The sequence below is a fragment of the Pseudoliparis swirei genome, chromosome 3 (genome assembly GCF_029220125.1).
Source record: "Pseudoliparis swirei isolate HS2019 ecotype Mariana Trench chromosome 3, NWPU_hadal_v1, whole genome shotgun sequence".
In the NCBI taxonomy this organism is placed as follows: domain Eukaryota; kingdom Metazoa; phylum Chordata; class Actinopteri; order Perciformes; family Liparidae; genus Pseudoliparis; species Pseudoliparis swirei.
In genome coordinates, this window is record NC_079390.1 from 10,786,120 (window position 1) to 10,908,015 (window position 121,896).

At 40.7% G+C, this 121,896-nt stretch overlaps 1 protein-coding gene and 1 long non-coding RNA gene across 2 annotated transcripts; one reads left to right on the plus strand and one right to left on the minus strand.

Annotated features, from left to right (window-relative positions):
* Positions 1-9,490: 9,490 nt before the first annotated feature.
* On the minus strand, positions 9,491-14,908 carry LOC130190061 (uncharacterized). Its single transcript, XR_008830900.1, has 2 exons — positions 14,528-14,908; positions 9,491-9,889 (listed from the first exon to the last, which is right to left on the minus strand). It is a non-coding gene; the product is annotated as an uncharacterized LOC130190061 (long non-coding RNA).
* Positions 14,909-43,503: 28,595 nt separating this feature from the next.
* On the plus strand, positions 43,504-115,038 carry LOC130191700 (roundabout homolog 2-like). The gene is made up of 21 exons (XM_056411363.1): positions 43,504-43,558; positions 47,122-47,448; positions 86,291-86,448; positions 86,602-86,722; positions 87,286-87,424; positions 89,882-90,018; positions 91,820-91,831; positions 92,335-92,459; positions 94,138-94,309; positions 102,189-102,313; positions 102,410-102,581; positions 103,642-103,818; positions 105,006-105,032; positions 105,168-105,207; positions 106,690-106,817; positions 107,448-107,720; positions 108,497-108,659; positions 109,617-109,874; positions 110,683-110,891; positions 112,610-112,771; positions 112,905-115,038. The coding sequence occupies exons 1-21, from the start codon at positions 43,504-43,506 to the stop codon at positions 113,171-113,173; spliced, it is 3,249 nt and encodes a 1,082-aa protein (XP_056267338.1). The 3' UTR covers positions 113,174-115,038.
* The last annotated feature ends 6,858 nt before the right edge of the window (positions 115,039-121,896 follow it).

Genomic DNA, 121,896 nt, shown 5'->3' on the forward strand with positions numbered 1-121,896 from the left:
GCTTGGCAGAGAGGGGTCCTAGTCCTTTATGCAAGCCACTCTGGGAGGAATCCTTTAATTGCCATTAAATAGGGCACATAGAGAAGACGTACCCTTGCCAGCACATGTGTCTTTGGGCCAGTGAGGCCTCAGCTACCCTTCCTCCTTCAAAATAACATTCCCATACCACTAAACTGCATTCTCAATTACAAATTAGGGAAATGCATTTTCTCCTAGATCAAGGTTGCATGGTTTTAACATTGTAATTAGAAACAACATTAACCAAAAAACTACTTTTTACGATTTTGCTTAAAATAAGTATCTTTAAAAAAAGTCAACGTAGACTTTTGGTTTCACACAGGCCACTAATGGCCGTCTCCTGGATGAAAGTCATGTGTTGTTTTGACCCTCCCAACCACCTTGACCACCCCGACCATTCTTCCGCAGACGAGAAACCTATTTGTGATATGTCTAAAACAAACGAAATCTGTCCGAAATAATGTTTCCCCCCAAAATGTATATGACAATGCAGTTTAGTTGTATGGGAACGTCATATTTGGTGGTCATGTTTTGTATTAATTGTCTGCATCCGATGTTCAAAATAATGAAAGATCCTTGTATGCCTTATCTCCGGCCTTAAAGCATTGATTTATGAAACATTGACGCAGTTCTGTAAAGTTCACAGATGTTTCCTCAAATGCTTCAGATTTTAGGTGGCAAATGACTTAAGGCTCAGGACACACGTAACTGTACTGGCATTTTAACAAGGGTTCTGAAGCTGAATAAGAAAACACTGTGTTGTTGCAGTATCTGCTTGGTAATTTATCAAGTGTTATCTGCTCTGTTGAAGAAAAGAGACGAGATTTACACGCACCTATCGGGGTTTTGTGAAATCTCTGTATCTGTCATGTTGCTTGTTAAATCAAAACAAAAACAAAAAATAATTACCGCGAAACAAACGGACATTTTGTTGTTTTGTGATGACAGTGTGGGAGGCCGTGAAGAAAGAATGAATAATTATTTAGAGATTATCATTACTGAAATCTGTCCTTATGAATGTTTTGTTGTTGTTGGTTGCTTGATTGTATATCTCATTAAGCACACTGCAGTAACTTTGAACAGAAACGAAAATCTGCAACATGATGAGCTTTTGAGTGTTGCCAAATGTTTAAGCGTGGGTTGCTACTGTTGCCTTCTTTTTCATCTTCTGCATGTTTTTAAAAGCAAATTACACAGAGTACACACAGTTTAATATCTGCTTTTATCAGGGTGTGATGTCAACCCCATTATGCTTTGAAAACAACGTCAAAGCAAATGACAATGTGCATTTAAATCATTGCAGAAGGATTAATATGATATTTTTGTCACACAACTCTTTGTCATCATGCATATTTGGCTTTGAGAACACAGAGTACAAGCATAAATAATATTTCCCAGTCGTTCCCTTCTTCAGCACAAATGAGATTGCTGTGTTTTTAGCTGCGTGTTTGCCCTTTCGATGAGAGAATTCCACTGCACAGTATGTTCTAACCCTCGGTTCATATTGCCGGTACTGAACATCACCATGGGCTTTTTCTCTACTCTAATTGCATAAGTTGCTAATTGGACTGTGGAAATAGCCTCCCGAGTTTTTCATTGGGGATTTCCACGATGTGGAAAGAAAAAGGTTTTTCAATTGCCACAAGACATCTGGGTGGCCTTGCCCTGAAAGCATATATTCATAATTAAAACACAAAGTGTGGTGGAAGTGGCTTTTTGGACCATAAGGTCTTTTGGCATTACCCCAGCTAAATATGAAAAGGAGATTTAAACTTGGCATGCGAGAAAATGACATTTGAATCAGAACATGCAGCATTCATTAAATTTAAAGTATAGAGGCCAGATGTAATTTCTCTTTGCACAGCCTTGTCATTAAATACAATGGACTGACACTAAATGCTTTCCTTCGCGGTTGAAGTCAATGTCTTTTGAATTTCTAAAGAATCCTTAAAAAACTAAAGAATTGATAAGTCATGTCGCATTCCGTATGCGGCCAGGGATGAAGCGTCAGTCGTAAAAGTCACGCGGTTTTGTGTCGCCATCATTTCTGTAGGTTTTAAAAGTGTGGCGATGTGAAAATGATGGCTGCCTTGAATGACTGTGTTACGGAAATGCTGGGGCAACTAATGGAGACAAGCTCCTTCCATTACAACACCATCTGTTGCACTGAGCAGTACTGCTGGCAGCTGCTCACATGTTGGAGCGAGACCTAGAAACCAGACAGAAAAGATCCGAGTCCCTTGTGCTCTGAGAAGACCCCATGGAGCCGGTTATTTTATGACCACGATCTAATTAACTAAACAGATCACTGGAAGTCTTCTGAATCTTCTGACGTGTTCTCGCATGCAGTGTGCTGATGATAGCATTGAATGTAAAGTGAGGCAACAAACACAAAGCAAAGCATGAGTCATAATGGAGCATAACCTGTTTTTTCTATGACAGGGATGTGATGAAAAAAAAACTAGATGGATGATTCGTATTTGTGTATATATAACATGTGTGCAAGTATATTCCATACGGTGCATAGTTTGTCCCTGCTAAAATACATGAACGCAATGAAATGCGGCTGTTGATTTGGTCCGAGGGATTTGAAGCCATCCTTCTACATGAAACATTTATTTCTTTTAATTCTCCTTGCAGAACCTTTGAGTGGTAATAACATGTTTCTTTCCGCTTGGCCGTGCCAAGCGAGCGACAGGGAGACTGTAGGCCATAATTATCCTGTTTGTTCAGAGGCTCGATGCTTTTTATTATTTAAATCTCCTAGGGCTGTGAAAGTGCTGAGAGGCAATTCTTTCTCCCATTTTTCGCCATGCTGTGTTAGTCGGTGTTAATACCAGGCGATAATTTTGTGATGTTCTGTTGCTCCGTGTTCATCAAGAAAGTGAAAGAACCAAGGAGAAGAAGAGGCATGACAGTGTAAACAAATAACGTGAACAAAATGCTTTATACAGACATAAGTGCTGATCATAAGACATCAAATAACCGTATTATTATGAGGCGTCAACGTTTGCTCTGGATGCACAATGGAATGATTCCCTTCAACAGTGCAAACACTGGGGGCTTACAGTGGAGGCTGCTAACCTCCAGACAGTCACCCATCTATGTGCTTTTCTCAAAACATGACTGCTGCAAATAGTGCAAAAAGCTGGGAATGTGATAATAAAAACATTTCACATAATGTCATAACAATAAGAGCCAAACTTCGCAGCATGATGATGATTGAAGCATGCTGAAAATGTTCACACAACAATTTATTTTGTGGAGCCTGCCAACATGTTGCACACCTTTTAGTTTTCTGTGTGTATAAGCAGCGTAACATATACTTATAATCATCTTGTCTCACACTGGAGAGCAAAATGGCTTCGCTTAGCTGCCATCAAGACTTTTGTTTTCTTCAGATTGCCATGATAGCAGTTTTTTTTTCTGGGACCAAATTAAAGGCACAACTGGCACATTGAAATCTTTTCTGATCCGACTCCATCGGCATGACAACAGGAGGGATTCTGCTCTTCTGAGGACAAACGTCTCAAGGCCATATGATAGCAACCAAGCGGAATATGATTAGTTGTCTTGAGTATTGTTCATTTTTTCCTGCACTTTAGTGCATATTTTAGATTTCTGAAGGGTACTGTAATGCTACTTTATAGAATCTACTTTTACTCATCCCACATTTGGGAAATATACCGGTGAAATTAACACATTTACTCCGGTTACTGAAATTATAATGAAGTATTTTTTTGTAAACCTTTTTTATTTTTCTGAAGTCTAATTTAACTTTTTACTTTAGCATTGCTATTTATCAAAACTATTGTACTTTCCAAAAGTCAAATGAAAATTCCTGAGAAACTGTGAAAATGAAACGGATGAGAGGAGATACATCAGTGTCTCTGAGGCTCCAGAGAGGAGACGCTGCAATCCGGTTGTTAAATTAAGGGTCACATATTGGGTTTAGTAATAATTTGCATTATTGTACGAATAAGAAACTCTCTGCACAGTTGAAAAAAAACGGTACTACACAAGTAGTGGTGAATAAAATGTATTTTAAGGAACAGTACTTTTAGGTGGGTACACAATTCTAGTATTCTTCCCACCTATGTTTCTACTCTGCTATATTCATTTGACAGCTGTAATTCCTAGTCAGATAGAAAGACATATGAGCATGTCAAATACGACACCCTGTTCACGATTAAACCAGTGGTTTCTAATCTTTTTGAATTGTGACCGTCACCCCATACAAGAAAGCTGTGTCAAACTGGGTTCTCAAGTCACAGGTTGAAGATGTGGTGTTAGCAGTTCCACCGACCAGGTCCCCGACGCGTTGAGATGGATTGATTTAAACAGCCGCAATGTCCGAGACCCAAAGAGGTACACATCATCCAATACATTACAAAAAAGCAAATATTGTGTCCAGCAGCACTTTGAATTTGGTCCTGTTTGCCTCTCCCTGTAAACATCTCACAACCCTTCACAATGTATCTTGTGACCTGTTGAAGGGGTCCAACACGTAGGTTGGAAAACACTTGAATAAACTATAAACCTGGATGGACAGTTGTTTAGAACCAGCTCCCCCTGTACCACCGACACCAGCAAAATGTTACTCACGCATTGTTGCATTAATATTGACAATCTGTCCGTGTGCATGAACACACAGTATACTGACACAATTAACAGTACGGTGAGTCACTCTTGCTTATTTATATCTCCAATCTCATGATGAAAAATGTTTACTATAGGTGTAACGCCCCCCACACACACACACCCCGATGAAAATGAATTCCAAGCTGATAGTGGGAGTTGCTCTGTCAGCACATACAGGACAATTGTAGGCAAGACAATTGGAAGAGAAAGACGCCCGAGTCTGGGAGAGCAGACATATTTGAGCGAGCCTGAAGAACCCTTTTGCTTAACGCTGCTTGGAATGAGACCCCAGCAGGGCAGTACTGTATCCTCTGTTAACTCAAGTGTGTATCAGACAGTAAAGCAGTTGGCCATAAAATGTGGTGCTTTGGTTAATCTCTCTATGTCATTTGAAGTCATGTGCGAATTCCCATCATTCGGAGTGCAGTTTTAGTCGCCTCCAGATGACGTTTTTCAACACATTGATTTTTCAGCACTTGTCGTGAAAGGAATTCATGCTTTGTTGCTCCTCATTAAGGACTAGTTTACTTTCTCCAGCTATGTTTGTATCAGGGTCTGACCAGTAATGGGCTTTTATTACACATCAGTTATCTAATGTTACAGAGGTGCAACAAATAATACAAAATCTAACTATAACGTAAGTCTGTCTGTCGGTTTGTCCACTGTCTGTGTGTGTGTGTGTATGCGTGTGGGTTTTTCCTTTGCATATCTCAAGAACAGTTCATCCGACCTACTACGATTCAATTTAATTCAGTTTAATTTAATTTAATTATTTAGTATAGCCCAAAATCTCAAATCACAAATTTACCTGAGTCGTTTTTTATAATACGTAAATATTCTCTGTCCTGGGACCCTAAAATCAGAACAGGAAAAACACGAAACCTTAGAAAGAGCAAGAGAGGAGGGATCTTGTCTCACATGGTGGACAGAAGTGCATTAGAGTGACTCTGATGGCGCGAAAAAAAGGTCGCCGTGTGGTGTGGCGTTTTATTTTTTTTTTTTGTTTCGTTTTAAATACTGTTTTTTTCTGGGAGCTCTTTTCTCTGAGAAGAGAGAGAATATCTGGGGGGCGGAACAACTCAACTCCAACGTTTACACTTTTTTTCTTAACTTCTGTTTGTATTTTTGTTGTGGTGTGCTCACCCTCACGCCGCCGTGGTGCTTGGCGGAGAGAGAGCCGAGCTCGGCAACGGGCGGCGACGGAAGGGGAGCGTCCGGGCATATTTCTCCATATTCCACCAACGTCTCTCCTGGTGCTGGCAACTGGCAACAAACTGGGAGAGACTCCAGCTGCTGACAGACCTCCCTTCTCCTCCGTCCTGTTTGGTGGCTTCTGTGGCTTAGATATCAGCTGGCGCCCAGACTGCTCCAGCTCGCTGGCTCTCGCTGGTTCGGCGGACCGTCTCGGAGCTCCTCAAAAAAATGGTGGGAATCAAACAGGTGGAGGACGCTACGTAACAACGGTGACCTGGCGACGGACCTGCCACAGGTACCGCTACCTGCAATCGCCTTTATCACCCACTGCAAACCCTTCCCCCACCCTACCCCCATACACCATCCCATGCACATCATACATGTCAAACGGGAACGTGCAACAGAGGCACAACAGACACTCGCAGGCTGAACAGCGCGTGGTGACTGGACCTTCGATTATTTTTACTCCCTTTTGATGTGGAAGTAAACAAAAAAACAGCTCTCCTAACTCCCTATATAGATAGAAAATTAAATGCCCTACCAGAGAGAAGAGCACTGAGCAGACTGCTACACAACAATCAGCAGGGCTGCACTGGGAAACTCACGCTGCACTGGGAAACTGACCGATCTGGTTCATCTCTGATTCCTCATGGGGGAGAGACTGTCTCTGCAAACCTGAGCTGGAAGTTCAACTGGAGTGGACCAGTGAGGCTGATCTGGACCACGGCTGTGGATGTCTTGACTGGTGACTGAGACTCAGGACTGCTACTAACGAGGGCAGATGAGTGCCACTAGGCTGCTCTTCTGAACAAGCAGCTGTGAGGACAGCTGTGTTCATGAGCTCAGGGTTATGAACAACGGACCACATACCCAGCAGCAAGAGAAGAGGAAGCTAAGAAGGACAGGCAAGGAGAGGAGGAAGACAGGACGAGGACCAGGACCTGGGGAGAAAGGAGGTGTACACCATCAAGAGAAAGAAAACTTGCACTGCTGTACTCTGAGAGCAGCTCAGCAAAGCTCTCGACTTGCTTCTGTCAGACTCAGCAAGATCACCAACTACAAGCCCAAATCACCCCACTCCATGAACAATGCTCTACTGGTAATGTGCTAGCCCAATGAAGCAGACCACTACATCCCCTGAGACCCTCCCCATAGTGACCAGACAGCCACAGACCCCCCCCACCTCCACACACCATCACCCCACCCTCCACAGCCCCATCAGGGCCTGGGCACCCACACCTCTCGTCATCCTCCCCACGCCCTCAGATCCTGAGAGAGCAGTCAACAGGTTGTTTAAAGCAGAACGGACTCGTCTCCCGTGGCTGACTGCCACCTCCCACCCCCACCACTGTGCGCCCCAGCTGTCTCCTCGTCCACCTCCACACCTTCAACTTCTCCCCTCCCCAAGATACGCCCATCTCCCCCCTGCTCCACTGAGATCTGATCCCCAAACCTCCTCAAAAGATCTGACTACTGTGGGTCCCCACAGACCTGTCCCCCATGAAGTCCCCTCACGCTACAGGCTTTGAACGCTGACCCCCACACCTCAACCCCACTGACCACCCCACTGGTCCCCTGGCCTCAAAGCCATCCAGGCCCACACCTGGCCCCCCTGCAGTGGTCCTGACTTCACCATGGCCCTTCACTACCCATCTCCCCTGTTTTCACTCCATCCTCCCACCCCAGATCCTGTTTGTGGTCTCAGCCAGCAATTCCCAGCTCCCTGACCCACTCCCTTCAATTCCCTCATCCACGCATCCTTGGCGGACCCAGCTGTGGACTGAGTTAGAGAAACTCCCGACCCACAGGCCAGCAGCACGGGGAGGCCGGGGAAGGAAGCTCTCTCCCCTGACCAGTTCCACGGTCCCCTGCTGCTGCACCTCCAGTCCTCTCCCCCAGACCTCCCCTCACCAGTCACCACCTCTCACTGAAGTCCTCCAGCACTCTCAGTCTCCAGTCCCCACACCTCCTAAAGGACCTGAGACCGCCTGGTGGTGGGAGACTGAGAGACCACTGGGTGACTGGGTGCAGAGACAGGGTGGAGACCTGAGCCTCAGGAGGCAGTGTGCCCTCCATCATCAGATGGAGGTGACCCCGACCCCTGGTTGTCCTACCCTCCTGGCTCTCCCTGGACCTCAGTGGGGAGTGGCGCGGCGGGCTCCCACATCTCCACTCCCCAGAAGGCCGTGTTTCCTGGGATCATGCTGGGGAAATTCAAGGATGTTGAAGATGAGCTGAGTCCTCTCAAGAGCAGCCAAAGAGATGATGGTGCGATCCGCACCTGCCATCCTCTGCAGCCACAGCTGCAGACACAGCGCATCATGCCATCACCGCCAGGCACCCCGCAGCCTAGGCTCTCAGATCAAATTCTGCTCTCCTCAGGTCACTCTGCCCGCCAGGTGGGGGCACAGGCTGGCCAGCTTCCTCCAGGACTCCCTCCTCCACCTCCCCTCCACCCCTTCCTCCCCCTCATGTTCCCCACCCTGACACCTCCTCCCCCTCCTCCCTCACCGTCCTCCTGCACACACCATCCTGGACTGACTGGGCTCGAGCTCCCACCTCCGCCTCCACCCTCTCCTTTCCCACCTCCTCTCTCTTCCCCTTTCCACTCCCTCCTCTTTCTCCTCTCCTCCCTCTTCCTCCTCCTCCTCCTTCTCCCTCCTCCCTCCTCCTCCTTCCTCTTCCTCCACATCTTCCTCCTCCTCCCCTCCTCCACATTCATAAAAATTCAATTGTTGTGAAATTCATTTTTCTTCTTCTGATACAGTCTGCAGGATGAACAACATAACAGAATTACAACACATGCAATGCATATGAAATGATTCATGTGATGAGAGTAGTATGCAGAACAATGATTGAAAAAGAATTAATAACAGAATTATTACAATAATAAAAGCAGTTATTAATAGTAACAGTGATGTGACACACGTGGATGGGGCTATCGAGCATGCAGTCTGCAGCGTGCCTTTTGCAGACTGCGGTTCATTTTCTATCTGCCGGATGTTGGATGTACTGACATTACAAGTACAACAAAACTCTTCTTCACTCCCCTGGAGTCAACGAGCGATGAGCTACAAGCAGCGCTGCCGGGGGCCAAGCGGCATCCGGCCTGATCCAAATGGGCACGCGTTCCTCGCAGCAAGAAAGCAGTAGATTAGTTTCCCTCTAGCTGCATGAGGGGGAGAAAAAAGAATCCTCCTCACACTCACAATAACAGCATCACAGTACAGTAGACATGGCCACAATCGTGGTGTTGTTGGGTGTGGGATCCCGCTTTTCTCTGATTAGATATTAATAGAATTTGAGCTCATTACTAGAGCAGACTCCAGCAAGAGTCTGAACTTAATGACTGGACGAACTTGGAAGTCCTCATCTATACACAGGCTGCATTCCTGTCTTCTTGACCTTTTTCTTCACCTGCTCTATGAAGCTGTCTCCAAAATGATGCCAGCCGCGTATTTACAACCCTTAAAAGCCATTTGACAGCCCCACCATAAATTAATGACCTGTTTATCAGTGCCAGGCCACACTCGTAATTTTAAAGAAACAATCCTCAAGAGATACAATAATCTAGCAGAGACTGTGCTTTGTTCATTATCATTTCATGGTACAGGGTTAAATATACATTTTAAAAAGGCAATGACAAAAGAATTTAATAATATATTCTTCCGTATAGACACTGCAAACATCCATGCAAAAATGATGAATTAAGCAAATTGAGGCATTGAACATTTCAAATAATGAAAGCATCGTGATACAAAAGATAAAAGGTTGATATTGTTTTGTTATCAGTATGACAGCAGGAGCATTTTTCTATACACCCAAGACCCTAACTTACAGTATGACATTAAAGTATAAGACCTAAGGGGAGCACTGTCCTTTGGTAAATGCTGAGGCGGCACAATAGCATCTCTTCCCCCTCTAATTCCGCCTGTTTACAGGAGGCTGGGTAGCAGAGTTTGGGATTTATAGGCAGTTGTGATATGAACGAGCGCAAAGACATGAAAATGTCCCAGTTTGTCAAATGGCTCGTGACCTGGAAAAAAAGAAAAAAGAAGAGCAGTCTTTGCAAAGCAGTGTGAGGCTGCACAGTGTACTGTATTCCATAACATGTCTCACCACGACTTATTATGACTACCACGCCACATGAGCGTGCTCAAATATATCTTGAACATCCCTCGACTAGAATATACTAAAACATATCTTAAACGCACATGAGAAAAAATATCCTAATCTTTGAAGTTGGTATCATTAACAATTAGGGAAAAATTGCTTGGCAGTTAAAGATAAAATAATCACCAAGCAACTGCACAGTGGGCGAGTCTTTCCAGTTTCTGTGAGCTAATGGGGGATAGACGCTTGGCAGAATTCTGCATGCAAACAGCAACACCATTGAATCAACTGCAGTGGCCATGTGAGCAGCCTCTCACATGTAACACACGCCCACGTGCAAAGTACTTTGATTGCATGTGTGTCCAGTCATACATGCATCGACACACAACACTGAACACAATAAGATTAAAGTTGAGCTGAGCAAGCCAACTAACTGCCTGTGAGATACATAACGATATATTATGGATATTGTATATGTATATTCTCTGTTGCCAAAGGCGTATGATGAGTGTAGCCTCTCAAAACTGAATAAGAAGGCTGCTATTAGGTTTTGAAGAGTATTATTTTTTTATTTATAAATGGAAGGACATTGTTCATATAGTGAAGGTCTGTCCAATCTTCAATAGTTCTGATTGTGAACACTTGTTCCCTAACCTATATGTATGTATATATATATATATATTTGAATGTTTTTTTTCTCACTTTTCTTCTTCCAGATTGGGTGGAATTAGTTTTTGGAACAAAATGTTAATGAGTTTCAGCTCAGTGTCAGCAACATCTCACATAGCCAGACACTAGCCGATATAACATAATAGCACATCAACATGATTCACAGAAGCTTCAAACTGCCTACTCAATAAATCATTGCATACAGGTGCGGGGGAATTACTTATTGTAAGAGGCAGCGTTCAGAGTCCTGACTGCAGATGGAAGGAAAGTGTTTTTGAAGCAGGATGTTTTCGTGCACAGAGACATTGATTACATTGGATCCTAGATTACACCCAAGAGTTTACGAGCCATCTTTTTCATAACTCTGCTCACAACGGGAACAAAATGTACGCAGATAAATGCATGAAAACGAGAAGAAGATAATAATACTAATGTGTCATGATTACTATCATAATTTCGACCAAGTGCTGTAAAAACCCGTCATCAAGGAAACTTTCATTTAAATGATAACTTCCCGTTGGAGTCATCAATGTTTCTGCACATTTCTTAATTTGCTTGTTGTGATCCAATATGGTAAATGAATCTCGCTGAGTGGGACTTAATGGGAGCCAGCTGTGCATATCTTCAGTTTTATAGCTGATTGTTAAGTTGATTGTTTGCTTACTTTGAAGTATGTTGTTATTATCATTATTATTATCATTATTATTATTATTATTATTGTAAGAACGAAAGTACATTATTATTATTATCATTATTGTTGTGTATTGTGAATATCTAGTTTAACAATGTCTGTAATAGTTTCAAAGTAATTGAGGATAATTAATTATTTCACATCCGATCATGAATGATTACCACTTTGAAACACTTCAGGACAAAGACGTCAATTGTAAAGTACAATCATTAGAGCTAAACATGCAGCCAAGGTGGCTCTTATTACATTAAATGCAAACTGGCAACATTACTCAGCTGGAGAAGAGAACAACCAAACATCCTTTTGATTTGCATGTTACAATAAAAAAGATCTCCAAAAAAGGGCAACATCCTCTTTGGCCAACTGCATGAATATTGGTCCTGTTGTGCTTTTCTGAATTATTCACATTATTTTTTTTAGCTCTATATTTTATTGGTCTCACATTTTTAATAGGGCAGAATTTTTAGTTGTCAGTTCCAATTGCTTCCTCCCCCGATCCCTCCCGTCCTTACATCCAATTACCTTCTGTGTCCCACACGGGTTTTAAGGCAATTAAACATCAGCAAATGTACACAAAAAAAACAATCAAGCTCCTCGTTATGAATGCTGCCCCGATGTGAACTCACCCAGCGTGTACTTTCCCTCTGGAATCGCTCCCGCTTGTCAACAGCCTTTACCAAACTTGTCTCAGCAAACTTGACACAGCATTAAACAATATGAAAATATCTGAGGCAAAAGGTCAAGACTGTATGACTCAGTCTAATAAGAATACAAAGTCCCAATTGCTCTCTGAAGATGCTGCAATATTCATAACACCCCAACAACACCAAAGATTTAGATGGAATTTGTTGATGATTTTGTTTCCCTTCCTAAATTGTCTACCAATGATAAAAGGGACGTGCTGGCAGATGGTTTGGGTAGCGTCGGTATCAACACTCATATTAAACAGTAATGTATCTGCAATGTATTGTTTATGCAGTATGCTCAATGCACACAATATGCACCAATTTAGGAGTTATACATCTCTAGAAACTCACACATTCAGTTCATGTGTAAGCCTCTTGGTCAGCTTCAATCTCACTGGACAGGCTTTGCAAGGTCATTGCACAGCTAGAAGGATCAAAGTTCAAATCATTTGAATTCTGTGGGCAGCAGAAGTGTAAAATCGTGGATGTGTGAACAGCTCAAAGGAGCAATGCTGCAAGGTTTGGCCTCATCGCGCTCTTCAGAGTTAAACAAAGGCTCAAACTTCTGCACATCGATTCTGCTCCTGACGTCGACTGCGTAATTGAGTTATTGTTGAAAATATTAGGTCTGAAGAGGAGCTGTGGTTGGTAGTGGGGAGGAGATAGGGGGCAATCTTGTTCTGGATTTGGATATTGGATATTCAAGTGCTGGTAATGAACAGGTGACGGAGTGTAGATGTTCAGAAAAGGTAATTTAATGTAACCTTTACCTTAGCGTAACACTACATATGAGGCTAGACCATCTGGTGTTTCTATAGTAACTCATCACAGCTGCTTGAGCATTGCTGATGAGATCATTTTTTAAAATGATTTTCAAAAAGAAAATTATTAGTAGAGATTAGGAGTGTGACATGTTATCGTTTTTCGTACCATTTAACAACTTGTATTTTAAAGGAAAGTGAATTGTATTGAATGTGGGAATTAAGTTGCTTGTACTGTATTGTGACCTTGTTACCAGAAGATGGCAGCAGAACTTAGTTTCAGTTAATCGTTTCCCCCGTTTGTGTGACGGCAGCCTCCCCATTGTTTATCTATTCAGACTTAAAGGCAATACACACACACACACACACACACACACACACACACACATACTGGGTTTAGGGCACAGTTATATTATGTAAATACAAATCCATTATATTGATTTTTAAATATCTTCAGATATTCAAAATACCCAAACTGTCATTCCTTAAAATATATCCAGGTACTCTTCATCTTTATGTCACTATATGCTCGTATTCAGGCACGTGCACAGATAGAGCCCTAGTGGTGCTCAAGCAGCAGCCCCTTTGCCCTGGATGAGAAAAGGGCACTTTTTGCTGGAGACACTTTTATTTTCATTCATCCGTATTTAAGAATAAAAGTTACTCTTTCTGTCATCAAGTCCCCCCAAATGTGTTTTAATATCCGACGGGGCATTTATTTGAGTTATTGTGAGAATTTCGCCCCGACGTGCTCCACGGCGCTCACGAGCCTCGTCCAGCTTTTTACTGACGTTAGTTATGTTGAGAGAATAGAGAGAGGGAGAGAGAGAAGAGAGAGAAGAGAGTGAAGAGAGAGAGAGAAAAGAGAGTTCTTATTCCGTTCTATTTAACGGGCTAGTCTAGGATTTGCGTGGCCAGACTGAAAAAAAATATCATATTGCCTCTCTCGTATTGTTCAGAGGGCCGGACTAAATGTGGAGGCGGGCCGTATCCGGCCCGCGGGCCCTAGTTTGAGGACCACTGCTCTTGGCTGTTGATGTCTATCAATATCGCTCATTTTGAAAATGACGTAAGAGGGCAAAACGGATCCGTATTAGACAAGGAGGGCAATACGTGGCTGGCATGACGACCCATTTGCCAATCAGAACGCTTGTACTGTTGTTGCTATATAATAATTCATCTTTATTCATAAAGAAAATGTAAGCTAGCGGTCTGATGCTGCCAGAGGAAACGCAGGTCGAGGACAGCTTCATCAGTGTATTGCTGCTTGTGCTTCAACTCTGTCAGAATTTTTTTTGGCATTGGGTGCCCTTTTTTTGGTTTGAGCACCTGCCTCCCAAAATGTCTGTGCACGTGCCTGCTCGTATTCATGTGTTCATGAATACAAGATACAAAGGAAGTCTAAAAATCATATAAATATATTGTTCTCCTCTGCAGCTGGATTATTTCTGCAGTTTTCCCAAACCTCGATGCAGGTTCAATTTAAAGAAGTCATTTACCAGCTTTGTCTACTGATAGAATAATGTGCTGGGAAAATCCAGACAGGTGAGTTGAGTGATTCTCATCCTCAACACCAGATTACTGCTTTTCCACCACTTGATGGCAGTGTAACTGTGGAGATTTGCATTTGCCTGTCTGGTAAAAGGTAGCATGTGTTGCTGTGGAAAATGGTCCCTGATGGCAACCAGTTATTTATTTGGCAAAATGTGTACGCATGGACACATAAACACTACGGGTTAGCTCACGCCACAAACCTTATGAGAACGGTAGGACCAACATAGCAACCCAACGAGAGGGGGTCCAAGAGCACTCCATGAGGCCTGCATCTGCTGCTCATAGGATCAACAAAAGAATATCAAAGAGGAGAAGACACCATTCCATCTGTATGTTTGCCACTGAATGTGCACGGGTGCCGAGTATTCATGGCTTAATAAAAAGGAGAAGCTTAATCATGGATATTCCTCGCCTTTCGCTCAGGGCACTGTAGCATATTCAGTTGGAGTGTCTCCCTTATTCAGTCGAGCAAGAGAAGTCCAGCAGACAGCCCTGTTTGAAACGGTACACAGCAGTTTATGAGACAGTCAGCATCAGTGTCATGAAGACTAGAGGCAGACTTCTGGCTGATTTTCGATGTTAAACAGAGCACTGTGGACTGTGCTAAGATGAATATTTCATTATGAATGTCATCAGCATGCAGTGAGATGACCCGGGCACTGTATAAACGGACCAGCTTCCTGCTACTATCTGTGCAGTGCTTCGGCAGGGATAATTGGATGAATCTCTGCCCTGAAGATGTCAGGCTGTTCTGGGGTCAGTGGGGTGTCCAGTCTGGTGCAAGATGAGTGTAATATAATGTAATTATGTACCTAGTATTCTTGCAAGGGAATGCTTTTAGCTGTTGATATCTCTAAGTGGGCAACCTGTGGGCATTTTAAGGCCACCAACTTGTCTCCTTGCGGCTAAATTTAGCGTATCTTCGCTGTGGGCCCCACACTGTGCCAGAGTACATGCAAATCCAGCCGGAGTAATACAACCAACAATAAGAAGATCCTCCCCGGAAGGTTATTTTATACTTTTGTGAATCAAAATATTCCATCACATTATATAGTGATTCCTTGAGATCCCCGATTGTTTTTTTTGTCAAAGTTATCTGCAAATTAACTTTTGTTGAGCCTCGCGTGTCAGCCCGAGTTAGGCCCTGTGGCCGTCATTCAGCGGGGAACGTGGAGAAGTTGTACAAGGTATGTCGGCGAGATACAGCCGAGTCAAGAGCCCACGGCACAGTGTGTATTAAGGTTAATTTGAAGTGATTAGATAAAGCAGTGGGGCTGTTGCTGTGGGGAGCAGGGCGCATTGTGCCGTGTCCTGCCATGGAGGGTGTGTCACGGCGCTATTAGAGTGGACCCAAAAGCACGACTCAGACAGGAGTAACAAAGAATACTGTCTTTGGTTGGAAACAGGCTGGGTCAAAACCGGGAGATCAGTCGAAGAAGCAAACAAGTCCAAAAAGGGGCAGGGCAGAGAATCAGAGGTCAGAACAGGCAGGTCAGGAATATACTCTAATAACGCTGGAGAACTTGGCACAAAAACACAAGACAATCTGGCAGAGGACAAGTGGAAGTGAGGGAGCTAAATAGTGAGGGACTAATGAGGGGATGGGCTGCAGGTGAGAAGGGCGTGAGGACCAGGTGAAGGGAATGAGGGACTAACGAGGGAGTGATCAGAGGCAGGTGAGGGGAGTTGGATTGACGAGATGGTGACAGGATGAAATCAACTATTCCAAAAAGGAAGGCGTGGAGCTAAACTGTTACAGGATGCGTGTTTGTGCTCCATCGCCCACTTCTTAGTGCACTTGTAAGGGTGCTACTTCATCCTTAGGGGGAGCAGGTCACATGGGTTCAATTCTTTGATAGCATATATATCCAGCAGCTCGTCACGCTTGATGGGAGAGTCAAATTGGCAGGCTCTGGAACAAGGGACCTACTCTGAAGGAGGTTGATGAATGCTGGTTTATATTAAAGCCATATTCCTCCTAACCATTTTCCTATTACTTAATGTTGATCATATTGAGTTTTCTCTCTGTAGTCTCTTGATATTATGTGGTCTGTCCCCAGAGAGCTGAAGTCATTTCCCCTGTTATCCTTCCTTTTCTTATTTCTATGTCCCTGTAATGCTGCCTGAGACGGAACGCTATACGCTTTGCCTATCTGCAAGCACATTATATTACAGCCGCCCGGGTTTGTCTTTTCCTTTGTGTGATTGCTGCTCATGCAAAGTAAGGTCCTTTCAACGTTCTTTGTTGTTCCTCCCGAGGCGTTTCGGAAGTCACTTTTACCTTCAGCATTTGCACTTTTAAGAACCCTGTATGCTCAAACCTCAACTGAGCTGTAACAATTTAAAAGAGTATTTATTATTATTAATATTATTATCATTATTTTTATACCAGACATCTATTGAGAAGCAGTTCTCATTTTCAATTATGACCTGGTGCAAAAGGCAGCAACAGGAGGCGAGTCGATGCAAGACCAAATAAAACAGAGATACATCTCAAACAATCTCGTACAAAAATGACATCATCACAATATGTGCAGTTCAGAAGTCAGCAGGTGAGGTTGACGGAATGGGGGTGTGGGGTTTTAGCCTCTTTTGCAACTCCTTCCAGTCGCTTTGTGCAGCAAACTGGAGCGAGAAACGGAGCAGACTTTTATAATAACAATGTGATGGAGGTATCCAACGTTAAATGTGTCTCCTTTTACTCTCTCTACACTGCGAGACTCCTCAACTCCACTAAATCATATATGTCTATACAGCTCCTGTGTGCGTGCAGCGTGGGTGGGGCTGCAACTGCATTTCATTGTGTAATCCTGTTTTGTACGATATAATGACGTAATATATCCTTGAATCCATCACAATCGAGGTTTAGCGCGTTAGCACGCTGACATTTTCACAATCTCAATGTGAATACAGTGAAATAACTTCAATTTACCCAGATTGCTTCAAAACGGAAAATACATTTCTCATATTCCAGCCATGTGTCAGTGAACTAGTAAGTACGTCTTTCATTCAGAGTATTAACCCATAGTTGTCTGTTTGCAAGACAGAGGTAAGAAGGAGTGAAACAATGATAACTAGAATGGGCACTCGGTAGAGCGCATACCTTCGCATATCACAAGATTGGGCATTGAATTATGAACATTTTGGCATTAGTTGCATGCCAATTGGATACAAATTGACCGTGCTATGGTAAAATAAAGATTTTTATCTTTTCATGACCTTGACCTTTGACCCAATTGATCCCAAAATCTAATCAAATGGTCCCCGGATAATAACCAATCATCCCACCAAATTTCATGCGATTCAAGAAGATTTTGACCTTTTCATGACCTTAACCTTTGACCCGATCGATCCCAAAATCTAATCAAATGGTCCCCGGATAATAACCAATCATTCCACCAAATTTCATGCGATTCGGTTTAATACTTTTTGTGTTATGCGAGTAACACGCATACCAATAAAGAAATACACGGCGATCAAAACATTACCTTCCGCATTTTCAATGCGAAGGTAATAACACCTCTGATGAACCTTACTGATTGATTTTCATTAAATATGCTGGGACTTAACTCATTAAGAGAAAAAAGATTGAAGTACATATTTATATTTATACAGTATATACACACATATATATATATATATAGGAAACAGATAATACAAATATATAACTAAAATCTGCAGTGAATAAAAGAAAAGAGAAGAGGATTGAAGAGAGACACCTGGTTTACTCAGAAAAAACTAAGAGAAAGATGAGCAGCTTGGTTAAGCTGACAGGTCTTAAATCGGTCTGTGCTGTTGTTTAGATATGCAGATTCAGGCTGTGAAGCTGTGACGAACTGCTCCAACCCAAGCTGATAAGAAAGATGTAAACAGCTGGTATTAGATAAAGAAGTGCCAATTAAGACACAGCCAGATGTAATGAAATATAAGAAACATCAGACATGAACTACATGCAATTATCAAATTTGAGCCCACTATTCATTTTGACAACATACCTAAAAATACTACTTTTTTGTTTTTTGCTTTAGATTTGAATGAGAAGATTAAAAGTGTGCTCATTTGCCTTTTGCATTGCACAGTTTGTTTATATGGCATCATTCCATGACAAGATTAAGTTGAATATGCATGCCCCACTTTTAAAAAATGTGGGTAAGAATGTCATTAAATGTATGCAAACGATGGCGAGCAGCAGTGTGACTACCGAACGATCCAGTGACTGCAAGGTGAGCGGATGAAAGCAACCTCACCAAGATGCCCTGCACTGGACATAATATGCCACTGATAAAGAACACAATGTAAGAAAATATGGAGGACTCAAAATGACTTAAATATAAATAAATAAATAAATGAATGCATGAATAAATACAAGAATAAATAAATAAATGCTTAAATAAATGTATAAATAAATAAATAAATGCTTAAATAAATGTATAAATAAATACAAAAATACATGTATAAATACATGTATTTATACATGTATACGGAGACTGAAAACACACCTTTTCCGACTATATCTGGATTAAAACACAGATTAGCACTTCAGTGGCACTTAGATAGCACTTACTTATGGTACTTTTGTAGTTCGACTATGTTGAGGAAATGTTACTTCCTGTATTCTTGTTGTTCTTAGTTTGTACTCTAGGTTGAAATGCACTTATTGTAAGTCGCTTTGGATAAAAGCGTCTGCTAAATGACATGTAATGTAATGTAATGTAACATGTATAAATACAGAAATTAATAAATATAAGTTATAACTCAACAGGACATCATTAAATAAATGTATTTCTACATTTCTGTATTTCTTCATTTATTTATATCTCTATTTCTGTGTTCACACGTATTTCTTCATTTATTTATGTATGACATTTACGTGTCCGTATATTCAAATGAGCTGGGGGGTCCGAACCTCATTGTTGAACAGGATTGGTCAAGTCAGGGACCAAGACAGAAGCAATCGATCCCTAGCACTTGGATCTGTAGACGAACAGCGTTTATTATGCATTCTTGTCTGTACATTCTAAATACTACTGTTGTTGAGTCACGGAATGTAATTTAAGGATGTTTTCAGCCGTGAAGTTAGTAGTTTAAGCATCAAATCTGTGGTCGATTTATCGAGATTCAGCCTAATAAGGATATGCGACGGAGATTTGAGGTCCTGCTCGCGGGACCAGTGAGCTCCGGGCGCTCAGCGCGCTGTGTGGCCGCCGAGAGAAGCCTGATCTCGGCAGGACTTTTTGAAATGCTCCGCTGGCTCTGACGTCTCCGTAGCGGCTAAACATGAGATATAATTAGGTTTTGGAGGATCTAAAGAGCACAACGAGTTTATTATTTCCTAAAAGATAACGTTACGTCAATTTGACTGAGGGTTAAGATTCATAACTTCATATTGTAGCGACCCTGGGTCAGGAAAGCTACGAGACGTTGTATATTTATTATCGTTTATTCGTAGCCTACGCCAAACAACAGTGAACACCGCAACACATTCTACTCCACTGTAAAGTATTTTACAGTGAATAATTGGAGTAAATTCATGCGCAAGAACAGTTGATGTGGTGACGTCACAAGACCAGAAAGACCGTCCTGCGTCCTCGAGAGTCTGGACTCCCAAAACCAGACTCCAAAAGAACACGAGTCTGTACTCAGTGTTCTTGGAATTGATAAACGGCTGAAGTCAAAAAGCTGTCTAGGCTAACTTCTGCTAACGGTGAGCTGAGCGAGTCAACTTCAGCTTCATGTGCCAGGCAGAAGTAGTAGAGCACAACACACCAGGTGCATCACACTCCTGTGACCAATCATGCTTCAGACAGAGGTTCGGACCGCCCCAGCTCATTTGAATATACGGACACGTAAATGTCACACATAAATAAATGAAGAAATACGTGTGGACACATAAATAGAGAAATACATATATGAAGAAATACAGAAATGCAGAAATATATTTATTTAAAGATGTCTTGTTGATTTATAACATATTCATTCATTCCTGTATTTATTTATACATTTATTTAAGCATTTATTTATTCATTTATACATTTATTTAAGCATTTATTTATTTATTCTTGTATTTATTCATGCATTCATTTATTTATTTATTTATACTTAAGTCATTTTAAGTCCTCCATAAAGAAAAGCCTAAATTCACACATTTAAATGGATTCCTGTCACTTCGATGGGATTTCTCTTACTGAAGTGGGTGTTATTAATAGCCAGAACCCACCTGAATTCAAATATATAGCACCTCGAGAAGGTTACATCTCACAAAGACATTTCTGGATATGGATGGTACACTTGCATTAATGTTAACATTGTTTAAACACACACCAGCATCTCCTTTCCAATTAAGCTCCCTTTACTACATATTAAGTGCTGTTAGGTTGTAATAGTTTATTTTGATAACATCTGCAGAGGTCTTATGTTTTAAATTAATACATATAGAAAGATATTATAATAGAAAATATTAGGGAGAATATTGATATTGTTATTAATGTATTATGAAGCATAGGGGTAATGTTTACTCAATGCCAATGTAAATGGCAAGAATTAATGTATATTGCATGAGAGTGACTGTATGTTAGTATTATAGATTGACGAGGCCGGTTGAATTCCGTCAAGTGACTTACAATAACAAGGGACTTTTATTGTGAAAGTGACTTTAATGCGGACAATAATAAGACGGGACTCTTATTGTGAAAATACTTGTTTAGCGACTTGACCGGAAGTGATGTTTTGACCGGGGCCAGAGACATTGAGTATAAAACTCTGTGAATTAGAGAAATCGGGTCTCTTCCACAGGTATTCTCGACGCCGGAAGGAGGGCGGAGGAGCCGAAGAAGAGCACGATCGTGAGCCTTGAATGTTTGTTCTACACTTCCTGCCATTAAATGTTGATAACTTAATTCACGCGCGTCCAGAAGCCTGTTTTCCATCATTTGCGAAGTGCCCAGTTTCAGAACTACTTCACAGTGCCCAACTTAAGCTCTGGGCAGCAGAGGATGGATTTCAGCAGAGCTGGATTTCCTTTCATTATGTCTGACATACAGTGTACGTGAGGAAAATACCAAGCCACAAGAATTTTTTTTTTAAACAAAAAAATTACTGCAGCCAAATAGAGACTCTTCGTAAGCTGCTTTAAGCCTCACTAACGGCTTAGCTTCTCCTTATTAGTATTGGCTGCTGTGTACATTCAGCATACTACCCCCCGTTCTCTCTATTTGCCACCCATCTATTTACCTTTGATGCTACCTCGTGCATTGATCATTTCAAGCAAACCCCCAATCTTTGAGTTGCATGTTACCATCATTGTGTGGTGTTTTTAATACAAGTAGATCGTATAGATTTTCCCACATGTATTCTCTTCAAACACAATGTTTCCCTCCAAAAGTCCACCTGGTACATTGCAACGGAATGTGTTTTATTCAAACGAAAAACTATTCGAGCTGCTTCCTCATTGAAGAATATTTTCATTTTCTTTCCCATAGAATATTTCACCATTAAAGGTGGGAAGCACAAGGTGAGAGTACCGCTTGGTCCTGTCGCAACATTTGATGTGTGTGAAAGGCACATCATCTTTTCTGAATAATCTAGGCTGATTTTCCAGCTAGATGTGCAGTGAGTAGAGCATCTCCTGGGAATTAATGCAAAGGATACATTCCTTTGTACCTTTGCAGTCTTGAGAGTGTTATATATTGTATATTATGTATCAGCTTTTCTCCTGTCTGTTTGACACCCAAAACAACAGCACAGAATGAAAATGCGGTGCGGTGAGTAGAATAGATATTTTTTTTATGGGAATGGCAGAAGCTATTTCTGAAATCTTGCATATATTTAAAAACTGAAAACAAAGTCTACAAACTGTTTTGTAGAACTTGGTAAATATGGAGGTTGTAGGGGCAGCAAATCTGTTGCTTTTAAGAAAATGATGCTTTTTCTCTCTGTGTTTAAAAGAAGACTGTACAGTTTCCCCAATATTGTTTGTTTACCACAGTCCATAAGTAGGGGGCAGTAGTGCAGTACAGACAGTTAGCTGCTGTTGTTAATTGCTGCATTGGAAATGTGATAATACAAACAGCAGTGGCAGACGGGGCAGATGCTTGTGGCAGAGGTTGTATAAACAGTATGTGCTATTCTGTGCATCAGAAATGTGCAGCTACTGTACACTGACTTACCGTCTTATCCAAAACTGGCCTACTGAGGAAAATGATTGAGTTTGATTAGAAATACATGCCAATTTCTGAAATCTAGACTTAGACTGGGATGAAATATGATTTTCTAGAAAGCCGAACACAAATATTTAAAATCAGTACTTCAACAGCTGCTCAGCACTCACAGCTGTGGCGCATTCTCTTTGATTACCTCCTAAAATCCTCTGTGCTCTACACAAACATGCTTCCGGTGCTATAAACATACAGTAGAGCTTGGTTATGTCTTCACATATACTCCGTCAGACAGACGCAGAGGAAATTCAGCTGTGTTAAAATACATCTTCTGCTGCTTTAGTTTAGCACTTAATATGTAGTAAAATGAGCTTAATTGGAAAGAACATGTGGACACTTTGCATATCTACTGCACCCGGGGAGATGCGATTGTAAGTACGAACCAACACATCCTCATGCATAAGCGATAGAGTAGATCATTTGCTAGTCACTCAAAAAAACACGTATAGACTGGTCTTTACCTTGGGGATGTTGACAAGGTATACACACAGAAATCTGTTCAAAACACATCCTAACTTTCACCAACTGCATTGGAAATTCAGCTACTTTACATCAATGGTGTAGAACGCAGGCCACGTGCTGACCGTTGATGGACCATGACGTGACCCATCGGTAGAGCGAAGTACAACCGAACGCTGAGAAAGACATTTTTAGGTTGACCAAAATGTTACAATCAACCTTCATGGACTAAAACGACAGTGATGAAAGACAAGCACAGTCAACTGGATAACGCTGTGCCATCTGTCAATCGCCAGGTAACCACGCACTATAGCGTACCCTGCTGTATTGTCTATTTTATTCTAAATGGGACCGTCATTTACAAAATACATGCTGTATTGAAGAAGACTTAAAGCTAGCGATAGAGAGCATAACGTCATGCTTACTATCTTTATTGAGGTAATAAATCAAGTGAGAAGTTGTGTCATTTTCTCATATATTTCTATACAATAGGATTATTCTTGCAACCACAGCTATTTGTAAAAACGTTAATTTAAGGCACAGTTTTCAGACCTGAAATTTACCACCTGGTGCTGACTAGAAATTATTGTGAAGTAAATTAAAATGCATGCTACATATGCCCAGCTAAATACGAAAATGATCCGATGTGAAAAAGCAGCTTTCTATGAACATGCCTCCTACTATATCCACTTCAATCACTAAATGAAACAAAGGAACGATCTTCTGGAAAAATCAAGACAAAAAATGTTGGTCTATCAATCATACATTTTTAGCTTTCCCTTGTTCAATCTGCGCAAGACAGAGTTAGAATCTAACAAAACTTGTTAAAAGGCTCAAGTCAAACCACATGAAACATACAGCAAAACAAAACAATGCAATAACACTGCAGTTCTTCCGATAGTGCAAGACTAAGAACAAGAATATGCATGCTGGTTACCTTCGCATTGAAAATGCGGAAGGTTATGTTTTGATCACCGTGTATTTATTTATTTATTTGTATGCGTGTTACTCGCATAACACAAAAAGTATTAAACCGAATCGCATGAAATTTGGTGGGATGATTGGTTATTATCCGGGGACCATTTTTTTTGATGTTGGGATCAATCTGGTCAAAGGTCAAGGTCAAAATCTTCTTTTTACCATAGCACGGTAAATTTGTATCCAATTGGCATGCAACTAATGCCAACATGTTCATAATTCAATGCCCAATCTTGTGATATGCGAAGGTATGCACTCTACCGAGTGCCCATTCTAGTTGTATAATGTAAATAATGAGCTCAACTGTTGAGGTAACTAATTGACTACATTTAAACTACAAAACTACAAGAAACTTTAAACCAAGAGATTATAATCAAAATTAATATTTATAGATCGGTATCTGTACAATTTTCTGATCAATTCATTTTTTTAGGGTCAGATTTGCCACTGCCAAAGAGTGTAATTCACTGGGGGAAATAATCCTGCCTAAAGGGGAAACATATATCGTTTTCCAATCTTTCATGCGGCAACCTCCAGAACTCATCTGGCCTCTTCAACATTCCCATGCCTAACCGGGGTTTAGGTACAGCAGCATGGTTGCTTGCGCAAACTCGCTCGAGGCGTAACATTTCACGCCATCTTTGCGACCAATAAAATAAGATCCCTCTGCTGCAAGGGTGGAGAATAAATTGTAGGGTCTCAAGGATGTGAGCACCACCTTCAGGGTGCCTCCCAAGGATCAATTTGAGAATTATTTTTGCCTGGGGGACACCTGGTGGATTCTTGGACAGCAGAATAATATTAGCATCGATGTAAACTGACGTAACAGAGCTTATCTGCGGTGTTTTTCTTTGAATAGTTCCACTTACCTCCACAAAATGCAGTTTCTACTTGGAACCTGCATGTTCTCGCGAAAGATTGGAAGCTTTTTGTCAAGCAATGTTGACAATGTTGAAGGCGGAAGCTCAAATAAACCTAACCTATTCTTCTAATTGGTCTCAGGGGAATGGAATCTGGCACTGTTGTTAAACCTGCCAGAAGGATCATGCAATCAGGATTCTGTGTGCATCTGTGAGTGTGTCCACAGTTTATTTCATATTTTGCATTTCAAATTATGATCAAGGACCCCTCGTGATTGCGGTGACTCACAAAATACCTTTTATTGCCTGTTTTTTACGACCATTGATTTCCTCATGTCTCCTCACTCCCTACTCTTAACCTGCCCCTGGTTGTGAGGGGTTAATGTTAACACAGCTGAGTGCGCTCACTTTGAAGCAGACTTCAAAGAACTTGCAAATTCTTAACTTCTTCTTCAGTCTTGCCAATTTAGTCTAAGTGGGATCCTGTGGTAACTCTTGTGGTGGGATGCCACATGGACCTTGGAATACTGTATCCTGACGAAACAATTGGGGACGGTGTATTTTGTGTAGATAGGATCTCATGCACCCTCAAACACAAGTTATTATTCAGAGCAGAGTATTGTTATGTAGCATAAGACACGCCAGGAGAGAAACGTTATGTTTTGGAAAAAAATATTGAGCAAGGATTACCTAATGTGCGAGTTAGGTGAAACCATGCAAAACATGTACAAACAATCATGTATATACTGTATGTGTAACACCTGTTCTGTTTCTCCTGTGTTCCGTGTCTCCTATGTCTCCTCTGTCTTAATTGTTTAATTCCCTGCCCTCAGCCACTCTTGTCTCGTTACTGTCTGATGTCGTACACCTGTTTCCCCCCCTATATATTGTGTCAGTCTTTCCCTTGTCTGCTGTCGGATTGTCGTCTCTAGTTCCGTGTCTTTTTCCCGTCGCCCTGTCTGTCGTATCTGATCCTGCCTACTTCGACCCTGCATGCCTGCGTGCCTGCCCTGACCGACGATCCTCTGCCTGCCCCTTTTGGACCTTGTTTTTTTGTAAACTGTTTTGCCTCATTAAAGAGTGCTTTTTTTGTTTTTTATATTGCGTCCAGCCTGTCTCTCTGCGCCTGAGCCTCAGCCCGTCACAAAGACCTGACAGTATGTCTCTACTGGTACATGAGACATGTGTAATAGAGCAGATCAGTTAAATACAGTTCAGCTTTTCTAAACAAACTTAAAATTACACAATTATTTTGAAAAAACAAGAAAAATTAGACAAGTTTAAAATGTCCATGATAGTGCTGAGAAAGAAACATGTGCAATAGTCCATCTACAAATGTTACTCTACATACTAATTGCCAGTGTTTTAGAGTCAGTTGGTTAAATCTTGTCCATATTTACAAATATATGCTTTCCAACATTTTCATTTATCCTCCCTCTAAAGGCAAGTGGCAGCTTTACTACAGGTAGCGCATGGACGCGGGTTTTGTAGTAATACGCCTTAGGCGATTTAATTTATAAGCTACACCAAAAAGCAAACATCCACTGCAGACGATGAAGACACGTTTTAGGTCAGGTCACTGTCCAGTCCTGTACGACAAAGGGTGGTTTCAAACTATGCAAGGGATGTTATAATTGGATATTTGAATGATTGATGGTTTGGCTTTTGAAAAAACAACTGGAATATGGCATCCAACACGGATAAAGCAGATTCAAGCGTCTGAGTATTTTGAAAAGCGCTATAGAAATGTAATGTATTATTATTTATAAATCTCTATATATTCAGGCATAGAAGGCAGCTTTGTTAAGGTTTGATATGCAGGTAATGTGGGTCACGGAACAATATTTCCAAAAAATAAACAAAAGATGGCTCAATAAGACAATATCTCTGTCCTGGAGTGATAAACCTGCATAAGGCTTATTTACAACACATGCACACATTTACAATGTTGTATTGTCCACTAATGTTTTGATACATTACCATAGCTCTTTTAATTTGTACTATATTTAGGACTTAACAATACAGATTCAATTCTAATATAGTGTCGCTGAAAAGATAGATACATTGCGAAAGATACAAGGGGCAAATGTGCAGTTAATACTCACACTTTTGAGAAAGAAACCTGATTTTCAGGAAGTGTAGTAAAAAGTTACTTAGAAGTAGGTGAAAAGTATCTTTAATTTGTTTACTTTTTAACCATGTTTTGAACTGAGGACTAAGGAATATAAAGTGTAATATATTTGACATTGTCTACTTTCTGTACATATATGAAAAAGGCCCGCCATATGACTTGTGCTGCCATGTATGTCATCGATCACTGATTACAAATGTAATTAAAATAGTAAAGGTATTCATCATGCATAGACAATTACATTTATACCAAGCACTGAGATTGCTTTTCTTTTCAGGTAACTTATAACAGCAAAACAAAATGAGACCTGATGACAGCAGCAGGAATAATCCATCCGCCTGCTCATATTATCATCAATTCTCACAAACATAGCCTCCAAAAATATCACTTCATACAAATCAACAGTCCAATGTTGGTAATAGGCTCTCAAAGGACTTCACTCATCCAATATTTTATCGCATCTTCGGTATTAGGGATGGCATGTTACATTAACAACACTTGACAACGTTCTTCATCACTAAGGCCAGCCACAGAGGATGCCTCTGCCATTCACTTCATGCTGCTTCTGACATCAGTGGATAGTTGAGGAACTAATAGTTTGTCTCATTTACTGCAGTGACACCTGGGGAAATCACTGTAGCTAAATCTACGACGAGAGGACAAATGAAGTTATTGCATTCACTAAGTTCAGGGAGAAAGAAGCATTGGTGTTTAAATGTCACGCATATCTGCCTAAAAACAAATATCTTTTTTTCTAAGGCTAATTGTTCATCTGTTCATCTAAGTTTATTACCCGATATAGCCACAAATAATCTGCTTCTTTTTGGACACTGATCTCTTTAATGAAGATCTAACAAGACCCTCAAGCTATAACACAGCCTTCCCTGTTGAGCTCCATTGGTATACATTCCCCCACACAGGAATACAATCCCACAGAAAGAAATAGGAGACCAATATAAAGTATTGCACTGAACATTACAGTTCAACAATTAGGCCAAAGTAGCAAAAACGTGGACCAAATTAATCACGGTTGAACATTTAATTTTTATCATCCTTTAATAGTCAGTACTATTTTTGCTTTCTGCTGTTTCCCAAGTGGTCTAAATTTGTTTCATGAACATTTTGTACAGCAAAATTAATTGGATGTTATTTACAGACATTGAGAAAGTGTAAATAACAATGACTGATTGGGTTGGAGAAACATTCTGCAGTGTGCTCACACTCACAGCATGATGTACTGCAGTCCTTCAGCATGGTATATGTAAGTGGACTGTTCTGCTTCCACCTGTGGGTGTACTTCAGTAAAGAAAAGAAAAAAACGACCTCTGATTCTGTGTTGGTTATCAAGGTGACGTAGTGATATTAAAATTCAAATGTTCCCAATTGAAAAACCACAGCTGCCCTGACCAACTGATGTTTCGTTGGAAAGTGTACACACAATTAAACTTTCAGCAGTGCAGCGTCTACATCATTTGTGTTTTAACGTTTTCCCAATTCACTTTTGCGCAGAGAAGATCACTCATTGTCAGTATGTATTATTTAAAATGTATACAGGAACTTATACGTGGCCTTTTAGGGCATGATTTACCATTTTACAATGTGTGATTCCATTGATTTGTAATGTCAGACCACTGTTTCTTTGTGAAATCGGGTTAGATTGATAAGGAGGTGGACGTTTTTCGAGTTCTGAGTTGTGCTTAGCCCACTTACTTTGCCAGTTGACATCGAAACGTTAGACAAATAATATAAAGGTGAATCTTTCTCCCTGTCTCCTTATCCCCACTGCATTGTCTCCTTAAAGAACTTGAGCATCTGTTAGTGCCATTTAAAATTGGCTTTGAGATTACTTCATTCATGTCATAAGTATTCCTTATAAAAACACTTTTGTTTTTAAAACTTGCTTTCAGAAGAAAAGGGCTGTAGTGTTGTTTTTTCCGTTCCAACTGCTCATATCTGCTTCTTCAAATAATTTAGATTTCAACACCCGGCAGCTGAATTGTACTGATGGGCCTTTTTCACGGGACATAAATCATTTTGTATATGAAACAATGTCACAACTATGTGATCGCAAGTCTTTTATCACCCCCAATTCTGTTGGAACCCCCATCAATCAGGGTCGTCGAGACTGATGGTGAGATCAGAAATGACTGGGTGCAATGGTGTGTTGACGCAAGTGTCTGAGTAATGTCAGGGCAGTCGATGGAGAAGGCTCGATGTGAGTATAGGGCTGCTGCCAGTTGTCTCCCCAACAGCAACACTGTACAACACAGTGTCCTTGGCTATGTCGTACATAATGTTTTTTCCAAGGCTAAAAACCTGAAACTAAGCTCCATCTCATCTCTATGTTCCCGTCATCACTGGGGATCAGATCGACTGTAATAATGTTAAGCTTCAACAACAGTTACGTCAGGGCTTACCCTCACAACAATATGCTATCTCAAAGGCAGTATCAACTCAAGATGTAAAACTAAAAATATGCTGAAAGGTCATTGGAGAAATAAGCAAAAGTCATGAATTACATTTGGGCCGAGTACACCAAGTAAACCAGTGTGTGATGTCAGTGTGTATAATGAAAGAACGTAACTTTAGCAATCATCCACATGTATCAAGTAATTTGTATTGGAGATCCTCCTTGCCACTCATTTGCTCTAATACATCTTGTTTTCACACATTGTGCTCATCAGGTGAGGGTGACGACCAGTTGAAAGGATCTTCTTCTTACTGCCACTAGATCAATGTTTCATTATAAAATGCTCCCTTGATGTTGATAAACACGATATATAGTTTGAATCAAGTTGACCTTTGATTATTAATATCTTATAGAAAGGTGTGAAAGTGTATTGCATCTATTTTTTTAGAAATAAATCAGTTTTAATCGAGAAATTGACTACAATGACAGAATAACTTATCATGGAGAGAAATGTTCTCATTACATTCCCCGCGGTATTCTGCAATGCCCCTGAGTTCACCCTGAACTACCGTAGCAGTTTCTGCCAATGTGAAGGAGCAGCAACGGTACTAAGGTCCTTTTGGTTGCCAGCTCAACAGCGAGCATGACTTCTTCTTCTCTCCCTCCCGCTCCCTCTTGCTCAGTGTGTCTCATGTATAGTTATCCCCCTGCCTCCCTTAATGATAACGATACATGCAACAAGTGTAGTTTATTTGCTAGGTTGGAGGCAGGTCTAAGTGGGTTAGATGCACGGCTCCGCGCTATCGAAGCTCAGACAGCTATGCTAGTTAGCCCGCCCTCTCCCGTAGTCGGCGCGGAGCTACAGTCAGCTGTTAGCTGTGCCCAGCGGTAACCGTGCAGCGGATGGTTGGGTAACTGTTCGCAGGAGTCGTAAGTCTACACAGAAGCCCGCTGTGCACCAACCACTTCACGTTTGAACCAGTTTTCCTGCTCAGCGACACACCGCTGAGGAACACACCCTGGTTACCGGGAGCCCTATAGTCAGGATCGTGAAGATAGCGAAGCCACGGACCAGAGTCGTGTGCCTCCCGGGGGCCAGAGCGGGCGGCGTGGAGTCTTGTTTGAAGCTGCTGGCTAAGGATAGCGGAGATACAGTCAGATTGTAATACACGCCGGTGGTAATGGCGCCGAGCCGCCGCTCGGAACTCACTAAAATTAATGTGGAATCGGTGTGTGCTTATGCCAAGGCGTTGTCGGACACCGTAATTTTCTCTGGCCCTCTCCCAAATTTGCAGACAGACGAATTGTATGGCGAATGTCGTCTTTCAACCGCTGGCTGTCGGTGGTGCCCAGCGAATAATGTGGGCTACGTAGACAACTGGAAGACTTTCTGGGAAAACCTGATCTGATGAGGAGGCGGCATTCATCCCACGTTGGACGGAGCGCGTCTCATTTCTGCGAATATGACCAAGTTGATCACGGACTTAATCTATGACAACCCAGGGTTCAGATCAGGAACCGGGAGCAGAGTTGTAGTTTAACACCCTTCTCTGCTCTTCCATTCGAGCAGTTACCCACCCTTGACTTTAGAGTAGAGACTGTGTCTGTCCCACGGCCACTTCAATTAAATAAATCAAAAGTAAGCAGAAGAGGAGTCGTACACAATAACCTTATACAAGTTAACACAATTATTTCAGCAGTGCAACAAAATAGGTCTATTAAATGTGGTCTCCTAAATATTCGATCTCTGTCATCTAAAGCTGTGTTACTGAATGATTTAATATCAGATAATCACATTGATTTATGTTGCCTAACTGAAACCTGGCTGAGCCATGAAGAATATGTCTGCCTGAATGAATCGACTCCTCCAAGTCATATTAATACTCACATTCCTCGAGGCACCGGTCGAGGAGGTGGAGTAACAGCGATCTTTGAATCGAGCCTATTAATTAATCCTCAACCAAAATTACACTACACCTCATTTGAAAGCCTTGTTCTTAGTCTTTCACATCCAACCTGGAAAACACTACAGCCAATTCAATTTGTGATTCTGTACCGCCACCAGGTCCATATTCAGAGTTTATATCTGAATTCTCAGAATTTATATCAAGTTTGGTTCTTAAAACCGATAAAGTTATTATTGTTGGAGATTTTAATATCCATGTGGATGTTGATAATGATTGCCTTAGTGCTGCATTCATCTCCTTGTTGGACTCGATTGGCTTCTGTCAGAGTACAGAAACCCACTCACAGCTTTGGCCACACGCTTGATCTTGTTCTTACTTATGGCGTTGACATTGAGCATTTGAGCGTCTTCCCACAGAATCCTCTTCTGTCAGACCACAACCTCATAACTTTTGAATTTATACTACGGGTGTACTCCGTTAGTCAAAAGTTTCTACACTAGATGTCTAACTGATAGTGCTGTAGCTAAATTTAAAGCGATTCCTTCTGTATTTGATTCGATACCACGTCTCAATATAACAGAGGACTCCTGGTCTAACTTTAGTCCGTCCCAGATTGATCATCTTGTTGACAGTGCCATAGGCTCTCTGAGAATGACACTGGACTCGATAGCCCTCTGAAGAAGAAGACAGTGAGGAAGAGGAGGTTTGCTCCTGGTATAACCCTCAGACCCGCAAACTGAAGCAAGCGTCACGAAAGCTTGAGCATATGGCGTTCAACTAATCTCGAAGAATCCCGCTTAGTTTGGCGAGATAGTCTTAAAACATATAAGAAGGCCCTCCGTAATGCCAGAGCAGCCTATTACTCATCAATAATAGAAAAAATAAAAACAACCCCAGGTTTCTCTTCAGCACTGTAGCCAGGCTGACAGAGAGTCACAGCTCTGTGGGCCGAGCATTCCTATAAACCTTAGTGGTAATGACTTTATGAACTTCTTTAATGAAAAGATTTTAACTATTAGGGACAAGATTAATAATCTCTTGCCCATAACCAGTGCCAATCTGTCCTCAAGTGGAATGGCCTTGGAAACCGCTGTATGCCCTGGTGTATATTTGGAGGTTTTCTCCTATCAACCGTGACCAATTATTTTCAACGGTTTCTACTTGAACACGTCTACCTGTCTCTTGGACCCCATCCAGCGAGGCTGCTTAAAGACGTTTTGCCTTTAATTGGCGGCTCTCTATTAGATATTATCAATGTGTCTCTGCTAACAGGCCACGTACCACACTCCTTCAAGGTGGCTGTTATTAAACCTCTCCTGAAGAAGCCCACTCTGGATCCAGAGGTATTGGCTAACTACAGACCGATCTCTAACATCACCATCCTCTCCATGATCCTTGAGAAAGTGGTGCCAACACAGTTGTGCGACTTTCTACCTCATGGTGGTTTATTTGAGAAATTTCAATCAGGATTTAGAAAACACCACAGCACCGAGCGGCACTGGTGAAAATTACAAATGACCTCTTAATGGCAGCAGATAAAGGACTCCTCTCTGTCCTGGTCTTGTTAGACCTTAGTGCTGCATTCGACACCATTGACCATGACATCCTGTTACAGAGACTGGAGCAGTCGATTGGCATTTCAGGCACGGCACTAATTTGGTTTAAATCCTATTTATCAGATCGATCTCAGTTTGTATTTGTAAACGATGGCCTCGATAACCACCAACGTTAATCACGGAGTTCCACAAGGTTCTGTGCTTGGACCAATTTTATTTACCTTATACATGCTTCCTTTGGGCAATATTATCAGGAAACACTCCATAAACTTTCATTGTTATGCAGATGACACTCAACTATATTTATCGATAAAACCAGAGGAGAGCAACCAACTCTGTAAAATTCAAGCATGTCTTAAAGACATAAAAACATGGATGACCTGCAACTTCTTGATGTTAAACTCAGACAAAACCGAAGTAATTTTAATCGGCCCTGAGCACCTCAGAGATCAATTATCTGGTGATGTGGATTCTGTAGACGGCATTGCCCTGGCATCCAACACCACTGTAAAGAATCTTGGCGTTATCTTTGATCGGGACTTGTCCTTTAACTCCCACGTAAAGCAAATCTCAAGGACTGCATTCTTTCATCTACGTAATATTTCAAAAATCAGGCACATCTTGTCTCAAAAGATGCAGAAAAATTGGTTCACGTTCGTTACTTGAGACTGGATTACTGCAACTCCTTATTAGCAGGCTGCTCTAATAAATCTCTTAGGTCCCTCAAGTTGATCCAGAATGCTGCAGCTCGTGTTCTCACTAAAACTAAGAAAAGAGATCACATCACTCCTGCACTAGCTGCTCTGCACTGGCTCCCAGTAAAATCAAGAATCACTTTTAAAATTCTTCTCTTAACCTACAAAGCCTTGATTGGTGATGCTCCATCATATCTTAAGGAGCTTGTCGTACCATATTGCCCCACTAGAGCTACGCTCACTAAATGCGGACTACTTGTAGTTCCTAGAGTCTTAAAAAGTAGAATGGGAGCCAGAGCCTTTGGTTATCAAGCTCCTCTTTTATGGAACCAGCTTCCAATTTCAGTCCGGGAGGCAGACACAGTCACCTCGTTTAGAGTAGACTTAAGACCTTCCTCTTTGACAGAGCTTATAGTTAGGGCTGAATCAGGTTTGCCCTGGTCCAGCCCCTTGATATGCTGCTATAGGCTTATAGCTGCGGGGACGTTTTAGGATGCACTGAGTACCTATCTCCTCTTTTTCTCTCCTTAAGGATGAATTTTCATCTCTCAATCACACGTTACTAACTCTGCTTTCTCCCGGAAGTCCTTTTGACTTTCGTCTCATGGGGTCATCGGACCCTATGAGACGGCATAGATCTATCTGCCTGATGGATCGTCTGGGTCGTGGAATTCCTGCTCATGACTACGCCACTGTCCTGTTGAGACTCCGCCCTCCTCCTCCCCACCGCCATCTGCCTGATGGATCGTGGAGGTCTCCATCGTGGAATATGCCTACTATGAACTATTCATACACTCTGTCATATTCATTGAATGTATTTTAACTCTAAATCTGTCCTTCTGTACACATTACATCTATTGCATCTGTCCATCCTAGGAGAGGGATCCTCCTCTGTTGCTCTCCTCCAGGTTTCTTCCCTTTTTTCCCCCTGAAGGGTTATTTGGGAGTTTTTCCTGGTCCGATGTGAGGTTTTGGGGCAGGGATGTCTATGTGTACAGATTGTAAAGCACTCCGAGACAAATTTGTAATTTGTGAAATTGGGCTATACAAATAAACTGAATTGAATTGAATTGAATTAAATCCTTCACCATGTCACGCACAGTGCCGGCCAGAAACCCACGGTCACTTGTATCCACAATCTCATTCTTTCGGTCACTGCCCAGAACCTCATGACCATAGGTGAGGGACACATGGAAGACTGACCAGCAAACATTGAGTTGGTCGTGATGTGCAAAATCAATGGGCAAGCCAGCCCACTGTCCCTCTCCCTTCCCACTACCTGACACAACTGAACTATTCTGCTTGGATCATTGGACCTCATTAATGGAGCAGCCCAGCATTTATTCAGAGAAGAACCATGTCCTCAGAAATGGAGGTGCTGCCTGAGCTTGACTGTAGTCTAAAATTAATGTATTTTTCTTCACAGAAATGCAAATTAATGCGGCAAGACCCTTCTAAAATCTAATCAGATCATCGACTGTAGAGGAGTGCATGACAGTTTTCCAGGAGAAACCTGTGGTGTACGTATTCAGTTTCTGGCATGTATTGTTCTTGAGTTATTGTGTTCTCAAGACTGTGCCTACAAAGACAGATGCCGTATAAAGTCCCACACCACTCTAAACTGAGAGACGTCTTTCATTACATTGTCCATCATTCTTCTCATGAATTGAAATCACAAAGGGATATTTATTAATAGAACTTTTATATTTTCAGAACTACGTCTTTAGAATATGATGAAAAAATGTAATTGGCTTAGTGAACTAATAAGAATCTGCAAATTATAATTGTCATCACTCACTCTAATTATCAGATAATTTAGTTTTGTCTGAATGTGGAAAATGGATGATGGATAATATTCATTTCTGAAATACAATACAACTATATTAAATATCTTTAATTTCTTATCAACAAGAAACAATTGAATAATAAAAAACTTGATGATCGAAAGATAATAATCCCTTTGCCTCAGTTGGACGATGTAGTTTGGTTGATGTACATTAATGATACCGACATAAAGCTATGTCCAACGTCACCAAATACATGGCATTACAATGAATGATCTATTCATTGTGTCCATACAAAAAGTGGACAAGCCTCTTCTGAACATATATCCTGTGTTACATTCATAACGGTACGCATTTATAAAATTATGCTAATTATATTTCATGAAACCTGCAAAGAATATAATATTTAAGAGTTGAATATTAATGTTCATCAAATGCTTCGAACCAAAGTAGGGTATTTTCTGAAGAGAATCAGAGAATCAGAGAACATATTTCAACTTTTGCAATGATAAAGTTTGGCAACCCATTTGATAGAAAAAAACCCTGTTAATTTAAATAATACATACAAATATATCTGCATTGAATAATGAATTGTGTAAAAACTTAAGGTTAAACTTGGTATTTAATAGTTTTAATACACAAATGACTTAATACTGTAAGTGACTAGACCGATTTCTAAATAGGAAGATTCGTAATATATTGAAATAAAATGAAGTCATTTAAACATTGCATCAGGCCTGTCGCCTGCTGTCAGATCAATCTGATTGATTAAAGTACGGTTTGATGCAGTATTCAAGCTGCCTACACTAACGCTCTCTCAGCCTCCGTCTTACTGCATGTTTTTCTGTCTCCTTTTTGTAAAAAAACAGTCAGTGCTGCTTTAGAGCATCGAACAACATTAAGAGTTGAGTGCTACATAACTCTCTCACCCATGACTACCCGTTTGAGGCACAGAAAGAGGCCATTTCTATGGAAATGCAATGTTTACACGCATGGGAGAAGACTATTATCTGCCATTTTGAAAACGTAAAGAGTACAGTGTTTCCTCTAGTTTCTCCCTCATATTGCTCTCAGCATTTCCCTTGTTTTTCTATTTGTGTTCCCTGTGCTCATCCAGAGGAAAAACAAATGGTGTACATGCCCTTGCGCCTGATTAAACTGAAGCCCTTTCTTCCTCCCGCATGTCTGTCACGAGAGAGATACCTCACTCGTGTCCCCCAAAGTACCGCTTCCACTTCAAGAAGCTGAATGGGGCCTTTTTCACCTTGAAAGCATTTAAATGGAGATGGTATATGTGGGCCCTTCTCTTTCCACTCTAGCAAGGTATGTCAGGACTTCAATGGTAATTTGTGGAGCGTAAAGGTATACAGAGGAAGTACTGTGTCCATTGCAAGAGAATAAAGTGATAGTAATGCATTGACAACACCACTCACCTCCACGAAAGAAAACTGCAACTCCTGAGAAGAGACATCTTGTGATGTCTAGCTCTGATTTCAAGAGTCCTCTGCCCATTACTTCAAAAGTGTCCCGAGAGACTTGGTTCAGTTTAAGATGTAGAGAACGGCCTCGATGCAGAACCGGAGAAATAAACAAACAGTTGGACGGAATGGCAGGGCAACAAAAAGAAACACACAATCTCTTGCTATAAGGATGAGAATAACATTTGTAAAATTAAATGATTGAATGCCTATTATTCAATGGAAATAATCTTGTAATACATGTAGCTAAATGCAACTTTCTCCGGTATTAGGGATCTATGTAACATCCAGTTGTAGATTTCATTGCAAAAATAAAATGTATTCAATTTGGACATCGACTGTGACTTATTGTGAGTTTTCTCTCCCAGCCTCACCTGATTTTACCGTTGTGCTCTCACTCTCACTAACATGACATCCGGTTTGCCGTCTTCAGTCTGCCTGATTCCATGTGGATGCAGCAGTCGTAGCATTAGTGCATGTGGCGTCGGTGCCAGTGGTCTCTTACCAACTCAGGTCCTGCTTGGGAAACCTTTGACTCGAAACATAGTGTCAAACAGATCCAATTTTCTTTGAGCATGAATCAAGTCAATGGTCATTGATGCGTAACAACAAAAACCCATTCAGTTCTTTATTAACTGACCATACAACCAGTAGAGTTTGTGTTTGCTGGCAGCAGCACACAACCTCGAGGCTTCTGTCAGATACTGTGAGAGAACTGGTCCATCCTTTGATTCAGCACCTTCTCCTGCACCAGTTGAAACGGCATTGGAGCCAACTTGTGTTGATTTGACGCTGTAAGGCTTTGCAGTACGACCGTGACACAAGTTCCACAGACTTTAATGTGAAAAGCAATTTTCATGGTTTGTTTTAGAGTTCACTGAGGGGACTGTTCAAGGAGAAAATCCCTATCAGGGATGAACAGCCAGCTACACCTACCCATCCTCCAGACTCAGCTTGCAGCCTCTCGCTATCTTCGGCCCCGAACAACCTCATGTTGCATTTTCCCTGACAGGTGTGAAAACAACTCCACATATTATCTTAATAACTTGTGGAACTCAGCCAATCTGAATAACAGTGGAAAATGCTCAAAACAGTCACCAAATGCCCATTTGACTGCAACTGATGGATTGTACACTACACAGCAACATAATTGATCTTGCATGGATCAATTTACTGTTCAATACAATACAAGCGCATTCATCATATGGCGCCATTTGAGAGCCAGATTGACTCAGTGATCTGCAATCTGAAATGAGCTGCAACCTGCAGTAGCCTGAATAGGAATGGTAGTGCTCCTGTATGAATGCCTTTTGATCAACCTTTTTTAATATGTATGCGAGTGTATGTGTATTGGTCTTTGGAACTTATTGACCACAGTGGAACAATGTAGATAGTCTTTCCTTTGTCTTGTATTTTATGTCTTTTTTCAATAAAACAGGAAATTGGAGCACAATAAGAGCAGTTATATTAAAAGGTAGAGAAATGCAGGTTTTCTTGAGAGAAAGGGAAAAAGGCCAGAGTATTTCAAAGATCTATGCTTTTATTGGATGTAATGAAATTAGAAATTTGTTGTCAAAAATTACGGATTACAAAAGAATACAGTTTTCCTCTGGCTTTCTACATTTCCCAGTTGTACATATTAGGAACATACTCAAATAATTGGTGTGTATCTCAAGGCAGTGTATAAGGCATCCACTGGATTTACAACCTTAAGCTGAAGGACAGAGCGCTGTCCCTTGTACAGGTTTGGACTTTGTGGTCAGGACACATGTCGACTCTGTCTAGTCTCACGAAGGCTGAGCTTGCCTTGTGTTGAACACGCTGTCACACACACACACACACACACACACACACACACACACACACACACACACACACACACACACACACACACCATCTGTTACCTCCAACACTCCTGGCTTGGACAAACACGGTTATGAGTAGGTAATGGTGCGGACACAACTTGTGACCTTGACACTGTCTCCTATGTGTGATCAACTGAGAGAGGGAAAGAGAGAGAGAGAAGTAGATTGATGAGTCAGAAGCCCTTTTGAATTTGGTTTGTGTGAGAAAGGCAGCAGAGTCCCACGTTGCCTGGAAACATGACGGCCTCAGTGTGATGAGAGATGGAGTCTTTCTCTGCCTCTCTTATCTTCTTCAACTTCAAAGATAAACATGTCAACTCCCTCAATAAACATACATTCTTTTTTTTGGGACTTCATACAGGGCATAAAATGCAATTACGCAGTTACTTATGCCACATGCCATTTCCTCCTGTATTTCTCCATTTTAATGGCATTTTCAATCTCACTGTATATGTGTGTACATACATATATATATACATATATATTTAGATATAGTCTTTTGTATTTATATATAACTTTTCTGTAATGATGGTAATTATAAGAGAATATGAATGACAAAAAACAACAACGAGGGAGGTCAAGTGAAGAGTGATAATGTCTCTTATTTCATTTACATTTAATTGCGGTTAACTGAATGATAAATATTTGTTGGGAAAGTACGGCCTTCCTCAAGCGAGTTTCTCCATCTAAGAGGTCTGTCAACAACATTGAGCCGAATCGATGGTTGCAGTTACAATAAAAAATTATTCATATAACAGCTATAGCAAACACACTTACAAATTGAATAACACTTTGAAATACAACAAAATATGTTTCATGAAACAGGGCCTTAAATACATCCCATCGCTTCAGACCACGCTTGTCTATAGTCTGTTCGATAGTCCGTGAGAAAAGACGTAGATCTCCGACAAATCTCAAGTTTTGTCCAATTAAGAAAGTCCTCCTCTTTCTCTTTGTCCGCAATTTCCAGTTCCACAATTGGACAAATCTTTTATTGCTCCTTTTCAAATGTTTCTTTATCAGTCGTTTAGTGTCCAGTTTCAGTGTGCACCCCCTCTGACCTGCAGTCACATTCTCTTCTGCTCCGGTCTATGTCTGACTGTAATCCACGATCTCATAATACACTCAAATGAATAAATTTTCTATACTCACCGAGTACATTCAGGGTTATTCATTTGTTATAATTGCTTATTACATTCCGTGCTTTTTAATTGATTTAATCAAATAATTCATTCAGTGCTATTTAATTGATTTAATCTAATAATACATTCAGTGCTCTCTATCCGATCTACTCAAATAATACATTCTGTGCTCTATGATTGATATTCAGGTATAACACATAGATCCGTGATCTAATGTACAACTACATTCAATGTTACTTCTTTAATATTATTGCATACATTCATCGTTTCTTCTTTGTAATACCTAATAGCTACCACTAGGAGTGCTATTTAAACAGTTTTCTCATATTCTGGGCTCTCAGAAAGATAACATAAGAACAAAATTAGTCATACGAGATTATCACTATTGAAATTGCCTAAACGGCTCTCAACGTGATGGCAGAGGTAATGACTCGCAGCAAAATGGCGCTAACTGCGTAAACAGGTTTAACAGTTCAAACAACGGCAAAGGTCCTAACAGCGCTAACAGTGCTTACCTGAGGGGAAACCGGAGGTCGGGGCAACACCGTTATCAGCTGTAACCACCGTAATGGCGTAGTGCATGAGTAGCGGCCGTGAGCATGAACATGATCTGAACGCGCACACAGCCGGTCCGGCTAACAGAGTGTCTGTGTTGCATATAGTACTTACGGTACCAATCCATGTGTTGCAGTGGTTTCATCTGATGTAAATGTAATGAAGTACATGTACATGTAAATCGTCTCAAACTTCCGGTACCAATATGTACCCTTTGTACAGGAGGACATGTGGGCTCTTTCATGCACATGTTGGTTATGTGAAGAAGTAACCCTTTTTTGGAAAGTGGTTTCTTTCTTTTTGTCAAAGATACTGGATTATGTAATTCTATGAGCTCCTGCTGTGCTGCTTATAAATGATTTGTCAACACTGGACTTATCACAAACACTAAGACGCACCTTAGCAACCGGCCTGACAGCCGCAAAAAAAATGCTAGCAATGCGATGGAGTCCCCTGCACTCTCTTAGGAAACCCGAGTGGTTAGCTAGCTACCTTGATGTAGTGAATATGGAACTATCAATAGCCAGAATACATGGTGTTGAAGAAATAACTATCTTATGCTGGTCCGCGGCTTTAAGCAAAATTCAACAATATACATAATTGTATCATAATATATATTTATATTCTTTATTTTTTTATTTTTGTAATGGTTTTTGTCTGAGTACCGTTGGATGTGTACATTTTTTATTTTGCATGAGCGTATCTCGAAAACCAATAAAAGATTTGATCACGAAAAAAACTTCCTGTGTCACGGGATGATGTTCATTAATCGTCACATTTTCCAGTGTCTAGACTGAATATTGTAATATCTCTCTTGCATTTAAACACTTGCATTACCATGTTGGCTCTCACTATGTCTGTTAATTCTCTAAGGAAAGTGATATGAGATTGATAGCAACATTTTATTCAACAGTAAGTGCTCATGATGAATAGCAGCATCAGTGTGTATTAAGTCATTTGGTACAATTAGCACTAACGTATTCTTGAAGTTTCCTTCTCAGATCATTAAAGTTCACCTTGATGGATTTTGTGAGGTTATTCATTTCTTCAAAAGCCTCTTTATTATCTCCATCCAAATCTGAAAGACAGGACGTGATTGTGCAATGTGTTAAGGTCACCGTCTGCATAAAATCTGGATAACAGTCAGTGACAAGTACTTATGTTTCCCCCTGCATTGTCATTTTTGTCCACAATTTTTTTAATTAGAAAAAAGTCCCTTAAATATTCAGCGCTCAGTTGTCTTGCATTATTGAATCATTAATAAAAAGTGATTGAGGCAAGTCTTCACAACACCATAAGCTGAGCTGAGCTGCCATGAGAGCAATCTGACAGGAAAACACTATTGACGACATAATTCTCTGATGGATGAGATCTGTCCAATTAAAATTAATGTTTTCACTTTACACCCCCTTCATTCAGTCTCGATTTAGTCATCGTCCCCAAGTACTATTCAATATACTGCTCTGAACACAATGCTAAAAATTGCTTAATTTCACCCTCCGGATCAATAACACCTGATTCAGCCCCTCTCATTGTCCTCTCACAGCGAGCCACTGCATTTATTATGCGATCGACAATATTGAGCAGAATAAGCACCTCAAGCTGTGGGCATGATATTTCTTTGAAAACATACACCTTTTTGCGAAAGCTTTTTCAACCATGAACATGGAAATAATATACCACCTGGTAACACTGGGGGTGGGGTTAACCCTTGTGTTGCCTTAGGGTCATTTTGATCCGAATCAATATTACACCCTCCCCCCGCCTTTGGGTCATTTTGACCCGATTCAATGTTTCACCCTCCTGTTACCTTTATATTTACTAACATATTTTACCCTTTGGGTTCAATTTGATGCCAGCAATTGAAACCTCCAGAAAATTATTAGAATTAATATTGTTTTCCAAGTTTAAGTGTGAGGCACTTTATGTTTGTTTGTTGACTACCGAAAGAACACCGACATTAAACATTGAATGGGGTCAAATTAATCCTAAAGCGGGAGGGTGTAATATTGATTCAAGGGTTAAATGACTCGACTTTGACAGGATGGTGGTGCACCAGGGGTTAGGGGCTAAAAGGAGAACAAAGTATGTGATAGTTGTGTGTTGGACAAACAAAATGCCTCCAATGACAAAAATGCATTCACTTACAGTTGCGATGTTGAGTCTGGGATGTTTCGTTTGGTTTAATTATATCGTCCTGATTTAAATGCGAACACGTATAAACCTGGCAGACTGTCCTGTGTGTGTGCACAGAACGTGTCCTGATGCTGCATGATAATAAAGAGCAGATGAAAAGAAACAGGAAACAATTCAGTAAAGGCTATTTAATTAGTTATGTTGAAGGGCAAAGCAATTACATACAATTAAATAATGATTGCATATCTAATCTGACAAAGAAAGAATAAAAAAAATGGCCAAGGTACTTTCATTTGAATACATATTGATCATGCTGCGTGTGAGTATACGGATTTGTGACCTGTACAACTACTTCCCAGAAAAAAAGACAAAAACGAGGGGTGGAGGAACTTGGAGGGGGGTGGATGTACGAATGAGCACCATCATCAACATCTAATTGTCCAGAAGGCAAAGTGCTGCTGAGTTTCGGGGTTCAGATGTATTGTATATGTGCTATTTGCCGGTGAGTTTCTCCCAGGGCAGCGGGGTGGAGAGGAGGGGCTGTTGCTGCTGTGCTGCACCGTTGCTGCTACTCACCTCTGACTGAATCCCGTCTCCACCTTTCGTCCCTCAACTTGTCCCGCGTGAGGATGGATGCGCTTCCCCGCGGTCGGACCCGGTAAAGTGTCAGAAGAATATGCGGTCGGACGGGGGAACCGTCAGCCACCGGAGTGTCTTTGGGCGTCGGGCATGATCGCAAATTGCAGACTGCAGAAATTTCCAACGTGTCGGCGAGTCGACTAGACCTGCGCGTAGTGGCGCGCTCTGCGAGAGGAAGAATGGACGCGTGGACGCTTTCTCTCAGCGGTTGAAATGACTGATTCGGTTCTTTTAGTTGACTAACTTTAAACAGTTGCTCATCTCGACCTCGCGCAAGTGGAAACAGCACTGGTTGATTTATTGACTGTTTATATTCGCTCGAGGAGGAATTCATGCGCCGGTAGCTTATACGGGGCCAATATGCCAGAATGGGTCCTCTACAGTATTTATTTCTCTGTGGACTTCTGTACACCCAAACCGACGGTAAGTTTATGTTTGCATACATTAATGCATCTTATTGTTGAGTTAATGTGTTTTCACTTATGTATATGTCCAGGAAGACACTCTGTTGACTTGAAGCGTATTGTTCGATCCATGTTCTTGTGCATTAAGATACCGATAAATCACATGGTCTCCAGGGAACGTGTCCTTCCTGTTAAATTCGTCTTTCAAACAATAAATGCACCATGCCAATAGTGTTAATAGTTAATAGTTGGTTATTTCAGTGTTGATTAGGATTGTGTGCATGCCAACTGTTTAAATGGCTCATGCAGACGAAAGTTGCTCATTTATTCATATGGGCTGCCTTAATTGCACATTGGTTACTCCTTAGCAGCTTGAACATGTCATGTATCAGTGCAAGTATTGTGATTATAATGTGTGTGCTGGCATACAAAAATGTCACAAAGCCCAAGAAACTTGTTGTATTATTGCAGAATAAGGGCATTGATTAATTAAAGCCAATTCATCTCTTAATCGTCAGGATCTCATATGTTGCTTATCTTGTATAGTCCCTCAAAAGTGCTGCAAAAGCAACATTTATCAGCCTGTTTGCTGTTGTTGTTTTTTCGCAGTTTGCTGTGAGAGCAGTCTGATACAGTACAAAAGGTTGCTCAGACAGATGATGGAGCTGACTATATGTCTTATAGCTGAGATGGCTAATGTGCCAAGATGCTTACTCATACTGTATATTGTTGAAATCCCCCTCCACACACACACACACACACACACACACACAGGCAACATGTTCTGTAGTCTAGTTTTCAGTCCCCTGTAGCCTACAACATACATCTGTGTCAGTGGGCTAAATGAATTACAGGTGTGGATTTGGGTGGTTCCAGGACACTGGAGTTGATGTTGCCAGTGTATTAAATACAGGCCATCTGTGCATTGTAAAGCCAAAGCACCTACAATTCCTTCGCAAATCTTCCGGTAACTTTGTAAAGCTGATCAGTTTTTGATGACAACATTTCAGGGAAGTGTTGATTCTACTCTTTCGTTTTGGAGGGTTTAATTTTATATTTGACTCCTGCTGAAAGGAGGTACAAAATATTAGCCCAGTTTACATACATTTAAATAAGAACATCTGACACAAAAACATTACAAGCTTCACCAAAAACGGTTTAATTGCAGCTTCAGCTTGTATTCTGCATCTATATATATATATATATATATATATATTCATGTAGGTATACATTTCACACTTTCCGATTTAGTAGTTGAAATTAAACCATCTGTGAAAAGGAAGCATATATACTCCCAATTGTTGGTGTCTGACAGGCTATGCCTGTGGCAATATATAATCTGTGATCTATTAGAGAGGATAATGCTGAGAGTGTGCAGTCTGTACACAATACAATTTACATTGCGAAGATCTGTGTGCCCATTTTCACTGTTTATATCTATAAATGAAATTAGCTGGTTTTGAGCTCTGACTGACTTTTATGTTGGTGACATGCCAAACTTAATTTCCAAGTGATAAAGAACCTTAAAGACATGTGCTCTGCGCTTGACAATCTAATTAATCTTTTGGCTATAAACTGACATTGAGTCTTTTCTGAACTCCACTAGTTGACAGATGTCACCTCAAAGTGACTTTTATTAGAGTCATCCCTGCTTACAAGGCCTTACATGTCTCTGACCAGCTTTTTCTGCCAGACCTTGGGTTTCAGCGTCAGCACCATGGACAGATCCCCATAAACAGGCCCACTGGCAGAGAGAAAAAGACCTGGGTTGAAACAGAGCTTGAGGCTTAACAGCTTTAGGCAGTCCTAGGCTGAAAGATAAGCCACATTTTGGGCATTTTCCGACCAACCACACCAAGAAACTTTACTTGAAGACGTGATTGAATTTATAACCTGAAACGTTATGAATACAAGACTATTCAGCTAGTAAAAGTCTGTCATTTATTTCAAGGAGTAACATAGAAAAAAAATATATCCATCTATTCATTTCCCATCCTTACGTATTTATATTCAGGGTCATGGGGTGTTGGAGCATGCATTGAGCAGAAAGCAGGCAAACCCCCTGGTCGCATTGCCAGTCCATCATAGGGCAAACAGTCTGACAGGACCCCGTCAGACCTTCTTGCTGTTAGAAGACAGTACCAACCACCGAGCCACAGAGAGAGACCCATAATTTAAATTATCTAATTTCTATTCTGTTGCCTGACAGCACAAGTCAAACTGTACATTAACCACAGTGAAGAGGGGTTAAGGGACAACCAATTAGAAGAAGTCAGTATCCCACGGACTGTGTGGTTGTGCGTCCTTGTGGATCCACACAACTGTTACTTACCCGAGAGATATACATATTGTTTTTTAAATGGCATGTTAAAAACATAATGCATCAATATGGTTTGTGTATTGGCGACAGCTAATGGAATTTTTCTGTCAACAAACCACTTAACATTATAGAAAGTCACATCACTTTTAATCATATTTGTACCTTGTTTTCAGTTGCGGGGAAGCAGCCAATCATCACGGTGGCTTTTGCAATTTGTATGATTTGTCACAATCAAAGGCAAAACGAGATCATTTTTTATTTATATATTTGCCTCATGGCTGTCCAGAAAGTCTGTTTAAGCGACTCAACAATATCACTTTCTAGGTTTGTTTGCATGCACACTACGGAAAAAAGCAAGACAGTTTAACACAGAAAGTATAATGTACTCATACACCGTGAAACAGCTGAGCGTTGCGATGCTGTCGCATCTGTAAACAAACCCAGTGCCACTGCGTTTGACATTTAGAGGTAGAATTTAAGAACAGCACTGAAGGTGTTCACATGGCCAAATACATGTGCAGTGTAAGGGTTACTAACTGGGTCACTGTTACAGCATAGTCACAATCACTCATGACATTTGCTATCAAACACGTAATATTATTCTTGTTAATATAATAATGTAACCTTTAAAGATAAATTGTAAACTTTGTGTATCTACACTACTTCATTATAAAGTGATAACAATACAATGTAGCAGTCACTGTTCTACATCCACTGAGACGACATGTTTGATGATGTCAATGTTTCATGGAAAGTGTTAATGAAAAAGCTAATGAGACGTAATGACTCCTCAGCTCCTGTCTGTGAAAGTAAATATGGGAGCCTGAGTGTAGCAACACTGCACGTAGAGCCAGTAAAAACCCAACACTCATCAACTTTCCTTTCACAGTCTGTAATGAAATTATACTTAGTTTTAGCTTCCCCACCACATTTACAGATGTTTTTACATTTAATATTTAAAAAGCAGGGAACATATATGTTTTCATTATTTAAAGAGATATGACTGGACATTTCTGTCTTTCATCTTCATATAAATCAGCAATCAACAACTCCCTCTCATGTGCAGTTTAATTGCTTGCTGATACATTGTGGTTGCCCCGTTTCAGTTTTTGCACTGCAATTGTTTTGTCCTGCTTACGAGATGGTTAACTTAATTTCCCCCAAACATCCTGCTGTTGCAGCAAAATGTCCATGCCGTATCTATATGTATGTATTGATTAAGACTATTTCTTTAAATGGACTTTTACTCGTTTCCTCTCTAGGGTCTCGTCTACGCCAGGAAGACTTCCCTCCCCGCATAGTGGAGCACCCCTCTGACCTCATTGTCTCCAAAGGGGAACCGGCCACTCTCAACTGTAAGGCCGAGGGCCGTCCAACCCCGACGGTGGAGTGGTCCAAAGACGGGGAGCGAGTCGAGACGGACCGCGACAACCCCCGCTCCCACCGTATGCTGCTGCCCAGCGGGTCCCTCTTCTTCCTGCGTATCATCCACGGACGACGGAGCAAGCCGGACGATGGCAGCTACGTGTGCGTGGCCAAAAACTATTTGGGGGAGGCCGTAAGCCGGAACGCATCTCTCGAAGTAGCATGTAAGTCTAAATTGTCATCCTATCCCTCTGGGCACAGAGGTGCTGCGCTGGTCAACACAATCTCAGTGTCGCATGACAACACAATGGAAACATTGATTAGCAGTATGTATTGAGGTTGGTAACCTTTTGTGGAGTATGTGAGCTCGAGAAAAGTGTGAATGTTGAATCTGAAAAAGGTATCGTTTATGTTAAATTAAGCATAACATTTTGGGGCTGCTGCTCTGAGAGATTCATATATAAGATGATATCTGTCATAACATGAGCAACGTCACCTTTCCACCTACAAGCGTGAGTGTATGTGTGCTCACCCGTGTGGGTAACATGTGTGCACATATCTGTGCGATTATGGTTTCTGACTGCTAGTGAGACATGTTTGGATGACCTGTTTGAGTAATGTATGGGCAGAGCTGTGGATCACTCCAGGGACGGAGAGGAAAGGGGGCATCATTTTAACCTAGCTAACTCCCTCTCACTGTTTTGATTTGGAAAGATGTAGCCGGCTCCCAGCCAGTTCTCTCCCTGTGTGGGAGAGACACGCTCTGGGCTATTCACATTTCCATTATGTGCTAAACTGAGCTGATTTCTTGCCATGAACAAGATGCACACAAGCTCGAACGCACACACAGATATATATATATTTGCATGATGCACACACAAACACCCGTACTGTCTCCCTTGCTCTCTTTTTCTCACTCTCCCAGAGGTGTAGTACACTCATAGGAAATAGGTAATTCCAGGAGAATATTATATTGAAAATGTATTTCGAATTTACAAAACATTTAGCAATGATTGCTGTGTAGTTGTTTGTTTTGAATTATACAATATGGGAGTTATTGGACCTAAGAATTGGAAAGGACTCGGGAGTGATATTGTGGCTTCTGCAGATTTTTCTCCCACTCTGGATTCTGTATTTGGCTTCATGGGGAAATCATGAAATAGGAAGGGGGGGAAAAAGAAAGAAGAAAAGACTGAGATAAGAGCCCTGAACCTAATAGCGCCTGAGTTGAGACATTATCTGGGATCTTTGTGTCATTTTGTGGACCACATCCTCCCTTTGTCTTATTGCCTTTTCCACATTAGACACTTATATTTCTATTGTCTTCTTTTACTGGTGCTGTTTCCTCTCCTTTCTCTCAAATCAATAGCGGTGAACTGTCCTGGAAATACTAATGCTCAAGGAGATCCTGGGTAAATAGGAATGTGTGTGTGTGTGTGTGTGTGTGTGTGTGTGTGTGTGTGTGTGTGTGTGTGTGTGTGTGTGTGTCATGACAGAGCATTGATTTTAGGGTATAAAATGAGACATTGTGGTGTCTGATATTTAGTTGAATACGATCTAGTGCTGAAACTGAGACAATATTTCTGTCTCACTATAATCAGAATCTACACTGCTATATATATTTCACATTTACATTGCACATCTTAAACAACACAGTTGTATTTTAAGATGGGGACTAACTCTCCCTCATAAAGAAACCAGAGACCCAAAACCGTCGTTATAGTGTCGAAAGACAAACGTTATAGCCGCTCCACTGATTCCCTTGGCTTAATATAGCCTGGCTTTATGAACACAATGACTGTGTCAGAATGATTTTGTGGGGATTTTGTAGTTCTTCTTAAAACACAATAAAGCTCATTTGTATTTTACAGCTCAAACAGGCATTCTGAATGAGTTTTCTGAGTTAATTGTCACATTCATTGTCTGTGTAGGAGCGGCAATTCTTTTTTTTCTTCTATTGTCGGAGTTGGAAGAGAGGTACTCTACTTATGTATCAGAAGTACATATGGAGGGTAAACTAACAAACTAGATATGTCATTGCAAATAATCAAGGACAAAACATTCACAAGCTAAATCGAAATTTCAGGAAAAGGGAGTAGGCTAGAATCTTTGCTCCAGAGCAGCTTTCATATGAGTTTTGAATGAATTGAATTGTTCTTGAAACCTTGAGATATATTTGTGAGTTTGTATTTTGCTATATATATATATCCTTTTTTTATGGGGGAAGAACCATCTTGGGGTTTTGAGGGATTGGTGTTTGCACAGTGGGATGCTTCTCATACTTCAATAACTGTCTGTTTCCCCGGCTGCTAGACCATGCAGACCAACCACAGACCTAAACACTCCATTTCCAATATACATTCAGTATCAAGTACCTGCTGTTGGACTACTGTGTACATTTGCCTTGTCTGATTGGGATGTCTCCTGTAAAGCGGCATGGCATCATAATGACTGTGTAGGCTTTGCAATTTAGTGGTCAAATTTAAATACCACTTGCATTGTTTCCTTTTTAGATATTCGCTTCCTAGACATAGAAGCTCCACCCTGATATCTTGCTCACAACTTTACCCATAAATTAAGTTATTCTAGTCTTGATTTTTAGGCGAAGGAAAATAACCTAACCTAAGGTGTGCTGTAGTCTCTTCTTCGACAGAATAAGAAGTCAATAGGTTGTTATTTTCTTCTGTAGCTTCTCTTACATGAAGAAATACAGTATGTCCAAGGCAGCCTCTAGTTTTCTTTGTGTAATTCAGAACAACATGGCTTCGGGGATGCATATTTGTATGGCTCCTTCGGGGGCTGCAGGATCCTGCCAGTATTGCTGCAGCCAAAGTTGTCATGCGACGCTGCGGGTGGAAGCATGCGGGTAGATGAAAGTGCTGTGGGGATGCTCTGACAGTGAGCCAGGCTCACAATGGTTTGCTTCCCAGAGTCCACACATCCTCAAATGTTCTAATGGTCTGTAGAATTGTATCCTAACCAGTGGCTTAGAACATGCAGCTAATTTGAGGGGTGCTGCTCCCTTGGGTGCATTTGTGCTGTACAAGCTCAATTTTGGTGGGTCGTCATGCATTTTATGAGCTTCGGTCTGACGGAAATTTGAAGGGGCATTATTCATTCCATGTGATGCAAAAACACATCAGCTGTTTAAGATGATGGCAAAGATTGAAATATGTAAATCATGTAGGTGTAGCAGAAATCTGGCAGCCTTTCCAAAACAAACAGTATACCTCATAACAGCTGTCTGTCTTTAATATTAACCAAGCCTTACTAAAACAACACGTATTTCTGCTTTTCTATAAACGTTGCAAGGTGAGTCCTGACAAATAATCCAAATCATATTGTATGTCTTGTGTTGTATTGAACTTTGAAACTGACTATGGGTAAGATGGCAACAAAGCAAAATATGTCATAAAGCGGTCAGTATTTTGCACATTTAAAGACATTATTAATGTTTTATAAAACATGCATTAGCCCTTTTACTTTAACATTTTGCCATTTTGAGGTTCTTTTACACATCAGCTGTTTTTTGTTATAATCACCCAAAATTCAGGCTCACTGCAGTAGAACTGTGGTGTCTTTTAAGACCAAATGGACATACTATAATGCCGTCTGCATGGTTATTTCATCTTTGCTAAATATTTGTCATACTGTACATATTTTCAAGAGAAGTGCTTTGTACATTGAACTTGTATCTTGCTTTAGTTGACAATCAATGAATAAACCTAATTTTAGAATTCTCAATTATGTATGTCTCCGTCTATAAACCCAGCAGATTAGCACATTTAATCCAAAACTAGTAGGGGAACATTCACTGCATCAGCTGAGAGACAATCACCCTACACACATCTGGAGTTTTCTTACTCTTGTTGAAATTCTATTTCCTGCATATGTTGGGTGTATATATATTTGACACAAATGATAACATCAGCCATTTCGTGAAATGAGGCCATGTCTGTATATTCTTAGACGGTCTTGTATTTTTCCTTCATAAACAAGACTCATTGTGTCTTTTTGGTACTGTTGCAGCATATCCCTTGTTTCTCACATCCCAGTATGCCATTTTAATATTCAACTGTCATATGGCAATGTCTACAATCACACATGGCCAACCATCGAGCCTGCTTTTCACATCTTCCGTCGGTTTTATTCAGACTGTGCAGCTGAGCACTACTTCAGAGCAACGTCAACAAACAACTGTGTGACCTCCAGGCCACCAGTGGACTGGCACTAATCATCAGAGCGAGTGGCTGTTGATGGAATTAGAATAGCTCCCGCAAACTATTAAGAAGGGACAGAAAGACATAAACATTGATGTGTTGAAGGGAGGTGTGGGTGGAAGGACGGAGGATGCAAGGGTGTTCATTAGTACAAAACTCAAGAGCAAGACGAGTCCCCCTCTGTTAGACTGTGCTAAGTGAATTAGAATAGTCACTCAGCCAGACAATCATCAATTAAATCCCCCCCAGTTACACACAGCCAACAAACCGAGCAGCCACAATGCTAGATACATCTACTGTCGGCATTGTGTTTTTACTTTTTAGTGCACGCAGTAATTATTTTAATGAAAGAGAACGCGTTGGACATTTATTTGAAATGTTAATAGAATCAATGGAATTAATGCTGGAGATTCAGAAGTTGAGGTACAGTTGTGGAGGAGCATATAATAAAAAAACACACCATGAGAGTTGTTACACATATCGTCGTCCAGCTACTTGTGCTTGCCTAGCAAAAGGGAGGTGACAACATTGGGTATAGTTGAGATATATAGTCAGAGAAAGAACCCCACACACAGCGGGGGTTTTGGGTTGTTACGATACCCAGGGCCTTGTGGGTGCGTTTCTGCCCGATAAAAACACACTACATGGATGGACACGTGCCCGATAGTGACATGATGCAATTAGCTAGAAGAGACGACTCACCAGATCTTTTTGAACTGCAAAAACGGCAGAGTGTTAGAAAGTAGTGTTTTGTGTTGATGTTGAATTTTTCTCCATTCAACCATTCATTTTGACATGTTACATTACATTAGGCCTACATGTCATTTAGCTGACGCTTTTATCGAAAGCGACTTATCTTGTGTAACATGCAGACACCGTAGAAGCTGAAGACAGGTTACGAACACAATGTATGATACTTAGCTACAATTGTTGGCAACAGTTATATCTTACATTTTTCAGAAATTAAAGCATGCAACCTATTCCTGTTTGCTAATAAAAAAAGAACAATGAGAAATACATCATTTAGAATTAGTAAGTTATTTACAATTTTTTTATAAAAGCAGAGACCAACTATGCAACATTCAAGCCGTGATTGGCAACTTTTTCCTCTCCGTCATTTTTCCGTTTCACTCATGAAAACAAACAGCAAAAATCCCTTTATATCTGAAAATAATCAAGCATGTTAGTATGATATATGTTAATTATAACTGTTTATCTCATCTTGAATAACTTTAGGAGGAACCTACAACTCATAAGCCAAGATACATGTATGTTGTATACTTCCAGAAATAAATGGTCAATTATCCTACTCACAATATGCAAAAAATACCCATGTGAAACAATGTTGTTTTGATTAAGAGTGCAATTATCAACATTATTCAAGTTATCTAACTTCCCTAAAATTGACCTCTGCTTGTGTTGTGTCTCATTTCTGTTGAGAAGTCATCCGTGTCCTCATTCCTCGCTTCCTTGTCACTGTGTTCTCTTTAGTGATGGGCATTCCTTTGAGCCATTCAATGCTGTAGACTTTGCAGTAAACAACATTAGCCTAATTGAGATAATTTGCCAGTCAAAGCCGTGCTTTCTCCAGGCATTAAATAGTTTTCTCTCCCAAAGTACATCACCCGGAAGGAATTAATTCCCACCTCCGTATTTGTGCTTCACAACTGGCACACAGCATGTGTATCGTGGATTAAAACGTATTTGGTCAGGCCTGGGTTACGGTTGAGGCGTTTGATGAGATAACAGAAATGAGGTTGTGGTGAGGCCTTAATATTATAAAGCACAAAGTTAGGCAATAGGGATTATGAAAATCTAGCACACCTTATGCAGTAAGGTTCAATAGAGTTTCTATTAGACATGAACTCTCTGGTGTTTTGGAAAGGTGGCAAGTTGCCATTAATCATGCATTTAACTCTTACCCATTGACAGCATCCAAAGTTAGTGCTCGCCAACCCTCTGTGTTCCCAGGCAGATTGTCAATGTTTTCCGTGAGTAGACAGGTTGGCCACATTTCACCATCTGTTGCCAGTCCAACAGCCCTCCTGTGTACTTATCCCCTGTTTGCCTTCCTCTGCCTTTCTCTCGTTAAGCCGGTACAGAGTACGGAGTTTTGTGAACCCAGCTAATCAGAACAGATCTTTCTCAGCTGTGCTGAGGATAAGTTTGAGTTCTCATTATTTTCTTTCCGCCTTCACCATGAGTAGTTCTATTCGTAATACACAATTGGTCAATTATAAATTATTGGCTTAAAACTAAGGTTGGTAATGTTGAGAAACTAACTCGATAAAAAAAAGAATATTCAAACCCCCAAAAAACAGCTCAGCAATACCAACTCTTTTTCAATGAAAATATTGAGCAACAGTAGATTTAAAAGTCTCTAAAACTAGCGTGAAGGTCACCATGTTGGAATTACTGACAGCCCATTCCTTCAGGCCTCCCTCTATACCACTCCCACAAAAGAATATGTGTGAAAGTAAACGTATCATAATGAATGTAAATAATGATCATGAATGTTGTTAGTAATCACAGCTATCGAGCTAACAGCTTGTGGAAACCTCAGGTGACGTCCAATGAGTGTGTGGGCCTGCAGGCAGGCTGGCAGGCAGGTAGGTAGACAGGCAGGTAGCCCGTCCAATCATTTAATTTGGCCCAAAATGAACATTTAATTAATATCTTTTTTACAGATACCTAATTTTTTTGTAAAAGCTTTTTAAATGATTGATTAATCTCTCGATTTAAAGAGAATTTCAGCAAATACAACACAAATGTTTTTGAACGAAATTACCGGCGCTAATTTTATTGAACAACCTAATTGCTTCATAATTGTTTAAGTGTAGTCTTCCATGGTGTTCTGCTCTGGTCAGTGTGTTTTGATAAGCCGGATACATTAGGGAAAGGTTTCACGAAAAGCTGAATAATTGTGATAACGGTGCAATAAAATAGAAACGCATTATGAATCAGTCAGATGAATCTGACGGCATGTTGACGTTAACCTTCATGATTAGGTAAATGATATGAATGGAGAGATGTTTGAGATGAACATTAACATATATGCTGTGAATTATGCTGTGAATGATGGGTATCTAGGGTATAGCATTCAAACTTAGAAGTGCAAAGCTGTCAATATACTTGAAGAGCATTATTCTGTAAATGCCTTCGGTGGCGACTGCACTGGAATAAAATCATTTTCCAACTTAAATCTCTGATCACAGTAACGCTGAGGCATATTTTTTTGCAGTGGTGGTATCTTGCTGTTGCTGTGTAGCATGTAATCCTCTGTTCGTGTTGTGTGTGCCAGCGAGCTACACAGATAAATGTACAGCAGCTATGTTAAGTCAATCGAAAACACATCAGTAACTGAAACAGAAATCTAACAATGTTCCCGAAGGTTTGAATGCCCCACTAATGTTCCTCTTAGCATGATGTGGGTTGTGTATGTCGTTGCAAGTTGTGTCCGTTTAATCAGATACTGTAGCTCCGGGTGGTCAGGAATAAGCACCACTCGCCTTTTTCTCCTTTTCTGTTGTTGACAGTGCAGTAGAAAAGGACACCCCTGAGCTCTTACGATTAGGCGGCAAAGAAAAGCCTTTTTGCAAATCGGGGCACTTAGAGCCCTCTTTCAGAGTCTCCCAAAACACATGAAATACGCCCTGAATGCTTTAAAAACTTTGAAATCAATTATAAAAGCTGACGAATTGCAAGGTTTTTATTGCCTTTAATCTTGACTGATTCCTTTTTTTTAAACGGTCTGTCAGGATGAGGAAAGCGAGAGGAGGGTTATGCTGTGTTCACACCAAAAGCGGTGCGAATTTCGCCTCTAATTTAAATATTTGAACTTTTGACGATAACTTCCCAAATCGGTCCAATCAGCTCTTGAGTTACTCCATCATCACTGTCCCGCCGTTGTTGGATCAGAACAGGATGGAGGACACACTCATGGTTGTGGTTTGCAGGCACCCGGAGCTCTTTAACACAACCTCTCATGATTACCGGAATTGCAGAGAATAAAACAGGCATGGGTAATGTTTTGTATAAATATATATATAATATTATGAACCCAAACACGAGGGCGTTAGCTGCTCGGACGTTTGTGGGATGTCCACAAGTACAAAGCAGAACTAGTGGGTAGTTCTTATGTGCTGGATGAAGGAAATTCTAAGTTTTTTTACGGAGAAAAGCCACGGAGATAAACCACAGAGATAAGCCCCGCCACTCGCGGAGCTTCGCGACGCTTTTGGTGTGAACGCGGCATTAGAGTTGACTTCAGTTGTCAGGACAAAAGGTTGTTGTTGTTGTTGATCAATAAGGTTGAATAATGATCATGTACAGTTGATTTCCATCAGTTTTCTTATTCCAGTTTGAGTACTGTAGTCGAATCTCAATGGACTATTTACATGTTGTTCACATTTACTGCAATTGCTGTCCAGTGCAGGGGCTGATTGTAGTAGCATATTCGCCCTGAATATGGCTGATGAAATTACCAGACAACCTTTTAAAATGCTCAACATGTCTCATCAGTTGTTGTTTTTTTTGTCTTTGTGTCAGTGGAAGACAATAATACAACTATCCTACTATATCTTAGATTTATATTATTCTGTTTAAGGTGGTCTCATACTTATAACAGTGCAAATATAGAGGTGGCCAGAGCAGGCAAGTGGAACTAATTTATACATATTTTCTGGCTAGCATCTGGTGCTAACTGGACCATGCTCACTCCTTGGAGGTCTTTGCATTACGAAGTTCGGTAAGTTAGCTAAGGGCTAGCATCTGGTGTGAATTGGGCCATGCAAACACCTTTAAGAGCTCTGGTGCACTTTCTTACAGTTGGGTGGAAGAAACATATGCCTGGTGTGAAGAGGCGTACTAAATGGATGTACTGTGTTGCAGCTTGTTGTAGCACTCTAATTCTCTCAAGAATCAGCCGTATGTACATATGTGTTCATTCCAATACAATTCAACATGTTACATGTAGAGTCAATTAATATAATGTCAGTGTTTTCCACAATATTTTGGATACATTCCGGGGCCACTTTATTAGATACATCTGAACAGTTAAAAAGCCAATTAACTGTTCTGCTATAAAGTCTATTTTTGTGATGTCGAAAAAGGTTTAATTGACAGTGTTGTACAATAATCCAATTATATGTTAAGGCACTAAGGTCATAGTTAGTGACTGTTTTGGACTGCATTATAATTATAATAATCGCAGTCTGATGTAGCTCAGTACAACATCACATTTAGATATGAACTCAATAATAAATATATAATTGCATTTACACATTTCTAACAATGTAAGCAACAACTGAAAAGGATTAGCTTTGTAAAACATGTGTACCAAATAAACTGGCCACTATTATACCCTGGTGAATGCTTCAAGGTTTTTGTGTCACTTTTGAAATTCTTATTATTTCACTTTAATTAAATTGTGTCGCTATGCGTTGGCCAGAGGCAGGTTAACTTTAATTTGAAGTTGGCTTAAATTTGAATCTATATTTCTCTGTAATATTGCTACTTAATCAACTTCCCGTCCCCTCTTCAAGTAGAGTATTGAATTTTCATTCTCATTTCAATAATGCACCAACTCAGCATTATATCTCTCTTACGATCAAAAAGCAATGATAAGTTTGTCAAGGATAATTCTAACAAAGGATATTAGTTAATCAGCAGTTTTCCATGAAAAACCCTAAAGTGCTGATTAAATAGAATATAGTGCATTGAAGCAAATCATATGATTACATCTTATCGAATGGCTCAATGTCGTCCTTAGTTGATTAGATTTTTTCATGTGCTCTCATAAATGATTCCACCTTCCTGGATATCCTGTTGTATTAAATGCAGCATCGAGTCCAGGGCTTTTGTTTGAATTCATTGTCTGAAAAGACACAACTAAAGCTGCAGTGTCTAGCCTGATAAAAGGTATTGGAAAAGTATTCATGAAATCGTACAACAATTCAAAGATGGGCTGGAAATAGGCTGTGCTGACTGTAAAATATAGTCTAATGACAGCAGCAGTCAATACCATCCATTAGTCTAACAGTGGTTGTGTTCAGGAAGTCACTGGCAAAACTGAAAGGTCATAATGGGTCAAGCTGCTCCTGTGCACCTGTCACAGCCTGTGATTGAGGATCCCTGTTATAAATATACCAAATATTCCCGTCTGCCTGAGATGGCCAGCCCACAAATTGAAAATACGGCAGAAAAACAGTGGGAAAGGGTTCAGTTGCCAGCTACTCCGTCCCTATCTCAGAGACAGAGATTCTCATTCAGTGAGAACACAATATAGTGACTTGAGCCTTGAGTTTAAATGCTTAACTTGCACTTGTCAAAGTGAAGAATGTTGTGAACAAAATACAGCCAATTAAATAATTTCAATTACCACCTCTGTCTGCATACGCGATAGATTTATTTTCAACTATGCTGTACACACATAAACATTTGATCGTGGTATTTTGTGTGGACGTGTTTGGGTTGGAACTTGGCAAAGACCGACCATAACACACAATCCATTTTCATGACGGATCACAAAATGATTTATTACCCGCCGCTACCTTTCGAGGGAGTATATTGTGATGCCATACACAGTAATACATTATTGGCTATAATTTAATGCAGTCGTGTTTCAACATTTGAGTTTGAAATATGGCTATACATCTCCTTTTAGATGAGTTGGCGCTGACTTAAGCTTCTCCATTAGCAAACCTTGAATGAGGCCTACCCACCAGAAAACGGATACAGCTCTAACTTCCTGAAGCTGTTGCCTTTCTGTGTTCTGAAAGCTACATTCAGTCATGTTTTATAACCATTATATTGGTTGTCAATATTAGAATGAACAGAAGGTATTATTAAGTAAAATTGCATTAGTAATATTCAAAGTGACCTCGAGTGTGATACTGTGTGTGCATGTGAGTGTGACAAAGCTGTGTCTCTTAGCAATAATGGTTTATTATTGTTGCTGTGCAGTGATTGATGTGCAATCTCTGCATAAAGACTTGACTTGGCTAAGAGGGTGTCTGCAGGCAGATTTGCTTCTAATGAAAAAAGAAAACACCCAAGGACATTGGCACATTCACAAACGGTCAAATTATAATGGAGTATCTTCATTCTCTCTGGCATAAAAAGAAGAACAGGACGCTAGTCATTGAGTTGACATATCTTGTGTTTTCTTGGTGTTATGCAACTGATTTGAGTAAGTTAATATCCACCCCCTTCAGTGTCTTCAGTCTGGCAGGGGGTGATGGGAGCGAAGAAAATCCCTAACCAGCAAGAAGGACTCGGTTGCTGGTTTATTATTCATGTGACCCATCCGACATTCTACCAATCTAGGCCAAAGCGCTGTTATATCTGCTAAGTGTCACTCTCCAGACTTCCGTTTGCCCATTCATTCACCTCCATCACATCATTTTGCCCAGAACTCGTCAACAACTCCATCCGTCTTGTCCTCCGATTCACAAGAAGTGGTGAGTGCCAGGGCACAGCAAAAAACTAATAATAATGACATAAGACTTCCCCAGTGTACACCTCAGTGAGTAAAAAGGAGAGAGAATATCCGTAAGCTTGATTAATTCATGAAATCCACGGAACGTAGTGTCTTTCTTATATCCAAGCTCACGCACTCAAGCATGAGTTTCTGCATGCGTTCGACCTGAGTCGGGTTATTTCATAGAGAAGTGCTTCATCCAAGACAGAGTGAGCACCGTTCAATGGCCTGTCACTGCCTTTTACAGCAAGTGCTGCACCTCAATGCGAGTCAATTCATTCTCCACGGTTGTCGAGGATGTAATTGCAACAAGGCAGCAAATGAGATTCCATCCACACCTGACATGTTTTTGTTCGCGTGAAACAAGCAATAGCTTCAGTCAGTGTCGCGAGGGCAGCGTGGTGGTCTGGATGGCAGAGTCACAGCCAGTGGACTAGGGGTCTCTATCTGAGCTTTTCTGACTTTACATTCTTCCCAATAAGCACATTGCATACTCCCTCACCTTAGATTACTGCCTCATACTTAGATAGATAGATAGATATGTACTTTATTAATCCCCAAGGGGAAATTTGTCGTAACAGTAGCAGCACCAATAAACTAAACACACAAGAATAAAAAATAATATATAAAAAACAGGGATGAAAGATAAAGATGTATACAAGAAGTATACAAAGTAAAATATAAAATAAAATATATATGTATCTATACAACATATATGCATACACAATACACAACACAATACTAATGACAAATTAAATTAAATATTAAAATATTAAATATAGACAGTGTGCAAAATGCAAAGTGTGTGTATGTGTGCAGTGCAAATGAAAATGAAGTGTGTGTGTATATGTGTAGTGTAAGTAAATGAAATGTGTGAAGTGCAGATCAACACAGTGTGGATATGAAGTTATTATATCATTCAAAACAACATGTGGATGGTTGTCCTTCATTTTCCTCAACCAACAACTTACTGGTCTGTGACCTCCTTAGCTTAGATCTTGACTCAGTATTTAAGGTTTTTACAACATCTATCTAGTTTGTAGTGTTTGTATGGATCCGGTGCCTTCCACCTCATGGAAATGTCTGCACTGCTACTATGTTCCATTTACTGTAAGCTGTGAGGACTCTTAATTCCCTAGCTTCAACTGTAAAAATCCCTTATGTGAATTAAAAGTGAAAGGAAGCACACGCCGTAGGCTGCAGGGCCTATACTGGCTTTACTTCATACTTAAAGACACTTTACATTCGACCACAATGAAGGATGGCATGCCGTGTAATTGCATTTACAGTAGAAGTGAGACATATTTTTTTGTAAAAAACCTCAAAGGCTCTTTCGTTCACAACCAGTGTTTTTTAAGCCCTCCGAGAATATGGCGCATTTGCTTTAGATGGCAGGAAAAGGATTTTTGTATAGGCTGCGTTCAGTGTAAGTGTGAAGTAGACACAACACGGCAAAGTGGATGTTGCACAAAGTTATCATGTGGTAGATTGTTCCTCTTTTTACCTTTTCCCTGCAGCAGCCCTTTATCCCCCAGACCGAGTAGCCAGCAAGGGGAAAATGGCGCAAGACAACACCAATACTGAGCCTAATATTCATATGCACGACAGCAGCAATATCTCAACACTGCACTGGCTATTGTAAATATTTGACTGTACTTAAATGGTTGTACCAGCAGTATTGAGAAAGTCAAAATAGGCATTTTAGTTTAACGAATGCAGGAACATTCATTCGTTTATTCAGAGGGCAACAATATGGGAATGTTATAAAGCATTTGATTTCCTGTGTAAACGATGGTACTCTCATTGTTACTGGGTTAGCTTGGTCTCATGCTCCAGTAGTTAATGTGCAGTAGTCCATTGCTGCAGATGCTGTCAGCATGGGGACTGGAACTGGGGAGTGACCAACAGAGCTCCGCATTGGGGAGGGATGGACAGTGTATTCCAGAACAGATGTTTCCAGCTTTTGTGCGTTTTTCATTTGGTCTTTAATCTGGTCAGTGAAGGGCATTAGAGAATATTGAAAGCAAAGGGGAGGGCTGGTGCATGCAAAGGGACCCCAGCTGCCTGCACCCTTCAGAGGACACCCACCTCAAATCCACATGAAAGCTCATCCCAGTCAAATCCATACCCATGTACTGCAGACTTACGAAGCAACCAAATGGCACACACTTTGTAATTGGCTCAGAATTAGGGCACATGGTGTATTGTTGAACCTGTGGAGATTATGCATTCTGCGTGAATGTGGAGATTATGCAGCGCTGGGATATTATGCCTCCATTTTCTCTGATTGCCTCTGTATTATTTCCTTGCTTGTGCTTCGGTGAATATCCCACTCATTTCATCCTACTTTTTCCCAACATTGAACCTCTTTTTCTTTTCACTTTACTCTCAATTCCCTTCTGTTGTTCTGCAACCTTTATTCCTCTCCTTCTACTATTGTCTTTCCCTCTCTCCCTCCTCTCCACTTCTCCTCCTTAGGGCCTCTGGCTGTCTCCCCACAAGTGATGTTCTCCTGGCCAGATGATGCATGCATATCTCTTGTGTCTTCTTGATGCTAACTCACGTCGACATTTGCAAGGCATTGTGGGATTATGCTCTCGGTCATATTTCATGTAATGATGAAAATGATGATGGTGATGAGGATTCGGGGAGGGGTGTGTGTGTGTGTGTGTGGGGGGGGGTGTTTCTATTTTCTGCCCTTGTCTTTTCTTCAATATCAATCAGTGCAGTGAGATATAATGGAAGATAATGGGTGTTCACAGAAAGCAGAGAAGGAATAACAAGTGTTGGTTTTCTTTTTCCATATCTCTTGAGCAACAGCAGTTTGTTTCGAAGCAACTTCCATTGTTATCGGTGTTGCGTCACATTCAACCGCACCACTTTTTGAAGCTCGGTTGTCTGTTTGCCTCTCAAATCAGATGTTTGTTTTTTTATTCGCATCATGGGCAACCATGTTTACATGAACACCATGTTCTGCCGAAGAGATGCCATGAAAATCACGTCTGGTAGAATGGAATTGCAAAATCTTGCAAGTGAGCTAACATGGGAAAATGTGTTCTAAGCAAAAACAGAGTTTGAGGAAAACAGGGAGGTGGGGGGGGGGGGTAAACAAGAGGGAGGGGTATGTTTATTGGACTAACCCTGGAGGGAGGGACGATGAGTTGGGGCCTTGGCAGACTTTTTGCCCTCCAACAGTGTCTCCTGTGTATGTGTGTGTGTGTGTGTGTGTGTGTGTGTGTGTGTGTGTGTGTGTGTGTGTGTGTGCGCGCGCGCAGTATATTTGTGTGTCTATGAGAAAGTTAGAGCGAGATGCAGGGGGTAGTGTGCACATTTCAGGGACTTGTCGGTATGCAAAGCTGTGTCAGTGGATACAGCTTCTATGGAAGAGAGATTTCTTCACAGCCTTTGCTACACCCTAATTAATCTGCTTAAACCGGGTCGGCCCGTCTCCAGCACTCTTACACATCAGAAAAGCCAGGCAGCTCTGAATCCAACCAGGATTTTCTCCATGGATGCCAGTGGAAAATCACTCCAGCCCCACAGTTGACAGATTTCTGTCAGAGTGTGCAGAAATGCATATAAAGTAGAGACACGCATAGACCTCATCATTTCCCATGATGGATGTTTTGTGGGGAAGCAGTTGCCACAAGGGGTCATGATGCCCATCAGGTTGTTGGTTTGTATTGCCTTCCCGCATCCTCTGCCTGTCGGGTGGCGCACACTTCCGTACTGTGACTAACAGATGAAGCCACTCATGGTGGGTTGTGTTCTGTTAGCCTTGTGATCGAAATCTTACACAAATACCCATGACAAAGGGGTGACAGTCATTTTTATTTTATTTTATTGAAATCTCTTTTACTCGCTATAAAAGCTATACCAATTCTCCTGGAAACATCGAATTTACGAAATTCAGACCGTACATTCAACTGTTTGTGAAAGCTGTTGTGAAGAACTGTCCAAACTTAACATAAATCCAACACACTCCCCTCACTTAATTTGAGTCTGCTAAGTGATAGACTCCAATAGTTTTCGATGCAGCATTTCCACAGCCTTTGCCTGCCACAATGGATTACCCTTCATCCAACAATGCAAATAATTGCAGTAGCTCTTTGCAGCAATATTTCCTGACACATTTTTCCAATTAATCCTGATAATGGATGGTGTTACTAATCTAAATATGTTTGGGTCTGGAGGGCTACTTTTTTGGTTGACATGTAACATTGTGTCTCACTCAATACACAACCTTAATGTGAGTCAAATTGTTTTGTTCGAATTGTGTGAATCAATACGTGATTGATCGTAAAGATGAACATATCTGTGTGTATGTATAACACGTACAATTTTAACTAATATATATCATTATGAAAGCTTCCCAGTCTATTACTGATAGGAAGGAGACTATGTTGTATTACAAGTCTTTATGTTTAACAATGCAAATGTATGCTGATTTGCATACATTTACAGAAAAGAAATCTAAACATTGGATAAAGTCAGGTTCAAAATTATTGTTTCATTTTGCTTAGAATTTAGAGTCCAACATTTTGGGTATCTCTTTGTATAACTAAACTGTCAACAGCCTTGAAAAATCCCTTTTGGCCATGTTTTTAGGAATAAAATGCTCCAACTATAAATGATAAAACCTTCAGAATATAGATTGCAAAGTTTGGTGTGCTACTGAAATGGAATTTTGCAACTCAGAGTATGAGAACAACCGGATTTTGAGAAAACGACCTTTAAAAATGTGTATTGTAAAAAGTATATATATTTTGCTCGAGAAAAAAGGTAACTAATCACCATGCACTTTTAGCAGTTACATAAAGAACTTCTTAAACTTTATGCTTGAATGTGCAAATGAAACATTATCTAATGCTAACTTTTGGTGAATTAAGGACAACAGTTTTCTCCCCACTAGTCTGAAAGACGAAAATGTTTGGAGGACAAATAGTCCAAAATTGCAAAATTGATCAGTGCACGAAAATGCAATGATGTTGTTGCTGGTGTCTCGCCTTAAAGTCTGTCATCAAGGCCCATTTCCTTGATAAAACGATTTACAACAACACGCAAGAGGTTGTCGCCATGAACCCGCTGTCAGACCACCTTCGGGAGGAGAGCTTTGTGGCCGGTCCCCCGGTGCCCGATTGGAGCCGACACCATGCTGCTGCAGGCCCAGGACCAAGTGCTAGTCCTGTGGGCGGAAAGGGAGGCACTGGAGGACCAGAACTCTCAGACCCTGCTGCGCACTAGCACTAACACTACCCCTATTGTCCACAGGGATCGGCCGAATCAATAAAGAATGAAAGGTTATTTTCGTAGTTTTAACTAATATTAGAGTCAGAAGTTTACGTGCTGCTGCTTTTTTTAAAGAAAAAAATGTAATTTACCATTCATGTGTAGATGCTGTTTTGCACATCTATGACATGGAAGGAACACAGGCACACAGTTTTGGGGGAGCTTTTAGTTTTAACATAATTAATCTGTATTTTAAGGTGTGCCACTTATTTAGTGGAAAATGGATGTGAAGATTACCAAAATAACTCTATTTATGTCATTTGCGAAGCCAAAAAAGCACTGTTTGTGTAATTGGATTTAAGTGATATGCTTCGTAAACTGCTTGCTCCTAAAGAAAAAGGACGGGAGGAAAATAGATAGGCTGAAGATGAAGGTTGATTTTCATCTTTTGAATCGCAAATCAAATCTTAAATATCTCTGTTCTATCTGTGAGGAAATGGTATTGGATGTATAGGCTTTCATATTGTGTCAGTTGTAAATGGGGAAACATGTCCACATATATAGTATATTTTGTGCAATTGGTAAAACCTCTGCCAGCCCAAATTACATTATATTCTCAACCTTATTGTAGCACTTAAAATTGCAGGGTTGTTCTTTCCACCAGGATTCCATCATTATTTGTCCAGAAATCAACTAGAGTCAATGATGATAATGATACATATACGTTTTTGTGTTGCAATACAGGGTGCTGATGTAGGGAAACATGAGTTTAGTCACAGCAGACAGGCTATTCTTTCTTTCACCATTTGTTAATGTAAAAAAACAAAAAATAGATCTCAATCACAATCCATCAAAGATCCCGATACTGATGATGTAATTTGATAAGTGGGGAAAAATCTATATCCATGTAATGTAATGTTCACCCTCTCTACTCAATTCAGAATTTTCTGTCAAGAAACTGAAAGTACCAATTGAAAGTCCCTTTGTTTACTCCTTAATGCAGCCCACATCCTTCACTTGGCCCACTCTCCGGTTTCATACAAAGATGACGTAACAGATGATCATCACTCGCCGATCCCCACTATCAACATTAACATACAATAATTTTAGCCCACTGATGAATTGACATGATTAATATGAAAAGCTCAGCATGTCCAGGATAAAAAGATGGCTTAAGTGATACAGGCTGTATTAATTTCATATAATTTGCAATTCAGAGTACAAGTTTGTGTGAGAGTGCTTGCTCTCCCAGCTCGGAACAGATAACACAAATCCATTCCTGTGCAGTCACCCACAAAGGAAGTGTTTCACCATCAAATATGGACATTTATCTTGTCTGTTTTGCATATTTTATGGAATTAATTCATGTTTTCGTTAAGTATTTACAATATTCGCTTATTTTATTACTTAGTTGAGAGCCACAAAAAGAAAAAAGGTTTGTAAATATGTAGTTATGTTCTTTATTAATTTATAATCTTGTCCAGGCTCAGTCAAAGGGAATATACAAAATAATTAAAATAATTGTTAGCGCTTTACAAATTTTGTTTAAATTATGAGTGGGCGTCTTTGAATTCATTAACTTCCATGCAGAAGAGTGCAATATTAAGATAATATATGTCATTGCTCATCGTGTGGTTAAGTGTCTGACCTTTATTAAATGTTTTAAGGGTTTTTCTTTGAACAGCTTAGCAGTCTCATATTGTCAGGCACAGCTCTCCGGTACATTCTGCTGTCAGGTGTATAGATCAGAGGTGCTGAGGTCTTTGCCATCAGTATTCTTTAAGGAATGCCTTGCCTAATGAAACTCAGATGCCTGTGTATCTTAGGATTGCTTGATTCCAATCAATTATATTGTTTTTTCATAATTGTTTTGCAAATGTTGGAGATCAGTTGGGTTGGCCCAACAGTTTGTCACACCTTCCATAAATATACATCAAACAGTGAACACACTACTGTTTTCACTGCAAAAAGGACAATATTCAAATTCTTGACCTTGGAGAAGGCCGTTGACAATCTCAACTCAATGTCCAGAAAATATATTTATATAGATATTTAGATTTATTGTTGAGCTTTTTCAGCTTCCATGGAACGATGGTAGAGATTTAAGGCATACATGCACACGTGAAACACAAAAACACAAACATTTAAACACACGTTTGCTAACAAACACACACACAGTTATAGTGAACAGACCGGCAATCAATGAAATTATGTTTTAATTGGACTTTGGGCGAATGCTTAAGCAGAACAGTTCCAAACCCACCCTTCTCCTTCTGTGTCAGCTCAATTAATCCCTGATTGGAGCTAATTGCTTGTGGAAGGTCTCTCTGAAACAACAGTGGGTATGAAGTAGGCTGAACGTGCTTGGCTGTGTACCCTTCACTGTATAATGCATTCTTCCTGCCAAACAAATCAAATATTTGATGACAGACTATCTAATTGCTTTTTTTTCTCTCTCAATTACACTCTCGCTGCCTTTGATTAGCAACCATAGACAGGTGCATACTATATCGCTGTGTGTGGGGTTGGGATATACAGTATATTCACTCACCGTGAATATATACAACGGACACTGTCAATCAGTAACTCACCGTCCACCATGTCAGTGCTCACGGATCTCCAGCCATTAGAACACTCTGGTCTCGAGCTATTAGCAAATGTTAAGCTGGCTGAATAAACTGTGAGCTAATGATTAGAATGCGTCTGAGTTCTGAACTCTATAGCAACGCATTTAGCAACACTTAATTAATCTTAATGGATTCTGAAAAACGGCAGCCAAAAAAAAAAACCTTATCCATAAATTACTTTTCTCTGTTCCATACCACACATAGCTACAAAGACCTCCCCAGGGACGCTTTAACTCTCACACATTAATGTGTATTTGTGTGGTGTATGTGCGCAAGCACTTACTGTAAAGTAGGCACCACCGAACACACATTCTCTCGTCCTGAAAGTAAGTGTTTATAAAAATATCAGCTATAAACCTCTTTCCCACTTTTCTCTTTCTCATCCCCTTCATCCCACCCTGCCTTTTCTTTTCTTCTGCCATAATTCTGTTTTTTTATGATGCGAGTTTGGAACTGCACCAGTGCAAGCTCAGTTATTTGAAGGGATGCCATTTAGATTTGGTGTTGAAGTTTAATGAATGGTTTCTGCAAGTTGTATTTGTAGGAGTATTATTATTTGTTTGCAAGCACACACATATTTGTGTGTGTGTGTGTGTGTTTGTGTGTAATGCCTGCCATAGCATTCTTATCACCTCCTCACACACCTGCTTTCCTCAAAGACTGAGCCTCCCTTCCTCTCATGCCTCCTCATCAAAGCCAGATCCTGCCACAGTTGTCGCTTCCCTTTCCCAGCATGCATTCCCCTCCCCCGGTCTAGCTGGACTGGCCCACATTCAACATCTACCACTTCCATTGTACCACTGTGTTGTCCAGGCAGTAAGACCTTGCTGGTATCATACCGTCCCTCGGCGGAAAATGTATGCGGCTTGGCGGATGTGGGTACAGGTGCTCTGTCTCTTGGAAGCACTTTTAAGGATTAGAAAGAGCTACAAAGTGAAGCACAAATCCTAAAGTTTCTTGCCACTGGAGGGAAGGACATTTTCTTGCAAACTACAGGTGCAAATCACATGTTTTAGCTCACAAAAGTCACTGTTGTGCGACGTTCAGCACCTCTTACATACACTGACTGAAGTAGCAGCACGTAAGCATAGATGAGTATTCATTTTGCCTCCTTTCAGTGGCAAGGAGGAGCTTCTCAGTAATTTCTATCAAAACCCAGCCATCTTGTGATTGTGATTGTGATTAGGTCAATGCTAATGGCCCTTGTGAAGATTACAGTACATTCGTGAAATGTGTTTTTTCCCAAACAACAACAAACACAACACCATTATCAGTCCTATCTAATTAAAAGGCATCTGTGTAGGTGGCAACAATTTAAATTAGTTTCCAGTCAGCCTTTGTGCTCCATTATAAACAGATTCCCTCATAAACTGCAATGCAGTTTAGAGGAACTTTAATTAAAGCCACAAATCAGAACAACAAAGAAAAGAAACTCATTTCAAGAAAATAGCCAAACATATATCTAACGATATTCTAAGTGTGTTTCTTTAAATCTCCTCTGATAGGCAATGCAGGAGTTTCCAATTGCAGTCCACAAAGTGACTTTGGAATGGGAAGTATATGCAACTTATGATTATTTTCGTATTTTCAATTCTTTTGGTCTCTAAAATGTACAATGATTGTGAAAAATGTCCAGCACTATATATGTTTTAATTAAAGTAATTGACGTCTTCAAATTGTGTCTTTTTTTGAAAATTCAGAAGTTTTTCTTTTATATTAATCAATTATCAAAATAAAGAGCTCCCTATTTAAACAAACTATCGCGCATAGTCTAGCCTAGTTCATAAAGCAAGTGCATTAGGAGCGTGTCCAGCTTCACTTTTACAGGTTAACTGCGCATAATCTAGCCCCAAATAAGAGATATAAATCATCGGTGTGTTTCGGGCACAATGTGAATCAAACCAATCAACGGGTCATCTCCCATTCCCTTTGAAAGCCCGGTGAGCCTGCACCTGATGCATTGCTATCTGCTCACATGCAAAGTGAAAGCATGCAAGCCAACTACCCAACTGCTCCCACTCTTCTGTCCCATCAACAGTTTCATTTTACTGCAAATGAGCAAATGCACCAATAACCTATTTACTGAAAAGAAGGAGTGGCTGCAACAAGCAGAGTAAATGTGAGTTTGTAATCCACCTGTGTAGGTCCATTTTATTATCTGAATAATGAAGCGAGTGTTTTGTGCACACTCTTCTTAGCTCATACACCTGGAATAATTCATATAATTCCCTTACCATGGCAACATACATGAATGTTGAATACTTCATAATCATTATTTAATTTCATAATTTTTTTCACAGAACTAACAACGTCGTCTTGCCTTTCTGTCTGCCATTAATGTGCATACACCATGAACTCTCCATTCATGTTCCCTTCCTTTTCCATTCTCTTAGTCTTATGAGTTTTGAGCACTGGTGAAGTGTGCACACTTTTAATTAACTTTGTCAGAAGAAGGAATGTCGTTGCAATTCTAATTAACAGCGGCTGAGGTTTAAGGATACTGGAAAAGTTAAATGAGAATCTCCACTTCTTTGTCTCCCTTGAGGCTAGGATTTTAGGAGCAATTTTGTTATGTCTCATCGAGCATCTAGTGCAGGGTTATCGTATCAACTCGCCACTTTCCTGATTGGTTTGATGATAATGTGTCTGTTAAAGGATTACAATTTACCCGGGGCTTTTATTATCTTTTTTTTCATAGTGTATGCGCATTCTCTACTTTACGGGAGCAACATTTTTGTTATGTTATGTTATTGAAACAATGCAAACCTGCTTCATGTATGTAATGCAAACAATCCAACCTCTCGTCATAGAGATGTTATGCCAGCATCTGTATGTGCACTGCACGTCCCTCCCTCACTGCCTGCTCCGCCCTCCCAAGAGAGCTGCAGCATTAATAACTGTAAGTGGATAATGCCCAAGCTCGAATTCCGATCAAGGTTTAATAAGAGCACGATTTAGTCGGCCACTGGCAGCAGGAGGCACTTTGTGTGTGTGTGTGTGTGTTAGCAGGCATGTGTGTACGTACACATTGCTGCTGCTGGTGCATTTATTAAGGGTTTCTCACCTTTTGCCTCACAACGACAGAAATGTGAGACCTGAAGGTGAGTCAAATGCCTCTGCCAGTGTCAGGGTCAAACTGTGGTCAGTAAAAATGAACACGAGAAGATAATGACTCATTAATAATGTAATCAGGAGAGCAGAGGTAGTTCCCCTGCCTCTGTACATGTACATAGGCAGACATGTAACAGACCAATGCAAGGCCCTCTCTTATCCTTTTGTGCTTGTGCCACAGTGCAGCAATAGACAGAGAAGAGGGGTTTTTTCATGACGTGTTCTTGCGTCGACACGCTGGCTTCACGCTTGCAGCACACGGAGCATCTCTGCGACGCTGTAGTAACACCATGCACAATCAGCCGCTGCACAGCTCTGCATGTATCGTTTCCAGTGAAGCACAAACGCAGTTAATTGGAGCGTCGCACGGATTCTATACGCACATTCCTTCAGCTGCCGGTCTTGTAATACAAACAGATAGGTGGGCTTTGCAACACTGAATAACATAATACATTACAGCACGGAGAACAGGGAAGTAGTTAAAATGTACAGCAACGTCACATTGAAACACCTAACCATTATTAATGTTTCTATGTATTATGTAATATTAAGTCCCCGGGGAAGCCAAAGAACACAATACGGAGGAAGCATTATTCATGTTGAGAAGATTTGTGTTTTGCTGAGAGCCATTAAACATGCTATCTGTGCATTGCCATTAGCTCCAGAGGCTCAGAGTGCAAACCTGACTTTGACATGTAATCCTCTTACTCGGAAGAGGACTAATGCACGCAGAGTATACAGTATACATCCGACAAACATCAATTTTTTTTCTTTCTGTGAAAGCGTTGGATGTCGCAGTATCGTTGAGAGTCCTGTTCTCGCTGTCTCCCCGATCTCTTTTGACTTCCCGTCTCTGTTCCTGTCTCCCCCCTCCTCCATCCAACCAGATGGCCTCCCTCTAACAGAGCAATGACACCAGATGTGCAGTTCCAGTGTCGACTCAGGGACCAGCTGGGCTGAGTGTGCCAGTGGTTCAGTTAATGAAAATGGCGCTGCTGTGTGTCCGTGCGTGCGCGTGTGTGTGTTTGTTGTTTACTGTGGTTCAGTGGCATGTGACAGTTGGGGAACTCTCTGTGGGCGAGGGTTTGGAGAGCGAACCGCAGCGAGTTGCACTGCAGCTCAACTCAGCCATGCAGTGCTCAACAGCACACCCACCAAGGATGAAACTATACAGATACCCATCCAGAATAAACACTCTCTCTCTCTACATTGTATCCCACTCAAAATCTTGCTCTCTGAGATACTATTTTTTCCATCTTCATAGCTGTCTCTCATATCCCCCATCTTCTCTCAATACAGTACATTCAGTACATCATTATGTATTCTTCCCTCTAACCTATTTAGTAGCAAGGGGATCGCTAATCTTATTACTAATTCATACACACTCTTCAAACAAAGAAGTAAGAGTAAAAACAGTAGAGGGCAGAATTTACTCAGCTGTATTTGCTTAAAAAGGTATGTGTTGATTTTTATAAAATATTACTCTAATTGTAATACTCCTATTGCAGATAGAAACTTGAAGCTAACACAATGATGCATGTTTCATAGTGATAAAAACCTCAAGCATCAACTTATGAAGTTGCTACTACATGCTGCGCTCCATAATTTAGGAATGTGCTCTGAAAAAATTCATTATTAGAGATGGTTCTGCTGATCAATTAAATGATAAAGAAACAAAGAAATCCTGTTTGCTCGGCAATACGTCTGACGGCCTCCATAGCATGACGACAATGTTACATATATATATATATATTAAAATATATAACGTAAAAATTATGGATATTGCAGCCTACACCTCTGTGATAGTCTAGTTATCTGAGCTGATTATGTTTTTTCCCATATCTGCTAGCATAGAGATTATGATGGGGAGGGGGGGGGTTAATACCTACACCAAATGGCTGACGAGGTGGATGAGATTCCGCAAGCTCTTAAGCATGCTCTGAAAGAAGATTCTCTCACATATAAATCAGAGCCCTTTGAAACTTTTGAAGGGTATGTGGAGTCCACTCACCTTTATACTGTAATATTTTAGCATTTGTTGAGCCTGAAGTGGTGCAGCAGAGTGACACAGGAGCGAAGGCTCCCATAGGAATCAGTCCATTAAGCCAATGAGGGAAAAGCCACGATTCCAGATATTGGAGACTTTTAAGCTCTCCAGGAATCCATCTTGCAGCGCCGCAGCATACCAATGAATAGTTTGCGCCTGAATTTCCCCGATAAAATGTCCATAATGTCACAAAAAGGACAATTCATACACTGTCACTGATATAGAAGAAGAATAGGAGTAGAACAGATATTGAACCCCTTGCCGTGCTCATCCAAAGATTGATTGTTGTTTGTTTCGGTGTTGGGGCCATACAGTGTGTCACACTCTCTTGTTTGGGAACTTCATTTTGGCTTACTCCCCACATTAACCTGCAGTTTTCCTTCCGTCTGTCTCTTGCTGATGCTCATCATGGGGCAATCCTCACTTTCTGTCTAACAGCAATGCAACAGAGATAGTGACAAAAGACCCTCTTAATGCTTCTTACTATTCCACGGATTGTTTACTGCAAAGACTCATCTCAGTGAGACTTGCGTTAAGTCTGTTGATACTGATGTCAACACATAAAACCTGGCCGCAGCTCTGACCATCCTGCTGCGTTCTTTTTTATTTCTATCCTGACAACCAGCTGTCAATAATAGCAAACTATTATTGGTGTGTAGTCGAAATGTCAACAGTTGAAGCTGCATTCCAGTACCAGTTGCATTCAATTTACATGAGTAGAAACTGAAAAAATATGTATATTTTAAACACATCATGTACTCTATGAAGCTGTATTTTGGGTTCAGCGGTGCTTCAGGATAAACGCTACCATCACAATGAGAATATTCACCATGTTAGTTAAGCTAGTTTGCATACTAAGATTTGGTAAAAAGCACAAACCAAGAATAGGTACACGTGAGGCTGATAGTTGGTCATACTTTAAGGTGTTCTACAAACTAATACTTTGACCTGATGCTGGTGTGAGAAGAATAGTGAGGGCATGACTGTCTCCACCACATTTCATGACAGTCTATCCAATAGACGCTGAGACATTTTATAACGTTGCCAAATATCATCTGAAGGAATAGGATGTGTCCTCTCTTGAAAAGTGTTTTCCTGTCAAAATTGTTTGCCAATACTGGGGGAGTATAGGTGTTTCACTTGATAGGTAAAAGAGGGTGGAGTCTAACCCAGCAGACATTGGGTGAGAGGCAGAGTTCCCTGTGGACAGGTCGTCAGAGGGGACACACATGGACTGACAAGCACATTCACACCTTCTGGCGATTCTTGGTTTACAATTCAACCTGCATGACTTTGGACTGGGAGAAACCCAAAGCACCCTGTAGTGAAACCTACAGTGCACTGATACAGGGGGAACATGCACGCTCAGGACCTTCTCGCTGTTTGATGTAAGTGTTTGTGCTGCCCCCATAAGTCTTTATGCAAAGTATTCTTTTCACATGGCTCACCCTGTGGATAAAACATTCATGACACGTGGGGGCATAAGACTCAGTGTGTCAGTCTGAACTCTGCTGCTGTGTGGATTAGGCTGTCTGCTAAAACCACTTTAAATGCATCTGTGTTTACGCACATGACTGCTGCCAGACCAGGGAAATACTGAAATGCACGTCTTTTTTTTTTTTACATGTTAGCCTTCAACTCACAAATGTTAATTAATACTCGTACAGTAAAATGAAGCACAGTTTAAGATTCCTTTTTTTTTTCATTGAAGTATATGTTTTTAATTGACTAGCGTATTTATTTGACGTCGCTGATTCTCAGTGTGCTACAGTAAGGCACCAAATATCATAAAAACGCTGCTGTAGACTCTAAGCCAAGCAATAATTTGCCGTGGGACTTGATGCTCCAGTGGCTGTGTTGTTCTAGTGTCTCGTCAATTACATTCCCTGAGAGAAAACACCCGGCTGTTTTCTGTTTCTATGGATGCCGAGGTTAATGGTGCTTTTCTCAAACGCCCCTGCCAGCCAGTAATTGGAGCAACTTAACAATCATAAGTGCAGTCTTTGTAGTGGAGGGAGCACTGGCGGAATACAGCTTTATTAACTACGAAAAGCCAACTTTTATTGATTGACCCCTTATTAATTCCTCCATATTTTCCTCTTTTCACATCTTAGAGCTTTTTGGTGTTTGTACTTGACACTGAAAAACACCACCGACCATCTTAGAAGGACACTTATAATGAGTAGAAAACATCCTCACGTTGTAATCTCTATTAGTATACATTCAAAACTGCCTTGGTGCTTAAATAGATGATATACATTAGCAGGGAAAGGAAAACAACACGGTAATTTCTTTTGACGGTTTCAGAACTGTTTTTTGAAAAGCCATTTGGTCTGAATTATTGAGACATTCTGTTTGCCTGCCTACACCGAGTAAGTTTATTGAATGGCAGAATTCCAGAACTGCTGAATTACTTGTATAATAAATATACTCAAGGTAAATAAAGGGCAATATTAGTTGGCAGGAATACATTTTTATTTTCCAGTTTTTGACACCATGATTTTTAATAAAGACTAATCTTTGAATTTCAATAGTTGAATGAGGCTGTGGAAGCCAAAATGAGTACACTTTGTTTGCACTGTTTGTTTGTATGTTGTGGGAGTGTTGATTTTTCTTATCCAGAAGATTAAAACGAGATTGTCAGTGTCCTAATGCCCTGTACCTAGAGAATATGTGTTGGCATCCATGTATGTGCTTGCATCTGTCACTCATTTCTCACATGTCTTACCCTTCTGACCTTTCTTCTCTCTGATACGCTGAGCAGATGTTTTCTCTCTCGTTCACCTGACCACAGACTGGGAATGGGCTTGGCACATGGCGTCGCATGCAGATCAGACAGTAAAGTCAGGGCAGACTGGCTCCAGTGTGTCAGCACAAGAGAAGTGCAGCACTTCATACTGCAGAGTCAGCCTCTCACAGCAGTCATTTGCACAATGATTTAGAGGGTTATTACATTGCCTCCATAACCATCCCTTTATTGTTTCATCAAGGGAAGCAGTCTGTGATGAGGGATAGCATGTCGGTTAGAACTCTGATTGACAGGTTATGAAAGCATCAACAAATATGATTTAATCCTGATAAAATTAAATAAAGCATGGGGTTAGAAAATCAAATGAGCCAGAGTCCTCTTTATATAGAGAACATTTGAGCAAACTGTATTGATACACACGAAATGTGTGTATTGCTTGAGATGCTGTGCACTGTTTCTGTCTGTTCTAAAGTAAAGTGACCAAATAAAAAGAGACAAAGAAAGAGACAAAGAAAGGCAGATGATCAATCGTAGCATTAGATCACTTATACGACTTTTATAAGAAAATGTAAGAACAATTTGAATATTTGCAGAATTTCTAATAATAAGAACAGTGTGACTACTAGTAGTAAAACTATTAGTAACATAATTAGACGTTTTATTTTTGCAAATTAAAAAAATGCCTATGTCTGATCTGTAATTCTACTAAATTATTGCCTGTTGGATTTTTTATATTTTAATGAATGAAATTGTCTCCTCTGTTTATATAGTGCACAGTGCTTTTGTCAAACACCCCTATTTTTCTTTATTTCTGGGCTTCCTGACTTTTGGTGTGAGATTGCAGCAGTATAATGCATCAAAGAGCTGCTCTCCAGGACCCACAGATTCACAGCTTATCACGTCTAAAAGTGAGCGTTGGGCCAGTCTGCTGCCTTCAGCCCACTTGGCAGCCTGGTGGCTATTGCTCATCTGTCCCCAAGTCAGTGTGAGCACATCACCGATCTGGACCAAGATTAAAGGACCTAATACTAACAGCTGTGCTGAGATTAGCCATGTCAGTATTTACAGTTATTTTGTCAACCACTGCACCGCACGCTCTTCTCAAATAATGAACTGATATATTTGAACTCCTGCTCTTATTTTACTTGGACGTCGGTTTTAGATTTCCTCTGATTTCCATTGTCAATATTTCCATCTTTAGGTAGAGATGGATTGAGAGATGTAGTGTGATGGAGATGGGTAGATTACTCTCGAGGTGAAGACTAATACTCGGGTACATGGATAAACAGAGTTGGAAGTAGCCCCCTCCTTGTTTAAAAAAATGACTCTAAAATAAAAAGGGTGTAAGGGCTGCGAGTAAAACTGACTTAAAATGTGAATTTATGCAGCATTACGATGGTAGAGGATTGAGCAGTTTTATCTCCGATGTGTGTGTGACAGAGGGAGCGATATGTCGTGTGTGATTGTGTTTGCACACACACTTCCCTTTGTGTGTGCCAGTGCTTACCTTCACCGCCAAGTGCATGAATATGCATGTCTTTGTTCACACGGGGAAATACATGTGCTCTCAGCAGAGACTGATCACCCCGTGATGTGCCATCACTGGAAGATTGGATGGATTTCCATACCTATCTGTCTATGGAAATGCTATATATAAAAAATGTATGCCATTTTGTGAAGTGGCACCACAGGCTGCCTTCTGATAGATAGTGCATTTTAATCTGCGTCGACACTTTATGTGATGGAAGAGGTAGAGAGAGATCCTGGGACGGTGCTGGAGAGCAGCAGGTCAGCAGCAGCTGCTCCATGTGTACGTACAGAATGTGTGCTGGGTGGCCTTGGGTTTACCAGGGGGTGTGCATAGACTTGATTAACAGAGATTTGGGGTGAATAATCTTCTAAACCGCTCAGTGGAGCTGGTGATGGGAGCTGTGGGTGGAAATGGGAGAAGCTTATGGCTACTGAGACGTATACCTGGACCACTTCCTGCCTGCTGGAAGGCGACTTGTGCCTTTTGAATGTGTGACTCGGACCCCACCGATTCATCAGCATCATGGATAACCGATCCTCGGCTCGCAGGTTTAGGCCAGCCAATAAGTAACGAGAAATTGCAGAGCAGAAATGCAAACTCTTTTGTTTGCTGTCTTCTCGTGGTTTGTACAACAGAGAGAAGTACATTTTTAAACTGTAAAATATAAGGTATTTTTAGGATTCTAAATAATATCATTAACCAGTATTTTATACTCTCAAATATTGACATCAGTGTCTTTTTTAAAAAATCAAGTAATATCGATTTAATTAAGATTCTTCCCAATACCAGACTCTTGGTCCTGCGGGTAACATGGTAGATGGCACTGGGATTATGTATATTGCATCTATGAATGCCCTCACCTCCAGAACATTATGGACTTTGTGTACTACACTCATATGTGAACATGTCAGTCCATTTTCTCATTTAGAGATCAAAGGTCAAATCAGTGCAAACAAAACATACCATATAGTATCAGTTGATGTGGTAGCATCCATTACCATATTAATTAGTTTTCTTTTGTGCCGAATGTCAGGAGTAGTGGGGGTGAAGCGCACTGCTTCGTAGCTCCAAGCATTTATTCAAATGCATTCACACATATCGACGCTATCCAAACATGCACATATTGTGGTCCATCTGTGTATGTACTGCATGCAAAGAGAGATATAACCAGAATGCTGTGGTAAACAAAGCTTAGTACCACTATCTCTCGTGGCCATCATGATATGACCCCCACATAGACCCACACAACATAGACCCACACAACTGCCCCTCTTAGGCACACACACACACACACACACACACACACACACACACACTTACTGTAAATATTGTGTTGTTTTTTATTTGTAAATAGTGTGTACTTGTTGCCCTTGCACATTCCTGCTGAGCATTGCCACTTTCATTTCACTGCACACCCTGTGTGTGTATGTGACAAATAAAACATCTTGAATCTTGAATCTTGAATCTTGAAATATGTGTTTGATCATGCAGGATGGTGCAGACGCACAGATTGTTTTGCTTTCTCAACATCACTTTCTTCCATTAGATCCCACAAAAGCCAAGGCAGTGGGGAAATATGATATGGCCCATAGAGATTTACAGGAAAGGCGGAGGAAAAAAATTGATTGAGCCTTATTCAACCTTTAAAGGTCTGAGCGAGAATGCCTTTTTGCTTTTTTGCTTTTCTTTTTACCCAGTTTATTCCATCGCGATGATGACGATGATGACTCTGAAACACAGCAGCGTGCATAATTTCAGTAAGAGAAAACAAGTGCATGTAAGAAAGCTCCTTCTCTCTGGGTGACCGCTGCTTTAGTGAAACAAGGCGGATAAAAGGATCGATTCTGATCCCTGACTCATTTCCCAGCTCAAGTTGGACCACTCCGCAATATTGCTGTTAGGGTCTATGATATCCATGGTCTTTGATGAGAAATAATGTCATCCTCTTTTATTTTATTTAGCTTGCATCCATTTTTCCCACTTTTTATTCTTATATTCATCCAGTGAGAGCCAGAGCATTGTCATGGTATATGAACACGGGTCAGATGTGCCTCCCAGCCCAATCCGGTTGGGAAAGGTTCCTTTAAATACTCAAGCAGATAGAAGAACAGTACATTAGAACTAATGAGGAAGCATCATTAAATACAAAATGATGAACTAAGGTCATGTACAAATGTATGCATAATGCCATTATACAACAATGTGCATCCCTATTCACAGTTCTAAGTAGATGTGAGATAGTAGTGGGACCAGGCGGATTTACAAAGGTTAGTCTGAGAGATAGAGGAATGTGTTCTAGTGAAGAAATGCACAAAGAAAGGAGTAATTAATTATAGATGCGGAAATGTGGTCTCAGGGAATGCTGTTTCTGTAACTAGAGGCATGCATGGAAAGTGAGAGATGAGGGAATGGAGATGGTGGAGGTGGAAGGAGGGGGGATGGACCCTCCTCCTATACCATCCACAACTTCAATTTACATTACATGACAGGAGAATGGAGGTTAATTAAACATGACTATGGGAGGGCGTTTTTTCTTAACCCTTTGTGGTGTTTGACTGACTCCTTACTCAAAAGCCAAATAATGCATAAGAAATAGGTTTTAGTCTACGCAACGGTGTAATTGCCCGTAAATATACGTATCTCATGGAAAGAGTTTGAAATGAAGATACGTGTAAAATGTTCCCAAATGTGGTATACATTTGGATAAGAAGGAGAAAATATAAGCTATATCCATGTTTAAGACAATAAATAAAGAGAACAATTCTAAAGGAAACAGTGTGGTTTTATAGAAACTAAATTGCTAAATTTAGCCAGAGGCATGCCCACTTTTCACTGTGCATCTATTTCTAAACTACAAATTGACGCTCATTGGACTCGACACTAATGATGCCAAAAAAGCAAAGTCAAGCGGCGCTATATTTTCTAGCTGCCTGTTTATAATTTTGGACACCGCTGACTACGGTTACCATGGAACTCCTCACACTGCCTTGGAGTGAACGCTCAAAGAAATTAACTCATATTTGATCCATATGCCGTACCAACCGCTTGCAAATATGTTTGAATAAAATAAGAAGAAATTGTACCTATATTTACACTTTTAAGCAGGATTAGCAATTATACTTAGAAATTATGTCCTACATCGAAAAAGTTATTATAACATAGCATTCCTACCAAATCTTGATTTGCCTTTTGAGCCCTTTGTGTTTTTCTCAAATAAGCATATTGTCTCGACATCATACCCTGAAGAGATGCTACGACATAAATGTGGTCGATATGCTGGTTACTAGGCCTATATTATTTATGTAAAAATGGGTCTTGCTTTAATCATGTTGTGTCCAGCTGAACGTAATACGGGATTATAATAGGTAATGCACATCTGTGCCGGACTCGTAGCCTCGGGAGACATCGTGTAAACGCTCCCCATCTCCCCGCTGTCCGCTGTATGTTGTCCACTCTCCGCTTTCCGCTGTCCTGACTGATTGCTGATGACTTTTTTAGGCCACAGACACGTTAAGTTGTTTATTTATTTAAAGAATCCCCAACGTATAATGGCTCTCTTGACTCTATATCCATCCTCCCCTCCCCGATTGTGTGTCGGCATATCTGTCTTGCTTTCTGCGTATGTCTCTTGATCAGCGATGATATGTTGTCATATCAGCAAAGTGTGTGTTATAAGGACAGGGCAGCTGTTTTTTTTGTTTTGTTTATGCATGTTGTGTGTGTGTGTGTGTGTGTGTTGGGGGGTGAGGGGTTGCTGTGTGTGTATGCGTCAGTGTGCATTTTATGCATGTGACAGATATGGGACATCCTTGACTGCCGTTGAGAACATGACACACCCCTACAGGCTATCGTGTTCAAAAAGAATCTTCAGCAAACTCCAAATCACAATTTAGCTGAACACTGTCATGAGAATTCACTTAGCTGTTGTTTTACATTTTGGACACTGGATCACTAACTGTATAATACTTTAATATATTTGTATGATTGGTTTAGCATCACAATGTATGACATTAGACTCAGGCACATTGCATATAAAGATACAAATAAAAAATATATACAAAATAATACCACCTGATTGCTGTTTAAACCTGCTATGTGGCGAGCTTTGTCCAAATTCAGCACATAAATTCTTTATTGCATCTGTGATTCCCAAATGGAAAAAAGCCATCTGTTACACGCAACAACTCGCAAGGTGTTAGTGTCTTCATCTTTCCTCATATTAAATTCTGTTCCTTTCTGCCTCTGCGGTGTAGCCTTGCAGAGGCAAAAACACCAACAACAGTGTTCTTTTGGGTGGGGTTATATATTCCCTTGCTGGACAACGCCTGCTTGCACAGGAACACACACACACACACACACACACACGCATGCACATGCAAACAAGCAGATAGCATCAAAGTAAACAAAATGCTGCACAAGTTAATTGGATTGTAAGTTTGTCACCCATCATCATCTGTCACACCTTGTTTATTTACCAGATTGTATTAAGAAGTGAAAATGTAATAATTGATGGTCAGAACTGACTCGATTAGTGCTAAATAATTGGGTAAAAAAATATTAGAAAATGCAACTAATAGCTACTAATATTTCACTATGTTTGACTACATTTAAGATTGTTGTAGTCACACCTTTACATTGTATAGGTAAAATGCACTTTATTATTTAAATTGTATAGACTTTGCATTCTACAGTTCATCTTTCAATATCAATACATTGACACAATACCAATGGATTTAATTGCCGTTCCTGTGAGCCTGCCGTCTCCATTATACACCACACAACACATTGTAGGATTAAATTATGTTCGGCATAGTAAGACACCTGGTTGTTGATGAACTACGGTGAACTCCAAACAGTCACACTTGAGCTGCTTGCTAGTTAAAATGAATTAAATCAAAACAAGGCTTGAAGTCTACATCCTGTAAGGCTGCACAGTAATTATTGGAGCCAAATACTAACACATCTTAATTTTGCAATTTAACATGCTAAACCAAAGTATTGGACGAATTAAATTTGCCAGATGGCGGCGTTTAAGGAAGAACCGGTGGATATGAATGTGTGTACGAAATGTCATAACAATAACCCATCCATCCAGTAATTGTCAAGACGTGTCGCTAAAAAAAAACAACAACACAAAAATCTACCTAGAAGAAAAGTCAGGGGATCACCAAAGTCTGAAGGATTTTCCCTCTTGGGGGAATAGTTGAATAGTTGTAGAGACAGTCCGTCTGGACTAAAGAGGCGGACTGACCGACATCCTGGCACTGACCCCCCCAGAGCCATGCCACTAGCTGAGATTGCTTAAAACAAGATATTGTGGGTGACAGGGACTGAGGGAGAGGTAGAGGTCATGACCGCCAACGTCTGAACCGAATTTCACGGTATTTTATTCCACTCTGGGCCAAAGTGGTGGAGCCACAGACCAACATTGGCCCCCTCGGCCACGGCAGCAAACAACAAACACGTAACAAAGCATTGTAACTGTTCCTTTTATGACTGTGTGAGTTCATAACACTCAGCAACTCTGACTTGCATCCTTGAAAAGAGACACGGAGGTGAATGTATGCAAGCTTAATGGATAGACGAGACACTGAGAGTACCAGACTAGATAATAAATGCGTTGTCTGGTAAATGTACTGCAATGGGCTCCATGTATTTATTATCAATTAGATATACTACATTTGAATTGTGTGGGGAGCTTTGGCTCCGAGCAACATTCATCAAAATCCCAAGGGGGGATCTTCATGGATCTGATGGTGGAAAGCGTGTAATGAAAATCGGTTATAGAGTGCTGGCTGAAGGGGGTCTTAAGAAATCAGGATGCTAAGATGAAATATCTAAACATGTATGACAAATACACAACCCCCCCCCCCCTTGTCTTTTATATCACATAATGAGTCTCTCTGTAGTTATTTGTATTCAGATACTTCCACCCTGTCACATTATTTTACCAAACATTGTGCCATGAAATGAAGCCCATTTACAAATCATTCTCCTTCTGATTTGATAATGAAACTGGTGAGTGAGTCAGTGTGTTTACATGATGGTATAATTCAAATCTTGCTTTAGTCGGACAATGCTATCTTTTGGGTCATCTGCTATTATCCCAATATACATGGCAGTGAGTAATTCGAATCATTGGCCGAAAGCATGTCATATCCGATACGATAGGTGGCGCTGTTTTCATTACAACTCGTGGTGATACAGCCATTTCCGCTTGACCTCTTCACCACTACCAACAACAACCAACAACAACAACATCAACATATCGAGAAAGAACCATGAACTTTAGTATGTTCAACTCCTTCAATACATAAAGCATAAATTCTGTCTGCTCTTCGGTCCAGAAATGTGTGGTGGCTCTTGTGTTCTCCATAGCGTTGTTTGTTTGTTTTCTGCCGGCCAGGCTCCCGGCAGTGACAACTTATCGTCTCTTTCGACTTCCGGGTCACGACATGGGAGGGAGGGGGGAGGAGGGCGGCGGGATCTCAAGCATGCGCAAAGACGCAAAGTCCAGTTCCTAATCCAATTCACCGTTACATGCCGCGATAGTCGAATTATCAACCGGATCGGATCGAGTTATCCTGGGGTGTTAATCGGATCGTAGTCGGACCTCACATAATCGAACAAAGGTGTTTAAATGAAACGGATAATTCGATTTCAGTCCGACTAAGCCAGTTATTCGAATGCATGTAAACACGGTCAGTGAGCCCGCTGGATGGCTTGTTTGAATAATTGAGCAGTACTCAATCAGACAACATTAAGCAGTTGTGGTGGCCCCGTCATTTTAAATAATTACCACCCGGCTACCAACAGACTACACACGGGGGCTGCCTCCACTGGGACTCCAGTGCAGACCAGTAGATTAGAACAACAACACCCCCCACATCCACCGTTCATGTCGCATGCCTTGACGAACAACACTCGCAGAAACCTGCAGAGGCCTCTCAGTGGGAACAGGGGAGGAAAGGGGACATCCACAGCAGTGTTCGGGGTGTGGGATAGCTGCCACTGCAGTGGGTTAAAGCTGACTGTCAGGGTTGAATAACTCACAGCCACAGAACCGATGGTATTTATGTACTCGGACTAAGACCCCTCCCCCTACCCTTTCAAATGCGCAGTAAGCTATTCGTTAGTCACTTCCAATTTATTTGACATGATTTATTTTGTACACCATCAATCAGAAAATAAATGAAAACCCTATTTTTGTAATCTTGGGGTGAAATTGGAAATATCCCTGAAATTGAAACAATAAGTGAAACGTACAGGATAAATTAAGATTGTTAGGACTTGTAAATTAAATATAATTGAAGTTACTTGTACATCCGCAGATAACTTACTAGTATGTGTCTCTTTTGTTAGGATAATGTTTTAAGATAAACAGTTGCTTTACATACACTCTTTTGTTCAGTTAAACGATCTGCAGAATGTAATATATGACACAATGTCCATTCTCTGCCTTACTTTTGCTTAATTGTGTTTTTACTTGTCTTGAATTATCCAGTTTCTCCTCTGTGTGTCTGGGTTTCACAGTCTCTTGAGACAAGCTTTGATACAGAAACAGCTTTAATGTGACAGCACAGGAACAGGAAGGTAGTTGTGTGACTAGATGCATGCAGTGGGTCACTAAGCGTATCGTGCATATGTCTGTGCCAAGGTACTGTCTGCTACTGAGCCTCATTTACTCCTGCACAGACCGGATGTGATTGACAGCTCGGCCGAAGGGCCTTTGGCTCCTTCCTGATTTTCTTTTCCACTAGAGGTGTCCTCTGGGACTTGGAATCCATGCTACAGTATATCAGCAGAACAGCTTATGGCTGTAATGAGGATGAAAAGCAAACTGAACAGCGAGCTAGTGTTTCTGTGCTGTGCTGCTCTTTGAGTTTTATAAACTATCATTTTTTTTCGGCATGCACCATGTTTTTATGATTTAGATTGCAATATTTAGGGGAAACCAGTCACACCACTGGCTTGTTAACTACCATTTAAATAGTTGGTGTCCATAAATAAAGTACTCAAAACTTAAAAATCGGCTACATTTGAACTGTTATCCAGCAAGTGTGTATTATAATTAGTTTCACTTTTTTTCATTAATCGCTTCTTATATATCTAAAATCCGAAATGACACTTATTCATAAGATTTTCTTTGACACAATATATCTTTCTCCATTGCCACCATATTCTTTTATTGGTCACAGTGTATTTTAACTGTTGTCAGAACTTGTCACACAGGGCACTTTTCTATTCCAAATTGGCCTTCAGTGAGGCTTTTCACAAAAACAACATGTCATAAGGTATGAATTCAAAGCGACGCAACTCATTGCAGGATCCAAATCGCAATCTGTATTTTTAAACATACCAGTAAGTCCAGTGATGGTTTTCAGTCCACTCATTCTTGTAGCTACTTAAAGCAGACGTTTTTGAATTGATATTTGGAATAACAGTTGTGACAGAATAAGATATATTGACGCTGTAACCTTTTAACTTAGCAGCAGATACTAGCTCATAGCTCTGTTCAAAGTATGGCAATTCTTGATACTTCTTGATGTTCTCGCTCCTTTGAACACACAAATTCAAGTACAGACATCCCTGCTTTTGATAAATTGGATCGGTTGTCCAACAGTGGAATAATGCAGAAAAAGAAGGTGCTCATTAATGGAATTATAATGAGCTAAAGGTGTGTAGGTTCAAGAAAAAAATAAAGCTATTTTTTGCACATTTCACCAACTGTTAAAGTAGCTATCATAAATGCAGGCTTTTTTCTATTTTAGAATTGCTGATGCTTTTCTAGCTACTATTTATTCCTCGACTCTACATAATAGTATGTTGGACTTTGAGTATATTTTTGAAAGGAAACAGTTACAATTGCTGATGTTAATGAGATATTCTAAAACCATTTACCCTGGACCTAAATGAGACCTTCAATTGATTCAGTCAAAATGCCTTTGTACATGAGGCATGTCAATCTCTCCTCAAATGTCCAAGGTCTGGTGGCCATGTTCCTGCTAGTACAGACCCATCTCCAAAGTGCTGTTTTAATCCAAGGTTTCAGAGAGAAAAATGGTTCAGCCAAACTGGTATATTTTATAAATCAAAGTAATAACTTAGAAAATATGATCTTTTAGAGCCCAAAGTGCATCCTTTGATACTTAGATTATATTGATTATTTGATGGCATTTTTAAGATTAAGTTGCACAATTCTTGAAGGCTATTCCAGATACCCAGAGGATGGATTTTAATGATTTGGTGACCCTCTGACTTTCCTTCTTGCACAATCATCAGGACAATAGCTATATAATGCACTACTGATACTGTAACTCAATTCAATTCAGTTTATTTTATATAGCCCAATATCACAAATTCCGAATTACTACTTTAACTTTAATGGACTGAGCTCATTCACATTCCCAGAGGATCAACCTTTTTTTATTTTGGACTCCCTAAAGTTTCCTTTTAGCCCAAGCTTCAGGTCAATTTGTCCACCTGCCTTCCCCAGCATTCCATTGCTGCCACCACTTGTGGGTTTACTAAAAACAATAAGCACTTGTGATAAAAACGTTTTCATGAACAGTATCAGTTGTTCTATCCAACCCTTTTCCATTGTGGGACGTAAGGGGGTTTGCATAAGGAAGCCGCGATAGGGCTGTAGAAATGCAGTGTTGACTTATATACCTCCCTTTTAGGGTTACTTCTAAAGTCTTACTTTGCTTGAGTGTGTCTTGCTCTTCTTTGAGATGTCTTTCCCATATTGTTCTGTTAATCCCACCTGGCTTTACACACTTTCATTGAGCAACTGAGATCAAAGAAGAGCCTGTGCTCATATCCTCGGGGGGACAGCTGTATTATTAAAGACAGAGATTGCAGAGGGTCCCGAGAGGCAGTCTACTCGATTGAATTATCTTTTGACTCTCATATTAGAAAAAGGTGGTAGAGGTCAGCAAGCCCGAGACAGCTCGGTCTTAGAGCGACTTTCTGTTACCCACAACGTAATCGCAATAAACTTTAAAGCAATCAACTGTATGAGCCACTGTTACAGTTGGGGTAACCAATCATGGTCCTTCTTGTCCTGTAGTGCTACGGGACGACTTCAGGCAGAACCCACAGGATGTGGTGGTGGCGGTCGGGGAGACTGCCAGTCTGGAGTGTCAGGCTCCACGCGGGCATCCTGAACCCACCACCTTCTGGAGGAAAGATAAAGTCCGCCTTGATCTCAAAGATGACAGGATCACGGTGGGTAACTCATCAGGGAACATCTTTTACGAAACCCTCGTGCTCTGAATCACAAGCTCAACGATTCACCTGTTCAGATTTACCTGGAGCCGTTACCATGGAAAGCACTTGAACTGGTTCATTGTAATTACATGCCTTTTTCTTTTTGATCAGGTTCGTGGAGGAAAGCTAACCATCTCAAATACCAAGAAGAGTGATGTGGGGATATATGTGTGTGTGGCGGCCAACATGGTTGGGGAGAGAGAGAGTGAAAAAGCTCAGCTCTCAGTGTTTGGTAAGAGATTCTGTCATATGATGATGATGATATGATGATATATACTTTATTAATCCCCAAGGGGAAATTTGTCGTAACAGTAGCAGCACCAATAAACTAAACACACAAGAATAAAAAATAAAATATAAAATATAAAAAACAGGGATGAAAGATATAGAAGTATACAAAGTAAAATATAAAATAAAATATATATGTATATACACAACATATATGCATACACAATACACAATACTAATGACAAATTAAATTAAATATAAAAATATTAAATATAGACAGTGTGCAAAATGCAAAGTGTGTGTATGTGTGTGTATGTGTGTAGTGTAAATAAATGAAATGTGTGAAGTGCAGATCAACATAGTGTAAATATTAAGTTATTATTGTAGTTATTGCACTGTAGTTATTGCATTGTAGTTATTGTAGTATATACTCTTTGCCTGGCTCAAAAAGCAATAAAGCGTGACTTTATGTATCAAAAGTATTTACTGAACACTACCATATGCAGTATTTATTGCTCTGTCGAAAGTATATTTAGCATTCATGCCATGTTAACTGTCCACATCCAGAAAGACCAGTGTTTGTGCAACGGCCTGTGAACCAGGTGGTCCTAGTTGACGAGACTGTAGAGATCAGGTGTCAGGTTCATGGTGACCCACCTCCCACTCTGCGCTGGAAAAAGGAGGACGTGGAAGTTCCCCGCGGCAGGTGAGGGATGCGTGTGAATGTGTGTTTCTTGCATGTTTGTGTGAATATGTATGCAATAAAAGTCATAATAGATCAACGTGAAGCACAGCTAATGAGTAAGGGGAAAAAAATTAAAAAGATTCAACATATTACATGGAAGACTTTTATCAGGGTGGCAAAATAATTTATTAGACTCAGAGAATATTATTATTTGCTACCAGATCAAAGCATGCGCATCGGTTGCGTTTGACTGATTCTCCTCGGCACTTTATGTGTGTGAATATGACACAAAATATAACACACAGAGATTGAAGAGCATATGTATTATAGAAAACATTCCAATATAGTAGCCCTACAATGAAGAGTCCCTCTGTGAAGTCTGTGATGTCCAGTCAATCGGAAAGGTGTTAATTTCTTTGGTAGTTTGGGATGCCGTTGTAATGAATTGCATCATATTTAAAGGTGTTCCTGTGGTTTGGTTCACCCTTGTGTACCCACATCAAAAGAACATATTAATTGCCCTTCAATTCTATTAGAGCACTTGTTTTCCAAGTCATTATCAGCCTGTCAGGTGGGTCTTAATAGTTACTGCTCAGCGCTTTACAGTTTTAATTACAGTATGTCTCATTATGCAATCTGGCCATCCATCAAAACCTTTTAATTAATTTGATAGATCTGAGTATAAATTTAAGACGCCTTTTCTTTTCTTTTGATAATCTAAAACGATTAACTTGACAGTCAAAACATGCTGGCATTATTTAGGCTGCAAATGAGAATGACAAAATTAGATTCAGCTGGACTTTAGATGTATTTACAACTAAATTCACATGAGCTCTAAATCCAAGTTGTGTAACAAATAACACAGCAAACTATAACAACCACTTAAATATAATCATAAAACGCAGGCAAGTGGCTACTTCATCAACATGAATCATGAAAACAAAATAATGTCATTCACTTGGTAGCTTTTGGAAACGGTCTTTGGATTGACGCATACATATCCTGTAACGATAAATGCACTCCATTTCCAAATAATCTGTTCGGCTTGTTCACCAGTTGTTCTCTTGCAAGTGAACTAAAACTAATTATCAATATAATAATGTTTAAATAATCAACTGGTAATTAATTAAACATTAGTGGCAATCACTACTAGAATTGTTATAAAGCATCAAGTCAATCCAATACAAAAGTATCAAGTAAACAGAATACAACTTGAGTAAACATGGACCCTTTCATGCTCAACCTAGTGAGTCAATGTTAAATTGATGACTCATAAAAAGAGAAACATTCACTTGTGCAACAAGTTTAACAAACACTTGCTACAAGCCATACTGCTGTGTGTCAGAATATCTTGTGAGGTGGAACAACCGCCTGGCCCTCTGTGTGGAGGTTAGTCTGCCCACCTGTCGTGCCCTCTACCTCAGAACCTCTTGACTCTAGAAACACGTCCCACTTTCAGACTTCTCTCCTTCCACTGCTTTCATTCTTTTTGTAAACCCGTCAGCCTCCTGGGGAGCCTGTATCTGGGTCAGAGATGTCCTGTGAATGGAGTCCTCAGCAGACTCTGGCCAGAGCCCTCAACTTCCATCGATATTCTGCTCACACCCTTTGGAACAGCTATTTCAAATGTGACTTTTTCGCACCCCTTGTGCCATTTCTCTGCCTGACTTGTCTCCCATCTCGGAATCAGTATGGCTGGCTAGACAATTTCACAGGACCTCTAATGCCAAAAGGCCCCCCGGAGAGGGGGAGCCAAACTCCTTGCTCTTCTGCTCTTTCCGTCTTTAGCCCCTTTGAGGCGCTTATCTAAACTCTGGTAGCTGAGATGCGCCCCCCACTCTAACTGCACTGCTGCTGCCTTGCAGTATCCTGCACTGGTGGATGCACACTGATGCATGGAACACATCTATGAATTAGTCATTTCTTACTGCTCGGCTCATTCATCAAATTCAGTTTGTCAGACTGTGCCACTCCCTTCCTCCCAGACTGTTTGTCTATCTCTCCTTCTGTCTCCTTCTCCCTCTCTTTCGCTTGCTCTCTCCCACACAGATGCACTCACACTCTCTCTCTCACACACATACATGGTATAGCATACTACACAGCCCAAACCGCAGTGGCTGGCTCATCTTTATAAATATTGAAATAGAGGAACAGTCAGGGTTCCAGCTGAAAGCACCTTTCATTTTGCCATGCCTTCATCTCAGCATAATTGCTCCCCCTTTTTCCTGCTTCGGTGGCAGAGTATGTGCAGCATGGAGTCTTTAATTGTCTAGAAGTCTTTCTTTGTGCTCTCAAAAATGAAACAACCTAAATAAAACCTTCCATCTAAAACATCACACACGTTTACGCAACCTTGATTCAATGTAAGTGTTCATTGATTGTGTTTATTGCATTTTGATGTGAGTAATTGTCATTGATCTTCCTGTTTATGTAATTGACCCGTGATCCCATCACTTGACTTGATGTCACTGTCTCCAGGTATGAGATCAGATATGAAAAAGAGGACTTCCTGCTACGGATAAAGAAAGCATCAGTCAGTGATCAGGGAACCTTCACCTGTGTAGCAGAGAACCGTGTGGGTAAACTAGAGGCCTCTGCCTACCTGACAATCAGAGGTGGGTAACTGCTTGTGGACTCACTCGAAGCAAAGCTCATAACCCATCCGTGATATTTTTTTGTGTTTCCCAAAGCAGGCCACAGGGCAATCAGTCCTTTATTGCCCACTTTACGAGCATTATTGCCCCCCTGCTGAAAGACTGGGCCTGGCCACAGCTTTTCTTTCATATAGAAGGGCCGATGTAGTTGATTGCTCCAGATCTCCAGCTAGGCTCCAGATATGAACAATCTAACCAGCTTTAAGGGAACTGTTATGACTTCTCCTGGGGGGCTCATTCTCCTTCCAGCCCACTCACTCCATACTTACACCATAACAGTGGAAGGAAGCGATTTCATCGGAAACGTTGGTATTGCAACAATTATAAATAATATATTTATATTTGGCAAATTAGACCTTCTCTGCTTTCTGCTCGTTACGTTGGCACTATAAGAGCCTGGAAACGTTGTTGATACAATTTAAGAGAGAAGATAGACAGATAGAAGTAACATTTGACTTGGAACCAACCCATAACATATCATATTGCTATCACGTCATACCACATACATCATAATACACACTGTACATTACATATCCCATTACATTAACTTTTCATTTCTTCTTTATTATTTTATACTTTTTAGAATAGATTAGTGTTGTTGTTCCTACAACTCAGGCATGAATTGTATACCCTGAAGAGATTATTGGTGGAAACAAACAAGGCATATTTTGATCAATATATCCCTTTTGTGAAGCCAGATTTATGCTTGGGTATAATGGTATTTGACATGTATAGTGAGTTAACAAAGACCACTAATACAAAAGCTGCACTAAAGCAGTAAACACTGGAATGAATATTTTCAGAAAGACAAGAAAGAAGAAATTTTCAATGATAATTCATCAAATTTAACAATTGTTAATTGAATGTTTCACCTTGGATGCTTGTATGCTTATATTTGCACTTGTTTTTAATTATTTGTAGTAAGAAAGTTTATATTGGGCTAATGGTGCAACACAAGTAGTACTACATGACTTTATAACAATTATATTTTTCTATTTAGTCCCGTCAATATAATTTGTTCTAACCCTGTCCGGGTCAGAAGTCTGTTTCACTTACACGAGACACTTCATACACACAAAGATCTGTTAACTGTGTGAATGTGATCGACAGCTGACATGGTTTGCAGAAATAATGTTCAGCCAGTGTTTCTTTTGGCAATGGTTGCCCTTCTCTTTATTATTGCCATGGTGCCATTTACTTGAGGCCCATCATACCCATGCCATCACCCGCTTTTGTTGACTGAGTTCCACCCTCTTCCTCAAGCAAACTTCATGGATGGAAACAAAGGTTATGATATAGTAGTCCTCTACTGGTCTCTATAGGTACTACAGTCCTTTAATTACAAGCATGTATTCACTCAATGGTGCATAAGTTTAGCATGCCAATCAAGATGTGCGCACTTACTGATGAGGTTCTTGAAGCGGCGACTCCAACAATGGAGATGAGCTGTGGGCCAATCAGCATTCACTGAAGAGATAAAGGATGTCAGACAGCAAGCCTTTTATACTGTCTAGTCAGCATGTGTGCAGGTAGGCACATCCAGATTGGCCAGCTACGCTTTTGCAAATCTCCAATGGCCAAATCCATGCTCAGGATTAGAGGAGATTATTACCCATTCGGTAGAGGAGGGGCCTGTGTAAATTAGGACCAAACTCCATCTCATTCATTTCTGATTTTCATTCTTTTTCTCTGTTCTATTTCTCTGCTTTCCTTCTCTCTGTGTTGTGTGTTAATCTCACTCACACCATTGTTGTGTCACCAGCTCGCCCTGTTGGTAAGTAAGAGCTGATCCATTATGCATGCGTTGCTCTTCTTCATTGTTTCTGTTTTTGATCACACACATATGCATGGATTGATGTGGCATTCCACAAACATTCATCAAACTAATATTGGACATGCATATCCACATTGTTTCTATCAACCTTTGACTTTTCCAGTCAGTTTGGATTTACCACCTCACTTTTTTCAATGGGTCCAGATACAGTATGATTCGTATGCCCTAATTCAGAAACTTTCATTGAAAAGGACGTTATGGCACCCTGCTACTGAGTTGACATCATTCTAGGTCTAGGAGCTGGATGAATGACATGTGTGATTGGCATAGTCAAGAAATAGTTCTTAAATAAATAACAAGGACCTACTGCATGAACCTTTTAGATCGTAGAGCTGGACCTTCAGTACACACATTTCCCTTTAAACCTATTCCTTCGATGCTTTTTGAAAGTCTGTGCCAATGTTTTGCTATTGTGTTATGGTTTGTTTCACCTTCAACCTCAGAGGCGCCCCAGTTTGTGGTGCGACCCCGTGACCAGATTGTGGCACAAGGTCGAACAGCTACCTTTCCTTGTGAGACCAGAGGAAAACCACAGCCCACTGTCTTTTGGCAGCGAGAGGGTAGCCAGGTAAGGGTGCTGATTTTGACAAAATGTGTGTTTTTTTAATGTAACTGTATATTTGTGTGCATGATAGGGAATTCAATATCTATTAAAACAATTATAAATTCTGCTGCAGCATCAAGATTTAAGTATCTGAAGTGTAAAAAATGGCCCACGGATCCAACTGAAGGATCAAACCAGGTGGCAGCACAGTGAAGTTCTGTTCTATATACAGATAACGAGGTGGTCATTCATCACCAATCCACCCAAGTCCTACCGGCCAATTCACTTAGCAAGAAACAATGTCATGTGCAGCATTTGAGTCATTAGACATAATGAAAGAAGGCTAATGTCCTTTCCTGCCCATCAGCTTGTCTGCTTGGGGTGCAGAAACGGACAAAGCTGATGCCTCAATTTCATAACCATGACTGCAGGTTATTACAGCAGGATTATCACTCTCGGGGCCATTCAGACCTAGTAGGAAAGAGACATTGACACAGTTTTCTAACATAATTGTTGGAAGATGTAAGCAAATAGAAGATATGTCTTGAATACAGCAGTGATTGCATTGAAAGGTAAATGTGTTGACAAAATATGTCAATTTGAAATGCATAAAATACTTGGTATTTTAAACTTGGGCCCTATGTTCCCATGTTTATCCATCTAAGTGATGAGTAAGGACCGCAATCTTTTAATTTGTCCAGTATTGAGTGAGAGCGCTGCAGCCAGAAACCGCTAAATAGATTGTAATGTAATCATTCTGGGCATATTATCATCAGCAATTTACGTCCACTAAAAGTGCTTCTATTTGCTACTGACAGGCTCAGATTGTGTGGCTACAGAATCTAGGGAAATGTCCCGATTGAGTATGTTCACACAGCCAACTCTTCATTTTGGAAAGTGATTATTTAGAATATTTAAGTTGCTATCAGTGACAGGAAATTCCACATAAGTATCATCTGCCTAAAGTGAAACATATTTATATGTGCCATTACCAAGGGTTAACATTTAATTTATGAAAAACATGTGTTTCACAATTGACTCTTTGGGTACAAAAAGGATGAGCATAACCTTGTTAGAGAGATATGATTTAAACTACTCAAGAGTAAGAAAGCAATAGTGCTTGAGTACTCCACTGATGTGTATTTGCAATAACAGTCATAATAATATATTTAAAACAGTGAATAATTGTGTTTAGCAAACAAACTTTAGAATGCAGAATCTTTACAGAATATGTTTTACCTTCATATGGATAATATTTGTGTCAATAAGAACAAACTGAAATATATGTCCCTTTTAACCCTTGTGTTGCCTTCGGGTCAATTTGACCCGATTCAATGTTTCACCCTCCTGTCGCCTTCGGGTCAATATGACCCGATTCAATGTGTAACCCTCCTGTTACCTTTATATTTACTAACATATTTTACCCTTGAGGTGAATATGACCCCAGCTATTAAAATCTCCAGAAAATTATTAGAATTAATATTGTTTTCCAAGTTTAAGTGTGAGGTACTTTATGTTTGTTTGTTGACTCCCGAAAGAACACCGACATTAAACATTGAATCGGGTCAAATTGACCCGAAGGCGACAGGAGGGTTAAATATTGAATCGGGTCAAAATGATCCGAAGGCAACACAAGGGTTAAAGAAATTGTATATCTTATGTGTTTTTCTTTGACATTGCTTCCCTCGTTCATTCCCTGCAGGATCTTCTGTTCCCCAACCAGCCACAACAGGGAGATAGCCGTGATTCTGTGTCAGTGAATGGAGAGTTGACCATTACATCTGTGCAACGCTCTGATGCTGGGTATTATATCTGCCAGGCGCTCACTGTAGCAGGCAGCATCCTGGCCAAGGCCCAGCTTGAGGTAGCAGACGGTAAGGCTGGACACATAGTGTGACTATGAGAGCTACTTGTGCTTAGTTAAAGTATATGATATAACAGCATCAATATGCAATAATAGCATTTATATTTGTTTTATTTTATTTTTTTCACACCTTGTTAAGTTAATCACTCGATGCATCAGAAAAGCACCTGCATGGTATTGTGAATACAACACATTATTGAATGACTGCAATGCTCAATATCCAGGTCATTTTACCAGAATGGAGCATTGCTTTTCCCTGTCGGGTCAAATCTGGAGGGATTACACCAAATAGCTATGAGATGAAGGAAACATCCCTGTTTTATGTATACCTTTTGACAGTTTCTAAACAATAAGGACTTCCGTAAGTGTTCACATACTGTTTGGCAATGGAAGTGATTGTCAAGCTATGCAAGAGCATAAATAATCAACGAAGATCACAAAAGCAACGTAAAAAAGTTGACTTTCCAGATCCATGTGCAATATGGAAGTGGATTCAATACTTAAGACAGTGGGCCAATATTAAGTGGCCAAATTAATACATGTATTTGGTGAAGAAACCTAGCTACTACAGCTGAGAAAACATGACCAGAACGTTTAGGTGTCCTCGTAAAAGCCTCAATCAAGTCCGGTGATTCATAACAGCATAAGTCGACCGTTAACACATTGTGTTAAATTTACACCTGCTGCTCTAAAACAGTTTTAATCCTGCCTGAATTCTGTTGAATTTAAGTCCGCGATTAAAATATCGATCCTGGCACTCAAGCTGTCGACAGAATAAATTCAAGGTTCAAAGCTTGCTAACTGGTCTGGATGGTTGGAGCAAAAGACTACTTCCATTGCAAACATGCATGTGCATATGTTTGATGACAAGTAAAAGGTAAATAATTATTTTTTAAGAAATATTAAATTATGAAACAAATTATAAACTTGCAATGACAGACATTTGTAATCACTAATGCTTTCAAAAGCCAATGTCTTCTTCATGTTACTATCATGACATTATTCAAACTTTAGGCTGTGTTTTAGCAATGCTGTTGGTGTAAGGTGCTAAAAAAACGCTATACAATTTAATGGTATGTTCAATAGTATTCTACATTTGCATTTGATTTTGTTTGGATGCATACAGCACTTGTCTGCCCACACTCAGATCGGCAAAGATGCATCTTACAGTATGTTAAAAAAGCCAGCCACCCACACAGTCATCTTGTTTCATTATCACCTCACTGTGATAATGTGAATGGTCTGAAAAGACGAAAACTGTGTAAAATAAAACTGCCTACTCGACGGAGAGACACTTTAAAAAAATCCTTTGACAAACCTTTTAATGTCAACATTAAGTGCTGTGCCGCTGCCAGTCGGGAGCTGTTCATGCCCTTCTCTCCATTTGTTTCTTGGCTTTTTCTCCCACACATTATTAAATTGACATCTGTTGAAGGGTTTTTGGAGAGGAAATGACTCCTGTTCTGTCACTCAGAAGAGATGGATCAATATCAAAATGGTTAGTTTCGAGCAAAAGGGAAGAGAGAAATGAGGTTGATTGATGACCGTAAACGGAGAGTTGCCGTGATACTGAGTGTAGTTGGCGTGACGTTTCTGGCATTACTCATGATTAGGGGTGTCAAAGAGGGTCTTGCACTGGATGTACATGTTCTTATGGTCCATATATGGACTAGTGCTCCACCCTGGGCGTTAAGTCAGATGTGTGATTGACAGGTTTATGAAATATCCAGTCAGACTTGTGAGAATAGTACGTGCGATAGGGATATTTGTGCAAAATAGGTGAGTACAGGGCAGTTCACATGACCGCTGTAAGAACAGAAGCCGTGCACTCTTTGCCGAGAGAGTTCACGTCCGCCATTTTGGTTGTCGTGTACGTGCCGCCATCAGCTGACGCTGAGGAAGCTGTGGACACCATCCACTCCACTGTGTCTGCTCTGCTGAATCATCAGCCTGGAGCATTCATGGCTATCACTGGTGACTTTAACCACACCACACTGGATAAAGCTCTGCCAACCTTCCATCAATACATAGACTGCCCAACTAGGAACAATAAAACTCTGGACTTGCTGTATGCTAATACTAAGGACGCATACAGCGCCACTGCCCTTCCCCCTCGGCAGGTCTGATCATGACCTGGTCCGCTGACACCCAGGTATGTTCCTCTGGTGAAGAGGCTGTGACCACCAGGACTGTGAGGAGGTGGTCTCTGGAGGCTAACGACGCTCTACAGGACTGCTTTGAGTCAACGGACTGGGATGTGCTGTGTGGACCGCACGGGGAGGACATCAACAGTATGACCGACTGCATCACGGAATACATCAAGTTCTGTGAACACACCACCATCCCATCACGGACTGTGCGCTGCTTCCCAACAACAAGCCCTGGATCACCAGGGACCTGAAGGCGCTTCTTAACATGAAGAAAGCTGCTTTCAGGTCTGGAGACAGGGATGAGCTGAGGAAAGCCCAGCGCAACCTGAAGGTGAAGCTCAGAGAGGGCAAGGACTCCTACAGGAGGAAGCTGGAGGCCAAACTCCAGCTGAACAACACAAGGGAGGTGTGGTCTGGCATGAAGCAGATAACTGGCTTCAAGGTGGGAGGAGACAGCCAGGGGCTCCCTGGAGAGGGCCAACGAGCTGAACTGTTTTTCAATAGGTTCAGTTCACAGCCCTCCCCGTCTCCTCCACACATCACACCTCCCAAACACCTCCTCCCTCTGTCCCCCTGCTGAGCTGCACATCCACCGAGCCCTCAATAACAATGGGCTCCTCCACCCTCCCTCTCTCTGTGACGACTGACCAGGTGAGAAGACAGCTGGAGAAACTACACCAGCGCAGAGCTGAAGGTCCTGATGGCATCAGCCCCAGGGTCCTAAAGACCTGCGCCACCCAGCTGTCTGGTGTCCTGCAGCGCCTCTTCAACCTCAGCCTGAGGCTGGGGAAGTCCCGTGCTGTGGAAGACGCCGTGCCTGGTCCCTGTCCCAAAGAAGTCAGCACCATCTGGCCTCAACGACTACCGACAGTCGCCCTCACCTCCCATGTGATGAAGGTGCTGGAGAGGCTGGTCTTGGCCCACCTCCGCCGCAGGTGAAATCATCGTTGGACCCTCTGCAATTTGCTTACCAGCCTCATGTGGGAGTGGACGACGCCATCATCTACCTGCTGCAACGAGCTCAGTCGCACCTGGATGGAACCGATGTCTCTGTGAGAGTCACTTTCTTTGACTTCTCCAGTGCATTTAACACCATCCAGCCACTGCTGCTGAGTGAGAAGCTGCTGGTGGCCGTGGACGCGTCCACCATCTCCTGGATCACTGACTACCTCACAGGCAGACCACAGTTTGTCAGAATGGGCCGTGTGCTGTCTGGAACGGTGGTCAGTGATGTTGAGCCCCACAGGAACTGTTCTGTCTCCTTCCTCTTCACCCTGTACACCAGTGACTTCAGTACAACACGGAGTCATGCCATCTGCAGAAGTACTCTGATGATTCTGCAGTGGTCGGGTGTATTAGGGATGGACGGGAGGAGGAGTACAGGGCAGTGGTGAGTGACTTTGTAAAGTGGGCCGATGAGAACCACCTGCGGCTGAACGTGGCCAAGACCAGAGAGATGGTGGTGGACTTCAGGAGGAAGGCGACAGCTCCTACACCTCTGAGTGTCCTGGGAGTGGACGTGGACATGGTGGAGGAGTACAAGTACCTGGGCGTCTCCATCGACAGCCGACTGAACTGGAAGGCCAACATCAACGCTGTGTACAAGAAGGGATGAGTCGTCTCTTTTCCTGAGAAAGCTTCGATCCTTCAACGTGTGCAGCAAGATGCTGGAGTTATTCTACCAGTCGGTTGTGGCCAGTGTGCTGCACTTTGCCATTGTCTGCTGGTGAGCAACATCGGAGCCGGTGACACCAGCCGTCTTAACAAACTGGTTAGGAAGGCTGGCTCCATCATCGGCTGCCAGCTGGAGCACCTGGAACAGGTGGTTGAGAGGAGGTCGTTGAAGAAACTGGTGTCCATATTGGACAACCCGGACCACCCTCTCCACCACCTCCTACAGGGACAGAGGAGTACTTTCTCCAGACGCCTCCTCACGCTCCGCTGCCACAAGGAGAGATACAGGAGAACATTCCTGCCGACGGCTATGAGGCTCTACAACAGTTCACCTCTTGCCAGATCACCCTAACCCTTCTTATATTTTGTGTTTTGTTTTTTTATTCTTGTGTGTTGCTGCTACTGACTCGACAAATTTCCCCTTGGGGATTAATAAAGTATATATCTATCTATCTATCTATCTCTAATGCACACACACCACTGCATGCGTTAGTTTGCAAGCCGAAGGTTGGGCGTGAGGATGGAAACATAGTCATTGTATTTAGCCCTTTTTCAGACTGGGTCACCATTAGCATTTAATATAACTAGTGGGGATATAAGCTGACCATGGCAGCTGCCCTTCAACCTACACTGCGTTTAAATCCATATTTCAAGCCTAAATGAGATGAATACTTGATATTATAAAAGTGTGTGTGTATTTCTTCAACATGTCTGACGCACTCCTCTGGACGCTGAGCTTGCCTGGGGGCTTAAGTGGCTACTTGTGCGATACTTGGAAACAAACCAGGCCCTGAGAGTTACCTTTCAAACCTAGTCTTAAATAATATAGTATTTTAGAAAGTGATGCTTGGATTAGATACATTCATCTTATCAATGTTTTCATAACCCACATTCACTCAGTGGCAGGCATACAAGCAGTAGTTAAGTCTCCCAACATTCGTTTATCTGCAAATCTAATGTGAAACCATTTAGTTTTACAGCAGTGGTAAACAAGCCCAGAAAGAAACATTGCATTATCAGCTTTGTCACTAATGGCTGGAATGTAGGATTGTATCTCTTACAGGACTACAGCTAAATTAGGAACAGCAATACACATGGTGTTAGGCTCTCTAATCCCCTGTGGGGGTGGGAGGATAATCAAAGCTTGATATACAGTAGATGTATTGTTTTCCTTAAAAATTCTCTCAACTGCCTGCTGATGTCAGCTGAATGTAATTGAAATGGACAAGTGCAGTCAGGTTGCTTTTAAAAGATGAATAGGGAGTATTGATTTTTATAAATTGTTAAATGCTGCTATTTAGTCCGAATCTCTGAGGCAGCGGTTAGACTCAAGGACTCAAGGACTCAAGGACAGGGACAAGTGAGTGGTCTAAATGGGCTAATTTAATGGCGAAAGTTCAATATACAGTGTTCTGTCACAGTAACTGGGAAGAACCAACACGCACCAACGCAATGCTGATCAACAGCTCCAAAGCAGTTTACACACAGATGTTCGCCACCTCCCACATCATTACCGTACAACATATGTGATTAAGACTCTGTTGCACACATTACGTTAACATAAAATCATTAGTTACAAACATTATTATGCGTGGACGACATGAGTATCATTTGATTAATTGGTATAAGCAATCCGTACTCATCCCTTGCAGCTGTGACTAAAAACTGAAATGTTGGAGATATTGGAATTATGAATTGCTTTAAATAACTCTCTAGTAACTGTGTTCATTAGTCTTAATATGTATGTATTAGTCACATTTTTAAGAGCATACCCTTTGACCTTTTCTGCTGTTCTGGCCATTTCTTGTAGTGTATCCTGATTCATTACTGTTATCAGAGCCATTATTCATCCTCAGGGATTGTTGTTGTACATAGAACTACACTTAATGCTTCCTGTCTTTTCCTAATGTAAATCTTTAACAGACTGAGCAAGATCCATCAGTTTGCGGGAACAGCATCACAGACATGATATTTGGAAAGCACTTGCTTGCTGGTGCATTTTCTCAACAAAATATTTATGGTATGATTGTAGTTTGAACTGTGTGAAACTGAATGCATATCTCTGGAGCAAAAGTCAAACAATTGTGTATCTTTGTACAACGTTTTCAGAAAATCTAATCAAAATGACAAATGATAAACGCCCTAGCTGAATTATTGTAAACTCAAGAACGCTCCCAGACTGGTGGCAGTTTGCGCTCTATTGTGTGTGTGTGTGCGTGTGTGAGTGTGTGTGTGTGTGTGTGTGTTTCTCTCAATAGATTTATGAATGTGAATTGATTTTCGGAAATTTGGCATACAAAGATGATGTATTGCCTAAGAAATTATGAGCCAGAGTGCCACAGAATGACTTGTTTTTTTTCAGGATGTTAGCAAGCAATTCAAATCCTTTGGAAAGGTAGACTTACTTCCACTACAGTTCACCTGCATCCTGCAGTTTGTTTTAAGCAAAGATTATTTGTGGCCATGCCTGATGATATGACAGCATAAATATGTCATATTAGTGTCGGAATTTAATAATTTTTCTGTCAATAAATGAGTCCGTTTTCTTTCTGAATGGTAAAATCCTCACTAGGTTGTGACAGTACATCCGCATGAGTTTGTTTAACAGCAATCGCCTCGGAAAGTCAATACAGTCCAAATGGCTGAATATAGATATCCTCAAACTGGGTTGAGTCAATTTGTTGAATGTAATAGAAATAAAATGCCTCATATATGGCGGATTTAAATCTTTTCTATTGCCAAGCTGTCAAATATTTGTGCCAACATGCCATATCCGTTCAGAGCCTCTCCTTTATGTACAAGTTAAATCATTGAGGAAGTTTTGTTTCATATTTTTCACAAAAAAAAGAATTTACTATATGAGCTTACTGAGTCAGATGTTTAGAGCTCCCCCGATGTCAGAAGACCGGCAGAGACACTCTTTCTTCGACCCCTAACATGGCCTGGCTATTTATCTGATCTACCAAAACAATCGCTGCGTGTTCCTCACTGAGGCAATATGCACATGTTCATTGCATTTTACTCCAACCATTTCCAGAACTAATCCCATCTGGAGAAGTCATGTTGCTCTCTGGCCAGGTGGCAACCAGGACAATCCCGTCATGGCCCACCTGTTTTGGCTTTTGTGCACCACTCAGTGCCTCGCGTACATGAACACACTGCCGATAGCATTATTATTTTCAGTTCCTTAATTGGGTTCCGAGTAGTTATTTCATTCACTCGGTCAGAACATAATGATAGTTTTAATGGGAATCATGAGGATCTGTGTACCCGGAGTGGTTGTGTAGTCCGTTGAGTGAGAGATGATGATTTGTTCAGTTGCATAGGCATGGTGTTTGCCTCCTGCTGCCTGGAGTCTCTTCAAATCAAATTGCCAATCTGTCCATGCAGGTTATCAGACTAGTTTGTTACTTTTGAAAAAAATGAAATGACCCAATAAAGAGAGCGTTTGAATTTGGCACCACGGGGCATAGCACCGCATTTCTGTTGACACGCCATCTCAGAACTCTCATTATTGGACAAAGAGACTGACCATTTTCATTAAGATGAGATACGCAAAATTGAATACAGCTACCTTTAATGCATTTACATGTGGTCATTATGGTTCTAGTCCATTATGATAATAATATTAACTGCTGGGCGCGGACATTTTTCCTTTGCCTGAACCAAATTCCGCTCATATCCGAACTTGCTGGCCTGCTTGGAACGGTTCTTGTATGTGCAAATAGTCAAGCACAATTTACTCCTCGAATACTAGATTATAGTTTCCTTAACTTAGTAGAATTGAAGAATTGTGCATTGTTTAAAAAAAAGCGTTCATTAAGATAGAAAATTAAGATGAAGTGCTCTTGCCATCTGCCTCACTGGCTTCTAAAATACTTTGTTGTATGGCTTGCTGTATATGAGTTGAGGTCGTGGATGAGACGAATCCTCTTTTTTTGATAATTAAAAAAATAAAACAGTCGAGTCTCATATTTTTAAAGAAAATACAAACATTTTGCAAACAAATTTCACTCTTTTATGTATTTCCTTTGTTTCTTTAATCTTCCCGTCTTTACCCATCAGCCCCTGGTGCAGCTCCGCAGCAAGTGACAGTGTTGACAGTCGGCAGCCATAACAGCACGTCCATCAGTGTGTCATGGGACCCTCCTCCATCCGACCAACAGAACGGCATCATCCAGGAGTACAAGGTGGGATCTAACTCTGCACCTGATAACCACATTGAGCATGTTAGTAATGTACTGTACCTTATAATGAATTCTGTCTGGCGTGTCTGTCTGTTTCAGATCTGGTGTCTAGCCAACGAAACCCGCTTTCATGTCAATAAGTCTGTGGATGCAACCATCCGTTCAGTGGTGGTTGGGGGGCTGCAGACTGGAATGCAGTACCATGTGGAGGTGGCTGCAGGCACCAGTGCAGGGGTGGGGGTCAAGAGCAAACCCCAGCTCATCATCTTGGGTAATCCACACACACATATACACACACACAACACACACACACACACACACAGACACACCAAATCTAGGGGCAAATGAAATAACCTCATAATGGGGGACCTCGGTCTCCATCACAGACTGGGGGGTCTGGAAAAAGGATTTATCAATTTATTAGACTTGAAGAAAGAAGATTGCGCGACTGAGAAATCAATTGAGGTTCATTAATAAGCGCGGTGTCTGGTAACACTGTGCCAAGTACTGTTAGCCATATCAATAATACTCTTCAATATTTGTCCAACTGGCACTAACAAAGTCAACAGTGTTTTTGTTGGAGCTTATCAGCCTATCACATCTTATCACATCGCTAAAGGATGCCCAGAGTATATAAGCCCAGAATCAATATCGGAGCCCAGGCCAGATGCTCTTCATCTGTGACTTTTGACTGATATATAATAACACCTTTAACGCACAGAGAAAAGGGAAACACAGGCATGTGGACTGAAGCTTAATGATGGGGGGTAGGGAGTTCCTGCTGGAGACTGTGAATCTAATTTCACAGCACAGTAGCTGCAACAGAAAATCAAACTCTGTCAGAGCTGCTCTGTCAATCTTGTGTCTTGCAGCTCAAGTTGATAAGTGCACTGCTGAATTGATTTACTCTGCCTACATATTGGATGCACTGATGCCGTTTTTGTTGTTGTTGTTGTTCATTTTTTTATTTATCACAGTTGCCCCCCTGCACATTATTTTTTTCTTTTGTTTCCATTTATTCATGGTCTCATCTTTTAGCTTTTCCAGTTGTCTGTCTTTATTATCCGCTGTCTTTATTTTATTTTCAAAGTGCATAATACCTGAACAATGGACACTTTGTTTTTATTCAAAACATCAATTTATTCATGTTGATTGTTGTCTACTTTGAGAACCACAAAATACATGTTTTGGACCACAAATGGAAATGTAATTGATTTTATTTTTATCCTGAATGATTTTCAAAGACGACAACTGTTGACGTAACTATTTGTTCATTTCGATCTTTTCTATGCTTTTGTGTGCTTGTGTTTACTTGTGTGCGGGTCCCCCAGGTGCAGAACTGAGGGACGTAATGACGGGATCGGAGGGCAACAATAGCATCTCAGACGTGGTGAAGCAGCCAGCCTTCATCGCTGGTTTGGGAGGGGCCTGCTGGATTGTTCTCATGGGCTTCAGCGCCTGGTTGTACTGGAGGAGGAAAAAGAGGAAGGGACTTAGCAACTATGCAGGTACAAAAATAAAAATCAATTGACATGGTTCTGCACCTAGACAGAATCTCATAGCACTCTGTCTCTCTCTCTTTCTCTCTCTCTCTCTCTCTCCAACAAAAGCTTCTGACATTACTGATGTGACTCCATTTGAGTTGGCTAAAATGCAGAACAAAGGAAATGTATTCCGTACAGATGGAAATAGGCCCTATTTACTTTAATTCACTGTGCACTGATGTGCATCAACTGTGCTGGGTTCCATCAGCACCGCACTTCAGCAGTCTAATACATTCATGCAAAATAAGTAATTTAACATCCCCTTCCATTCTCAGACCGTGGCTGGTGTTGTTTGCACATTAACACGAGGTGCGTCTAGGTTTACGTATGAAATATTTTTGTATCCCTCTGTGAGTCTAGCATTTGTGCCATTACTGTAATGTGTATTGCAGCTGTCATTGCAGTGACTTGGGGAGAGAGCGCTGTGATTTCCTAATGCAAAAGGGATTTACATTACTTCTCTGATCCCTTCTCTCAAAACAAATTGAGTTTAACACCAAAACATCACATTTCAATTTTAATGAAAATATTCTACGATGTTAAATGTTAAATGTTTTAAATAGGTTTTAAATATATTGATATTAAATACTTAAAACAGAGTACTTATTGTGCTTTTTGCTATTTGTTATGTGTCAAGTTATTTACTATTTCATTTTAAGAGAGAAGAACCAGAAGTTCTAATTTCTATTTTGGAAAAATGTGAATAAAATGATGGTGGTGTAGATGGCCCAGGTCAAAAGGGGTCAAATGTGTCGACTTCATTTGAACTGTTTCCCTCAGGGCAATCAGCGTAATACAGAAAATGATGGAATGCAGTGGTTAATTCAATTTTCAATTCAATTCAGTTTATTTGTATAGCCCAATTTCACAAATTACAAATTTGTCTCGGAGTGCTTTACAATCTGTACACATAGACATCCCTGTCCCAAAACCTCACATCGGATCAGTCGCATTAGCGCATCTAGTTACATCAAAACATGCCCATGCAGACATCCCATCATTGACATGAGATGAGAGGACTCATTGACAAGTGCCACACCTGTTTTTTATGAATGTTTTCCAACACTAGACTATGGCTGCATCTTTTTTTTCATATTCATGCTTATGATTCAACACACTGTATCCACTTTCTTCCTCTTTTTGAATTGCAGTTCAATCCTTCACATTTACGCGTGCAGGTATGTTTTTACATTATGTTATTTATTAAAATATCCAAGTTAAGCTTCCAATATTCAAATTGAAGGTGGTGCTGTACATTTTGAGATTAAATAATTGCTATTATTTTTCTCTGTCTTCCATCTTTTCTCTTCAAGTTACATTCCAAAGAGACAGAGGCCTGATCAGAAATGGAAGGTAAAAAAATCTAAATTAACTTTTAAAACCGTGAAGCCCATCAGCTGGAGCTTTCTCCATTGACATTTCTGTGCGATTAATTTTGGTTTTGCCTCTTGTAAAACCTGTAATGAAAAATTCCTTCCCGATGAACGGAATCTGCATACATGTTCCAAATCCTGCTGCGTACTGATTCCAGTGTATGATTTAACACACTCGATGAAATCATCAATCACTCCTTTGAAGTGAATCCTACCAATTACTGCAGGTGAAGGCTTCATTCTCTGGCTCTCTCTCGGTTCAACCAAGGGTTTTTTGGCAGAGACAAAGGTCGTGGTAGTAGAGGAGAGGTGATGAATGTGCTGTTTGAAATCGAGTGGCGTACGGTACAGTCTGATGGAACAACAAAAGGACTGGACCTTGAGACTCCATTCAGCAGCTGTGAGAATTTCCTGACAGCTTAAAATGCCCGTAGTGAAGTGAAAGAATTTAGGTCCTCGTCTTCTTCATTCTCCCCTGTTCCCTCTTTACGTTTGGTCACACCTAAGCGAGCAGAGGGGCCCAGAGCAAATGGACTAAAAATAAATAATTCCTTGCTGTTTTTGTGTGTGTGTGTATGTGTATGACTGCACTTCAACACATTGTATACTCACAAATGTGTTATTCTGTCGCTGTTTGCCACATGTTCTCTAAGCAAATGTATGTAAATCGATGTATATGCTTGTGTATTCTAAAATGGAAATTATTGACGTCATTGTTTGAACACCTTTGAGCCATCAGCAAGTCAGCTGTGAACAATTCCCTTGGCATTTGGCAAATCAGCATCAGTGGAAAATACAGTGTGTAGCCTCACATTAAGCAAACATATGTGCACAGGATGCACAAGGCATGTGAATGTTTTGCATGTTTGTTTTTTTACAGCCGCTGATACAAGGTGGTTGTAAACTGTCTTTTTTTAATTTATTTTGTTCGTACCTGAACTTTCCTACCTTAAAGTCGAACCCTGTATTCATGACCGTTGTATTTCACGAAGGCAAAATGACACGGTAGCTTTCCTAAACCACCTAATGGGCTTCTGCTGTCTCTGTTGCTATGGAGACCGGTGCACCAGTGTAGCCGATCTGCCAGAGGCTGTCCATGATTCTCAATTTAAAATGTAAATTTCTGTTGTGCTAAAGCTCTAAAGTGGATTTAGTGTGTATTTAGGCCTGGCTTGTTTCTCCGGGGAGAATTAGGGATGGTGGAGTGAAGGGGAGAAAGATGGCTGATTTATAGACTTGCCATTTTATCTCTCTTTGTTGTTTATTGTCGCCTGTGTGCGGGGCTGCTCCACAGGCGAGAATATGCTGAATGAGTTTTCACATAAATTTCTTGTTGATGCAGCAGGAGGAAAATGAGCAATGCTGTTTCGCTGCAGCCAGGATATTTAACGACGTCGACGCTTTTCTGTCTTACCCCTTTTCTCCTCTCTTTGTTTCTCTCTCTACAAACATCCTCTCATAGCCGTCCAGGGCTGTTGAAAGCGGGTGACCAAGGCCTCCCCTGGCTGGCTGACTCCTGGCCCTCCACGAGCCTCCCGGCTAACGGTGGCTTAGGGAGTCCGAAGGGCGGCAGCAACTTTGGCCGAGGAGGTACGAAACATAAACCGGCCCTGCCGGGGTGTTGGGGAATGCAGTTTTAGCAATGCCTGGTCAGACAGTTTTGATGCTCATCCATTGGGAAGCGCAGTGACAGGACATCACACAGAAGCATGCACACACAAACAAACACAAACACGCAAATTAAAACAGCCTTTGAGGGCTCAACATTACTAATTGGAATTGACAAGCCTGATATTTGACTTACAATTTTCGTTAATTCTCATGCTCTGCCATTGTGCCTTTTTCAAGGTTGTACGAGATTGATCGTTCAAGTATAGTTCATGTGTTTATTGTGCATTTATGTGTTTGCATGTTCTCTCAGCTTATTGCAACCCTGGTGAGCTGCAAGACAGTAGAGCTGAAGGTTAACGCTGTTTGAATACCACTCATGTGAACACTATAGCGGGCTCCCACAGCATGTAGCATGCTAATTGTGGTAGTAGATAATCACTTTCATTTATATCAAGTCCATTTGAGACCTGTATTTAACTAATACAGAGTGCCAGAGCAGCAGGGAGCGTTAATGACCTTAAAGATCGTTAACTTCATGTCAACTTATCTCTCCATGATCCCTTATTTCCCCTTCCCTCCTTGCTTCGTCGTCATCCTCTCTTGTCTCAGATGTTTTCCCGTCCGCAGCAATGGAGAAGACGGGCACCATGCTGTCGGATGGTGCCATCTACAGCAGTATTGACTTCATGGGGAAGGCAGGCTACAGCAGCCCAGCGCGAGGCAGTAAACCCACCCCCTATGCCACCAGTCAGATACTCCAGTCCAACAGTTTCCACGAGCTGGCTGTGGACAGGCCAGATCCCCGCTGGAAGGCTTCTCTCCAAGCCCAGCAGGAAATGGCAAACCTGGGCTACTCGTTAACTGACAGACGCCCTGGCAGTGGTATGAGCCCCATTACAGATAAAGCTCAATGATTATACTTTTTTTTATGGTGTGATGTTTGCACTCTTGTGTGTGTTTTGAGAGAGCGATGTTTACAATTCCAGTAAAAGACCCATTTTGCAATAAAGGAGAGGAAATCGTTGTTGTTTTTCTGTGAAATGACTACAAGGGCTTTGAAAACTAAACCGGAGATTGAGCCAAATGAAAAGGAGGGAATTTATTTACATAATAACTGAAAATGGAACCCTAGGATATTGTTCTTAATTAATCTTCTGTCTTCATCATAATTCGTCCCCAGGACCTCATCTAGCCCAGAAATGTCACCCAATCATGACGCATTTCTTTGGGTTAACTTGATTAGTGATGGCGGAAAATCGCTCAGTGTTATTTATGCAGTGTATATACATTTAATAAAGCCGTGGAGGCATTTCTGTCTTTACTTTGGGAGCTTTGCACAACAACAGCCTGTGTGCTCAGCTAAATGTCAGGCATATTGGAGATAGTAGAGCAAGTAAGGAAGCAACATAATGTGGTTTGCCGCAGGTTTTGATGCTTCTTTAAGAAATGTCAACTTTAAAAAAAAAAGTCCAAATGCATTGTCAGTACGCACAAAGAGAAATAATGAACACTGGGCAGAAGACAGGTTTTAAAAAGTTAGCAGAGAAGTACGTGTTAGTGTGTGTGAATTCAGTGTAGAATGATATTTGTGTGTACAAGAATTCATTTGCATTGATTAGGGAAGACTAAACTTCCTTTTCTCTTTACCTTCCCCCTAGGTGCAAAGAGTGGGAAGAAAAAGAAGGTGAAGAGTGGAACGAAGGCCTCTAAATCAAATGGGTCGTGCTGGGCTAACATGCCCCTGCCTCCACCACCCATGCATCCACTCCCTGGCACTGAGGTTGACCTTGACCGTTACCCTCAGGAAAACCATGGAGGAGGGTAAGATACATTCATATCTCATCAGTCTCTGCCTCGGAACAGATGCACACGTTGACAGAAGAAACTCATGCAAACACAGGGGTCACAATATCCTGCACCAGTGTTTGTGTGTTTACTTTTAGAAAGCTTGGAGAAGAGCTTCACATGGTTCACACAATAGACCTAGAGCTGCCTATTTTGCTGATGTCTAAAAAAAATAGTATTGAGCTGTTATACACATTAAAAACACGAAGAAAATGGATTGTTAACTTTTTGATTTAAACTAGAGTAAGATTAATTTTGGAATGCCATTTGAGGGAAAACGTGCCACCTCTTCAATCTTGTGTGGATGTCCAGTCGGTGTTGATGGTGAGTAGTCGATTGAAGCCATAAATTCCTCATTGCTTGCTCTATTGACCGAGAAAGTTGAGACACGGCGCTGTCATTAGTCCCGACAGTGGTGGGAAGACTGTTGGATGCAAGAAAGAGCTGAAAGGCGATTTCCACTTTGATTTCTCGCCTCCGCCTCCGGGGCGTGCTTTAGATGCTGCTCAAGAACATAACTTCCTTGTTGCATTGCAAACTATCTAATTTTCCAACAACAAAAATATAAGTGCAGAGGATGTTATTGTCGGGGAACATTTGAGTGTGTTTTTGCTGACTCCGATATTCAGCTGTAATATACAAGTGAAACAATTGAGCTGGCAGACCTCCAGGCATTAGAAGCTCACTTGCAAAGCATCGTGCTCCATGAAGTCACTGCTGGAACATTCAGCTTCAATATCGCACGCAGTGAGGAAATTATTGCTTCGATCGACTACATTTACCATCAACACTAATTGGACATCAGCATTAAATGTGGAACATTTCCCCGATTGAAATCCTTCGATATTTACGATCCTCTTCAACTATTTGCAATCGACTGTTCAGCAAAGTCATTGTGATGATTAATATACACAACATTTGTCCATATGCCAGATATGACAGCAACAGTTGGGCCCCACCAATGTCTGTCCAGACGTACTGCCACCAGAATTTGGTTGATGAGACAGAGGAGGAGAGAGGTCCCACTCCTCCCCTGAGAGGAAGATCCTCCTCTCCAGCAGCAACTTCCTTCAGCCAGCCCTCATCTTCCTCTCTCAGCTCTGCCCACCACGATGAAATGCAATCCATTTTGCAGGCCCACTTGGATGAGCTGACCCGAGCTTACCAATACGAAGTCGCCAAGCAGACATGGTAAAGATTTATAAAAAGCTGCAGTAACCTACATGTTGAGAACACCTTCCTTCAATAATTTGATGTATTTATTTGGTTATAAAAAATAAGAAAACCTGTGTGACTGTGAGCTCATTTCAAAGCTTTATACTGTGCCCGTGCATTACAATTTTATTCAAATATGTTTGCTTTGCACACAAGAAGCGATACCTGTAATTTTATTCATTTCATTCTGTTGATAGTTTAGGACTTTGCATATCAATGGCCAATGTTTGAGCGCCTTATAATACTGGTATTTACTTGTGTCAGCCAAAACCTGCGGACCATGTTTCTTGCGAGCGATAAAAACATCTCTCAATTGGTCACACCTTCGATGGAGCATTGGGGAACTTGACAAGGTGGAGGCGACACGTGTTGGAGGGTAATGACTAGATTTAGTCTTACATGCGGTTCTGACATCAGTAAATAGAGTTGGTAATTATGCATGCATCCCGTCTATGGCGGGATGTGAGACTTTGTGGAGGACAGCTGTGGGGGAGATAACCGGCATGTTGCTGACAGCCCTGCCCAACCAGATATCCTTTATCCAGCCCAATTACAACTCCATTGTGTTAGCACAACACACACAAGCGCTGAGAAAGTAATCAGTGAAATCACTGCAGGCATTCATAGTCTCTGCACATTGCATTTGTACCTTTCTGAATATGCACTGATTCGACAAGATTCCACAAACTTGTTTTGCTGTATTTATGTTCATTATCAGACTTCCATTGCTTCTGAAATATGTATTTTGTCCACTAATATACAGTATTTCCCCACAATTGATTAGGCAGATGAAGGGCAGTCCCAGCGTTTCCACTACCCCCATCCCTCCTGTGGACTTCATGTCCAGTACACTGGGCTCTGATCTGGGAGCGACTCTGCTTTCTGAGGAAGATGAGGACTTGGAGGAGGAGGAAAGATACGCCATGGTTTCAAAGAATTTGTGTAGCTTTGAATACACTCCCGGTCACACCGTAGACAGCCTTGAGGGCTCAGGTATGTTTTTACATATATTGAAACAAGTTTGAATTAGTAAACCACCAGTGAATTGACAGTAAAAAAATATTTTTTTAATACATTTTAAAATAAAATACGATTTATTTTTCATTAATAGCTGGTATTTCATTGATTGTTATGAAAGGTGGACCACATATAGAAGCATGGCTATCTACCCAAATGTCAATCTGTCAAGGAGCCATGGTCAAATAGTGCAAACAAACTGCTTTGTCCCTATATGAAGCCTGCAGCCGCAGCCCCTTGGCACCTAGAAATGTCATCAATATCAGACATTGTTTACTAAACACGGTTTAAATCCCACAGCAGTGCAGGAAGACGAGTCTTCATAATGTAGCATGGCATAGTGTGTGTGCGTGTGTGGAGGTCAGGGTTGTGGATTGACGTGTGTCTGCCCAACAATGTTGACTTTTTAAAAATTGTTCATCCATGACGACAAGCTTTCCCCAACAAAGCTTTTTACTTTACACGCACAGGTTTCACAGAATTGTCCAAAAATCAATGCTTTTGTCTGCCAATAGAGTTTGGACCGCCAAGGTAGTAGTGTGCAGTCTGTTGTCTAGCTCACCTATCACCTCCAGGCACACTGCATAATCACAGTCCATGAAGTACAGTAGCCCATTCATCCAAGCCCCAACACACACTTGTCTAGTGGTTTTCTTTGAGAACATTTCATAATAGATCAGGAACATGTTTACGTAGCCAACAGGGATAGAGATTGAAACTCAGAGGTCATGTAGAAATTATAGTTGGTGTGAAGTAACTAAGTAGACTAGTGCAGTGTCCGTTTGGCTTGGCCTCTGCTGTTGCAGCTTTCTCCGGAACCGTTAATCCAAACAACTTCACACTGAACACTGCACTAGTTTGGGTCTTCTGCAATACACCCATTATGTGTGGAGTAGATCACAAGAATGGCTGTCAAGAAACATACATGGATTAAAAAATTCCTTTCATTTTAGTTAGATATCCTAGTATTAATATCCTTTTTTTTCCTGCAATTATTCTTCGTCAAAGAGATATTCAGACAGTCTGTGAATAGTAACTTGACGCCGTTCTTGCATAGACATCAAAACCATCAACGCCATCACATAGAATGTTTCAAAAACCTTCAGAAGTGCTCTATTGAAAAGCCAGATGTCTAACATTTACGATTTGATGCATTTATAAATAGGGTTCTGTTTGAAAGCCTTTCTTTAAAGTGAAACTTGAAGTCTTCTCCCACAGGGACGTAACTGTGGGATCGCCGTGTATTTATTTATTTATTTGTATGCGTGTTATTCGCATAAGTAAAAAAGAATTAAATCCAATCGCATGAAATTTGGTGGGATGATTGGTTATTATCCGGGGACCATTTGATTAGATTTTGGGATCGATCGGGTCAAAGGTCATGGTCAAGGTCATGAAAAGGTCAACATCTTCTTTTTACCATAGCGGTCAATTTATATCCAATTGGCATGCAAATAATGCCAAAATGTTCATAATTCAATGCCCAATCTTGTGATATGCGAAGGTATGCGCTCTACCCAGTGCCCATTCTAGTTCCTTTATGTAATTGTATTTTTATTGTATTTTTATTTTGACACAGACTGATTACTTTTGAACATCCCCATCAGCCTTTGATCCACTGCTTGTTCACCAAATACTTTTTCAGGCACTCTGAGCCACATATGCATCCTCATTAATGAACTCCCTCTCTGCAGGTAAAGGCTCCCAGCAGTGTCGCCGAGACAGCTCTGGCTCACCAGACCATGGCGTCCAGGGCACGCATAGCCTTGGCCACCAGAGGGCCCCACTGACAGGCCTCAAACCACAGACGGGCAAGGTCGGGACTCTGCCCAGGCGAAGGGACACCAACACCGAGGGTAAGTCTTTTGCACTCTCTGCCGCTGGTTGCCAGAGAATCCTCTACGATAGTATATTCAACAAGGAGCGCCTCTATCATGATCTCTCATATCGTATCCTTTGCCAAATGCCCCTCCACTACCATCCACGCAGCGGCCCACACGCCGGCTGTGAAGTCCCTGCACAGCCTGGGTTCCCGCATGCCCAGCTCGTGGGCAGCTGTGGCTTCAGACCCATCTGAGGAGTGCATGGTGACTGTGTCGACGCTGGAGCGCCAGCATATGGCTTCCTTGAGCGGCACAACAACATCCAACAGGGCCACCCTGAGTCGGGGTTCCCACAAGAGACCCGGCACAGAACACACCCACAACGGGCATCCTTCCACAAGCAGCACAGAGAAAAGGGAGCACTGTAGGTTTTAGTCTCACAGGGACATATTAGTATGCACATTAAACAGCATGGATGTAATTTAAGCAGCAAATGTCATCTCTCTGTACAGAGAGAAATCATTTGCAGGCTTGATTGAAACTTTCTTGACATTTTCATTATCAATTTTATAGTTTAATTTGCTTTTCCCCGATTGACAAAGATTAAGAAAAAGGATATGCAGTTTAATGATGGACATAATACGTTGTTAATTCACTTCTTTAAAGGAAGACAAAACAACTCTTGTATTCACTTGTGACTGCATCACGATGCAGTTATATATTGTCTACCACTCAATATACATTTTAAAAAGTCTAGATTTGGAAGAATTAAGCTCCAACATTTTCGATCAGAAAGAATTGGCCCAATTTATATTCCAATGTGAGATGCTTCCTGGGATTGTGAAACAGTGATGCAGATATCAACCCAGATGTGACATTGTTGTTTTTGGTGTGTGTGCTCCTCCAGAGTCTTTGTGAAGCATCGTTCCCTGCCGCTGCTCCATGTCTCAGGACACCTTGTTTGTATGAGATTTCCTTTCTGCGAGTGACACAGAATGATGTTTGGAAGATGGAGAGGAGACAGAATGAAGATAAAGTAAAAGAGTGCAAGATAAAATGCAGAGTTGTAAATTCCATGTACAGACACAGACACCAGTCTCACAGTGTTATTTTCATCCCCTCTTCAAAAGAGTAAACAGTAAGTTATATGTTCGCTTCTTTTCTCTGTCACATGGTGTAATAAAATTCACACAGTGAAGATGGTAAATCACAGCAAAATGACAAACTAATATGAAAAAGGACTTGCATAATTTGTAAATATATTTTGTAATGTTTTTTTCTCTTCTTTTGCTTTGCGATGCAAGACAAACCTAATGTTGTCTCTTTTGTGATTTATTACCGTGAATGATTTTTTTTCATTACTGCTCAAACTGTTAGCTTATTTTGATGAAGCTACTGTATTGTTGTACTTTGCACAGAGCGTCTTTTGGTGAAAATAAGCACAAGCCCATTGTCAGCTGAGCTGAGGCGGAGAATCATAATGGCAAAAAGGGACGTCTATGTTAAACAGAACCTAAACAGAATATATATATACTTGGCTGTGCTATAATTGTTTCGAGAAACACTAAGATATTGAGAGTTGCAAGGGAAAACAGGTTAATACCTGGAAATAATATGCCAATGTAATAAACTGTGTTTCACACGACTCGCTGGAAATCCTATTATGCATAATACTCTTAATGGTTTTAAGCGAAGGTTAACCAAAACATTGTTTTACGGTGACAACGCAACACATCAGTTGTGATATCCAAAGCAAAGACATAGATAGATGAATAGGTTTGTGTCTTTTCCCTCCCATTCGCAACAAAAACGAATATGTAATTATAAAATGGTAATTTTTTCCCAATTACATACAGTGCAATATTGAAAGGGCAGTATGAGACAGTAAAGGGACGTGTCCAGTCCACCATGTCCTGTTGTCACGGGAAGGCAGATGAAATGCGATGAGACAAGATTTGTTCTCATGCATCACACTTTTGAATGGTTATGGATTTACATCCATATGGATGGTCACCTGACAAAGATGTATAGACTTGACCAACTGCCAAATTTGAAGATCTTTTCAAAACCTTTTTTTAGTTTTTCGAAATGCAGCCAATTAGTATTGTCTGCCAATGAGATTCACGATGCATTGTCTTCGCACTTGTTTGGATGGTTTTGTTCTGATTATTGTTCTGGTAATGGCTCGCCCTTTGAACAATCTTCACCTTGCCAGATTGGTTTGCCCTCAGGAATATGCAGCCACATACAGTTGGGTCATTTTTTCAATCCGTTGATGCAAAATAAAATGTGTATGTGAAAACAAACCAGAATTCTCCCAAAGTCTTTTGAGTTTTTCCTTGTTTACACCCTTCGACCTCATCAAATATACCATTGATTTGCACAATGCTTTAAATGACAATATATGAAATCACCTCCAGAAACATGCACACCAAACTAAGTGTAATACAATAGGTGCATGAATTATTTATTTATATTTTGATTCCGTTATTTTATAAATATGTGGTTTTCAGAAAACATGCTAGCAAGTGGCTCTAGGTGCAGGTACACAGTGAAATCATGGATTATTTTACTGGCTTCTGACTTTATTGCTCTTATGTGATTCTTTTTGTCAAACACAGCTTATGTCTGATAAAACATCCAGACACAGCAGTGATAGCTCCCAGCCAATTTGGATTTAACAGACACATTTTGATCAATAAGAAAAAAAATGTCTGACTAAATAACCATCACAGACCAAAATAAGATAAAAGATATTGAATGTTTCTCCTTTCAGAGGGTGCACAGAATACATTTTAAGTGATCCATTTTTTATAATCGTTGGAAATGTTGATGTATTCGACTAAATCATTTATTTTATATTTTTGTACCTGCATACACTAAGCCTTTTTTGACATAGGCTACTGTACATTACATCTTTTTAATGACTTTTTTAGACATACTACACCATGGCTTTTTGGTCAGTTTGTTAAACATACTATACTAACATTTTTATTTTACGAGTTTTAATATACTATGGCAATTTCATGTCTAACATATATGTTTGAGAATAGTAAGTCATAAACAATCATCGTATAGTATGTTGTAAAAAAGTAATGAATGACACGAATATATATATTTCATGAATATGTCTTAATTATCATCGTATAATATGCCAAGCAATAGTCATAAAAAAGGTTAAGTATATTATGGCATAAAATGATGTAGTATTTTTGTCATACTTAAAAATATATATATAACAGTAGAGCAATTTTGTTGTTTTTGATCTGAACTATTTTTGATTCAAATAATAATTTAAGGTTGACTGATGTCCATTTACAGCCATACACTCCTTATATGTGAGAATGATAAATCGCCTCCATGAATTGACTGACTGAGAAAACGCTCACTGCTCCGATGATGTCTCACAAACATAAAATATGTTGTCCCGGCGATAATTTGAACAAGTGTGAGTTGACACAGGCGAGCCGAGAGAGACACATCTAGAGGTTCCGTTATCTCTGCAGTCATGCAATGGGGCAATTGGTGCTCTGCGAGCAGTGTGGGAGAGCCTGCTCTTATTTTTATCTGAAGACAGATAGGCAGGGATTAGGATTGTCTGCAGATAGTGTGCAGAAAGCGCACCGCGTGCATTCCACCATTTAAACTGTAAATCCAACCGGTTGGGTTTCCAGAGGCGCTGTAGGGACAGAACATTTGGTGTTCTGCAGTAAATTCTATACTCGCTTTGACAAAATGTGGCTTCCCTGTTACAGGGTTCATCCCCTCTTACACCACGCAATCTCACCACCAAATCCTCCGTAGACTTCTTGTTATTCAGCCAGCTTGAAGTTCATGTGAATTTATAGGAAGAACAGAAATATAGCAGAGCCCACTGGGCCAATTTAAAAGCTACACCTGCATTCACTTGCAACACACGTTTTAAGATGGTATGGTCACTTTAGGAGTGTAGTAGTTGTGGTTGGATGAAAACGTGCAATTATTCGATGTGGCTTGCGAAGCAGCAAGCGCACTAACTATTCTTATTATTATTAATCAGGAACTTTGGTCGAGCGTACTGGCCACAGCATTGCTCGCATATGCGTAAAAAATCCATCAAAACGTGCGGCCTGATCGGGATTATTCAAAAATGTCGCTCATAAGAGATTGGACCGGCGTTTAGCCCCCCAAATGCCAAAAAACGGCGAGAAATTGTTTCATAAATACTTAAAAGTTTTTTTAAATTCATTAGATGGAAAAAATCTTCAACTTTAAAAAACTTACAGTATCTTCATATTTTCAGCAAATTCAATCATTTAATTTGTTTTATGTTCACATAGCCTTCAGCTATTACTGTATATTTTCAAATATTTGTTATCCTTTCAAATTTACAAATGATTAATTTCTTTATGGAATAAAAAATTAATGGGATCCAATGGCGGAAATCTTCAAATCCGCTTAAACTTTTTCAACTTTAAAAGCTTACAATATCAGCATACATTGAGCTAAAGAAACAATTACACGTTTAAAATGTTGGGATAATGGTTAGCTATAACTTTATAATTCAGCTTTTTTTGATAACTCTTATAGTTATTTAACTGTCCCCATTTTAATTTGATGTGTTAGCCACACCATCTAAATTTATTACGAATGTTCTAGTTATGTATTGTTGTTGTTGTTTTTGGAGCACTCAGGGAATCAATTTGGCCTCAAATTGCTTTAAATCCTGATTATGTGTAGTGAGGGATATTTTACAAAGAGCACTATTTTCTAAAATGACAATGAAGAATAGATTGTAGCTACAATATGCATTTAATTGAATTGTCCTTTTTTTAATACTATTTAAAAGAACACAATTCACACAACACATTTCAAGCATTCATGTCCATATTTTAATAACTGTCTGTATGTCACACAAAGGGTTAACAAATGGTTATATTTCATTTAATTTCTCATTTGTTAGCAATCTTCTGGCCAAAGATTGAAGATGTTAATGTTTAAGTGAGTTCTGGGTGGTTTTTACATTGAGAAAATCATATTACACATCTAAAGAAATTGTGACTATACCCACGTCAAACTCAATTGTGCAAAGTAGCCAGATTAAGATATTAAAATGAAAGATTTTAACAAAATCAGTCAGTGTTGCCTGCAAGAGGGACTGTCTCATTATGAATGCAGCTAATTAAAAAGAATCCTCTGGGCAAATTAGCCTCTTATCTAGGTGAACATGTATAAATAATAATAACAACAGAATGCAGTTTACATGAACAAAATCAGCTTCACACAATTCAGACAGTATGTTTATTCAAGATGTAACAACAAATAAGATTAGCATACTTACATACATGATATTCATAATTTTAGACACATGAAATGTCAGAATTATTAATTTTTAAAGGATAATGTGATACAGGGCTCCACTGTTTGGAAACACCACTGAAATTATGAACTGCAGAGAATGTTGATGCGAAAAGCATCAGTACATAATAATATGATAATGAATATTAACATTAACATAAATTAAAACAAATGATATTAAAATATATACAGCATTACATAACATTCGTGTGTGGGTCATCTGTCCCTCAGATTGTGTTATGTTGATACATATTGGGCAGTAAGATATGCCTTATCCGAGTGTTCATTTTTTCAGACATGTCATTAAACTTCTTGAAATGTAGAATTGCAGTGTCGAATTCGTCAAAAGAAGTGTTCCTTTTTTAATTTAGGATGTTTTACATCATTATTGCTGCTTTAAGCAAAGGAAACCATTCCCTGTCCTTTATATCTTTTGTGAGATCTCAATGCTGCGTGAGCTGCATCATTTTATGGAATTCCAACCTGAGCTTGACATTCTTTTCAGTATGATTACATATAATATTGCCCTGAGAGGCTGATTTATGACCCTCGGCTAATTGTAGCATTCAAGCAGTGTGGTGGTTTGCTGTCCCGTTCCCTGAGGGCGAGCCACAGGCCTTTCGCTCCCTCAGTGACCAATTTATTTTCATCTTGTTCACACTGATGGTTCATCTACTTCTTTTATGTTGCCCGTTCACATTGTTGCCACTGACATGAAGCAGTCACCTCCTGGAGGTCCCTGATAGGTCATTCATATAGAAGTACAGAAGGGCCGTTTGCATGATTATATATTACTATATGTATCTTTTCCTCTGCCTGCTCTCACTGAGCAAGAATCACTCACTCGCTCTACTGTTCAACCATGGAACAGCCAGCTCTGGTGGTTCCTGCAGAGTGGAGTGGTGAGGTTGTAGTTTAGCCTTCCAAGTTGGGACCGATCGTCTCTGCGCTATCGCCCAAATAGTATTCTTCAACAGCCTCATCTTGCGATTTGTCTGCTGATGTTGTCATGGGACTGTCATTGAGCAAGGGCAAGAACCTCAAAGCAGATCAGGAAACAATCCTGTGTAAAAGAACAGCCAGTTACTTTTCAAAAAATGTGTGTAGAATTTTAGGAGAAGAAAGAAACATCGTTCGTCCTGTACTGAAACATTATTCATGTCAGGTTCTTGTGACGGGGTGAGGCTCAGGCGCAGAGAGACAGGCTGGACGCAATATGAATAACAAAAAAAAGCACTCTTTAATGAGGCAAAACAGTTTACAAAAAAACAAGGTCCAAAAGGGACAGGCAGAGAATCCAGGTTCAGGGCAGGGTCAACAGGCAGAACCATGAACACAGACAGGACGAAGGGAACAGGACACGGAACCATAGCCGACAATCCGACAGCAGACAAGGGAAAGACTGACACAATATATAGGGGGAGAAACAGGTGTACGACGTCAGACAGTAACGAGACAAGAGTGGCTGAGGGCAGGTGCAGGGAATTAAACAATTAAGACAGAGAAGACACAGAGGAGACATAGGAGACACGGAACACAGGAGAAACAGAACAGGGTGTTACAATTCATGTATTTTGAAATCAGGAAAGTAAAAGATAACTAAATAAATAATCAGAATGAAAAGAACATATTTTACAGATCTAAAAGCTGTCTGGAGGGGAGATGTAAACACAGTAAAAAGCTCTTTAAGCACTCAGTGGTGGTGGCTTGGTGAATTGTATTGGATGTATTTAATGGCTAGCACCGGTACTGCCCATATCCATATGCATGGGTGCAACATGCGTTTTGCATACACATGTTGATAATCTTTTTTGCCTTTCATGGCATACTAAACTTTACGAGAGATTTTATTTATGTTGCAATGCATTTATTTACAGTCCCCTGTCTTTTTTTATTGTGCTACGACACTAATACTCAGGCATCAGCTTTTGACGATTCGGCTTTCCCTCCTCATCTGCCACGGGAAGTCCTCTTTTGGAGTCGTAGGATTGATCCTCCCCACGGGTTTACCGTCAATTTTTATCATGACACACAGTGTGATATATTTCCACAAACACATTGGAATTTACCACTGCTAGATGGAGCTCCCCTCCACCTCACTACCAGAGTCCTTACCTCTGACACCTTGTTAATTTCCTCACCAACTGTCTACTTTAAGAGAGAGTAATCTTCCTCAAACACACACTGCGATAAATTTGAAATCATAAATTCGCACTCCACTACCGCTGCACCCCTTGCACTTCTCGCTGAACACTAGTGTCACCTCACCCTCGTGGTGCGTCGTCTGTGAAGCGGGAAAACATATCCTCTTAGAGCTGAGAAGCGCTGCCTATCTCTGACACCACCTGTTTGTCTCACTGCCGTGAAGCTAATCGATGTCTTCATCACCTCCAGACTTCCTTCCTGCTAACAGTGCCTTCTTCAAAGCCTCAATAAACATAACTATGGAGAAAGTCATGTTGCCTGAATGATCACATCTGCACCGACTCGAGAGGCCAACCGTGCGCCAGTCCTCTAAAACCTGAAATGGCTTCCACAACAAGTTCAACAATTGAAGAACGTTTACTCGTATATTTTAAGGTATGAACACCTCGATGACATGTGGTGCGGTTCAGCTGGTCAGAGGAGACATTTTCATTGGCAGCAGAGCACTCAGCCACTGTCTCTCCGGATCGGTCCTCTTATAAAGAATTGCTCAGGGTTGACAGCCATCAGTTTCACTTTTTCTGTTAGCCTCTCTTGCAATTCCACCACGTTTGGCCTAGCTGTCATGGCCAGCTCTTTGTCAACAGATTGCAGAGAATCTGCTGGATAAACATAGCACAATTGAAAATGAAACTTGGCAGCACACACACACACAGAGACACACATACAGACACACACAGGCACTCACACATACACATTCACACACAGTATCTTAGGAACCAAGGCAAACACTTGTGAATAACCTACTGTAGGTCATTGTCCTTGAAGAAGAAGTAAAGAAAGACAAAGAAACAGGCGGTTTCCATGAGAAGAAAACAGCGTTCCACACACAATTGAATCTTACTTAAAATTCAATTTGGTTGCAATCAAGTCATTGGAATAATTCACGAAGAGACTGATTGTATGAATGACTCAATAAACAATGTTAGAAACAAAAACAAATCAAGAAACAACCTATAAATGTTGCATAATTCAAGTTTTCATTAGAGTAATGGCCACGCACACTCCAGTTCCACAACATTTCTTTAACCTCAGAGGAAATAATGAAGAGTATTGATTTTCTTTTTTCTTTTTATTCATGGGTTAGCTATGCTGATTAGAGTGGACATTACCTTCACAGCACGAGTACAAAATATATCCCCCCCACCATGTAGTCACATCACTCAAGTCTGATGTGATAATTGGAGAAAAAAGGTAGATTACACTGTCGCAGCTGCTGACAGCGGTGCAACTATAAAGGTCACAAGGACACATTGTGCCTCTTACCTACTGTGTTATGGCCAAGGACATTATTCATGTCTTATAAAAGGTATTAAATTGTCAGTGTGACGCACACAAAATCTATGGTCACATTGTTGTTTATTTATGGAATATTTTAATGAACACGTTTCTGTGATGTGTAGTACCAACTGTGCCCAGTTGATGACAGCCTACTGGGCCCAGTTGATCCTCATAACTTGAGAAGACCCTGAATGCAGAAGCCGAGCTGTTGCTTGTCTGATTTATTTCTGTTTTCTCAAATTAGTAAACTGGTAAAGTACACCCAAATATAACCTATTTGTGTACCAATGTTTTTTAGAAGATTACTTTGTGTTTTGTTTAACAGCTATGCTGTT

Excerpts from the sequence above, each read along its gene's own strand:
- LOC130191700 (XM_056411363.1), top strand. The coding sequence starts at position 43,504 with ATGGGTCCTCTACAGTATTTATTTCTCTGTGGACTTCTGTACACCCAA. Across the intron at positions 94,310-102,188 it reads CCAGCTTGAGGTAGCAGACG|CCCCTGGTGCAGCTCCGCAG; the intron begins GTAAGGCTGGAC and ends TTTACCCATCAG. Across the intron at positions 107,721-108,496 it reads TGACAGACGCCCTGGCAGTG|GTGCAAAGAGTGGGAAGAAA; the intron begins GTATGAGCCCCA and ends CCTTCCCCCTAG.